This window comes from Engystomops pustulosus, chromosome 11 (genome assembly GCF_040894005.1).
Source record: "Engystomops pustulosus chromosome 11, aEngPut4.maternal, whole genome shotgun sequence".
In the NCBI taxonomy this organism is placed as follows: domain Eukaryota; kingdom Metazoa; phylum Chordata; class Amphibia; order Anura; family Leptodactylidae; genus Engystomops; species Engystomops pustulosus.
Genome location: NC_092421.1, coordinates 20893509 through 21037687, shown reverse-complemented (window position 1 = coordinate 21037687; position 144179 = coordinate 20893509). Strand labels below are relative to the sequence as shown.

Sequence of the window (144179 nt, the reverse complement as noted above, 5' to 3'; positions counted from 1 at the left end):
ACCGCTGTGTTTTGCGCTTAGTGACGCACATATCCATTGCAAAGACCGAAGTGGGAAAATTTATTAGGGGTTGGATTTCAATTAGGCACAGTCTGCCATTTCCTTTTTTATTTTACGTTTATTTTGTTTAATAACTCAGCGTCATCTCATCTGGCATAGTAGTGTGCTTTCATACTTGGCTAGAAAATAGCCATAGGAGAATCCAAACGGCTTACTTACGCCTACAGTAGCGTTATATATATTTGATTTCTGGTTGATCTGCTGGTGGCTGTACTTGCTGCAGTGCATCTACTAGCAAATTGTGAGCAATTTGTAGTGAGACTTGCGACCGCTGTGTTTTGCGCTTAGTGACGCACATATCCATTGCAAAGACCGAAGTGGGAAAATTTATTAGGGGTTGGATTTCAATTAGGCACAGTCTGCCATTTCCTTTTTTATTTTACGTTTATTTTTTTAATAACTCAGCGTCATCTCATCTGGCATAGTAGTGTGCTTTCATACTTGGCTAGAAAATAGCCATAGCAATAGGATAGCATCGTTTGGTTTTAAAAACTAAAAAACACAAAAAAAAACAAAAAAAAAAAAAAAAAGTTAAAAAAAAATTAAAGTTATAACTCTCATTTTAAAAATGTTTAACCCGAGGGCTAGGGGTAGAGGACGAGGGCGGGGACGTGGGCGTCCAACTACTGCAGGGGTCAGAGGCCGTGGTCCTGGGCGGGGTGAGACACCACCTGCTTATGAGGGAGCAGGGGAACGCCGCAGAGCTACACTCCCTAGGTTCATGTCTGAAGTTACTGGGACTCGTGGTAGAGCACTGTTGAGGCCAGAACAGTGCGAACAGGTGATGTCGTGGATTGCCGACAATGCTTCGAGCAATTTGTCCACCAGTCAGTCTTCCACGCAGTCCACCCATGTCACCGAAATCGGCACTCCTCCAGCTCCTGCACCTCAGCCTTCCTCCCCCCCAGTCTGCCCCCTCCAAGGAAAATTTGGCATTTGAACCGGCATACTCTGAGGAACTGTTTTCTGGACTTTTCCCACAGTCACAAACCACTTGTCCGGTTGCTGCTGAGCAATTTTCCGATGCCCAGGTTTTCCACCAGTCGCAGTCTGTGGGTGATGATGACCTTCTTGACGTAGTGGAAGAAGTGTCTAAAGAGGTGTCCGACGATGAGGAGACACGGTTGTCAGACAGTGGGGAAGTTGTTGTCAGGGCAGGAAGTCCGAGGGGGGAGCAGACTGAGGGATCGGAGGATGATGAGGTGACAGACCCAAGCTGGGTTGATAGGCCGGGTAAACACAGTGCTTCTGAGACAGAGGAGAGTCCTCGACCAGAACAGGTTGGAAGAGGCAGTGGTGGGGCCAGACGGAGAGGCAGGGCCAGAGCTGGTGCATCAGCGCCAAATGTGTCAACTAGTGAAGCTCCCGTGGCGAGGGCTCCTGCGTCGAGGGCTAGATTTTCAGAAGTCTGGAGGTTCTTTAAGGAAACACCGGATGACCGACGGACTGTGGTGTGCAACATTTGCCAAACCAGGATCAGCAGGGGTTCCACCACTACTAGCTTAACTACCACCAGTATGCGCAGGCATATGAATGCTAAACACCCCACTCAGTGGCAACAAGCCCGTTCACCTCCGGCCGTGCACACCACTGCTCCTTCCCCTGTGTCAGCTGATAGTCAGCCCCCTGCCCAGGACCCTGCCACAAAAACCCCATCGTCGCCTCCACGATCCTCCACAGCATCCACCAGCGTTCAGCTCTCCATACCCCAGACGCTGGAGCGGAAACGCAAATATAGTGCAACCCACCCGCACGCCCAAGCCCTTAATGTCCACATCTCCAGATTGCTTAGTCTGGAGATGCTGCCCTATAGGCTAGTAGAGACCGAGGCCTTTCGCAACCTCATGGCGGCGGCCGCCCCTCGGTATTCGGTCCCCAGCCGCCACTACTTTTCCCGATGTGCCGTCCCAGCCCTGCACCAGCACGTGTCAGACAACATCATCCGTGCCCGCAGGGCCACTATATATCGCTGACGGCACATTGGGTTAACTTGGTGGAGGCTGGGACCGAGTCTGACCCTGCGGCTGGTCATATACTGCCGACGCCGAGGATTGCGGGGCCTACCTCGGTCCAGGTGTTTCAGGCCTACTATGCCTCCTCCTCCTCCCACCCCTCCTCCACCTCCTCCTCCTCCGAATTACCATCCGTGGGCATGGCGCCATCAGTCGGTAGCTCTAGGCACAGCAGCAGTGCCGTCGCTAAGCGACAGCAGGCGGTGCTCAAACTGCTGAGCCTAGGCGATAAAAGGCACACCGCCCAAGAGCTATTACAGGGCATCACGGCGCAGACTGATCTGTGGCTGGCACCGCGGAACCTGAAGCCAGGCATGGTTGTGTGTGACAACGGCCGTAACCTGGTGGCGGCTCTGCAACTCGGCAGACTGACACATGTGCCATGCCTGGCCCATGTGTTAAATCTGATAGTTCAGCGTTTCCTCAAGACATACCCCAATCTGTCTGATTTGCTCACGAAGGTGCGCCGCATCTGTGCGCATTTCAGGAAGTCCAGCACAGATGCTGCCACTCTCAGGGCAGCGCAGCGCCGCCTCCAACTGCCCGCTCACCGACTGTTGTGCGACGTGCCCACGAGGTGGAATTCAACACTGACCATGTTATCCAGAGTTTACCAGCAGCGCCGAGCGATTGTAGACTGCCAGATGTCAACTTCCACCAGAACTGGTAGTCAGGTCAGTCAGCTTCCTCAAGTCTACAATGAGGAGTGGACGTGGATGTCTGATATCTGTCAGGTGCTGAGTAACTTTGAGGAGTCAACACAGATGGTCAGTGGCGATGCCGCCATCATCAGCCTCACCATCCCGCTGCTTGGCCTGTTGAAAAACTCTCTGATCAGCATGAAGTCGGAAGCTTTGCGCTCGTCACAAGAGACGGGGGAAGAAGATTCCCTTGTTGATAGCCAAAGCACCCTTAGGTCTGTTTCTCAGCGCATATCGGAGGAGGTGGAGGTGGAGGAGGATGAGGAGGAAGAGGAGGAGAATGTTGGCGAGACACAAGAGGGGACCATTGTTGAGTCCTTCACTGTTCAGCGTGTATGGGCAGAAGAAGAGGAGTTGGAGGAGTTGGAGGAGGAGGAAATGGACAGTCAGGCCAGTGAGGGGAGTGAATTCTTACGCGTTGGTACTCTGGCGCATATGGCAGATTTCATGCTAGGCTGCCTATCCCGTGACCCTCGCGTTCAAAGAATTTATTCCAGCACCGATTACTGGGTGTTCACTCTCCTGGACCCACAGTACAAGCAAAATCTTTCCACTCTCATCCCTGGAGAGGAAAGGAGTGTGAGAATGCATGAATACCAGCAGGCCCTGGTTCACAAGCTGAAACAGTATTTCCCTTCTGACAGCGCTAGCGGCAGAGTGCGTAGTTCTGCGGGACAAGTAGCGAGGGAGAGTAGGCGAGCAGGCAGCTTGTCCAGCACTGGCAAGGGTACGCTTTACAAGGCTTTTGCCAGCTTTATGTCACCCCAGCAAGACACTGTCACCTGTCCCCAGTCTCGGCAGAGTAGGGCTGATCTTTACAGAAAGATGGTGAGGGAGTACGTAGCTGACCATACCATCGTCCTAAATGATCACACAGCTCCCTACAACTACTGGGTTTCAAAGCTGGACATGTGGCACGAACTGGCGCTGTACGCCTTGGAGGTTCTTGCCTGCCCTGCCGCTAGCGTCTTGTCCGAGCGGGTTTTCAGTGCAGCTGGTGGCATCATCACCGATAAGCGTACACGCCTGTCGACTGACAGCGCTGACAGGCTGACGCTTATTAAGATGAATAAAGCCTGGATTTCTCATAATTTCCAATCTCCACCAGGTGAAGGAAGCTCAACCTGAATAATTTATCCACTCCTCCTCCTCCTCATTTTCCTCCTTCTCCTCCTCTTTGTACAGTAAAGCAGAGGAAACTGGCTATTTTTTGACAGGGCCCACTGGCTCTAGCTATAGTACTTTATGCATTTAATTTTTCTGGAGGGCCACCTACCCGGTCCTCTGTTTTAAACAATTTTTGGGAGTGCCACATACAGGCACTCAATCTATTCAATTTTTCTGGAGGGCCACCTACCCGGTCCTCTGTTTTAAACAATTTTTGGGAGTGCCACATACAGGCACTCAATCTATTCAATTTTTCTGGAGGGCCACCTACCTGCTCTTCTGGTTTGAAAACTTTTTTGGACTGCCACATACAGGCACTCAATCTATTCCATTTTACTGGAGGGCCACCTACCTGCTCCTCTGGTTTGAAAAGTTTTTTGGACTGCCACATACAGGCACTCAATCTATTCCATTTTACTGGAGGGCCACCTACCTGCTCCTCTGGTTTGAAAAGTTTTTTGGACTGCCACATACAGGCACTCAATCTATTTCATTTTTCTGGAGGGCCACCTACCCGCTCCTCTGGTTTGAAAACTTTTTTGGACTGCCACATACAGGCACTCAATCTATTTCATTTTTCTGGAGGGCCACCTACCTGCTCCTCTGGTTTGAAAACTTTTTTGGACTGCCACATACAGGCACTATCCAAATTAAATTGTCTCCATAGCAGCCTCCACACGTTGTCTCCATTGCTACCTCCAAAAGTCGTCCATATAGCTGCCTCCATACATCGTCCCCTTATCAAACGAGGTGTGTCAGGCAGAAATTTGGGTTGTTTTCATGGATTCCACATCAAAGTTGTTAACTTTGTCGCCACCCTGCTGTGTTATCCACAAAATATACTGGCAAACTTTTATCATTTACCAATATTATTTCAGCGCTTCTTGCGCATCTGTTTACATTCCCCTCACCCGGCATATCCTAAACTTATAAGAACGCTACTACACTTGATCTTATACAAAAGGTTCTTAGAAGTGCTGTTTGGGGAGTAGCCTAGAGACAGGGGCTTGGATTGGCGAAAGCTCGCCTGGCAGCGGAGCGCCAGCTCCATGCGCATCATGCGCTTCTTGCGCATCTGTTTACATTCCCCTCACCCGCCATATCCCAAACTTATAAGAACGCTACTACACTTAACTTGGTGCAGGCTGGGACCGAGTCTGACCCTGGGGCTGGTCATATACTGCCGACGCAGAGAATTGCGGGGCCTACCTCAGTCCAGGTCTCAAAGGTCTAGTATACCTCCTCCTCCTCCCACCCCTCCTCCACCTCCTCCTCCTCCGAATTACCATCCGTGGCCATGGCGCCATCAGTCGGTAGCTCTAGGCACAGCAGCAGTGCCGTCGCTAAGCGACAGCAGGCGGTGCTCAAACTGCTGAGCCTAGGCGATAAAAGGCACACCGCCCAAGAGCTATTACAGGGCATTCCACATCAAACTTGTTAACTTTGTCGCCACCCGATATTTACCGAAATTATTTCAGCGCTTCTTGCGCATCTGTTTACATTCCCCTCACCCGGCATATCCTAAACTTATAAGAACGCTACTACACTTGATCTTATACAAAAGGTTCTTAGAAGTGCTGTTTGGGGAGTAGCCTAGAGACAGGGGCTTGGATTGGCGAAAGCTCACCTGGCAGCGGAGCGCCAGCTCCATGCGCATCATGCGCTTCTTGCGCATCTGTTTACATTCCCCTCACCCGCCATATCCCAAACTTATAAGAACGCTACTACACTTGATCTTATACAAAAGGTTCTTAGAAGTGCTGTTTGGGGAGTAGCCTAGAGACAGGGGCTTGGATTGGCGAAAGCTCGCCTGGCAGCGGAGCGCCAGCTCCATGCCAAGATCCAACTAACATAGTTTTAACTGCAGCACCTTTAATCTACTACTAGTTCACTGCCTCCATACATGGTCCCCTTATCAAACGAGCTGTGTCAGGCAGAATTTTGGGTTGTTTTCATGGCTTCCATGTTAACTTTGTCGCCACCCTGCTGTGTAATCCACAAAATATACTGGCAAACTTTTATCATGTACCGATATTATTTGAGCGCTTCTTGCTCACCTCCTTTGGTTCCTCTCTGCCACCCATTGGTTTGAAGCCTGAGTCCATTTAGAGTATGTCGCCATGCCACTCTCTAGCCTGCCGCTGCTGCCGCTGCCTCTACATGCCGTCCCCTATAGTGTCAGGGTCAATTATTGGATGTTTTACATGCTATCTAGCTTCATTCTGTCACTCTGTCATGGCCATGCTGTTGCCCATAGTTTTGGCATAATGGTGCGATTAAGCAGCCTCACAGGCATCCATGCATGCTGCCCCTGCTGTTTCCTGTCCATTTCCATGGTGTTTCCATCCTTTTCTGAGGTTCCCAGGTGTTTGGCCAAGCTTCCCTGTGCAGAGCCTTGGTCCCCTTGAAAAATGCTCGAGTCTCCCATTGACTTCAATGGGGCTCGTTATTCGAGACGAGCACTCGAGCATTGGGAAAAGTTCGTCTCGAATAACGAGTACCCGAGCATTTTAGTGCTCGCTCATCTCTAGTTGTGATCATTCATGGCCAACCTTTATAACTTCTAGAAGTAACTGCATTATATCCAAAATCAGTCGGGGTCAGATTAAGATTAAAGAGGTCCTGTCACCCATAAATTGGGCACTAGGAGCTGCTTACTAAAGTAAGCCGCTCCTAGTGCTTAAACTAACGCCGCAGTGTTAGAGTGATCTATCTAACACTGTGGCGGAGTACAATGTAAATAGTGCCTCGGGCCTCCCCTTCATGAATACGTCAGACCCCTTTGCAGCAAAGATGCCAACAGCTTAAAAAAAATGGTGGGATGTTATCAGGGGGGCGGCGATCAGTAGCCATGACAGCCTCTGGTCTTCCGAATACCTAAGTTCCCTGCTCTGTCATAGACAGTTGGATACAATTTTATTATTTTACCTAGGACTGTATATAGTTATTAAAGGGGGATTGTATATATTTACTATGGGGGCAAGGTGAGTACAATATAGCTCTATAGCTATATTAGGAGTATGCATATAGTTATTTATTATAGGGAGGCTGTATATAGTTATTATAGGGGGTGTATATAGTTATTATAGGGAGCCTGTATATAGTTATTATTTGGGGAATGTATATAGTTATTATAGGGGTCTGTATATAGTTATTATATGGGCTGTATATAGTTAATGCTGTGGGACTGTATATATGTCGTTTTGGGGGGATGTATATATTTATTGCTGGGAGGCTGTACATAATGATTACTGGGGGGCTGTATATAGTGATTGCTGGGGAGCTGTATATATTTATTACTGGGGCCTGTATATGGTGATTACTGTGGGAGCTGTACATATCGATTACTGGGAGCTGTATACCGTGATTGCTGGAGAAGCTGTATACAGTGATTACTGGGGGCTGTATATAGTGATTGCTAGGGGAGCTGTATATAGTGATTGCTGGGGGGCTGTATATAGTGATTGCTGGGGGGGGCTGTATATAGCGATTGCTGGGGAACCTGTATATAGTGATTACTGGGAGCAGTATATAGTGATTGCTGGGGAAGCTGTATATAGTGATTGCTGGGGGAGCTGTATATAGTGATTACTGGAGAGCTGTATACAGTAATTGCTGGGGGAGATGTATGAAGTGATTTCTGGGGAGCTGTATATAGTGTTTGCTGGGGGAGCTGTATATAGTGATGTCTGGGGGCTGTATATAGTAAATACTGGGCTCTGTATATAGTGAATACTGGGGAAGCTGTACATAGTTATTGCTGGGGAGTTGTATATAGTGATTGCTGTTCCTTGACTGGACTACATTCAATGGAGGCCCCCACCATATTTTGTGCCTAGGGTTCCCCACCAACCGTAATCCGGCCCTGGATATAAAAATAAATAAACAGTAAAAACCATAAACACATTAGGTATCGCCCTGTCTGAAAATGCCTGATCTATCAAAATATAGTAATGGCTTTTAATTTCGTTTAACCCTGTAATGGAAAATAGCGTCCAAAGTAAAATATGGCACTTGCCATTTTGAAAATATAAAAAAATTCAATAAAAAGTGATTAAAAGGTTGTACAGTCCTAAAAATGGTAGTGTTGAAAACGTCATCAAAAGCCACAAAAATTGACACCGCCAACAGCTCCTACACCAAGTTTGAAAAAGATGGCAAAATGATTTTTTTTTTGTACAGGAGGTTTTAATTATCTATGAAATCCAACCCCACAAGAAAACGGCACAAATGCGTTTTTTCACCAATTTACCTGCATTTGGAATTTTTTTCCAGCTTCCCAGTACACGGCATGGAATATTAGATACCATTACTATGAAGTGCAATTTGTTATTGTTGAAAACAAGCCATTACACAGCTCTGTACATGGAAAAATAAAAAAGTTATAGATTTTTGAATGTGGGGAGTGAAAAATTAAAACACAAAAAACGAAAAAGGGCGTCGGCGGGAAGGGGTTAATGATACGTGATCTATATTTAGGTGTTTTTTGAACGAGGTGTGGTAATGGTAAAAAGTATAGGCGATGCACAAACATGATATGGTCATAAAGGTGAATTGTTTATAGAGTTTACATTTCTTCTTTAGCCATTACTACCTATTGTATAATAATAGCTTATAATAATATGCACTGTATGTAATACATAACCCATAACAAAAAACAAAAACAAATCAAATGAAAACCTTATATAGCATATTAATTTGAGGAGATATAAACCACTAAACAAATGTTTTCTAATTATGATGAGGGCGGCAGAACATAAATGAAGGAGAAATGTAGAACACACAGGATTAAGTCAATTTGTAACAACTGCTGAGCACAACACATGGAGATCAAAGTAATTTACATTCCCTATTCAGAAGATATTAACAACTGGCTGAGTGCACACTCATCTCTCAGTATTCAAGCTTCCAAGCTTTTTTCATATTATTGTATTGCTTTCAATTTCCATGGAATAAATTAATTTAAATATAATAAGTGTCACATTTATGATTAATGATAACAATAATTGTGCCAATTTGTAACAATTTTTACTTACTTAACCAGTACAGGCGGTCCCCTACTTAAGAACACCTGACTTACAGGCGACCCCTAGTTACAAACGGACCTCTGGATGTTGGTAATTTACTGTACTTTAGCCCTAGACTACAATGATCAGCTATAACAGTTATCACAGGTGTCTGTAATTAAAGGAGTATTCCTATTTCAACAAGTAATTGCTATTGTTTAAATAATGAAAAGTTTTACAAATGTCCAATATATTTTCTGTATCAATTCCCCACGGTTTTCTAAATCTCTGCTTGCTGTCCTTCTATGGGTGATGGCACGCATGGCGTTTTTGAACGCGTTTTTGGACCATTTTTAAGCTGTCCGTTAAAAAACTCATTAGTTTTTGACCCGTTTTAATTAAGATAATTGGTAAACTTGTCAAAAACGCATGCGTTTTTTGACTGACTGCTTAAAAACGGCCCAAAAACGCGTTTCATACCTGGTAAGGTTTCAAGTCACTTTGAGAGGCCTAAATAAAAGTAAAACCCCATAAATTACCCCATTACAGAAACTACACCCTTCAACGTACGTAAAACAACTTTTATGAAGTTTGTTTAACCCTATAGTTGTTTTACAGGGGTTAAAACAAAATTGGATGCAATTTCGAATTTAACTTTTTTTTGGCTAAATGAATGTGTTTTTCATAAAATGTACAAATTCTCAGTGGATAAAATTAAAATACCAAAACGCTCCACAAAGTTTGATGTCACCCAATGTCTCCCGAGTATAACAATACCCTATATGTGATGGCGACTGCTGTATGGGCACACGCCAGGGTATCGAAGGGAAGCTGCGCCATTCAGAGCAGATTTTAATAACTCTTTAATGTATGTAGGAAAAGAAAATTGTCAATTTTGGTTTTCTTTTTTTGTATCTTTCGGGGGCCATACACCGTACACTAAAGATACTATATTATCTTTATTCTATAGATCACTACAATTACGGTGATACCTCATTTATATAGTTTCTCATTTATTTTTACAATTTTACTGGAAAAAACGAATAAAAAGAAAATCTCATTTGTTTTTTCATCGCTATTAGAGATGAGCGAGTATACTTGATCGAGCTTGATGCTCGTTCTAGTATTAGAGTACTCGAAACGGCTCGTTGCTCAGACGAGTATCTCGCCGGCTCGAGATCGAGCATTTACTTAATGAAACACAGTGAAGAACATTGAAGAATACAGTGAAAACAGTGAACACAGGATCATTTAAGTGAAGAACACATTGAAAGAACACAGTGAAGAACACATTCCAGATGTTTCCATACATCTGCTAACTTATCCGAAGACACGCGTGCCGAACGGTGTTCTTCACAATAGTACATGAAGAACAATATGTGTGAAAAACACATTGCAGATGTATGGAAACATCTGCAATGTGTCCTTCACACATGTTGTTCTTCACATACTATTGTGAAGAACACCGTTCGGCACGCGTGTCTTCGGATAAGTTAGCAGATGTACGGAAACATCTGCACTGTGTTCTTCACTGTGTTCTTTCAATGTGTTCTATCAGTGAAAAATGCTTGAGTCTCCCAGTGACTTCAATGGGGTTCGTTATTCGATACGAGCACTAGAGCGTTGGGAAAAGTTCGACCCGAGTAACGAGCATTTTAGTGCTCGCTCATCTCTAATCGCTATCTTTTCGGAGATATAACTTTAATATTTTTTGGTTGCAAGAGCTGGTTTAGGGCTTATTTTTTACGTGTTGAGTTGTCCTTTTGAGTGGTACCATTTTGGCGCACATAACTTTTTTGATCACTTTTTGGAACATTTTTGTGAAGGGATTTTATGAAAAATTGTCATTTTTGGCGTGTTTTTCAGGTTTAGTTTTTACGGCGTTCACCGATTGGGTCCAATAATGTTTCTGACTTTTGTACAGATTGTTAGTGACGCGACAATACCAAATATGTGGTGATTTTTTATTAGATGTGTATAGGGAATGTTTGTGTTTGACTTTAACTTTATTTAATTAATTCTTTTTATTAAAAAGTGTGTTTATTTTGTGTTTTTAACATTTTTTCTTTACTTTTACAGGTTTGCTTGAACAAGCGATCGCTTGTTCCTCCTCTGATCGCTTGTTCAAGCTATTCTTCACCTAATACAGTGTAATACAGATGCTGCGCATGCTCAGTGTGTTACAGCCGAGTCCTGCTAGAAGGTAGAAGGTAAGTGCCGCGGGGGGGGGGGGGGGGGTCCGATTCCTGTTAAATGCCCATTACACACATCGCGGTTTTCTGCCGACACCCGCAGCTTCTGGCATTGGAAAGCATTATTGGGTTGAAGAATGATGGTTTAGGTTTTAGAATGTTATTGGGAACCTACCGTCAGATCTATCTTAATAGGTAGATCCGTAGTGCTAGGTTTCCTTTAATAGGTAGATTCCTGATGGTAGATTTCCTTTAACCCTTTCACGACCCCTGATGTAATAGCACGTCATGGGTAGGCCGCAGGTGAATGGAGAGGACTCATGAGCTGAGCCCTCTCCATAGCCGGTAAGTCTTTGCTGTAAGACTTACGTGTAACACCCGTGATCGGTGCTAGTAAATTGCCACCGGCGATCCATCACCATGACAGCCTCAGGTCTTCCGAAGACCTGAGGCTGTCTCGTTTTAACCCTTTCATTACATCGTGCTATCAGCATATTGTAATGAATGAGGAGGAAAATCCCCATATATATACAGTTGTATGGCAGTATATGGTAGGATCAATCAGACAACCTAGGGTTAAAGTACCCAAGGGAGTCTGAAAAATAGTAAAAAATTTAAAAAAAAATTTATAATAAAAAAACGTAAAAATTCAAATCACCCCCATTTTCCTAGAACTGATATAAATATAAATAAACAGTGAAAATCACTAACACATTAGGTATTGCCGCGTCTGCAAATGCCCGATCAACCAAAACATAATAACGTTTTTTCACTGCATTTAACCGCATAACAGAAAATAGCGCCAAAAGTAGAAAATGGCACTTCTTTGCCATTTTGAAAAATATTAAAAAAATCAATAAAAAGTTATCAAAAGGTTGTACAGTCCTAAAAATGATAACATTGTAAACGTCATCAAAATCCGGAAAAAACTACACCTCCCAAAGCTTCGTAAACCAAAGTATAAAAAAGTTATTAGCGCCAGAAGACGGCAAAATCTAAAAAAAAATTTTTGTACAGGAGGTCTTAATTTTTATGTTTATGAAAATATTATAAAACCTATACAAATTTGGTATCCCCGTGATCGCACGACCCAAAGAATAAAGTAGACATGTAATTTGGGGTGCACAGTGAATGACGTAAAATCCAAGCCCACAAGAAAACGGTGCATTTTTTTACCAATTTCGCTGCATTTGGAATTTTTTTCCCGCTTCCCAGTACATGCCATGGAATATTAAATACCACCATTTTGAAGTGTAATTTGTTATGCAGAAAATAAGCCATAAAAAAGTTATAGATTTTTGAAGGTGGGGAGTGAAAAATGAAAACGCAAAAACGAAAAAGGGCTGCGGCGTTGAGGGGTTAAAGTAAATGATTGAGGAACAAGAAGCTGGTTAGCACAACCGTATAAATCCAAAAAGAGCCCGTGCACAATTAATCCAAAAAGCAAAAAAAGCAATGCACCATAACGGCTTACCAATATACTTCACAAATATATCAATCTTTATTTCAGTTACACCACCACTTCCTGGTCACCTAGTAATGACTCTAGTCTAGTCAAAGTATGTTACAAACAATAAATCAAAGGTAAAGATATAGTCAATGTATGTAAAAATAGCCCTTAGTAGCGGTCCTATGGGGGGATATACTGAGAACACCTCCTATTGCACCAAGCCCAATGAATACAAACATGTATATTTCATAGGTGGAATGTGACAAAATATGCAACAAAAGTGCATGTGAACAATTTTATGGTCACACAGGCGCGCGGCTCATTATATCACAGAGAGCAATCAGAGCCGTGTGATATAACGAGCCGTGCACCTGTGTGATCATGGTCAGATTTCTCATGCAAAATAATCCCCCTAAACTAAATATATTTTCATAAACTGCCATTAGAGAGCATTGCCTCTATCCCTTCATTGTGCCTCTACATGCCTGTAAACCTAAGCAATGAGGTCCTAAAGCTGTATGCAAATGACCTGTGAAATGTCCAATGAGTCATTAGCATATTCAAGCTGTCCAGCTTATTCATGAGTGGGAGGCACAGCCACACCCCCAGTGCTTGACTGACAGCCTATATAATGATGTGAGGCTGTATAATGATGTGCTTCCTGGTGCTGGTGGCCATGCCCCCTGCAGCCTGTGTGTGTGTATAGGAGAGATACAGCAGCTCCAGGCAGCCATGTTATAGCAGAACATGTCAGATTCATGTGTAGCTGATGTCTGTGTCTCTCACCTGTATATTAGGAGGATGCAGCTTGTCAGCAGATGCAGCACACACACTAGCCATGCTTTACTATACATTACACACAGACATGAGCAGGGGAGACATCACTGCCTCTGACCATGTGACCAGCCTCATTTACATTACAATCTAATAGAGTAGGTTATGGGTCAAACTCAGGTCTTTGACTTGGTAGCTGCGAAAGATCCTGTCCCCAAGCTCCTGCCAAAGCGCACCCTCCACAAGACATATCTGTTAGACTTTTTCATTTACAGAGCTATATGAAGGCTGGTTATGTGCTAGACAAATTACATTTTCTAGTGGTACCATTTAATGTTCTATGCCATGTACTAGGAAGCGTCAAAAAAAAAAAAAAAATTCCAAATGTGGTGGAATTGGCAATGGAGTACAGGTACTCCATTTTCTAATGGGTTTTATTTTTACGGTTTTCAACATACTTTCAAGATGACACATCTCTTTTATTCTTTGGATTAGTACGATGACAGAGACACCACATTAACTTACTTATGTTTTATTACCTTTAACAAAAATTCAAAAACATTGCATTCAATAAAAACCTTGGGGCTTATTTCCTAAGGTCCCGCGGCCGCATTCCCGTTGGGTTTTCGATGTTTTTGGGGATCGCGTCAGCGATTGCGTTGCACGCAATCGGATAGTGTCGCAATCACGGTGGCTTTCACACAACACAAATCGGGGGGCAGGTCATCAGACGATCTGACGGATTCGGACAAGGCGCGGGATTTTACATTTAAAATTGTGTCGCAAGCCAAGGACTTACATGCACCGGAAGCTGAACTCCGGTGGACCTGATCGGGGAAGCAACACATACAGGATCTTGGGACAGGTAAGTAAATGTGCCCCCTTGTGTCCCATATTCTGATACCGGAACAATTTTATACTTCAATGTAGGGACATGAGGCAAGAGTTCTCCGTATGGAGAGATTGCCATTTAAGGCCACTTTATAGGCGTGTGGAGACGTAAAGCCATAGATGCTCTACTAGGGAATTCTGGGAAGAATGCAAATAAGTTTTCCAAGGTTAGGCTTAATCCCACATCATGTTATTAGACTTCTTGTAGGTCATACTTGGTGGTAAGGGGGCAGCCTTTCTAGGTAGAAAAAGAAGTCATTGTTTTCCATTTAACACCTTGGAAAACTTATTTACATACTTCACATACTTCAATGTATGGAGCTGTGTAAGGTGTCATTGTTTGAGATGTTGTTTCATAAAATTTTGACAACTGTATGATCTTTGATCACTTTTTATGAAAATTGTTATTGGAGGCAAAACGGTGAAAAAGTGCAGATTTGACACATATGTGTCACACTAGAGCCTTTTGTGTCACGGTTTTTCACACAACACAAATTTCGTCACTGATGGGAGCGTTCTGGTGAAGTCGGACCGTGCACCACATTTATCATGCAGAGTCTGACAGAAGTGTACCAACTTTTACTAGACACCTACCCAAACTCTCTATCAGTTACTCTAAAACATTGGGCTAAAGACATCAAAATGCACTAACCATCTAGAAACCTCCAGAAAAATACTGTACGGGTGGTATCTAACTCCTTACCGACTAGCAAAAAGGTATGGTTCTTCTGACTTGTGTTGGAGAATTTGGAAACCTCATACACATATGGTGGGACTGCGGTTCCCTTAAAACCCTATGGAGAAAAATAGGAGGTATAATCTCTAATACAAGTGGCTATCCAGTACTCAATTCCCATCTAGCCTTACTTTCCATTGGTCTTGACCAATATGCCTTCTGCCGTAGGTCAATTATAAGCCACTTTTTGATTGCAACAAGGACTAAGATTCCAGCAAATTGGTGATCGGCTAAGCTTCCCTCTATAAGCGAAATACTGAGTATTATCAATAATAATTGTTGGTATGAATCCAGATTGTCCCTCTCAACTTATAACTACCACAACTTTGTAAACAGATGGGACACACGGTTGTTCAATAAATTTAACACTGTTTTCCCCTACCGAACAATAGGACTTGTACTTAAGGCTCCGGCCCATTTGAGACTGTTACCGTGTGATGTACATAGACTTATCTCTTTTCAACCTAACTATATTACTGCCTGATGGACCATTGTTTGTCTTTTGTTTCTACAGTTACTACTGTTTTACTTGTAAACCCCATGTTTTAGTACACTATTGGGCAGTGGCGTAACTTGAAGCTGATGGGCCCCAGTGTAAAGTCTGTGCCAGGCCCCCGACTATAATGTATGGTTTATAGTAATAGTCTTCTCATATGGGAAAGTGACACCTTATGGGCCCCCTAAAACTCTTGGGCCTGGTTGCAACCGCACCCTCTGCACCCCCTCAAGTTACGCCCCTGCTATTGGGCCAAATTAAGGCCTACAACAAAGTACATGTGATCATTTATTTTGTTTTGTTTTATTATAATGTACACTGAAAAAAAAAATGTATGAGACAAAAAGTGTGTCACACGCCCCACGTTAAAGGTGCACCACTATCGGAGCAGTGCAGATTCATGAAGAACGTGTTCCAAAAATCCTGAATCAAGCGCACCCTACACAGGCAAACTGTTTCACTATTTTTAGTGAATGTGCCCCATAGGCTCTATTTTTCATTACGGGGTCCACTGCCGAGAATAATTGTTTTTATATTTTGGGATGCAGTGATGCAGTAAAAGGGGTAAACTTTTATTTTTTTAATATTTTTAAAAACTTTTTTACATTTTTCTTTACTATTGTTTCAGGCCTGCAAGGATACTTAAACCTTACGGGGTCGGAATACTTATACACTGTACTGCAATACTTTGGTATTCACATCATATTGGAACAAAACTTTTTGTTAGTAGTGTCTGTTGATCCAGGGAGTTATTCTGATCGGCAGATTAGGGGTCGGGAAGGAATTTCTCTCTGCTTTGAGCCAATCGGTATCAGCCTTGCAGGGTTATTGCCTTCTTCTGGATCAACGCAGTATAATGTATAGGCTGGATTGCACGGACTGATGTATTTTTCTAACCTTTTTTAATATGATATTATTGTTAATATATACATTCTCCTGTATTATCCCTGACACACTGTAATACAGGATGCTAATTGATAGCATGGATAGCCTTAAAAAGACTCCCAGCTATCATGGCAACCTACCAGCACCCCTCCGATGATGTCATGGGGGCACTAATTGGCCATCCATGATAGTGACGGCCATTTGCAGCAGTCTAACTCGTTAACTTACACGATCAGCGCCAACACAGCAACCGCGTATGGAGAACGCTCGGTATGTGAGCCCTCTCCACACATCCCTTGTATGTTTATTTTGGCGGCCATGAAGGGTTTAAGGATTAGTTACATTTACACAGTCCTACAATTACAAGGTAACCTGAAGACTATTTTACCCAAATGAGTTTGACACCTCTGGCGAAGATCAGTTCAAAGAACAACTGACTTGATGCTGCTTACTGGAGACAATTTCTCCAAAAATCTGATAAAACTTACATTTATTGCTGTTTTTGTAAGAGGAGTGTTATCTTCTGTAAGTACAGCACATCTCTAGAAATAAACCAGGTTTTATTCTCTGCAAGGGAAGTGAAATAAACTATTGTCCCTGCACTTGCACTTAGGAGAACAAATGTTTTCCATGTTACTTCATGACATCATTTTCTGGAAACGAGTGTCTTCTGCTATATCATGACAGTTAGACAAACATTGGTATTAGCTGAATACTTGCCAGAGCCACAATCAAGTGAAACGCGATACTTCGGATTAGTTTGTTTTCCTGTTTCAGCTATTTGGTCTGCATAAAAAAAAAAAAAAAGTTCCTGCAAAACAGAGACTCATTTAAAGCTTCCAAAAAAATGAGGCCCTCGGAAATTTTGTCTGGAATGAGAATGAGAACTCATCATCAAGCCTGACTTTTTATACAAGATAGTCAAGAACTGAAAACTTATACCAGATGACGAAGAGTAACTTTCAACTTCTTGGTGGCCTCGAATTAAAAAAAAGAGAATTTAAGATTCAAGAACCACTTTTCTGGTACAGAAAATATAGAGTAGAGGAACTGGCAAAATTTATGCTATTCACTTCCAGACCCGCTGAAGCAACACAAACCTTTACAGCATATTTACGATACTCGACAGGCTTCTTACATTACATAAGGGAAGCTGAATGTGTAGAAGCTTTCAATCTGGGGAAGTCCAGAGCTACTAAATGAAAACAAAATGAGAAGGAATACAACAGTAGATTTGAATAAAGATAAATTTTCATCTCATAAGTCACTGTTTTATGCATCTGTTCTACATCATTTATGAAATAATGGGGGTCATTTACTAAGGGCCCGATTCGCAGTTTCCCGACGTGTTACCCGAATATTTCCGATTTGCGCCGATTTTCCCTGTATTGCCCCGGGATTTTGGCGCACACGGTCGGATTGTGGCGCATCGGCGCTGGCATGCACGCGACGGAAATCGGGGGGCGTGGCCGAACGAAAACCCGACGGATTCGGAAAAAACGCCGCATTTAAAACAATAAAAGTGTCGCTTGGGACGCGCTTACCTTCACTTGGTCCGGCTCGGTGAACTTGAGTGCGTTCAGAGGCTTTTCAGCACAGCAGCGTCACCTGGTGGACGGCGGAGGAACTACCTTGATGAATCCAGAGAACGCGCCGCTGGATCGCGAACGGACCGGGTAAGTAAATCTGCCCCAATGTATTCTGCGAGGTTAAAACTAACATATTAATGCTTGAGAAATGTAAGGTGCACTGCATGCGTTTCTTATTCGAGCCTCCAATGAATATAAACTGTTTCATTTTCTTGGCATATATTAACATTTTGCCTGGGATAGTTTTTACTCTACTTGGCTTCTGAATGGTAAAATGTTGCGAACATTCTGAAGATGCCCCTTCACCTACCTTGAGAAGCCTCATGGATAGAGATGATTGGGTTGGTCAAATTTCGGGTTAGAAGGGTTCATCCGAATTTCAAAATTGGTTTGGGGTTGAACTTTGACCTATTGAAGTTACACAAATGGCTGTAAAATGGGGGTAGTAAGGGCTAGAGGGCGGCAATATGGTGGGAATAACATGGCAGTTGTCCTTCTCACAATAGGGTATGGAAAGGGCTTAAAGAAAATCACCACATGCAGAAAGTATTTTTAGGTGAGATCACTGATCTTGTCTTTATTAGTCCCAGGAGGGCCCCGTGGCAGAAATAAACACTGTTTAAAACCTATCCTGACTACAGCCGGGAGTGCCAGAGAACAGCTCCGGAGCTTCCTCGTTACATAATTATGCACGCCTCTTGCATGTGCAAGTTGGCTCTCGTACAAAAGGAATGGGAAGAAAGAGGAGGGAAGAAGCTGGACTTGGAGCACTGTACCCCAGTCCCTTCCCTATACTATAATAGATAGCTGAAAGTCTGATACTGCACCTACTGAGAGCAGAGGGGAAGAGCTGTACAGTGAAATGTCACACAGGAGTGCAACTCAGTACTCCAAGTACAGCTGTAAACCTGGAATATAAATGAATTATTTCACAGTCCTGCTGCTGACAACACAAACAGAGAGGTATGGTTACGCTAATCTCCAGGGCCACTACAGCTGTGTATAGTCAAACTATGGAGAACTATTAAGATTTTATGCTGACAAATTACTAGTGTCATAATAATAATAATAATTCTTTATTTATATTACGCAGCGCTGCACAAAGCATGACAAATTGGTGCCTGTCCCCATGGGGCTCACAATCTAATCAACCTACCAGTATGTTTTTGGAGTGTGGGAGGAAACCAGAGGACCTGGAGGAAACCCACGCAAACACAGAGAGAACATACTAACTCCTTGCAGATGTTGACCTGGGTGGGATTAGAGCCCAGGACTCCAGCGCTGCAGGGCAGAGGTGCTACCCACTCAGCCACCATGCTGCCCCAATAAATTGTTATGGTACTTATGGATAACATCATCTTTTTGATGCATACATTTTTCTATATAACTATGCATTAAACTGTGTATTTTTCTTCCAGAAAAATAAGTAGGCCCTGAAGTTTATAGGAAAATGTTGCATTTCCACAGGTAGTCTATGGAGAATATTTATGTGTGCATCACAAATATTTGTTTAGTAATGTATTATATTTGTAGTGTAGTCATGTGTTTACATTTTGTCTGTGTTTGCCCAAATATGAACAGTAGCGTTCACACCCAATCCACAGCTTCTCCTCCTGGTCAGTAGAGAAGAAGTCTACAATCTATCACTTTTCCAGATATCCATATCAGGAGAAGCTACAGAGGCAGCCACTGCCCAAACTGCAAAATCTGCTCAGCAGCTGCAAGAAATATTTACACTTGACATAATAACATGTTCAGAAGCTGCTTATAATTCTTCCGTGTGTCAGCTGGAGAACATATCCGAGCTCAGGAGCACACTCCCTGCCGGCCAGGGCCATCAATATTACAGACCGGCACAAGACAGGCAGACAGAGAATAACTGCTATTTTAACTCTATGGGGAGATTTATCTTTACGCAGGTTCTTTGCAATAGTTCTATGTTTGCCTTGGGAGCTCCACTGCTTTTCAGATTTATTAAAGTGGTGTTGACTAGAGATGAGCGAGTATACTCGTCCGAGCTTGATGCTCGTTCGAGTATTAAGGTACTCGAAACGGCTCGTTGCTCGGACGAGTATTTCCCCTGCTCGAGATCGAGCATTTAATTAAACAAACACAGTGAAGAACAATGAAGAATAGAATAAAAACAGTGAACACAGTGAACACAGGATCATTTAAGTGAAGAACACAGTGAAGAATAGATTACAGATGTTCGGCACATCTGCTTACTTGTCGGAAGATACGCGCGGAACGGCAGCAGGGAGACATCGCACAGCAGGGAGACATCTGGCGCAGCAGAGACACATCGGGCGCAGCAGAGACACATCGGGCGCAGCAGAGACACATCGGGCGCAGCAGAGACACATCGGGCGCAGCAGGGAGACATCGGGCGCAGCAGGGAGACATCGGGCGCAGCAGGGAGACATCGCGCGCAGCAGGGAGACATCGCGCGCAGCAGGGAGACATCGGGCACCAGGGAGACATCGGGCAGCAGGCAGACATCGGGCACCAGGGAGACATCGGGCAGCAGGGAGACATCGGGGAGACTTCAGTGGAAGAAGAGCAGCGGATCCCGGGACAGCGTATCTCCTCTCCCGACAAGTAAGCAGATGTGCTGAACATCTGCAATCTATTCTTCACTATGTTTTTCACTTAAATGATCCTGTGTTCACTGTTTTTATTCTATTCTTCACTGTTCTTCACATCTGCTAACTTGTCGGGAGATAATATACACGCGGAACAGTGAAGAATAGATTGCAGATGTTTGCATACATCTGATCACTTATCAGAAGACATTCTTTTTCAATTAAATAACACATTTTATTCCCGAACCATGGTCCCTTTGAAAAATGCTCGGGTCTCCCATTGACTTCAATGGGGCTCGTTATTCGAGACGAGCACTCGAGCATCTGGAAAAGTTCGTCTCGAATAACGAGCACCCGAGCATTTTAGTGCTCGCTCATCTCTAGTGTTGACCCTTTAAAACATTTTTTAAAAAATAATCACAAAATAAATCGCAACAGCACATACACCAGGAGTGGATGTGGAGTGGAGTGACCTTGCGACTTTTTCGTGATTATTTGAAAAAATAGCAAATCATAAATCTGCCTTTGCACGGCGTTGCACTAGCAGTGGTTCTATGGTTTAGCCACTATTTCTGAGTGGCGGTTAAAGGCCCTTTGCTATTTTTTTTGCCACTTTTTTACGCCAAAAAGTCAGTGGTAAATCTCTCCCTATATCCCTGATTTAGTTCTTTTTTATGTTATTATAGACATAAAAAATTCAATTTGGCTGTCAGGATTCGGGATCAGTGGATCCTCTCGACCACCGCGGGAGGTGGTACTAGCCGAATCTAAGTGGCACCTGGTCTTCACCAGAGCCTGCCACAAAACGGGATGGTCTTGCTGCTGCAGGGTACCACCAGGTTGTTCCACAGGTGCGTCTAGCCCGTGGTGGCAGCTGAGGTTGAGGTAGCTTTGCAGGAGACAGTCTCATAGTCAGGTTCAGGCACAGGGTCAGGGCAGGCGGCAGAGATGCAACGTCAAGTCCAATCTGGGATCAGCAACGGGAGGTCCAGGCAGAAGGGAAATGTGAACACAGGAACGGACTGGAACACACAGGGGCATGTGAACAGGAACGCAGGAACACGGAGCACAGGAAAGCAGGAACACGGGAACAGGTATGCAGGAACACACAGGAGCACAGGAACGCAGGAACACACAGAAGCACGGGAACAGGAACGCAGGAACACACAGAAGCACGGGAACAGGAACGCAGGAACACACAGAAGCACGGGAACAGGAACGCAGGAACACACAGGAGCACGGGAACAGGAACGCAGGAGCACGTGAACAGGAACGCAGGAACACACAGGAGCACGGGAACAGGAATGCAGGAACACACAGGAGCACAGGAACAGGAACACACAGGAGCACGGGAACAGGAATGCAGGAACACACAGGAGCACGGGAACAGGAACGCAGGAACACACAGGAGCACGGGAACAGGAACGCAGGAACACACAGGAGCACGGGAACAGGAACGCAGGAACACACAGAAGCACGGGAACAGGAACGCAGGAACACACAGAAGCACGGGAACAGGAACGCAGGAACACACAGGAGCATGGGAAATGGAATGCAGGATCATGGGAATTCAGGAGCAGGAACACACAGGAACGAAGGAATGTCGCAGGGGAGCTTTCTCTATGGCATAGGCTCAAAGATCCGGCAGGGAAAATAGGAAGGGGCTGGGAACTTATCAGGAACGGCAGGTGACCAGCGCCAATTACCGGTCTGCTGGCCCTTTAAATGTAACAGTCCCGGCGCACACGTGCCCTAGGCAGGAGGGACGCGCAAAGAGCTGCGGGAGATGCCACTTGAACCTGGCTAGGTGAGAAGTGCAGCGGGGCACACAAAAGAACGTTATGTATCTTTGTTTTACGTTAATAATATTCTCTGACAGAGCTGATTTATGTACAATTCTACTACACAGTCAAAAATAGAAAGACACTTATGATGTATTTATAGCTCATAATTCTTCCGTATACTCAGGTTCGCAATCATCTTGTTATACCCAATTATAAAATGTTCTGTCCCTTGTACATTGTATGACTCACATCCACTATATGAATAGTTTGTATCATCCTTGTATTGTGCTGGAGTACAGGACAGGTGCACGCTGCCTGGGATTACAGCCTTGAAATGCAGTCATTTTCTGCTAAATCAAGAAACAACAGGAAGTCCACTATGATCATTTGTACACAATGCAAACCATCTAGTTTTATTACCTTCACATACAATCACTCTTCCTAGAACTTCCTAAATTGTGTTTTTTTAAAGCTGGATAAAAGCATAGTTAATAAGTGCATTGTTGATCTAAGGAAGAAAACTATTTTTTCCAATAAAACAAAATCATAATATATCAAACACTGATAAATAAGAAAATAAAAATAAATACTTTAAAGAAAGGAATCAAACCCCTCCAAATGACTGTACATCTGTTATGCAGGATTTGTGAATGGTTAGACAAAGACAGTGGGTCCTGAGACTAAATCCCCTCCTCAGTTGTCCCTACCTAATTGCCCTGCCTAGCTTTAGTAGTAGGAGACCAATGGTCGACATTCTGTTCTTGCAGCAAAGTGCAAACACAGATACAAAGACAAGAGAATACAAACAGAGAGGAACCGTTGCCAAATAGATGTCAAAATCAGGATGACAATGAGGTAAAGAATCATCAACAGACAAAAGGATAGTGAGGAATAAAGTCAGACAAAAGGGTCAAAAATACTAGAATACAGAGGACATAATAAACACAAATCACTAAGTACAAGTCTGCAGCAGGCAAAGAGCACAGATCCACAAAATCTTATGTGAGACCCCATAGCCCTGGTCCGGAAGGTGATGGATCAGTTATCTAACATCTGACATGGTAGCACTGCGAGAGGGGAAAGATTCTGTCAATCACAGTGGGTTAAACCAGAGCAGAGTTTGCAGGAGGCAGATGGGTGTCAAGATGGGTGCAAGTCTGTCAAGAAAAGAAATATGCCACGAGTGCCCCTGTGACGCATATCCCGGGTCGCAGGCGCACCAGTGTGTCTCTGTGTGCCTCGGCCTCTCACTCACCTCTCCCGGCTCCAGCGGTGATCCACGTGATGTCCACGCTCCGGCGCGCACGATCCTGTGTCCTAGGGCGCGCTTCGCTGGACCTCCCGTTGCTGACCCCGGATTGGACTTGACGTTGCATCTCTGCCGCCTGCCCTGACCCCGTGCCTGGACCTGACCTCAATACTGTCTCCTGCTAAGGTACCTCGACCTTGGCTGCCACCGCGGGCTAGTTGCACCTGTGGAACGACCTGGTGGTATCCTGCCACAGCAAGTCCATCCCGCTTTGCGGCGGGCTCTGGTCAAGACCAGGTGCCACTTAGACTCCGGTCCCCGGTGTCGGCTAGTACCGCCTCCCGCGGTGGTCCAGTGGATCCATGCATCCCGAATCCTGACAAAATTCACCAGTGTTCAATCTAGCAAAAGACAGACTGAAATAAATGATACTATCAGCCTATCCTCAGACATTCATTATGATCATGTAGCAGCGAGCTCCACAAAATCAACCAAGAAAATGTGGCAGAAATCTGAACCTTGGATATATTGCATAGTTTAGTACTTTGACAATCATAGCAACTTTTCTTCATTGATAAGTATGAAGTCTCTTATTTTGTAGGATATTCACATAAAGCTCAGCATGGAGAAAATCATCGATCCTTAGGTTGTGAAAAACCCATATCATCCAAATTCCTTTCCCCAATCCGTTAGCTTTTTCCCTGGATTCTTTAGGTCCAATTTGCACCCTTCAGATCTCAGTCAATTAACCTTAATGTCATTGCTCCAAATCAACTGTTCCCAAACTTCTTATGTCTACTTTTTGAAAAACTGGAGCCATTGGTTTTTATGACAATATGAAGTCAAAAATTCACTTTTTCGTCAGTTCGCCATTTCAGACTTGTGTAATGCACACCGCACAGTCTGTGATCGCACTATTACGAAGCATATGAACCACCTTTTGCTTCTCGCTGTTTTTGTACATAGTGATTAAATTCAGCCATTTTATTTCCTATATGATGTTGACCACCCTAAGACTGACACTGAATAATCTCTTATTTTTTTCTGTAGTCATTGGGCTGCTGTGCAATAATTCTATTAATAAACCCTTGTGTCATCAAGTTCCCATTCAACAATTGCATTCTCTATGGATCCCTTCTCTCACTACCAGTTAAGAGCATTAGCCTTCACATTATGAGATCTTCATGTGACTCAAGTAATTTGTACATAGCTGTCAATGAAGAAATGAAAGTCGTGTGTCTGGCTGTGGTCAGAGTGATTCCCGATCTGAGCTTCATGATGTTCTGACAAGTGACTGGCATGTAGACGTGCAGGTCCTAAATCACCAGACAGAATCCACAGGTGCACATGGATAAAATACTTAGTGGTTTAGCAACACATGGAGAATGTTACGAAGAGTCATCCAGTCTGACAATGAAATACGGTAAGTTTAGTAGCCTGAGACTAAACAAATCATGATAAATCTAATTGTATGAACACATGGAAAAGTGAGATTTTAGTAAGAAAATGAGTAAATTGAGATAATATAATTTCTTGGACATATAATGATAATTCCTCAGTACTAATCTAGTAATGTCATTTATTTTACACAAGTTGAATATTTTAAACCCAATTATTAAGGGTTTCTGTATAAGAAGACAATCCCTCAACACCCAACTTCACCCTTTTTGTCCACTTTTAACAAATAATTTAGATGGCTTCATTAATGAAAAGTTATGCAATTTTCCAATATACTGGGGCTCATTTACTAAGGGCCCTGCGGACCGCACTGTCGGCGGACATCCCGACGATTTCCATTTTGCGCTGCTGGGTGAGGGATTTAAAAGGTTTTTTTGGCGCACGCAATCGGATTTTGGCGTAATTCAGAAATCAGGGGGCGGACCATCGGACGATCCGCGGAATTTAACTTCAAAATTGTGTCGCAAGCCAAGAACTTACATGCACCGAGAGGAAGATGGTGAACTCCGGCGGCACATGCAGGAAATTGGGCGCACGACCTAAGTGAATCGTGGCACAGTGCATTCCGGATGGACAATGCACTTTCGGGAACTCGGAGGGACCGAGTAAGTAAATGTGCCCCCCTGTATCAATTCTTCACATTTTTCAAGATCTCTGCTTCCTGTCATTAGAAACCTTCTATCTTACTTCCAGTGGATTGAAATCTATGGTCTTGTGATGATAACAGCCTGTCCATCAAAAGACCATGGACAGATTTCTATCCACTGGGATTAAAGAAAGTAGCTTTCCATAGCATTGCAGATCTAGAAAACTGCAAGGAATTGATACATAAATTATATTGGAAAATTGTATAACTTTTCATTATAGCTCTGTTAAGATCAAATCTGTGCTTTATTCAGATAGGTTCTTTCACTACCTTCACCTAACCCAACTCATCACCCCTGCATCACTTAGCAGGCATTGATATAGAAAGTGGTCGGTAGGGCTCACTGTTGGCTGCTAAAAATAAGCGTTGTGGTTGCAAGATCAGACCCCTTGGTACAAACAAGGTATTAATTTGAAAAAAATTAGGAATGAGAACTGCTACACCACTCGTTCCTACAATTTATCAGGCATCGTTACGTTCATTCAGATTTTGTAGGATCTTTTTCTTTTTGTTCTTAGTGTCAACACTCTACTGTCAGAAGGGCAGTGCCAGGCTGTCTGCTCCAGGCTGGGGCCATCCATCTGATATTAGGGAGCCTAACTGCTAGTTCCAGTAACCAATATTTTACTTAGGTAAAATTGTCACATGGGTGGACCTGGGCTGGAGCAGACACTGGAGTGACCCTGTCCATCTGACAGTAGAGAATTTAAAGGTAATCAATCAGTGAAAAAACAAAAAAAACCTTCAATACTCACCCCCTCTCATCTTCATCTTGATCCTGATGCCGTCCATCGCTAGTCTTAACATGCCAGGATCACCTAGAAAAGAAAGTTATAATTAGCAGCACGGAGCACGGGGACAAGATGTCAAGCGCTCCGGGCTGCTAATTATGCAAACCCCGGCACTCCCTCTCCCATGCTGGAAGTGTTGTGGAAAGGCGTGAATTTATGAGTCCCTGCGCTCCGTGCTGCTAATTATATGTTTCATTTCTAGGTGATCCCGGCGTGTCATGACTAGCAGAGGACAGTGCTGGGATCAAGACAAAGAGGAGGAGGGGTGAGTATTTGTAGGTTTTTTTTGTTTTTCCACTGGTTGATTTCTTTTAAAGGGATGTTCCCAGCAAATAAATGTTATTGTTTGCATGATGAAAAGTTATACAATTTTCCAGTATACTTTATGTATCAATTCCTCACAGTTTTCTAGATCTCTGCTTGCTGATATTCTATAGGAATCTTCATTGTTAACTTTCAGTAAATAGAAATCTGTACATGGTCATGTGATGTCCCACAGGTGCTCGGCCCATTATATCACACAGCTCTAAAACTCTCTTTGATATAATGAGTCATGCACCTGTGGGACATCACACGACCATAGACAGATTTCTATTCATTGGAAGTAAACGATGAAGATTTCTATAAAATAACAGCAAGCAGAGATCTAGAAAACTCAGGGAATTGAGACATAAAGTATACTGGAAAGTTGTATAACTTTTAATCATACAAACAATAACATTTATTTGCTGAAATGTGACAACCCAATTCAAATAGTGGAGTTAATTGTGTGATAAGGGTGGGGGCTACATTTGGGAGACAGGATATATAATACACCTAATAGGAATACACTGATATTCTTCTCTGTAACTGAGAGCTGCATTTTCTTCTCTAAAAGATAACACCATCCCTTAGGAAGGGATCAGGGGCGTAAACTACAGCGGTAGCAGCTATAGCAGCCGACCAGCCACACTAAAAAATGAAGAATGTGTACCCTTATATACATATTATGGTGCACATTATACAACATAATGGGGGAGATTTATTAATCTGTCTACGACAGAATTCTAAAAAGTTTCTGCACCACATTTATAAAGGGTTTTCATTTTCTGGCTCTCCTACGACTAGTTTGACAAAAGGGGGCGAGACCATGCGCCAAAAAGGTCTGCGAGCCAAAAAATACTCCCAACCCAACAGAATTTTGTCTGTATTAGGCTACATGCACACGATGTATGCCCGCCGTACCGTAGCATGGCGGGCATACATCGGCGCTGCAGAGAGGAGCAGGGGATGAGCGGCGCTAACCCCGACCCCTCTCCATAGGAATATACATGTCTTATCTTTCTACGGACTATGGAACGGCACAGTGCCGCACGTGTTCTGCACCGTACCGCTGCCGTACAGGGCCATGAGCCCATAGAAGTGTATGGGGGACATATATCGCCCGTATATACTTCGGCCGTATATAAGTCCTGTTCCTGCATTTTTTCTCTTGTGCGGACTGCTAGGTGTCTTTCAGTGCTCTCAGAATACAGATCGGTAGGGAGGCACTGTATGGTGGCACACAGAGTAAGGCCTCTTTCACTCTAACGTGTGAGGGACTGATATCTTCCCACACAGTTTGTCCGGTATGGTGACCACACCGTGTGTCACTGTAGCGCCTATCTTTTCCCTATGTACCGCCCGGCACCATGCATCTCTCCTCTCTCAATTGGCTGTATGCTCGCCTGGTCTATGGCTGCACGAACATATTGTAATGTGAAAGAGGCCTAATATAGACCTGAGAGTGCCAGTGGGTTGTTACCGGAATGGTGCCAGGGAATGTAAGTCGGGTCCACAACTTCAGATTACGGATTACCTGACGCATTACGGAGGTGAACTACCTCCTTCTTCAGATCCTTTTGGAACTGGAGCACTGGTGTTGCTATGGGCAGAGGGCGCTGTCTCGTTTTGTATTCCCTATTTAATAAAGACCTGGACAATGTAGTGAGTTTACATGTATGACTACCAAATATCAGTTCCCATTGTCTAATACATAGTCGGGCTAGAAGAATTAGAAAGCCTTAGCATTTAGTATGTTTTGTTGCCTTTTAGCCCCTTTAAGTGGAGCGCAACAATCTATAAATTATCTTTAAAGTCAATTGTAAATCAGCACCACCATTGAAAACTGTTGGCACTTTAGTGGTCATTAAAGTAGGTGAATACCCCTCATTTAGAGTCTGTCCTTCCAAATACTATTGTGTGCAGCTGAGACATCTGTCACATTGTTTGGCTGTGACCCTGAACCAGGATGGGGGATCTATTACATTGTTTATTTCATCTACTGTTACATTGTTACCATATTCAGCTGTGTAAACGTGTAAGAGATTTCTATATAGTATTTCCACTACCATTCTTCTATTTTGACCCTATCTATATCTCCTTAAATATAATACCCAATTAAGACAAAAAAGTAGATTATGTAGTTGACATGTTACCTCGATCCCTTAAAGACAGCTGTATCAGGTTTTTACAGTGGTTCATTAGGGGGAAGAAGTTGGCAAGAACATCGGGTCCTCCTGCAGCTTGTGCTCTTCTATATTATCACAGCCGATCACCAGCACTAGCCCTGATGTATAGACTACGGTGTCTAAGTGGCTCCCTCTCATCTTCCAACAGCAGCGAAACTCAAAGATTGTACAAATGAAAACTACAACTGCTTTATAAAAGTTATGGTTCTTGAAGGGGACAGGGCAAATGTTGTTTTTTTTACACTGTGCAAAAGTATTACATCTTGTCCTGCAAAATTACAAAATAAAAAAGTGACAGTAAAAAACTATTGCTTGGTCAAAGGCAAAAAACAGATGCGGTAACAATAGATTAAGTGTACAGCATTTTTACAAGTAGCAAAAGCTTCATTACTAGAGATGAGCGAACATGCTCGTCCGAGCTTGATGCTCGGTCGAGCATTAGGGTACTCGAAACTGCTCGTTACTCGGACGAATACTTCGCCCGCTCGAGAAAATGGCAGCTCCCGCCGTTTTGCTTTTTGGCGGCCAGAAACAGAGCCAATCACAAGCCAGGAGACTCTGCACTCCACCCAGCATGACGTGGTACCCTTACACGTCGATAGCAGTGGTTGGCTGGCCAGATCAGGTGACCCTGGGATAGACTAGCCGCTGGCCGCGCTGCTCGGATCATTCTGTCTCTGGATGCCGCTAGGGAGAGAGCTGCTGCTGGTCAGGGAAAGCGTTAGGGTGTTCTATTAGCTTACTGTTAGGCAGGAGTGATTCTCAAAGAACCCAACAGCCCTTCTTAGGGCTACAATAACGTTCTACTTTTTTTATTTTAATTTGCATCTATTACCATTTTGTGAGGAATTAGCAGGGGGACTTGCTACCGTTGTGTTTAGCTCTTAGTGGCACACATATCCATAGCAAAGACCGAAGTGGGAAAATTCAGTAGGGGTTGGATTTCTATTAGGCACTAACTCAGTGTCATCTCATCTGGCATAGTAGTGTGCTTCCTTTGATACTTGGCTAGAAAATAGCCATAGGAGAATACAAACAGCTTCTTGAAGCCTACAGTAGCGTTCTATATATTTGATTTCTGGTTGATCTGCTGGTGGCTGTAGTTTCTGCAGTGCATGTACTTGCCAATTCTGAGCAATTTGTAGTGAGACTTGCGACCGCTGTGTTCTGCGCTTAGTGGCGCACATATCCATAGCAAAGGCCGAAGTGGGAAAATTCAGTAGGGGTTGGATTTCTATTAGGCAATAACTCAGTGTCATCTCATCTGGCATAGTAGTGTGCTTCCTTTGATACTTGGCTAGAAAATAGCCATAGGAGAATACAAACAGCTTCTTGAAGCCTACAGTAGCGTTCTATATATTTGATTTCTGGTTGATCTGCTGGTGGCTGTAGTTTCTGCAGTGCATGTACTTGCCAATTCTGAGCAATTTGTAGTGAGACTTGCGACCGCTGTGTTCTGCGCTTAGTGGCGCACATATCCATAGCAAAGGCCGAAGTGGCAAAATTCAGTAGGGGTTGGATTTCTATTAGGCAATAACTCAGTGTCATCTCATCTGGCATAGTAGTGTGCTTCCTTTGATACTTGGCTAGAAAATAGCCATAGGAGAATACAAACAGCTTCTTGAAGCCTACAGTAGCGTTCTATATATTTGATTTCTGGTTGATCTGCTGGTGGCTGTAGTTTCTGCAGTGCATGTACTTGCCAATTCTGAGCAATTTGTAGTGAGACTTGCGACCGCTGTGTTCTGCGCTTAGTGGCGCACATATCCATAGCAAAGGCCGAAGTGGCAAAATTCAGTAGGGGTTGGATTTCTATTAGGCAATAACTCAGTGTCATCTCATCTGGCATAGTAGTGTGCTTCCTTTGATACTTGGCTAGAAAATAGCCATAGGAGAATACAAACAGCTTCTTGAAGCCTACAGTAGCGTTCTATATATTTGATTTCTGGTTGATCTGCTGGTGGCTGTAGTTTCTGCAGTGCATGTACTTGCCAATTCTGAGCAATTTGTAGTGAGACTTGCGACCGCTGTGTTCTGCGCTTAGTGGCGCACATATCCATAGCAAAGGCCGAAGTGGGAAAATTCAGTAGGGGTTGGATTTCTATTAGGCAATAACTCAGTGTCATCTCATCTGGCATAGTAGTGTGCTTCCTTTGATACTTGGCTAGAAAATAGCCATAGGAGAATACAAACAGCTTCTTGAAGCCTACAGTAGCGTTCTATATATTTGATTTCTGGTTGATCTGCTGGTGGCTGTAGTTTCTGCAGTGCATGTACTTGCCAATTCTGAGCAATTTGTAGTGAGACTTGCGACCGCTGTGTTCTGCGCTTAGTGGCGCACATATCCATAGCAAAGGCCGAAGTGGCAAAATTCAGTAGGGGTTGGATTTCTATTAGGCAATAACTCAGTGTCATCTCATCTGGCATAGTAGTGTGCTTCCTTTGATACTTGGCTAGAAAATAGCCATAGGAGAATACAAACAGCTTCTTGAAGCCTACAGTAGCGTTCTATATATTTGATTTCTGGTTGATCTGCTGGTGGCTGTAGTTTCTGCAGTGCATGTACTTGCCAATTCTGAGCAATTTGTAGTGAGACTTGCGACCGCTGTGTTCTGCGCTTAGTGGCGCACATATCCATAGCAAAGGCCGAAGTGGCAAAATTCAGTAGGGGTTGGATTTCTATTAGGCACTAACTCAGTGTCATCTCATCTGGCATAGTAGTGTGCTTCCTTTGATACTTGGCTAGAAAATAGCCATAGCAATAGGATAGGATTGTTTGGTTTTAAAAACTCAAAAAAAACAAAAAACACAAAAAAAAAAAAAAAACACAAAAAAACACAAAAAAAAACAAAAAGAAGTAAAAAAAAAAAAAAGTTATAACTCTCATTTTAAAAATGTTTAACCCGAGGGCTAGGGGTAGAGGACGAGGGCGGGGACGTGGGCGTCCAACTACTGCAGGGGTCAGAGGCCGTGGTCCTGGGCGGGGTGAGACACCACCTGCTGATGAGGGAGCAGGGGAACGCCGCAGAGCTACACTCCCTAGGTTCATGTGTGAAGTTACTGGGACTCGTGGTAGAGCACTGTTGAGGCCAGAACAGTGCGAACAGGTGATGTCGTGGATTGCTGACAATGCTTCGAGCAATTTGTCCACCACCAGTCAGTCTTCCATGCAGTCCACCCATGTCACCGAAATCCCCACTCCTCCAGCTCCTGCACCTCAGCCTCCTCCCCCCCAGTCTGCCCCCTCCCAGGAAAATTTGCCATTTGAACCGGCATACTCTGAGGAACTGTTTTCTGGACCCTTCCCACAGTCACAAACCACTTGTCCGGTTGCTGCTGAGCAATTTTCCGATGCCCAGGTTTTCCACCAGTCACAGTCTGTGGGTGATGATGACCTTCTTGACGTAGTGGAAGTGTGTAAAGAGGTGTCCGACGATGAGGAGACACGGTTGTCAGACAGTGGGGAAGTTGTTGTCAGGGCAGGAAGTCCGAGGGGGGAGCAGACTGAGGGATCGGAGGATGATGAGGTGACAGACCCAAGCTGGGTTGAGAGGCCGGGTGAACACAGTGCTTCTGAGACGGAGGAGAGTCCTCGACCTGAACAGGTTGGAAGAGGCAGTGGTGGGGCCAGACGGAGAGGCAGGGCCAGAGCTGGTGCATCAGCGCCACTGTCAACTAGTGAAGCTCCCGTGGTGAGGGCTCTTGCGGCGAGGGCTAGATCTTCAGAAGTGTGGAGGTTCTTTAAGGAAACACCGGATGACCGACGGACTGTGGTGTGCAACATTTGCCAAACCAGGCTCAGCAGGGGTTCCACCACTACTAGCTTAACTACCACCAGTATGCGCAGGCATATGAATGCTAAGCACCCCACTCAGTGGCAACAAGCCCGTTCACCTCCGGCCGTGCACACCACTGCTCCTTCCCCTGTGTCAGCTGCTAGTCAGCCCCCTGCCCAGGACCCTGGCACAAAAACCCCATCGTCGCCTCCACGATCCTCCACAGCATCCACCAGCGTTCAGCTCTCCATACCCCAGACGCTGGAGCGGAAACGCAAATATAGTGCAACCCACCCGCACGCCCAAGCCCTTAATGTGCACATCTCCAGATTGCTTAGCCTGGAGATGCTGCCCTATAGGCTAGTAGAGACCGAGGCCTTTCGCAACCTCATGGCGGCGGCCGCCCCTCGGTATTCGGTCCCCAGCCGCCACTACTTTTCCCGATGTGCCGTCCCAGCCCTGCACCAGCACGTGTCAGACAACATCATCCGTGCCCTGACCAACGCCGTTTCTGACAAGGTCCACCTGACCACGGACACGTGGACGAGTGCTGCCGGGCAGGGCCACTATATATCGCTGACGGCACATTGGGTTAACTTGGTGGAGGCTGGGACCGAGTCTGACCCTGGGGCTGCTCATATACTGCCGACGCCGAGGATTGCGGGGCCTACCTCGGTCCAGGTGTTTCAGGCCTACTATGCCTCCTCCTCCTCCCACCCCTCCTCCACCTCCTCCTCCGAACTACCATCCGTGGGCACGGCGCCATCAGTCGGTAGCTCTAGGCACAGCAGCAGTGCCGTCGCTAAGCGACAGCAGGCGGTGCTCAAACTGCTGAGCCTAGGCGACAAAAGGCACACCGCCCAAGAGCTATTACAGGGCATCACGGCGCAGACTGATCTGTGGCTGGCACCGCTGAACCTCAAGCCGGGAATGGTTGTGTGTGACAACGGCCGTAACCTGGTGGCGGCTCTGCAACTCGGCAGACTGACACATGTGCCATGCCTGGCCCATGTGTTAAATCTGATAGTGCAGCGTTTCCTCAAGACATACCCCAATCTGTCTGATTTGCTCACGAAGGTGCGCCGCATCTGTGCGCATTTCAGGAAGTCCAGCCCAGATGCTGCCACTCTCAGGGCAGCGCAGCGCCGCCTCCAACTGCCCGCTCACCGACTGTTGTGCGACGTGCCCACGAGGTGGAATTCAACACTGACCATGTTATCCAGAGTTTACCAGCAGCGCAGAGCGATTGTAGACTGCCAGATGTCAACTTCCACCAGAACTGGTAGTCAGGTCAGTCAGCTTCCTCAAGTCTACAATGAGGAGTGGACGTGGATGTCTGATATCTGTCAGGTGCTGAGTAACTTTGAGGAGTCAACACAGATGGTCAGTGGCGATGCCGCCATCATCAGCCTCACCATCCCGCTGCTTGGCCTGTTGAAAAACTCTCTGGTCAGCATGAAGTCGGAAGCTTTGCGCTCGTCACAAGAGACGGGGGAAGAATATTCCCTTGTTGATAGCCAAAGCACCCTGAGGTCTGTTTCTCAGCGCATATCGGAGGAGGTGGAGGTGGAGGAGGATGAGGAGGAAGAGGAGGAGAATGTTGGCGAGACACAAGAGGGGACCATTGTTGAGTCCTTCACTGTTCAGCGTGTATGGGCAGAAGAAGAGGAGTTGGAGGAGTTGGAGGAGGAGGAAATGGACAGTCAGGCCAGTGAGGGGAGTGAATTCTTACGCGTTGGTACTCTGGCGCATATGGCAGATTTCATGCTAGGCTGCCTATCCCGTGACCCTCGCGTTCAAAGAATTTATTCCAGCACCGATTACTGGGTGTTCACTCTCCTGGACCCACGGTACAAGCAAAATCTTTCCACTCTCATCCCTGCAGAGGAAAGGAGTGTGAGAATGCATGAATACCAGCAGGCCCTGGTGCACAAGCTGAAACAGTATTTCCCTTCTGACAGCGCTAGCGGCAGAGTGCGTAGTTCTGCGGGACAAGTAGCGAGGGAGAGTAGGCGAGCAGGCAGCTTGTCCAGCACTGGCAAGGGTACGCTTTACAAGGCTTTTGCCAGCTTTATGTCACCCCAGCAAGACACTGTCACCTGTCCCCAGTCTCGGCAGAGTAGGGCTGATCTTTACAGAAAGATGGTGAGGGAGTACGTAGCTGACCATACCATCGTCCTAAATGATCACACAGCTCCCTACAACTACTGGGTTTCAAAGCTGGACATGTGGCACGAACTGGCGCTGTACGCCTTGGAGGTTCTTGCCTGCCCTGCCGCTAGCGTCTTGTCCGAGCGGGTTTTCAGTGCAGCTGGTGGCATCATCACCGATAAGCGTACACGCCTGTCGACTGACAGCGCTGACAGGCTGACGCTTATTAAAATGAATAAAGGCTGGATTTCTCAGAATTTCCAATCTCCACCAGGTGAAGGAAGCTCAACCTGAATAATTGATCCACTCCTCCTCCTCCTCCTCATTTTCCTCCTTCTCCTCCTCTTTGTACAGTAAAGCAGAGGAAAATGGCTATTTTTTGACAGGGCCCACTGGCTCTTGCTATAGTACTTCATGCATTTAATTTTTCTGGAGGGCCACCTACCCGGTCCTCTGTTTGAAACAATTTTTGTGAGTGCCACATACAGGCACTCAATCTATTCCATTTTTCTGGAGGGCCACCTACCCGGTCCTCTGTTTTAAAAAATTTTTGGGACTGCCACATACAGGCACTCAATCTATTCCATTTTACTGGAGGGCCACCTACCTGCTCCTCTGGTTTGAAACATTTTTGGGACTGCCACATACAGGCACTCAATCTATTCCATTTTACTGCAGGGCCACCTACCTGCTCCTCTGGTTTGAACAATTTTTGGGACTGCCACATACAGGCACTCAATCTATTCCATTTTACTGGAGGGCCACCTACCTGCTCCTCTGGTTTGAAACATTTTTGGGACTGCCACATACAGGCACTCAATCTATTCCATTTTACTGCAGGGCCACCTACCTGCTCCTCTGGTTTGAACAATTTTTGGGACTGCCACATACAGGCACTCAATCTATTCCATTTTACTGGAGGGCCACCTACCTGCTCCTCTGGTTTGAAACATTTTTGGGACTGCCACATACAGGCACTCAATCTATTCCATTTTACTGCAGGGCCACCTACCTGCTCCTCTGGTTTGAACAATTTTTGGGACTGCCACATACAGGCACTCAATCTATTCCATTTTACTGGAGGGCCACCTACCTGCTCCTCTGGTTTGAAGAATTTTTGGGACTGCCACATACAGGCACTCAATCTATTCCATTTTACTGGAGGGCCACCTACCTGCTCCTCTGGTTTGAAACATTTTTGGGACTGCCACATACAGGCACTCAATCTATTCCATTTTACTGGAGGGCCACCTACCTGCTCCTCTGGTTTGAAACATTTTTGGGACTGCCACATACAGGCACTCAATCTATTCCATTTTACTGGAGGGCCACCTACCTGCTCCTCTGGTTTGAAGAATTTTTGGGACTGCCACATACAGGCACTCAATCTATTCCATTTTACTGGAGGGCCACCTACCTGCTCCTCTGGTTTGAAACATTTTTGGGACTGCAAAATACAGGCACTCAATCTATTCCATTTTACTGGAGGGCCACCTACCTGCTCCTCTGGTTTGAAAAATGTTTGGGACTGCCACATACAAGCACTATCCAAATTAAATTGTCTCCATAGCAGCCTCCACACGTTGTCTCCATTGCTACCTCCAAAAGTCGTCCATATAGCTGCCTCCATACATCGTCCCTTTATCAAACGAGGTGTGTCAGGCAGAAATTTGGGTTGTTTTCATGGATTCCACATCAAAGTTGTTAACTTTGTCGCCACCCTGCTGTGTTATCCACAAAATATACTGGCAAACTTTTACCATTTAGGGATATTATTTCAGCGCTTCTTGCGCATCTGTTTACATTCCCCTCACCCGCCATATCCCAAACTTATAAGAACGCTACTACACTTAACTTGGTGCAGGCTGGGACCGAGTCTGACCCTGGGACTGCTCATATACTGGCGACGCAGAGAATTGCGGGGCCTACCTCGGTCCAGGTCTCAAAGGCCTACTATACCTCCTCCCACCCCTCCTCCACCTCCTCCTCCTCCGAATTACCATCCGTGGGCATGGCGCCATCAGTCGGTAGCTCTAGGCACAGCAGCAGTGCCGTCGCTAAGCGACAGCAGGCGGTGCTGAAACTGCTGAGCCTAGGCGATAAAAGGCACACCGCCCAAGAGCTATTACAGGGCATTCCACATCAAAGTTGTTAACTTTGTCGCCACCCTGCTGTGTAATCCACAAAATATACTGGCAAACTTTTACCATTTAGGGATATTATTTCAGCGCTTCTTGCGCATCTGTTTACATTCCCCTCACCCGGCATATCCTAAACTTATAAGAACGCTACTACACTTGATCTTATACAAAAGGTTCTTAGAAGTGCTGTTTGGGGAGTAGCCTAGAGACAGGGGCTTGGATTGGCGAAAGCTCGCCTGGCTGCAGAGCGCCAGCTCCATCCCAAGATCCAACTAACATAGTTGCAGCACCTTTAATCTACTACTAGTTCACTGCCTCCATAATAATAATAATCTTTATTTATATAGCGTCATCATATTCTGCAGCGCTTTACAAATCATAGGAAACAAATACAAATGTAATGTAACAGAGCACAACATTTGTATGGAACAACAGGAGTGAGGTCCCTGCTCGCCAGAGCTTACGGTTTATGAAGATGATGGGGTAACACGAGGTAAAAGAATATTTAATGGTCAAGCCATTCTTCTTAGGGAATAGAAAAAAATATAATAAATGGAATTGCTGTCGCTTGAAACACTCAGCCGTCATCTTATATACCAGGTCCAGGGTGAATGGGACTGCAGAGAAGTCTGGTGCCTGTTGGTTGCTGGATAACAGATGGGAGGACGACACAGGACGGGTTAGTAGAAGAGTTAAAACTTCATGCAGTTAATGAGTGTTATAGGCTTGCCTAAAGAAATGGGTTTTAAGAGCACGTTTGAAACTTTGGAGGTTAGGTATTAGTCTGATAGTCCGGGGCAGAGCATTCCATAGAATTGGTGCAGCTCTAGAGAAGTCTTGGAGACGCGAGTGGGAGGTCCGCACTAGGGTAGAGGTTAATCTAAGATCACTGGCGGATCTAAGAGCACGGGTTGGGCGATAGACTGAGATAAGAGAGGAGAGGTAGGGGGGTGCAGCATTATACAGAGCTTTATGGATGAGGGTTATTATTATTTTAAACTATTCGAAAGGAGACTGGCAGCAAGTGCAGCGACTGGCATGAACTGTAAGCATACATGGTCCCCTTATCAAACGAGCTGTGTCAGGCAGAATTTGGGGTTGTTTTCATGGCTTCCATGTTAACTTTGTCGCCACCCTGCTGTGTAATCCACAAAATATACTGGCAAACTTTTATCATGTAGCGATATTATTTGAGCGCTTCTTGCTCACCTCCTTTGGTTCCTCTCTGCCACCCATTGGTTTGAAGCCTGAGTCCATTTAGGGTATGTCGCCATGCCACTCTCTAGCCTGCCGCTGCTGCCGCTGCCTCTGCATGCCGTCCCCTATAGTGTCAGGGTCAATTATTGGATGTTTTAGATGCTATCTAGCTTCATTCTGTCACTCTGTCATGGCCATGCTGTTGCCCATAATTTTGGCATAATGGTGCGATTAGGCAGCCTCAGAGGCATCCATGCATGCTGCCCCTGCTGTTTCCTGTCCATTTCCGTGGTGTTTCCATCCTTTTCTGAGGTTCCCAGGTGCTTGGCCAAGCTTCCCTGTGCAGAGCCTTGGTCCCCTTGAAAAATGCTCGAGTCTCCCATTGACTTCAATGGGGTTCGTTATTCGAGACGAGCACTCGAGCATCGGGAAAAGTTCGTCTCGAATAACGAGTACCCGAGCATTTTAGTGTTCGCTCATCTCTATTCATTTCCATAACTGAATACCACTGAAGCCTTAAATACATGACAAAAGATTTCACAAAAGAAAACCAATGGGGCTCATTTACTAAGGGTCGAGCGCTGCACTTTTGTTGGACTTTGCACCTTTTTGGGGGATTGCATGGCTTGCACAGGTATTTAACAAGTGTTAAATTTTTGCAGCACGCGATCGGATTGTGGCGCAGCTCCGCTGGCTTCCATGCAACACAAATCGTGGGAAGTGCCGTCAGATGATCCGACTGATTCAAACTGAGCGCGGGATTTAACATTCAAATTGTGTCGCAAGCACTACACTTACATGCACCGGGAAGAAGGTGAGCTCCGGCGGACCTGAGCGGGGAAGCGACACATGCAGGATATCGGGCGCACGATCTTAGTGAATCGTTGGACAATGCACTTTCTGTGAACTCCTCCGGACGGGTAAGTAAATCTGCCCCAATATCCTTCCAATTCATAGTAACATCCCAACAATAATGAAATGCCTGTTTAACCAGTTCACGACCGCCCACCATGTATTTACCGCGCGTTGGGTCCCAGTGCTTGGAGAGGGCTCACGGGCTAGCACCGATCACGGGTATTATCTCGGCGATCGCCCCCGGCAGTATATGGCAGTACAGGAAGTCCCCGGGTTACGTACAAGATAGGGTCCGGAGGTTTGTTCTTAAGTTGAATTTGTATGCAAGTCGAAACTGTATATTTTATAATTGTAGATCCAGACAAAAAAAATTTGGCCCCAGTGACAATTGGAGTTTAAACATTTTTTGCTGTAATGGAACCAAGGATTATCAATAAAGCTTCATTACAGACACCTTACAGCTGATTATTGCAGTCTGGGACTATAGTAACATCCAGGGAGCTTCACCAGAGGTCAGAGGGGTCTGTCTGTAACTATGGGTTGTCTGTAAGTCGGTTGTACCCTAGGGAGTCTGAAAAATAGTAAAAAGAAAAATTAAAAAAAAGGAAAAGAAAAGGAAAATAAAAAACCCCTAAAAATTCAAATCACCCCCGTTCCCTAGAACTGATATAAATCTAAATAAACAGTAAAAATCATAAACACATTAGGTATCGCTGCGTCCGAAAATGCCCGATCTATTAAAATATAATAACAGTTTTTCACTGAATTTAACCCCGTAATGGAAAATAGTTCCCAAAGTCGAAAATAGCAGTTTTGAATTTGATGCAATTTTTGCTAACATGTTAATAATAATGTCATGATATTTGTCATGTACATTCAGTCCCAGGGTTACGTACAAGATCGGTTCTTTAGGTTTGTTTTTAAGTTGAATTTGTATGCAAGTCGGAACTGTATATTTTATAATTGTAACCCAGGGTACAATTTTTTTTGCCTTTGTGACAATTGGATTTTAAAACTTTTGGTTTGTCATAAGAACCAGGAGTAACAATAAAGCTTCATTACAGACACCTGTGATAACTGTTATACAGTATCTGTTTATTGTAGTCTAGGGCTAAAGTACCGTAATTACCAACATGCAGAGGTCTGTCTGTAACTAGGGGTCGTCTGTAAGTCAGGTGTTCTTAAGTAGGGGACTGCCTGTAGTTCGATATATGGCCTCCTCCCCTCCCATGTGAGGGTGATGGCACACGTGGCGTTTTGAACGCGTTTTTGGCCCGTTTTTAAGCAGTCCGTCAAAAAGTGCATGCATTAAAAAAAGGCATGCGTTTTTGACCATTGTGAATTAAGATCCAGGCAGTCCCCGGGTTACGTACAAGATAGGGTCCTGAGGTTTGTTCTTAAGTTGAATTTGCATGTAAGTCGAAACTGTATATTTTATAATTGTAAAAAAAATTTGGGCCCAAGTGACAATTGGAGTCTAAACATTTTTTGCTGTAATGGGACCAAGGATTATCAATAAAGCTTCATTACAGACACCTTACAGCTGATCATTGCAGTCTGGGACTATAGTAACATCCAGAAAACTTCACCAGAGGTCAGAGGGGTCTGTCTGTAACTATGGGTTGTCTGTAAGTCGGGTGTCCTTAAGTAGGGGACCGCCTGTAATTGGTCAAACCTGTCAAAAATTGATGCGTTTTCAAAAAACACATGCATTTTTCAAAACCGCATGCGTTTTTTAACGGACTGCTTAAAAACGGGCCAAAAACGTGTTCAAAACGCCACGTGTGCCATCACCCTTATTTTTTTTCTTACTGTAGATGTAAAATGGGATTCAATTGTCACATACTGAGAGAATTAGGTCTATAGAGAACAATCATTGTATAAACCATGGCCAAAGTACAAGTATATACTGTATATTACATACGTTACGTTGAAGTGTATACGAAACGAGCATATGACCACTTAGCACAGGTTATGTTATACATTAAGAGTCTACTCATTTTACATACATGAAACATATGATCTTTTAGGTCCAGATAGTATTTTCTTTTTTTGGAAAGTGGCACAGCCTATGGACTTGTTCGGTTACCCTACACCATGGGGCCCTGAGCAAGTACTCACTATTCCATAACTATGTCATTTACAAGGCATGTAGCATGTGATGATACAGAAGGTGTTTCTTCACATTCCTGTTGCTCTCCAGTGAGACGACGCTGCTGCTTGGAATATTGGCTCCATCCCAGAACCAGCAGCTGGAGCCATACAGTCCATATAAAACTATGTAACCTTAGGAATCAGTAAAAACTTGACACTTCTAATAGGAAGCATAGTAGACATCTATATATGTACTATCAAGTGAATAGGGTCCCAGCAGGTAGATGTTACTCATACTGTACCACTGACCTAGTAGACCCTGAATAACTAATGATCAACATCCCAGAAATGATGCAACACGGTACAAATGAGCAGCCGTGCCAAACACCAACGTATTGATCCTAAATAAGGGTAGAGTGAGCCCCATGTCTGGAGCTGGAGAATGAGCATGAGTGCGTTGATCTGAAGTACAAAACCATATTATTATTTATAATAATATTATATATTATAATAATATTTATAATACGAATTATAATAATATTATAATAATAAATATAATAATTAAAAATAATATTTTTATTTACTTAAAGTGATTTTAACGTTACGGCAGGCTTCCAGTCTTCAGCACTGATGCCAGTGAGCCCTGTGTTGGTCTTCTTGGACCGTGGGGCATGACTTCCTCTTACATCACAGGAAGCCTGGGAAATGCCACAAACGGGAAGGGTAATCTTCTTTTTGTCACCCTTGTCCCGGTAACAGTGCCCCAGAAAATGAACAAATCATAACATCTATCTGTAGTTCAATTGTCAAGGGCATGGGTGCAGAAAATCAACCTGACCCGGCTATACCAGTGGTGGCGAACCTATGGCACGGGTGCCAGAAGTGGCACTCAGAGCCCTTTCTGTGGGCAATGAGGCCATCGACCCCAGGACAGAGTTTATAAAACAGGACCAAATCCTGCTGCTCTTTTCCTGAGGGAAAGTGAGAAGGTGCTGACAGAACTGCATTATCTTTGGAGGTCCTTCTGCTAGACCCACCACTGTACAGATAGAGCCTTTAGAGAAGCTACATTGATAGTCTGAATTTGCCCTCCTTCTTTCAACTGTATTGGTGGCCTCATGGGGCCGATACATTGTAATATGTTGAAGTAGCTATAAGTTATTGACCCCTTTGTGTCTAAGCCTTTTTAGGGCCTTAGGACCAGGCCTAATTTTTTGAATTTGCCCTGTGTGATTATAGAAGGTTATAACTTTGCAACGCTTTAACATATCCAGGGGATTTTGAGATTGTTTTCTCGTCATACATTGTACTTCAAAGTAATAGAAAAATTTTGATGATATCTTTGTGTTTTTTTGTGAAATTTGGCAAAAATTAAAAAAAAATTATTCATTTTCAAAGTTCAAAATTTTCTGCTTTTCAGGCAAGTAGTCATAGCGCCCAAGTAACTTTATAACTAACATTATAACTAACATGTCTGCTTTATATCGGCATGGGCTTTTTTATGCAGCCTCTCTCTTTTCTAGGTTGTTAGGAGGTTCAGAATTGTGGGTGCAATTTTTCTCATTTTTATGAAAATCGCCAAAACCCTTATTTAGAGGCACCTGCTCAGGTTTAAGTGATTTTGAGAGGCCTAATTAGCAGTAAAACCCCATATATCATGCCATTCTGGAAACTACACCGCTCAATGTGTGAAAAATCAACTTTAAGAAGTTTGTTAACCCTTTAGATGCTTCACAGGGGTTTAAACAAGATGGAGGTGTAATTTACAAGCTGTATTTTTTTAAGACAATGTATTAATTTTAACAACCCATTAAAACAGTCCATGGTGGACGAAAAGTACATCACCAATCCTGATATAATAGTTAGATAATGAAATGTGTGCAAGCTACCAAAAGGGTACTAAATACAAAGGTACATATGTAACGTGCAAAGTCAGCAAAAGTGCTAAGTGTATAATTTAATACAAACATACAATTTCATTAATATTTATATAAACAATAGTGCCCAATATAGATCAATGACTATAAAAAGTAAATACCCAGTTGGGGTTATACCCATCGATAGGAATACATAGTATAAAGTTCACAGTGCTGAACAATTCATATCTATCAACCGGGCTGCATAAAAAAAACAGGAAAAGAAGGCGATTTACCACTAAACCCCAACGTGCGTTTCACCGTCGCTACCTCAGGGGGGTAATGGAAGTGGTAGAGCATGGAACAGAATATAATATAACCGAGGGAGCTCATTAGCCGATCACAAAAACATATAACAACGTTTAGTCAAATCACAAGACCCCATCACAGCTGGAAAATTAACACTGCTCGCCATCAATCACAAACAAGACGCACGCTGCTCCTAGTTCCGGTCCATCTCACATGACCTCGTGCAGAGGAACCAGAATGGAACACATCATACTGCGGCATCTGGCCCCCAAAATGAGGCTAGGCACGCGCTGCGGCACACCTTCGTGCACAAGCCAAGCACACTTCCGGGTATAAAGCCGCGCAACAGAATCTGGCGCACAACAGTTTGCGCATGTGCAGGAGCGGGAAAGAGTGCTCGCTTGGACAAAGTGCCACCTAGCAAAAATTCTGCAAAGTGCAGAAGAAGATGTGTGCCTATATGGTCACATTACAAGGAATAAAGACAGGAAAACTGTGCTGTGAAGGTGAAAAGACAACTTATTGAACATGCTAGCACCGATCACGGATGTTACTGGTAAGTCTTTGCTGCGGTATGCAGCAAAGAATTACAGGCTATGAAGACGGCTCAGCCCGTGAACCCTCTCCATTCACCCGCAGCTGACCCGTGACGTGCTATTACGTCACAGGTCGTGAAAGGGTTAAAAGAGTTGTAATAAATCATTTTGACATGAGAGCACAAGGGCCCAGAGAAAGGACACTCTTTTCCTTATACACAAGCAGGTCAGAGACTGTGTGGAGAAAGCTGTGTACACATTGTACTGTGCACAGTATCTATGGACCATACATAGTATCTATGGACCATGCTACTGTTAAGAGTGCACAAGTTACCTTCAATAAGGTTAATTAGCATAATCTTTATCACGGCCAATAAAAAAAAGAGAAACATTTGCCAGGTTAGCAAATGTGTATCCCCACCCTTAAAGAAGGCCCTGATGGGCTCTGGGGTCGTTACCAGAACCTCTCCGTGTTGCAGATTCATGGATTGTTACAATGAGCAGAACATGTCTCCCCCTCCCAGCAGCAGCAGGAAGTGCAGTAGGAGGAGAGACCTGCTCTACTCATTGTAACAGCCTGTGAAGCTACACCACATTAGCATGATTTTAAAAGTTGATTTTAGAAGGAAGGCAGCCATTGATAATAAATATAAGAAGATTACAACAGTCACGGAGCCTGAATCTATGAGTGAGTTTTCCTGGTTTATCATGCTAGATTGTGATGGGACATTTACTTCAATCCCATGATAAAAAGATTTCTGGGTTATCAATGCTATCAAAATCCATATGGTCACCTGTAAAAAGGTAAACTCCAGCGGCTGCTTATTCCTGCATTCATCTTTATTTTTAGAGGTCAGGGCAAATGATGTATTTCTCTACATTTAGAAATATTGGATAAACAAGCTCCAGGAATATATGTGTGGTTACCCCTAAGCCAAATGTGGGGCCATTATTTTGTACTGTTATTGTACTGGAATCATAATACAGGCAGTCCCCGGGTTACATACAAGATTCTGTAGGTTTGTTCTTATGTTGAGTTTGTCAACCGTATACTTTATTATTGTAACCCCAGTCAAAAATTTTTTGGTCTCTGTGACAATTGGATTTTAAAAATTCTGTATTGTCATAAGAACCAGGATTAACAATAAAGCTTCATTACAGGCACCATTGATAACTGTTATAGCTGTTTATTGTATCCTAGGACTAAAGTACAGTAAATTACCAAAATCCAGAGGTCCGTTTGTAACTAGGGGTCGTATGTTAGTCAGGTGTTCTTAAGTAGGGGACCGCCTGTATATATAAAAATCTGGTAAAAATACTTTTAGATTTTTTTTTAACAATTTGCATAATGTTGCACCGAAAAACAAAGTTCTGCCCCTTTATCTCAGGATAACCCCTTTAGTTCTATCCTTGTGTATGTGATTTTTCAGACTTGTTTACTACTTGAATGTGTGAACTCTTCACAAAGTAGGATGTTTACAGTGATATCCATGTCATTTTTAGATTTGGAGACAAGAGTCTTGTCCCATAATCCTCAAGAGTCTTCTAGAGGGCAAATATAGAATGTGGTTAGAATTATCCCCCCCCCCCCACCTTTATTGTTGCACCATGAAATCAAATGAAATGCTCCGCCTCAAGATAGCTTGTATCCCTATTTATCGAGTATGGTTTCTCATACAAGTTCCTTTCCAGCATCCTTTAGTCATTGAGCTGTCAGAAGATAAATCTAGTGCAAGACCAACAGACAGCTGTCATACTGGTACAGATAGAATGACTCGCATTCCTGAGCCCTTTAGTCACTGCCAATGAAATGGGCATCTCACATTTCATACCAAGGGGGAAATGTAATGTGGTTAGTGTATGGGATTTTTTTTTTATCATAAGTCCCATTGCTACGCTTGCCCTCCCCTCGTACAGTCTCACATGACACAAGATCTGGCTAGTTAGCATGTCTGGAATGAGTGAGCACCTATCCCCGTGTCTGAGCTAGGTCCATAGATGTTGGTTCCCAGGTTGGAACATTACCTCATCCAACCTTGCCAGGGACTGGGTATATAAAGCAAGACAGCGCTGAACTTGGAGAAGAGAGAGCTAACTGGTCTTCATAAAGGTTAACATCAGGAAAGGACATTTGAAGACTTTTACAGCAGGCAAAATGTTGCTAAAAGTAGAAGAATTGGTATGTTTCTTTTAATTATTCTATTGAGTAATAATTGTTACCTATTACTGAATTCTATTTTTTATCAAAAATGAATAATATAATCTATAATACAGGCAGTCCCCGGGTTACATACAAGATAGGGTCTGTAGGTTTGTTCTTAAGTTGAATTTGTATGTAAGTCAGAACTGTATATTTTATCATTGTAACCCCAGCCAGAACTTTTTTGGTCTCTGTGACAATTGGATTTTAAAAATGTTGGATTGTCATAAGAACCAGGATTAACACTAAATCTTCATTACAGACACCTGTGATAACTGTTACAGCTGATTATTGTAGCCTAGGACTAAAGTACAATAAATTACCAATATCCAGAGGTCCGTTTGTAACTAGGGGTCGTATGTAAGTCGAGTGTTCTTAATAGGGGACCGCCTGTATAATATAACAACCACAATATCGTATTGTATCTGTAGAGCCCACATTTTGTAAACTATGCTAATTATGTTTACTAATCACTGTGTAATTTGTATATATTTTGTGTTTGTAAATTAATAATAATTTTTTAAAAAGGTTTTTTTTTATAAAACAATGTACTTTTTAAGAATTTGATCCATACTAATATACAATAGATACGGTCATGACTATAGATGACTTGGTCTGGTCTTGGTGACCAGTATCCAAATCAATGGTCTACCATCACTCAGTATAACATTTACCTTGCTTGAGATCTTAAAAGGAACTTAAAGGACATCTACCACCAGGATAAAGGATTGTAGACCAAGCACACTGACATACTGGTGTGTGCCCCCATTGCTCTTCTGTTAGCTTCTTATGCCCTGATTTTTTAAAAAAGGCTTTTAAAACTGAAAATAAGTCTGAGGGGCTCCAGGCTCCATAGGTGTTAATGGAGTCTGGAGCCCCTCAGGCTCATTTGCATAATTTTTAATGCATTTTTCCCTAAAAACAAGGGCATAGGAAGCTTAAAGAAGAGCAGATCCTGCCAGAGGGTACACACACCAGTATGTCAGTGTGTTTGGTTTACAAATCTTTATCCTGGTGGTAGATGTCCTTTAAATTTGATGGACTCTACATAGATACACTCTACTGCTTATGTCTTTGTTATAGCTTCTTTGCTGACGTTTAAAGTTGCATTTTCAGTTTTTATTATATATACGCTGTCCTATTTCTTGAGCTGCGTGGAACATTATGAGATGAGGTTAAGAATTCTTATTTCTATTAAGGGACTTAGAGAACTTAGAACTTTTCTTTATCCCATCCTGGAAAACATATTTGCATATTAAGAAACTTAGAAGTTTAATGTATTGATTAACAGGTGACTGGAAAGAAAAGTGAAAACAAAGACACTGGAGACTTTGTGTCAGGAGAACATGGAGAATATGAGACTGCTGTAACCCTAGAAAAGCAAGATGACTTGAGGGCAACCTCAAAATCATTGATAAATGATGAAGAAGAGAAACAAGCAAGACAGAAACAGATAAAAGCAGAGGTAATGACCTTACACTGATTTCTTAGATGTAAGAATATGAACGCTTAATGTATCTCTATTCATAGGTGCTCAAGAGGTAGATGCCACCTTCTTTATTGGCATTGCATTCATTGGCCATGCTCAACTACCATCCATTTTCGTACTCAACTTCTAATAAAACCTACTAGGAAAATCTCAAACATGAAATTATGTTTAGACAGGTTTCTACACATGACTAATACGTTCCAATTCATAACTTGGCAAGACATTGAAAAGAAGCCCAATATTATGGTTTAAAGGAAACAACCTAATGCCCATGGCAGGAAGAAACACACGATTTTAAAGGGCATAAAAATTCTCACTTCCGAGAAATATTATTTGTTCCCATTTTTTCCATAGCCTAGTTCAGGACACAGTACTGATCCACTGTTTCTGTTTAGCTCCTTAAGAAGAAACTAGATGACCGCCCAAAGCTTGACAACTTGGAAGATCTCCAAGCTATAATTAAGCTGAAAAAACGAAAAAGATGTAAAAAAGTAAAAGTACCGGTGGTGAAAGAACCGGAGCCAGAACCGGAGGTGAGCACTGAAAAATATGAAAGAAAAGATAATATGAGCCTGATACTAGAATCGTAATGTTAAAGAACATCTCTCGTCTAGATTGAACATGTGGATGAAGAGACATTCTTGAAAGCTGCCCTGGAGAACAAGCTGCCCATAATCGAGAAATACTTGTCTGATGGTGGCGATCCAAATGCCTGCGATGAGGTATTGTGCTTGTTTTCTCTTTTGTTAAACTAAACACGGTTTTGAAATAGAATTTGGCAAGCGACAGCATCCCAATTGGCACCACGCTGTGTTTTACATCATGCCTGGCATGCCGGAGATCAGTCCTGCTTGATGGGAGTTTCAGTTCAGCAACAGCTGAATAACAGATACCGGGACGACTTTCATCATACATACTTTACTGTTTCATACATACATACTAGTATTTCATCTCCTCATAAATGGGAACATATTGGGGCTCATTTACTAGTGATCTGTGGTCTGCACTATCGTCGGAATACCCGACAATTTCTGATGTGCGCCGCATTTAGAAAAGGTTGTTGGCGCAAGCGATCGGATTTTGGCGCAACGACGCCGGGTTTCACGCAACACAAATCGGGGGGCGGGCCGACGGATTCGGACAACGCGCGGGATTTAACATTCAAAATTGTGAAGCAAGACATGCACTTACAAGCACTGGGAGGAAGATGGTGAACTCTGGCAGACCTCGGCGGGGAAGTGACACATGCAGGATCTCGGGCGCACAATCTTGGTGGATCGCACCGGACTTCATCTTCGTCGGACCGTCCGGATCGGGGATCGTGACAGGACCAGGTAAGTAAATGTGCCCCATTATCTCACGTTCAAGAAATCTATTTCATACCCTTCTGATAGAGGTGGAAGACAACATGGGTAGAGGATTCTTGCTTCTTATCAGTACAGAGCTGGGTACTATTTTGTTAGATGAGGTGCCATTGACTCTCTTCCTTAAAAAGCAGTTAAAATACATGCCCATGAATATTGTTTTTGTGTTCAATGATTTTTATTGAATTTTTCAATATGCTAAACAGTTAACAATGTTTATCAAAAATTTTGCATTGAAGAATATGTGCTATACAGTATACAGAATACATTTGATTGTACTTTACTCTTGCTAGGTTGATGCAAAAAGTAAGGAGCGCACCATGAAAATAATTTCTGCCATATTTGTTGGCTCCACATATCATTTTTACCTGCAGTTATAGGATAAGGGAGGAAAAGTAGGGAGTGGGTCTGCCCTGGGGGAGAGGGGGGGGGGGGGGTTGGGTGGTTGAGTCAGGTGAGAGGAGGAAATAGCAGTACCACATGCTATTCTGTGGAAGAATATGTAACCCTGTCCTGCCATACATTGTAAATAAAATGCCTCCTTATTATGTCCATGCATATTGTTTTTGACTGTGCTAGCCGTTGTTTCAATGGCTAGTTTATGTTACCAAGTATATCTATGGGCTCATGCGCTTTGGCCCTGGTTTCAATGGCCTTGCGTATGAGTTGACTGCCCCAACCACAAAACTCAGAGTAGGTCCTATTCCTGAACAAGTTTGTCCACTTCATTGTTGTTGGACCTGACATGTCAAAGGTTGGGGTCAAGTAGCCTCAGTCTAAATACCATTCCACTCAACGTATATGGTGGCCATATGCTAGCCTTATAAACGGCAGCTAGTATCTTAGTTTCACAGCACAGTACGGTGAGCAAGCTCTATCTTTTGCCATATGTATGGCCACCAGCACAGGTTCCTATGCAGAGAAGAGGGGTGAGGAGCAGGGGCGTAACTTGAGGGGGTGCAGAGGCTGAGATTGCACCTGGACCCAAGAGGTTTAGGGGGCCCTTATGGTGTCACTTTCCCATATGGGAAGACTATTACTATAAACCATACATTATAGTCGGGGGCCTGGCACAGACTTTGCAATGGGGCCCATCAGCTTCTAGTTACACCACTGGTGAGGAGCACTTACTGCTCCACCTTACAAGACGAACAAGTGCTACGCCCGGGTCCTGGCGTGTGTATGAAAGCAGCTTAAGGCATTTAATCTGTCTAAGTAGTACCCTGTTCTACGACAGTGATAAAGAGCAAAACTCCTGAAAGAGCCATCTGCAGATACATTCATCTTCCTTCTAGAAGAGTTTAGGTTTCATCTGGTATGAGACATCCTTATAACTTTGGAGGAAAGCTAATGTGCACAATTTAATCCCACAATACCGTAATAACAGTGTATTAATTCTCATCCCCATAGTACAGACGCACAGCTCTGCACCGAGCATGCTCAGAAGGACACCTTGCCATTGTGGAGAAGTTAATTGATGCTGGAGCAGATCTTGAATTCCGCGACATGGTATGTAGCTTTTTCCAATATACACAATGAAAATAACCACAACAGAGCGACCAGACAAACGCTGAGAAATTCACTGGAAAATGTTGCTAGATTACAAGTCATAATTCAAAGCTGCTGAATCTTACAGAGCTCTAAAATCTAAAAGGCAAAATAACAGATAATGGACAGTTACCTCTGCGACCTCCTGCCAGTAAAGTGTATTAAATGAGACTTGCTCTGCCCAGCAATTACCTACAGAAAGCACAAAATTATGACACCATTTAGTCACAGAAAGATCAAATTAGAAATTAATTTAATCCATTTTCATCAGGGAAAATATAACATTTAGTTCCCTGCTACTGGAAAACAAAGAAAAATGTCATTTTTTTAGAATTTAGATGTCAAATATGTATTAAAATCGAAAAGCAGTAACAGCGCCACCTAGAGATTTGTAGAGGTAAATCATACACCATTTCCTCAGGTGTATTAGTGATCTTAAAGAGAACCCGTCAGGCAGAATAACCCCCCTAAACTAAATATATTTTCATAAACTGCCATTAGAGAGCATTGCCTCTATCCCTTCATTGTCTCTCTACATGCCTGTAAACCTAAGCAACGAGGTCCTAAAGCTGTATGCAAATGACCTGTGAAATGTCCAATGAAGCATTAGCATATTCAAGCTCTCCAGCTTATTCATGATTGGGAGGTACACCCACTCCCCCAGTGCTTGACTGACAGCCTGTATAATGATGTGAGGCTGTATAATGATGTGCTTCCTGGTGCTGGCGCCCACTGCAGCCTGTGTGTGTATAGGAGAGATACAACAACTCTAGGCAGCCATGTTATACCAGAACATGTCAGGTACTTGTGTAGCTCATGTCTGTGTCTCTGTGTATTAGGAGGATGCAGCATGTCAGCAGATGCAGCACACACACTAGCAATGCTTAACTATACATTACACACAGACATGAGCAGGGGGAGGGGAGGGGGAACAGTGGTGACATCACTGCCTCTAACCATGTGACCAGCCTCATTTACATAATAAAGAAAAGATGATTTTATAATGATTAATGTATGATATGACTAGATAAAGGCTGTGATGGATCCTTGTGAGCTGCTCCAACAGGTATTAGTGACAGGACTAGTGACACAGACCTGATGACAGGTGTCCTTTAAAGGGCCCAGGCATATTAGAATTGTTTGGAACGATGGCCATGTGGGCACCATGAGACTTTTAGGTCTAATCTGAACAGGGCCTAACACATGCCTTTAAATTGGAATAATAAATGCAAACCAGAATGCAAATCTATCACTTTCATTATTACGTTGTGGGTTATTTTAAGACAACTATGAAGACACATGTGACTTATCTCTATGTACAGACAGGAAGTTTGCAGGGAAATGCACAGGGGATTTTGCAAATACTTAGATAAAACATTACTTGTCTATACTGTATATAACTTTTAATCCTTTAAATATCTGATTTATAATGTTATCTAACAACCCAATGTATTAATGTTTAGAGTCTTTCGGACACCCTTTTTAACAAAACAAAATGCAGAACTTTAGTTAGATTTGAGTGCCATGTGGAGATGACATTGAGCCTCTAATCACACTTTATAATCTGATTCCTCCACAGCTGGAATCCTCAGCAATTCACTGGACCTGCCGTGGTGGAAGTGTTGAAGTTTTAAAACTACTGCTTAACAAAGGAGCAAAAATCAATGCAAAGGACAAGGTACGGTACGGATACGGCTGTTTTCATATGTCCGTGTGAATGTAGCCTAAAAATGACCCGGGCCCTGGGCTTTATGAATATTATAACTCCCACAAGGGTTGGCTCCAGGTTTCTGTAGGCCCTGGGCGACAGAGCCTTAGTAGCCTTTTTTGTAGTAAAAATCAGAAACTAAAACTGTCTCCTGTTCGCTAAAATGTTCCCTAACTTATCATTCCAAACAGCCCATCATGATTATTTAGTATATAGCCCCCTCTGCCCCTATGCATTCAATAGATACAGTCCCCTCACTCCCATAGATTCCTTATGTACAGTGGGCCCCCCCCTAGAAACTCTGGGTCTGGCACTTGCCTGGGTATGCCCAGTGCTGGCGCCGGCCCTGCCCACAAGTCCTATATATAGTACTAGAATCAAGCCTCTATGGCAGGGGTGGCGAACCTATGGCGAGGGTGCCAGAGGCGGCACTCTGAGCCCTTTCTGTGGGCACACAGGCCATCGCACCAGAATGAAGTTCACCAGACAGAACTCAAAGAATCTGCCTGCTGAATCTTACTACAATGATAGATGAATTTGCCCTCCTTCTTTAAACTGGGTTGGTGTCCTTGGGAGGCTGAAGGATTGAAAGTTGTCAATGAACAAAGAGAAATACATTACTGCTTGGATTGCTGCGCTGGCACTTTGCAATAGATGGGTGGCTTTTGGTTGGGGTTTGGGCACTTAGGCTCTAGAGGGTTCGCCATCACTGCTCTATGGGAATGGAGGATGCGTCCCTTCTGCCTTCTTTCAATCTGTGGTTTCAGGACCTTTGGAGGAGCTTCAAAGGTCATGGAATTGCTCTTGCGTACATGTGTATTTAGAGCATAAACAGTTGTATGAGGATTTCATGGGTAAAGTCCTTCTAAGTATAAAATTTGGTGGGTGGTTTGGATGGCCCTGTGCCCCCAAGAAGACTTGGCCCCTGGCTAATGTCCAAATCGCCTGTATTATAATCCATGACTGTTGCTGATGACAGGTTCTCTTTAAATGGACGAATGGAGCTGCCAGAAATCCATACAAATGCTGCAGAAACAACCCCATAAAAATGTATCAGACATCTTAAAATACTTAAATGACTTCCCTTCCTTGTCCAGATGATGTTACAGTAAAAATTTAGATTGAAGACTCCTTGGTCTTCGTACTTAGTTATTTATATAGTTGCAAACTCATGTGCTATGGATATCCTGCGCCATCTATTTTTTACCTGCTGGAGCTGAGGCCTGGGTACAATTTGTCATGCGTCTCTGTGCTCTTTCCCTTTGCAGTTATTGAGTACTCCCCTACATGTTGCAGTAAGAACAGGACAGTATGACTGCGCAGAACATCTCATTGCCTGTGAAGCAGACCTAAATGCCAAGGATCTGGTGAGAAGATCTTCCACTTGTTTTCTTATCATTGTAAACCTGAAGTTTGCTGAGAACATAGCCCAGTGACTCAACGCAAACAATGAGTAGATTTATATTAGACAATGAGAAGGGCGTTTTTTCTTTTATTGCTATGACCTTTAAGACCTTTCTTTGTGCTAATCTTGAAAATTCCTCTTACTTGGAGAAAAAAAAACATTTGTTGCCTAAAAATCACTTGATTACACAAGGAAAAGGTTTCAAATCTTTCAGAATTATTGTTCCAAACTGTGGCAAAATGGGGTTTTAGGGTGTTTAAGTGTTTATTTTTCTTCACTCTAGCAAATTGATACTTTTGGTAGAATGTGTATTGCACGGGATTATTACTTTTAATATTTACATGGTGATAGATTGAGTCTATACAATGTGAATACATGAGGCTTTGTGCGTATTCCCTTATTACATTCCCTATCATTTTTGCACACAATGGGGCACAATTACTGAGAACAGGGCAAACTGCACTAATTGCAGTTTGGCTGTGTATAGTGCATGGTGCGACAGATTCAGGATTTTTGGCGCACGTTCTTCACGAATCTGCCGCTCCCTACACTGCCCCGACAGAGTGCACCAACTTTTTTTTGGTGAACCTTTAACATGGGGCATCCGACACATTTCTGTCAGACTTTGCATGATAAATCTGGTGCACGGTCCGACTGAGTATTGGAACACCCCCTGATTTATGTCGCATGATGGCTAGTGCATCTTCGCCACGAAAGGGTCACGTGCGACACAAGTGTGGTGCTGACACCAAGCAGTTTGCACCTAAAAGAACGTGAAAAGTCAGACGGAAAATTGTCGCACAACCCTTAGTAAATGTGCCCCAGTATGTCTACTACAGGGCCAGTGGGGGTCATTGCAAGTTTTTTCCTTTGAGTCTTTAAAGTCCAGTCTCTAAGGCTGTGGCCTGTCTGAGAATCGCTGACCATAAGCTTGCCGGATTTCATGGACAGCAACCGGACTAAGCACGGGATTCCGAGCATCACAATGATATATGGAGTCCCTTCTTCCTTATTAAAAAGCACCGTCAAACTGTGAAATACAGTGAGGAAGAAGGAACTTCTTGCATCCAGTCCTCTGCACTGTGGTTGGTCCATGAAATGAGGCCAGAGCACAATCTGTTATTCAAAGATCAGCCTAAGACATTTGCAAAATTAGATGATCTGTTTGTAACACCATGACTATGGATTTTGCAGGAAGGAGACACACCGATGCATGACGGAGTGAGGCTAAATCGTTACAAAATGATGAGACTACTGATCTTGTACGGAGCCAATTTGACTATCAAAAATTGTGTAAGTTCTTTACATCAAATGTGTTATATACATCCTTATTCCTTACATAGACCTGCATATGAAATGGTGTATAATAACGTTGTATAACTGTATAGAAAGCATAATGGCGTTCAGCTATTAATGAATAGAATACCACAGCTAGGAAAACCACTTTTTTTTATGAAAGGTTCCTAGTACAGGTTAGTATTTTAGGGCACAATTCACATTTTGTAGTCTTATCAGGAGACCAAAAATAAAAATTAAGTCTTTGGACAGACGTTCCTTCATTTTTGTTTATCCGCATGCTGCTATTCCAAAGATCCCCTGCTGTTTTCTACTAGGCCGCAGCCGAAGCCTGAGCAATTGTCAGCCCCTTTATAGAAAATACACCCACACAGCATCACATAATGTTACAATAGAAAGCACCCACCAACAGGATACTACCAGGACACCAGAGATTGAGAGGTTTGGATTAAGTTAAGATATAAAATTACCTCAGATTTAAGATTCATAGCAAATAATTTCTAGCTGGTAGTTTTACTTTAGCACCCCCATGGATTGAGCTTAGTTGTGTACACCCCCCACTGATATAAGAAATTATATGGCTATATATACACACACACATTTGTCTGAATATTAAAAATGAGTAGACCCCTTTAAGGTTCAGCATGAGGGTGATGGCACACGTGGAGTTTTGAATGCGTTTTTGGACGGTTTTTAAGCAGTCCGTTGAAAAACACATGCATTTTTTTTAAAAACGCATCTTTTTTTGACAGGATTGACCAATTATCTTCATTCAAACTGGTCAAAAACGCATGCGGTTTTAAAAACAGGCTGAACGCCACGTGTGCCATCACCCTTAGTGATAACAGTAATGTCATGACAGATTTAGGACATTTATAAGCCAGAGTTTATGTGAACATATCATGAGGACCTCACTTGCCTTTATACACGATTGGAAACACTTCACTTCTGTAACCGAATTACTTTTCCTTTGCTCTGATAGGCTGGGAAAACACCTATGGAGCTCGTCCTCCAGTGGCAGAACGGAGTTAAAGAGATATTCAGCGGCCTTCAGGAGAAGTCGTACAAGGCCTCCGACATCCAGAAGTTCTGACACCGCTGACAGACAGCATCCGCCAGGCACTTTTTATTTTTTTACATACTTTTTTTTTGCTACATGCTTTGAAATAGGACTATTCCATGTTATTTATTTGAACCTTTTTGCACTTTTGAATCTTTTATTGTGTATTTATTTATGTATTTTAGTAGGTCTGCATTACTATTGCGCTTTATACTAATTCCATGACGGCAAGAAACAAAACCAAAAAAAAAAGACACTTTTGTTGCCCGAATGATACAGTTGTTACAGTTATGGCGCATATAGATGACGCACATATTCATGTTATGTGTATATGTAGACGCTCCGCACTATGGAATAAAGCCAGAGTGTTGGAGTATAAGACATGACTACAAGCAGGTCAAGCCAGGACGTATACTGGCTGTATGTTGAGCTTCTGCCATGGGTTAGGCCTCATTTATTTAAAGGGCATCTACCACCAGGATGAAGGATTGTATGCAAATGAGCCAGAGCAGCTCCAGAGCTATTAATGGAGCCCCTCAACCTCATTTGCATAGAGTCTTTCATCCTGGTGGTAGATGCCCTATAAGGCTTCCTCCTACCCGGCAGAGTGACAATATAATGGAGACAAATGTTACGTCAGTAAGAGAGGGGGTTTTATCCACTGAGCTGGTGATCTGAAGACATGGATAACATCTTTGTGTTGTTTCGGGCTCAAGTTTGAGCAGGAACACCAGATCCAGGAGAACACTGAGCTGGAGGATAGAGATGAGAGAAGATATTCTCCTATTAACCCCTACAAGTAGCTTGCAAGGAAAGTACAGTGTCACAGAAGTCACTATCTTGGGGACAGTGTAGCAAAAAGCATACATAAGAAGTAAATGCATTTTTGTACCATTTCCAAGAAACACAATGGGGGACATTTACTTAAAGTGTTGGTGTCTGCATTGGCTTTGTTACCGACCTGCTCTCGGTAAGAAGACACACATTTAATATTGTAGAGCTGTGCAGAGACATTTCTGGCGCCGAGACTATTTTCTGTCCCTGGGACCAAAATATGTCCCGAGCACCAGAAATGTGTCCAACAGTCCCTGCTAGACCAGTTTTCTTTTGGTCTACTTTCCGCCAGTTTACAGCGCCCAAAAAGGGCTGCGACACATATTAATTGTGTCTGAGTTTCCACTCCGCCAAAGCCACGCCCCTTTTCAGAGAAGAGTCGGAGCAGACGGAAAAAGTCATTTTTTCTGGCGCCGCCAGCTAATAAATAGGCCTGAGAGCAGAACATGTGGTGAGAGCGCCACAAAACTGGCGGAAACGCCATAGTAAATGTCCCCCATTGTGTCAACCCTACTAGTGTAGCCTTAATAAATCCTGTAGTAAGAAGAACTCCAGCCAATCCAATGTTATCATATATAATGTTTATGGTTGTCTATTATGTTACTACTCGATGAGGCCCTGTGCCATGCACAAAGCGCCAGGATTTGACTGGAGTCTTTCTACAAGGAGTCAATTTAGTATCTGTCTATATTTCCTATTATGAATGGAAATGGACAGAGAATGTGACGTACTTGGCTTTAGTGCACACATGTTGAATGCTAGGCAAGCTATTATGACAATGAAGCGGTCTAGAACCCCAAAATGTCCTTACAGGCTTCAGGGGTTTAAGTCCAAAGAAACGATGGTCACAGTATGATACATGGTTGAGACAACAAATGAGACTAGAGAGAAATGCAGTGTATAGCAAATGGAAACGTTTGTACTTAGAAGGTCCTTTTGTATAATTGTATTGTATTTTCTGTACATTTTGTATTGATTTCCTGTATTTATGACATGATGGATGACTAAGGTCTTGACTTTATATACTGTACCAAATAATGACAAGTTATGGAACAAAGAAGTGAGTTATACTGATCCTTCCTTTCAAACACAGAACTTTTGGATCTGATTTAACAAGGTCTTACAATGACTCAATCCATGGTTGAGGATCTCCAAGTATCATAGAGCGCCCCTAGTGCTTAACATTCGTTTACACACATGGTGGACTCTGATCTTGAGTATTGATCCTACACAGTGGTTATCATTTGTTTTAATGGCTAAAACTTTAAGGCTTATAGTATGGATGATGAGCAGAATTATCAAGGATGATGAATGTGCGCCACCTAGAGGCCATTTCCTTGTAATATCTTGTTCTCCTGTACAATATGACTACAATTTTATACATGGCATTCAACTTTTACTTGAGCAAAGATACCAAGGCTTAAAGCACACTTGCTGCCACTGATAGCAGCCATTGACTAAGCGCTTTGTGTACCTGTAATAGAAGGGCACAAACCACAGACATCTGTAACAACTGCTCAACCCTTTTCAGGGGGACGCCCAGGATCACAAATAACCAGCATCACACCAGGGGTTGTTCGTTTTTGAAGCTTAGACTTGCTTAATTTAAGAACTAAGCTGCAACACCCTGCCAGATGGGGGTGCCGTTGTTACAATCCTGGGCAAATTTTATTGCAGTATCTTGACAGTGAAGCCTCTACATGGATGGGATATTGAGAATAGTATTTAATCTGAAATTAAGAAATCTCAACAATTCTGTTTTTGTTTTATGGTTTCATCATAAAAAAAATATTCTGTTTAGCAATAAATTTGTTAAACTTTTCGGCACTTGAGTCTTTGATTGTGTTCGACACGTAACAGACACAAGCAAAGGAAATAAAACAGAAAAACTTCAAATTATAAAACGTATCACTATGGCCGCGGGTTGTGTCTCTGAAATGAGAGACAGACAGTGGTCACTTCCTCTTTGCTTTCTTGAACGCTGGTTCTGCTGCCTCCTCTTCATCGTCCTTTGCAGATGGATTCCTCTCAGTGTAAGTGATGCCAAAGGCAGTCTTTCTTGCTTCTAAAATTTGGAAACACTCAATTAGGAACACTGTGCCATCTGCCTACCAACATGCCACCTAAAGCAGGTGAACCAGCTGTAATGTGCCACTCTGTCGCCCCCTGCTGGACCCAAACTAGTCATCTAGATCTAAACGTAAAGACAATGGGGCAACATATACTTACCCATCCCGTTGACGCTGCCGATCCGGAATGTCCGACGAGGATTCGGGTCTGCCGCGATTCACTAAGATCGTGCATCCAATTTCCTGCATGTGTCGCTTCCCCCCCCGGAGTTCACCTTCTTCTTCCCGGTGCGTGTGAGTGCTGATCTTTGGACACAATTTGGTTTTTAAATTCTGTGGTTTGTCTTAATTAGTCCAGTTGTCCGCCACCCACGTCCCCTGATTTGTGTCGCATGCAAGCCGGTGCACCACAATCCGATCGCGTGCACCAAAAATCCGGGGCAATTCAGGGCAAAACGGTAAAAAGTTGGGAAACCCGACGGAAATGCGGTGTTCAGAACCTTAGTAAATGAGCCCCAATCAGACACGGACATTTCATTAGGCTGGGTTCACACCAGGCTTGTTCGATTAAATGTTATGTTAGCTTTTAGGAACAGAACAAAAGATGTGCCAACTCTCTCAGGTGATGGACACTAGTGGTGCCACTGACCACATCTGATGTCTGTTGGGCTTGTGTCATTTGGGAAGTTACCTTATCCTGGAAAAAAAAAACAAAAAAACAAAAAAAAAAAAGTGTCCCACTGCTCAAAATTTGGCCATTAATACCCATGGTTACTCATTAAAGTAGGGGTCTCCAACTCCATTCTGTGAAAAGACCAGTATTCTGCGACTTACTGATAATAATGTGTGAACAGGGCTCATTCTGACAAGAACTGCATATATATCTTACTTACCGCCATGGAGAATGACAGCTCGTGACCTGGTGGACACGGCATCCTTTGCAGAGGTTTCAGACAATCCAAACAGCAAGCCTCTAATAATATCTGGTTCAGAATAATAAGAGATAATAGAGCTGAAGCAAACACCTCCCTCTATTATTGGGCTGTTAGAGAGTGGCATGCTACTATCCTCTGCTGGTTTAGCCAATTAATTTATGCATACTATACCTTTCACAATACTGTACGATGTGGTTAGGGAGGTTGTGATGAATCCCTATGCTTGAGTTCATTCATAGGTTACACTTATGCTAGGGAGTCCTCGCAATTGAACCCATAAGCACCGTCCACCTACGCAAGACGGCGTCATAACTCTAAATCTACTCCTAAGTGCTCAACTCACAGCTACCACCCACGATTTTACTTTAAGGGCATCTACCACCATGATGAAGGACTGTATGCAAATGAACCTGAGGGGCTTTAGGCTCCATTAACACCTATAGAGCCTGGAGCCCCTCAGGCTCATTTGCATACAGTCTTTTATCCTGGTGGTAGATGCCCTTTAAGCTAAGGCGGCCGTAGGCATCCACATGGGCAATGCACACTGGTCATTCACACAGAACAAAATCTTTATGTAAAGAACCTGCTAACGCAAATCCTTTCTGAAACTTAGATTCTATAAGGTTACAAGCAGAGGCTTAAAAAAGTTACACTTAAATATATGTGGAGGTACAATACACTCATAAAAACAAACTTGTCAGATAAAAAAAGGTTATAAACCATATATAAATATATCAAACAAACTGTTATGAAAATAAAATGTAATAACTATGTAATAGTTAGAAATGCCTCAGCTGTGGGAACTCAGAAGACAATTCGGGCAGCTTACGGTGATGATGGAGTTCCCAAGATTGACCAAGGAGCTCCTCTTGATTCACTAACTACAATCCAGTGGGTTTTTGGCCCCCACCCCTGCCTTATGTCACAGTGGAAGAGGTCCACAATACCCCCTCCCTCCAGAATGGTATCCGCTGTGGAAGATTTTGGTTAAAACTCCATAACTTTTGATTGTAAGAATTTGCAACACTGCCATTGCTTCCAATCATCAGGGTACCTCGGGGTGGCTAGGCGTAAAATCAGGGGAGTTTCGCTATTTGACTGGGTTCCCACCCAGCTAGTTACTTGAAACTCAGGAATGTACCAACATCCCCTTAACCCTCTCCTTCAAATGTAGAAAGCATAAAATAACACTTATTAGATGAATTAAAATAAATGTAAAAAAAAAAAAAAAAAAAAAAAAAAAAAAAAAAAACATACACTGAAATAGTCCATCAATGGTCAAAATAACTAGATATACATAATAAATAGATCACAGTTACCTGTATAGAAGGTCTGGTCCTTGGAAGAACTCAAGGTATTTGCTTACAGACAAGTATTGCACATTATCCAGAGGAATAACAGAGGACAAGGACATCATCCGACACGCATTTCGCCTTGCTTAGTCAGGGGTGACCACTAACAAAGCAAGGCGAAATGCGTGTCGGGTTAGTGTCCACTTTTGGTCTGTATATACCCGTGTATGTATTTTGTACGTGTCTTTTGACCTCACTTACTATAGAACTATACCTCTATACAGGTTACTGTCATCTATTTATTATGTATATTTAGTTATTTGACCATTGGTGGACTTTTTCCGTGTGTATTGTCTTTTTTAAATGGATTTATTTTAATTGATCTAATAAAGGGTTTTCTGATGCTTTCTACATTTTGGTTACGGTTTCCCCATTTCTTTTGTGGTGCCGCATATATATCAGTTTTACAAAGGATACAAGGTGGCGACATCATATGGACCCCGCAGATCAAGTGGCTAAAAAACAAAAAATAATTCATAATACTTTAATTTATTTAGGTTCTTGTTAAGAAATTTCTATAAATGCCAAGAAATCTAGACAGCAGTCAGGACAAGTAATGGGCGGTGGCTGGGTAATAGGATGATATGGAGGATGCTGGACACTGAAATCTGCATTTACAAGTCTTCTGTGTGTGGTATAGCACCAACGCCACTGGGAATGCAGAATGGGAGGCGACTATGGGCACTTTGTGTTTTTCAAATGGGATTAAAAATAATAAATAAATCACCCCATACTGGACCCCTTTATTCTACTAGTGATGTTTACACAATAAACATCACTTTTAAACCCCTTACTTTCCCATTGTACTCAGTTTTAGCTCCTGTCACTCAGTGATGATCAGTGTAAGATTCCATAGTGTGGGAAGTGACTCTCCAACCAGACACTTAATGATCCCTCTGTGCTATGAGATGCAGTGTGCTGACAATGTGCTTAGATTATCAGGGTACATGGTTTATCTACAGTTTTATTTAGCTTCTGAATATTCTACTAGCACATGACTAGAAAAAAAAGAGATGAGACAGATCAGAGTTGATGAGATCCAGGAGATGGATATTAGACACAAAAACACTCTCAGCTCTGCTAACTCACCTATAACACACACACAGACTTAGCTGTGCTATATGCCTCCCTCCTGGATAAAGACCTTATCTGTCTGTAGCTAGTAGAGCAAGTCAATTAACGCTGTTGCTTGCTAGCAGGAAGTGCCTGTGTCTGAGCTAGTCTTGTTAGGCAGGGGGGGTGGGCCGGGTCAGAGAGCACTGCAGTGTGCAGACAAGAGAAGCTATTCATGAGAAGAATCCGCCCATGATTAGAAGATTTACGGTGGTATCCAGGGGCAACCAAAATTGTAAACACCAGGACACAGAGACAGGTTGGAATTAGATCTGTGAAATGCAGCATTTTTGTTTAAAACAATGAATTAGAGAATGTGTTATTTTGTTATCCTGAGCATTTTTAAGAATCTCGTCTTTGTGCGACTAACCCTTGAATATACATTTGGGTGCAAGTGTAAAGATAAGCGAAGAACTTACCGCTTCTGCACCACTAGATACAATAATATTCTAAAAGAAAAAGAGCAAGTTGAGTACATTAAAGTAGATAAACGTCATACTTATAGATTCTACTAAATATATCATACACAGTCTGTTAGGACATCAGATATTGGCCATCCCAATACAACAACAACTTCTCTCCAGAATAAAACTAAGAAATCTCAATTAACAAAGAACCAAGGTCAGCAGCATTTGACTGTGGTTGGCGAGTGAATTACAGACAGACCACAGTGGTGTGGACGGGACTTTGCGCATCTTAATGAAATATGCTGCAAGGAGTCTACACAAACCTGTAATCACTATTAGGGTTGCACCAATACCAGCATTTTGAGTGTGATACAATATCTTGATAAGCATCATGATACAATATTATTTGAATTTAAATGTTTAGGGTGTGGTCAAGAGGGGCATTTAGAAACGCAATGCAAACTTCTGGGCGTGGGGCTGAGCTCATTTACATATGCGTTTCCATTAAAACAATCAGTAATGATCAACTAGCGTTTGGAAATGAGAGTAGAAGAATATTGTATGTATTGTAAAGGTTGTCCTGGTTGTCTCCGAGAAGATCTCTCTCTGTATACCAGTGCATTAGAGTGCAACTCTATGGAAGCTCTAGTGAAGCGCGTTAGATAAAATCCCATCTGCGCAAAAAAACATTTAATTGAATCACATTAAATAATTTAGAGATCTTGTGCGAGAAGAAGCCCTTAGAGATTTAGAAACACCTTATATGGTCAAGTTCATGATATTTGCCTGTGGTTCCTGCTCTGCTGATGGCCCTGCCCATGTCTCCTCTATAGACGACAGAAGCCGTTCAGTACCGAAAATGGCACAAATCCGATATAGAATTGTTTAAAGAGGTTTCAATGCAATGTGCAACCCTAATTATGTTTACTACGAGTCCCGCTCCGGCCACTGTGGTAGGTCAGGTAAAACTGCCTCGTGTAGATCAGAGCCTTTAGTAGTGCCAAGTATTCCCCTCATTATCCAATACATGCAATGGGGGGTCTTTTATCCCCTAATTGGCTGATTTTACAATCAGCAATCTCCAAGGCTGAAATGCATTTAACCATCATTGTCTAAGGGTGCGGTCACCCGTCGCATTTAACGCACGTGTTTAAAAACGCACTGCAACAGCTGAAAGGAGATTTGCCTAATTAAACAGCTGTTAACACTTGCGTTTGCAAAATGCATGAGTTAACCGCAATGTTTGTAAACGCAAGTGTTAACAGCTGTTTAATTAGGAAACTCTCCCTTCAGCTGTTGCAATGAACTTTTAAACGCATGCGTTAAACGCGACGTGTGACCGCACCCTTACAACTGCATTGCGATCAGTTTTGAGATGGTTTTAGATGCAGTTTTGTTAACTTAACAGGTGAAAGACATGAACTGGATGGGTAGATTTGATTTTGAAGGGGAAACCTGTTTCACAAATGGCATCACCATTTGTTAATTTAACAAAACTGCATCCAAAACCCCCCCACAGCTGATTGCGATAAAGTTTTAACTTAAACATGCGCCCTCAATGTGATTCATCTATTTTTTTTTTTACATTTTAGTACCCAAAACTATTTTGTATAGAAATACTTTATAAAGCATAGTACTCTATTAAGTTACACCACCACTTACCTTCCCTTTACATACTTCCATTAAAGCGATTGAATTACTAATGGTATATCGTCTCATAGTGGAATCTCTGATCGCCGGCGTATAGATCAGCTCAAAAAAGATACCTCGTTCGATTGCCTAAAATATATAGGGGTATGAAAAGCATTGTAATATAGTACACACAAATTATTTTTATATGTCTGATTTAGCATGGAGTAGTAAAGGCTTTTCTTGGTAAAAATCTAAAACTGAGGTGTGGTTGGTGGGAGAAGGGAGGATGAACAGCTCCTGCTGGTATACTGGAGTGCTGGAGTGATACTGTGACAGAGAGGACTGCGAGGCAGGGAGAAAAGTGCTGTACAGGCAGTCCCCGGGTTACGTACAAGATAGGGTTTGTTATTAAGTTGAATTTGTATGCAAGTCGAAACTGTATATTTTATAATTGAAGTTCTAGACAATTTGTTTCTATTTGCCCCAGTGACAGTTGGAGTTTCTACATTTTTTGCTGTAATGGGACCAAGGATGATCAAAAAAGCTTCATTACAGACATCTTATAGCTGATCATTGCAGCCTGGGGCTATAGTAACATCCAGAGAGCTTCACCAGAGGTCACAGTGGGCAGAGGGGTCTGTCTGTAACTAGGGGTCGTGTGTAAGTCGGGTGTCCTTAAGTAGGGGAACGCCTGTATTATACACAGCCTCACTTGCTGGGCTGGAGAGGTTGAGCAAAGCAGCCAAAACCAGGGTGAAGAAGACGGGTTAACAAGACGAACAAAGAGAAAAGAAGACAGACAGAGAGCAAACAGAAAGCAAATCTCAACAGCACCGACTTATTTTAGGTTCTTCCATAGCAGAGAGAGAGAGAGAGAACAGACTTCTACAATAGAAGACTTTTCTTACAGCATTTATAGGTGGCCTCCGGAAGAAGAATGGATATTTTTCTGTTACGTTGATGCAGATCAGATCCGCATCGATGTTGGTGCATGCAGCCTGACAAAGAAAGCAGGAAAATAGATTATAGTACCAATCAAGCAATGCGATTTTCCATGGATAATTCACTAGTAAGCACTTAAAATAACACGTGTCCTTCTAGAAATGTTGGATATTATCAAATATTAAAGGGCATCTACTACCAGGACTGTATGCAAATGAGCCCGAGGGGCTCTAGTCTCCATAAGTGTTAATGGCGCTAGATGTCCTTTAAGTAAGTGCTCGCTAAATTACAAATACATAGTAGGTGGGATTTCTGGTTACAGGGCTTGTCAAGTGCCACATGGAGTGCGGATCTGCAGGGGTTCCAGTACTGGTAACCCCCACGGAGCGTGACTACCGAGGTTTGTTGTACTATTGAAAGCAGCTTCAGGTCGTACATGTGAACTGTCCCGTCATTCACCATTAATGGCACTGAGGAAGTACCTGTCCTATGCCCAGCCAACTCCACCAGCACTGCGCATGGGCGACCAGCTGCTCTGATCATTTCTGGGTACAACCCACTTCCGTTCTTGTGATCCATGATGGTTCATCCACTGGGACTCCCACCAAATTAGCTGATCGGGGAAAACTAGATAACCCCTTTAAGAACCCAAATACTGTTCAGATTTTTGTGGCCTGTCCAATGTGATAAGGAATTTTTAGAGAATTGCATATTGTAAAACTATAATATATATAATTCCCTGTAATTTAACTGTAATTATAACATTTAGAAGATCCTACATTTAAAGTACTTACCTGGAACAACTTTTCCGTTCTGGGGTAGACTGCCACAATATTATACTGTCCGTTTACAATAAAGGGAGATCTCTGTCAAAAGGATGAAGGCAATGAGAACAAAACGCTTAAAGGAAATCTACCATTAAAAATAAACATGGAAAAACAGGGTAATTTACTCATAGATCCAGGCACTGTGACGCTGGTAATATTCTTACATTTGTTAAACATGGTCTACTTCCTTCTATGGCTCTGGGGGGGGGGGGGGATGTTACCAGAGCCCCTCTGTGCTGTAGTTTCACAGCCTGTTACACTGTACAGGAGCATGTGCCTGCTGTGATCTCCCCTCCTCTTTTGCCTGCTAGAATTTCACACAGGGTGAGGGACAGTGGGCATTGGAAGCAAAGGCCTCTCCAAGCCCCAGTAGCCTCTGCGATCCCTCCCTACCTGCACATTCATGACAGTCTCTTCACACTACTCCATCGGAGCCCTGCGCATGTGCAATAGCTCCTCCATCAGTGCCGACAGGAGCGCTGCCATACGCAGTATTCCCTTTAACCCCTACGCACTCCGCTCCATACATGTAAGGTGCAGAGGTGCATGAAGAGGGCTCACGGGCTGAGACCTCTTCATACAGAGGTTGGGTTTGATGCATATTGCAACAAGCAACCACCGCCAATACCCGCGGTCAGACCCGAGGCTGTCTAGTTTCTGTAAATACTTGACAATTAGCCAATGGCTATTACAGTACTGCAATACAGTAGCATCGCAGTATATGGTAGTAACAATCAGACCATCTAGGGTTAATGTACCCTAGAGGGTCTGAGAAATGGCAAAAAAAAAAAGTTTAAGTTAAAAAAATAAAAAAATTTAAAAACCTAGAAGTTCAAAACCACCCCCCTTTCCCTAGAACTGGTATAAAACGTAATAAACAGTAAAAATCACAAACATGTTAGTTATTACCACGTCTCGAAATGCCCGATCTATCAAAATATAAAAACGGTTAGTGGCGGAGATGAACCAAATAATGGAAAATAGCGCCCAAATGTCCATATCGCGACTTTTACATCACAAAATGTCGCACAGGGCTCAAAATGATATGAATGAAAACATTTCGCGAAAATGACACCTAATACAGCTCGGTACACCGAAGTATGAAAAAGTTATTAGCCAGAAGATGGGGAACCAGAGGTCGCACTAACATTTTTACCGAAGGGTAATAATACTCCTCTTACCATTTTTGAGGAGTATTTTTAGCCGATGAAGAGTATGAAAATTTACACACACACACACACACACACACACACACACACACACACACACGGCTCTAGGTTTGAGTAGGCCCCTGGGCAACAGAACCTCAGTGGGCCCCTTTGCTATAGCTCCCAAATTTTGTGGCAGATAACGTGTCCTATGGCCCCACTTTTGCCCCCTCTCCTAACCCCACTATGTGTTTTACATGTTATCATGTGTTTGGCTGCTTTGAAAGCCTTTTTATTCATTGCTGGACACGTAAACAGCTGTGTTAACACTTTCACATTTGCATACATTTCTAACAATGAAAGAATACGCTTTCAAAGCATCCAAACACATGGTAACATTAGAAACACATGCGTTCTTACCCATACGTCCAAACACAGTGGGCCACATTTATCAAAAGTAGTGAAGCCTGTACTATGTGCAGTTTCCTCACAAGTGCGGCAGATTCATCAAAACTGGGGCACGTTCTTCATGAATCTGACGCCCCCTGCACTGCTCGGGAAGTGTCAACAACTTTTTTTATGCATCTTTGACATAATTCGGTCAAGACGCAGTAAAAAATATGGAGCACGGTCCGACTGTGCACCAGAACACCCTGTTTTGTGCAGGATTTTGCGGTACAGTGGACACAGCTGCCGTGATACAATACTGTCGCAGACACTTCATAAATACATGTACAAGCAGTTTGCACCTTCTTTTCAGTGCAAAGTCAGACAGAAAACTGTCGCAGACACTTTAATAAATGTGCCTTGTGTGAATGCACCGTCAGGGTTAATGTAAGGAAGCATTGATAGAATGGCAGCAGGGACATAATTTGGAGGCAAGGTGACCTGGCAAATATAGTTAGGTGGTTGTACATGGGAAAGAGATAGGAGGTCAAGAGGAAGGGAGTGGTGGAACAGGTGGCACCCAGGTAACATTGCAGGGGGCAGAAAGTGGGCATAAAAAAAACACAACCGACTCTGTCAGAGTAAAGACTGAAAGGGTTAATTGCACACACAGGGCTTGACTCCTACCATGCTGTCCTCCTCAGCTAGGTCACAGGGTCACCATACATCAAACAGGAGTGGGCTTTGCTTCCTGTCTGAATAGCTGCGAACGCTGATAATGCTGAGGCCGATCCGAGCAGCGCTGGTGGCTGGAGGCACTGAGTGCTCACAGTGGGAGGCCCGGCCATGGCCCGTGCGGGAGTGCAGTGCACGGCTGTAACACAGATACTGAGGATGCAGAGAGTAACCGCTCTCTGTATCATTATTATATCCCTGTCACACACCTCCCCCGCCTTAAGTGGGCCCTGCACTGGCACAACACAGCACTCACTCACATACACATAGAGTGCAGTGTACCGCGGCTCACACTCACCCGGGATCACATAACTGCTGGCCGCTGCTGCAGGCAGAGAGAATTGGAGCAGGACGAGTAGCAGCGGCTCACATGTCTCCCCTGGGTCCGGCGCTCACAGATCCCAGAGATCGCTGCATCCTGCTGAGCGGTCCCGCGCACGATGCGATCACTCTACTGCCATTCCCCTCCTATGCAGTGCGCGCCGGGCCGCTCAGCCTGCGCGCTACACGGAATAATTGCCAAGCGTATCTTTGCGCATAGCAATTATTTTGGGGGGTAATGGCGCCTCATCACGCGTCTATGACGCGTGGTGAGGCGTTAATGCGATCTCTGTGGGGAACACATTCGTTTAATTTTGAAAATGTATTAAACCGCTATAAAACCTGTATAAATGTGGTATCTCGGTGATCGCACCAAACCAAAGAATAAAGCAGAGGTGTTATTTGGAGCGCATTGTAAATATTGAGCCCACAAATAAGTGACGGCAATTTCACCACATTTGGAATTCTTTCCCAGCTTCCCAGTACCCGGCATGGAATAATGAATAGCGTCACTGAAAAGTACAATTTGTTACACAAAAAAAAATAAGCCTTCACACGGCTCTGTACACAGGAAAATAAGTTAGAGAGCGAGAAATGAGCAAAAAAAAAAAAAAAAAACCTCCGTCCTTGAGGGGTTAAAATACATAAAAAATTAATTTTCCTTTTAACCAGACATTTAAACACTGCAAAAACTAGAAGTGTACATACCAGTGCATTATAATGACATGGATCCGATACGACGAGTGTTAACCTTGTAAGAATTTTTATCGGGGTTGATTTACCCTGTAGATAACACAAGGAGGAAAATAATAACATTTTAATTTAACCAAGTGAAAAAAGATCCAACCCCAACCCCCCCCCCCCCCCCTCTCCACAAAACACCTAGTCACCAAGTCCCTGTAGATATGTTTATTCTAGCACTTTGTGTACCAAGTGTGCAAGCCGGTGTAGTGAGGGTGCGACTGCTGGACCCCAAACAATCCATGGGACGGGGGCCCTTTTTCACTAGTGAGTGGAGTGGCTAAAGGAGCGCATGTCCTGCAACTTAATTCAATAGTATGTTAGTGTTGGAAATTTCAGCACGCGGATGCACGCTCCAAGAACAGGACCCATGTTCCCTAGATCCCCGGGGCCCCCGTTCTCTGCTGGAGTCCCGGTAGTCATATCGCCAAAGACCCTTTAACAATGATCAGAAGCGAACATTCGTAAAATCCTTTGACCGAACATCCACCATTAGCAGTGCCCTTAAAACTGATAGTTTCTCTCCAGGTATATTCATTTGTTGTCCTGACACCAAGTGCTGGAGTTGAAAATGCACATCATGCAGCATTGTCATATGGTCGTCCCTGGAGCTGTATCATCCTCCATGTGAAATCTCAGAACTCACAGAAGATTATGCTGCAGGAGCTCATGAACTCAGGTATATTCTTAGTCAATAATGTACTCTTGATATGTCTGTAGTAGTTACATTATGCCCCAGTGACAAAACTGAACAAAGCAGGTGAACATACATTAAGTTTTGTCAGGGCCGGCGTTTGGGGGGCGGCAAACTGGGGATTTGCCCAGGGCCACCCTTGCATGTGGACTTTTGTGGTCAGAGGATCTATTGCTCTTTTAATAACCCTTGGTTGAATTCTCGGGTGAAGATGCTCATCATCCATTTCTTTTCTATATATCTAGCTTTTTATCTATCTACCCATTTCATCTTGCATATTTATCTTCTATCATCAACCTATCATCTGTCTATAAAATCCTCCTACAGTCCCATATTAGACATTGCCTTACCTACTACTGTGTGTAACTACAAAGTGTTATCGTTGTGCAGGACTACAGGACCCTCTTACTGACTATGACTGTTCATAAAAAATAGTTTTATTTTGAGGCCCCACTTTTGGTTTTGCCCAGGGCCACGTTCTGTCTTAAACGAGTGTTATCAAGTTGTCTACAATGAAGATTTAGTGTTAATCCTGGTTCTTATGACAACTCAACATTTTTAAAATCCAATTGTCACAGAGACCAAAAAAGTTCTGACTGGGGTTACAATAATAAAATATACAGTTCCGACTTGCATACAAACTCAACTTAAGAACAAACCTACAGACCCTATCTTGTACGTAACCCGGGGACTGCCTGTAATTCCATAATACCTGTACAGTAGGCGGCGACGGAAATAGATCGGTGATAGATATAGGCTTCCGAATTTCCTAAAAGAAAATGGACAAAAACATGGAAAATACCGTCATAGATTGGTAAATGGAACAATTGTATCAAAATCTGCTGCAGGTTTTATTAGCAGAAGATCAGCTCTTGTACAATATAAGTAGAAAATATCATGGGGGGGGGGGGAATTTGCATTTTTGGCAAAAAAAAAAATTTCACGCACACACGCGCGTTTAAATCTCGACATGCTCTACTTTTGCAAGTCACGCGCGTGAAAAACGCACCATACAAGTCTATGGAGACGCACCAAAAACGCATCAATTGCCATAGAAAAGATAGAGCTCAGCCCTGAGTCCTTTCACGCGCAGAAAACGCATTGAAATTGCATTGAAAACGCGCGTGAAAAACTGAGACACTGAAGAAACTCTGACTGAAAACTGATTGCACTCTGATGCAAAATGTGCGTTTTTCACTGACCAAACCCTGATCAGACTCTGACGTGATCTGCAACGCAAGTGTGGAAGGGGCCTAAAGGATATGTAACATTTTTGGAGCAACAAGACAAGTTGTCAGTTGTGATAAATCTCCCCCCTCGTCTTATATCTTACCACTTTCTTTTTCTCACACTCCACGGTATGGTTGATAGCAACAACTGAATATCCAACTAAAAGATGAAACACAAAAAAAAAAAGAATCGGCATAAAATATTTAGGAAGAGGATCTATTAAAATTGGTATTTTAAGGCTACATTTATACGCAATGGAATGGCTGTGGAATTTACCTTCGGGATAATTTGTCAACCAATCGAATGGTTTCTTATGTGTTTTTGGGCGAGCTTAACCATTTCATTACAAAGGTGGTACCCCTGGATCCACAACAATGGTGAGTTTTGAAGAATACTAGTTCTCATCATCAGACATTGGGGCTCATTTACTAAGGGTCCTCACTATCGCCGGAATACCCGACGATTTCCGATGTGCGCCGCATCGGGGTTTTTGGCGCATCGGCACCAGCTTTCACGCGACACAAATCGGGGGGCGGGCCGTCGAACGATCAGACGGATTCGGACAACGCACGGGATTTAACAAAGCAATTTGTGTCGCAAGACAAGCACTTACAAGCACCGGAAGATGGTGAACTCCAGCGGACCTCATGGGGGGAAGCGACACATGCAGGAAATCGGGCGCACAAGCTACGCGAATTGTGCCGGACTTCATCTTCGTCGGACCATCTGGATTGGGGGTCGCGACGGGACAGGGTAAGTAAATTTGCCCCATTATGTTATGACCTGTTATGACTAGCCATGGCTATTTGGATTGGCTGTTCAGCCGTAAATATGGCCGGGTCGTGAACAAGAACCCAAATGTCTGGTCTACTCTTTATCAAATACACTCAAGTATCGCCTGATTTCTTCACACATTGCCAACACTTGTCAGATGTGGGGCACAAATCGCGCTGTACTTACGATGAGCCGCCATTTCTATAACATTCTTTAACCTCTTGTGATCCTTACAGTACGCAATGTTCAGATCCACAAACACGGCCATTCTGCAATAAGAATCAGAGCACGTTAACCGAAAGGCGTTAGAATGTAAATGAAATTTTGCTTAAAAAAAAAAAAAGTTATTTTTTTAACCCAGGTTTTTTTTTCATTATTTTTATTTTACCTGCTGGAAAAAACTAAATGTGATCACAAATTACATTTTTTCAAATCTGCCCTGTGTCACTGTAGGTGCTTGGAGCTTGTAGAATTTTTTTAATCGCTTTTTGAAGCGTTTTTCGGATTAAATTTATACAGCGTTCACTGTGTGGGTCCAATAAAGATTCTGTTTTATTATACAGATGGTTACAAACATGGCGATACCAAATACAAGCAGTCCCCTAAGAACACCCGACTTACAGACGACCCCTAGTTACAAACGGATCTCTGGATATTGGTAATTCACTGTACTTTAGCCCTAGGCTATAATAATCAGCTATAACAGTTATCACAGGTGTCTGTAATGAAGCTTTATTGTAAATTCTGGTTCTTATGTCAACCCAACATTTTTGAAACCCAATTGTTACATAGACCAAAAAAAATTCTGTCTGGGGTTACAATTATAAACTATACAGTTCCGACTTACATACAAATTTAACTTAAGAACTGCCTGCGGGTTTTTTTTTTGTACTTCATTAAGCGTTTGTATGGGAAAGTGACATTTTAGGGGCTTATATTTTATTTTAAACTAAATTTTTTTTTACTGTATATAAACATGCACCAGTGACGCTCTGATCGTTGGTTCAAGTACAAAGCACTGCACTACGATACACGTATTTTCGGATGGATTTGATTGCCGTGGTTTGGGTGCAGACAGTACATATCAGTGTTTGTACTTCGGGAGCAGAAAAAGTACAGTTTATGTCAATTTCCACATGTTACTGTTATCACATAAGGTTATATACAGCATGCAGGAATACTGAGGGTTCTCCCTTGCAGAAGCCTGGGAAAGCTGGGTGGCAATCCACCTGGGATCTCCCATCACTCACTTATAAACTGCTACATAGAACTGAAGGCCTGAATCACTGAGCTGCATCCCCCAAGCTGTTGGCGGACTACATCTCCCAGCATGCACTGGCAGCGAGGGGTTAGGAGTTTCCCGCCGTGCACTGCAGCTCTCAGCCTGGAAGGCGCACGTGATACGGCTATGGCGCGGATGACACACGGCTGTCCGCACGCTTCTACTTACCTCTCAAATAATCAGCTCTACCCCAGCATAGAAGTCAGCGGCGGCCATGTGTTTCCCCAGCTGCTAAGGTGACCAATCAAAACGCGGCGTGGGCGGTGTTTCCTCAGTTGGACAAATAATAGTTTCCCTGGGTTCATGTATTCCGCGTTTGCTTGGGGGAAAGGCATTTTTGTCCTTCCATCGCTGTATCGCTTGTGAAACACTGGTATTCGTCAAGCAGGATCACGTGATCAGCTCAAGTTCTATAAGAGCGATTGCTTCAAGCTGTTTTTCAGTCATTTGTGTGGTGGGAAGCAGAGGAAATGTTTTGTTGTGTGCCTTAGCAGCCTGCCCCTAGCGTTATGCTTGCTGCATTTTCACTGTTGGATCAGCAAGGGTTTTTAAAACGTCTTTGATTTCTTAGATGTACGGGACAGAATACAGCAATACATTCCGTTTACTAGTTGTGTATGCAGTGCTCATCTATTAGAATAAGAACAGGCCAAGTTCCCTACTGTCTAACACTCTGGGATCAATAAAGTTGTATTGTATTAAAGGAAACCTACCACTTTAAAATTAGCCCTCTAACCCACAAATACCTTGCAACAGCTCAGGATGAGCTGATGCTAGACCATAGAATAGAAGCTGAAACCGCTGTATTCCTGGAAAAAGTATTTGTAGCGTTATTCAAATCCACCTTCGACGCACCGCGATATTGGTGATGACTACATGCGCGCGACCGCTTGTGTGCATAATTCTGTCGTGCCGGAGAGCCTGTGACGTCACCGAGCTCTTGCGCATTCGCACCAACACCTTTTGTAGCGGCCGGCTTCCAGTGCGGCTGCACGAACGACCGTGCAAGGCTTCGGAGAAAAGACAGTGTGCTCGCCGAATTGTAGATAATAATAATAATCTTTATTTTTTATAGCGCCATCAAATTCCATAGCGGTTTACAAATCATAGGGGACATATAGAACTATATTACATTACAAAGAACAAACAGTCATATGGAACAATAGGAGTGAGGGCCCTGATCACAAGAGCTTACAGTCTATGAGGATGAGGGGGTGGCACAAGAGGTTGTATAATGGTCCAGCCATTCTTTATAAGGGAGCAATATAAAATAATTTAATAAATAATTTAATAAATAAAAATTCTGCTGCTTGAACCAGCCATCAGCCGCCATGTTATTTACAGGATCCAAGGTTAAAAAGAATGCAGAGAAGCCGGGAGCTTGGTAAATATCTGGTGTTTGCCAAATAACAGACGGGAGATAGGACATAGGATGGATAAGTAAAGGGAGAGTTGACATTTCATGCAGTTAGCGAGTGTGATAGATCTGCCTAAAGAGATGGGTTTTAAGAGCACGTTTGAAGCTTTGGAGAGTGGGTATTAGTCTGAGAGTCCGGGGAAGGGCATTCCAGAGAATTTGTGCAACTCGGGAGAAGTCCTGGAGACGTGCATGAGAGGTTCGAATTAAGGTAGAGATTAATCTAATGTCACTGGCAGATCGAAGAGCACGGGAAGGGCGATAGACTGAGATGAGAGAAGAGAGATAGGGAGGTGCAGCATTATTCAGAGCTTTGTGGATGAGGGTTATTATTTTAAAGTGAATACGGAAGGAGACAGGCAGCCAGAGCAGTGATTGGCACTAACTGGAGGCATCCGTGTAGCGTTTGGCCTGAAAGACGAGCCTGGATGCTGCATTAAGAATAGATTGAAGAGGAGAGAGTTTAGCGAGTGGAAGACCGATTAGTGAGGAGTTACAGGAGTCTAGTCAAGAGTGAATAAGTGCAACAATTAGCATTTTAGAAGTTTCAAATGTCAGAAGTGGTCGGATTCTGAAGATGTTTCTGAGATGCATCCGGCAAGAGCGAGCAAGAGATTGAATATATGGCGAAAAGGAGAGGTCAGAGTCCAGCACAACCCCAAGACAGCGGGCCTGCTGCCTCAGTGCTATAGTGATCCCACAGACCGAGATGGAGAGGTCAGGGTTGGGTTGGTTAGTAGATGGTGGAAAGAAGTTCAGTCTTAGAAAGATTAAGTTTCAAGAAGAGAGAGGACATGATGTTAGAGACAGCAGAGAGACATTCACTTGATGGGAGCGATGCTGATGCGACGAGCAGTCGCGTTCATGTAGCGAACACCAATATTGTGGTGCGCTGAAGCGGTTTCTGCTTCTATTCAAGATCTGGTCCGGCATCAGCTCATCCTGAGCTGTTGCAAGGTATTTGTGGGTTAGAGGGCTAATTTTAAAGTGGTAGGTTTCCTTTAATAGCAGGAAAAGAGTTGATGTCTATATGGATCAGAATTCCAATTCAGTTCCATGAGAAAAAAATGAGTCATCTCCCTTCTGTTAGAACATATAAATATAATAATCAACAATCTACTATAAGAGACTAATCTCCAAAGTCATATACAAATGAGCAGAGAAGAGTCATTTTCATAAGTCACTGTAAAAGTCTGGAGGGGAGCGTCACTTCAAAGACCCTTACTTGGTATCATGTTAAACATAAGAATTTCATCATTTAGGGGATACAGGCAACGTGAGCTTCCAATTGAAATACCCGTTTCCTTTAGCTGCCTGTATCTCCGGTTCTGTAGCTCATTGAACCACAGGCATTTCATACAAAAAGCATGGCTTTTTAGAGACCCTACTTACCACCCAAAAAGTTAAGTTCACTACTTTAAACTGCTTTCAGCATCTTTGTAGATACATTCCTGCTTGCCTGGATTCCACCATGGGAGAAGAAACATTAAGGTGACGTGGATCTCGTGCAGCTTGTCCCTTTATAACCCAGACCCCTTAAAGGGAACCTGTCATCAAAGAATCGCCTAATAAACCAATACCAGTTTGTTGTATAGCAGCTTAACAACTTCGAGATCATGTTTTTTCATGGTCCAGTGTGGTGGCACAATCCAGAAAATCATTTTTGAAGGGAGATGTAAAATGGTTCTATAAAATCAAGGAGGAGGAGAGTTTAACACTGAAGCCAAGGTGGGGGGCTCTGAACGCCTCCTCCTCTGTGATTGATATCATGCATTGGACTTCAGGAGATCTGGTTAGTGATGTCTCTGGATGCAGGACCATCAATAACTGTGAAGGGGTTTTCTGAGGAGCATGATGTCACTCTCCGCCTCCTTGACTTTATACAATTATTTCACTTCAAAGTTGATTTTCTGGATGACGCCATCACTCTGGATCATGAAAGATACATAACCTGGAAGGTGTTCAGTTGCTTGACAACATAATGGTAGTGGTTTATTAGGTCAACTTCTGCTAACAGGTTCCCTTTAAACTTTTACAGTTCCCTAAATAACAATGTACCATAGCTTACAAGTACCTGTAACTAAATTCAGATTCAAACATCCTCTCAAATATTACAGACCTTAGACAGCTGGTGATTCACATTCTCTCCTCCTTGTTAGCTGGGCAAAAGCTTATTTAAAGGAAAACTACCACTTTAAAATTAGCCCTCTAACCCACAAATACCTTGCAACAGCTCAGGATGAGCTGATGCCGGACCATATGTTAAATAGAAGCAGAAACCGCTGTATTCCTGGAAAAAGTGTTTGTAGTGTTATTCAAATCCACCTTCGGCGCACCAAGATATTGCTGTTCGCTCCATGCGCGCGACCGTTCGTGCGCATTATTATGTTGTGCCGGAGAGGCGGTGACGTCACCAAGCTCTCGGGCACACTCGAGCATGCGCACCACCGCCTTTTGTCGTGGCTGAATTCCAGTGCGGCTGGGCGAACGACTGCGGCTGCGGACGGTCGCGTGCATGGAGCGAACAGCAATATCGTGGTGCTCATCCTGAGCTGTTGCAAGGTATTTGTGGGTTAGAAGGCTAGTTTTAAAGTGGTAGGTTTCCTTTAAGCAGGGTTAGAAGGCAAGTTTTAAAGTGGTAGGTTTCCTTTAAGCAATGGCTATCCTTTCCACCCCACATCCTGTACACATGTTTGTACCTATGTTATCTATTGCTACAGGAAAGAAAGTCACCACATCATCCCTTGAATAAAAAGGATTAGTCATACTGATATCCAACTACCTCATTCTCATCTTCCCCACCACCTGCCCAACACGCCAGTTCCCAGCCCCCTCATGTAGGGTATGGAATGTCCTTTCTAGAATCACCTTTTTTATGCAAAATCTCGCTCTTTTACCTATATAAAATCTCACAAAGTTATTTGAAAATGAGCAGAGTCAAATTTACCTAACTTTTGTTCTATAGAAACTTTTGGTGTCATATCTAAGATAGGAATCTCATCTTTAATGAGAACCCGTCGTGCAAAATAACCCTCTAAATATATTTTCATAAACTGCCATTAGAAAGCATTGCCTCTATCCCTTCATTGTCCCTCTTCATGCCTGTAAACCTAAGCAATGAGGTCCTAAAGCTGTATGCAAATGACCTGTGAGATGTCCAGTGAGTTATTAGCATATTCAAGCTGTCCGGCTTATTCATGAGTGGGAGGTACAGCCACACCCCCAGTGCTTGACTGACAGCCTGTATAATAGATATAAGTTGTGTAAGGAAAAGTTATACAATTTTCCAAAATACTTGCGGTTTTCTAGATATCTGCTTGCTGTCTTTCTAAAGAAAGCTTCTATGCTTGCTTCTAGTGAATAGAAATCTGTCCCTTGTGATGGACACGCAGGTGCAGGAGCCGTTCAGATCCGGGTAACAATAATGGCTCATGCACCTCCATGTCCATCACAAGACCATGGACAGATTCTATCCACTGGATAAAACATAGACGCTATTTTTACAAGGACAGCAAGCAGAGATCTAGAAAACTGTGAGGAATTGATAATAACAATTCTTTATTTATATAGCACACACCGATTACACAGAGCTTGCCAAATCGGTCCCTGCCCCCATGATACAGAAAGTATACAACCAGGATGAAGGATTGTAAACCAAGCACACTTACATGCTAGTGTGTCCCCTCTGGAAGGATCCACTCTTCTTTTAGCTTCTTTTGCCTTTGTTTTTACAAAAAAGGCTTTAGAATTTATGCAAATGAACCTTAGGGGCTCCAGGCTCCATAACTTTTAATTGAGCCCAGGGCCCCTTAGGCACATTTGCATAATTTTTAAAGCATTTTTTTTGTAAAAACAAGGGCAAAAGTAGCTAAAAGAAGAGCAGATCCTTCCAGAGGGGAGGATTTTTTTTTAAAGCAAGTGCAATAAGAATTTTTCACATGAGTTTGGAGGAGATTTTATATTTTTTATATGGAAACATGAGATTTCACATATCGATATTTCATAACCTACTGAAGGGGCTGGTAGCTTAATGGGGGTAAATTCTAGTGACAGGCTCCCTTTAAAGCTTTTTAATTACATTTCATATGAATCATTGACTGAATGTACCTGCTTTTAGCTTTACTGGAAATGTTTGTTTAATATTCTAGTTGTTTGAGTACAGATAATATTTGAACATTGATTTTGTGTTTATTTGGCAGAATTGCAAAGCATATAATCTCGCTCTGTTTATATGATATTGATTTGCATATGTAAATATGTTTTAATGTAAATAAGGTATGCAAATTGAATGAATCATTGCTATGTAATTAATTAGTGGATGAATAATTCTTATACTTGCATCTGCCCTATCCCCAGTGTATCACAGCTGCTCCCAACACCACTGGTCAAACTATCCCTGGCCTTAGCTATGTCTGGCTGAAGCCAATAATCTAAATAACTTCACTAGAGCAACCTCTGCTGGTTAAAAGTTTATCCTAGCTCTACCCTACCATGCTCTTTATTTCTCATTGCAAATTTTTGGCTTTTGTACCTAACTATCCTTCCTATCTGTCATTTTGGGGCTGATTATCTCGGTTGTGACCCGGATTGTTGGCCTCCCCTTTGTTTTATTTGTCTGTCTTGGTATGTGTCCAAATTTTTGCTCAGGGAGGGACCGTCTTCATAGTTGTCCCATATTGCCTGGGATACGCAAGAGCAAGCAGGCAGGGCAGTTGACGGGCATGAGTTTTAGGATTCACTTATTCATTCTGTTGTCCGTTAGACCAGTGTCCCCATTACAACATCCATCCATTCCAAGCCACGAGGTGGACATTTGGGGAAATTCAGCTGAATCAATTAAGTCAGCTCCTAACAAAGTCTGTTAGTGAGATCATAGATGTCCAAACAAGCAACATGCATCACACAAGTCTGAAATGGTGGCCATAAAAAAGGTGAAGAAATGTTAACTTGGCGAGACATGATCACCCCTCTCCAGTGCTTTGGTTCGGTGGAATCACCTGAAACAGCAGCAGTTGCAGGCTGTAGCAAGTGTATACACTGTTGACATAACATAACAACTGAGCCTCACCCCTGGAATACATACAGAGGCCGACACTGACAGTGCACTTTGTCATTTTAAGACACATCACCTCTTGGGACTTGGCGGTCTCAATGCTGAGTTATATGCGAGTATCCTACAATATAAATTACTTTGTACAGTTACAACAAAATTATTAAAGAAATGATCAAACCCTTCCCGCACCATGCCTTTGGGGAACATCATGGTGAGCTTGTATTTAGTGCACCAATGTCATGGAGATTGCACATGCTCAGAAGCAGAGCCCATGCAATCTGTGCAGGGGGCCGGCTGTATGTAACAGACAAGTCTCTGCATGAAGAGCCGGAATCACGAAAGTCGTGTTCCCGGCTGTTTAACCCTTTAGGTGCCGCGGTCAAACTTGGGTCACCCACCTCTCCAATTTTTGATCAAAGCGGTCAAAAAGTCACATTTAACCCTGCATGATACCAATAAAAAGTATAACTCTTCCCACAAAAAATAAGCCTTAAAGAGGACCCGTCACCATATAAAAACACTCTAGGAGCATTACAGCTGTCCGGTGTATTCATGAGGGGGCGGTACGAGGAGGTGTTTGCTAGCTTTATGAGAAGGTAAAAGTTTAACACTGCTACACAATTTAGTAAGCAGCTCCTAGAGCGTTTTTTTAAGATGACAGGTCCTCTTTAAAACATTATTAAAAATATTATAAAAATTATGAAAACTTTATGCCGCTTAGTAGACAGCAATGCAAAATCAAGAGATTTTTCTCTCCAAATGAGTTTTTATTCTGTAGAAAGAACATAAAAATGCTATATAAGTATCACTGTCACCGCACTGATCCATAGAACATAAGTAACATGTTATCTAGGTTATTTGTTGTGTAGAACACAAAAAAAGGTAAAATCAGTTACAGAATAGATTTTTTTGCACCCCCCCCCCCCCCAAAAAAAGCTAATAAAGGTTAAACAATGGGGTATTGCTTCCCCAAATCTAGTGATACTGCAATCCTCCAGGGATGTGGTTTTAAAATGGTTTTTACTGCCCTACTATCTTAGGGGCTCAGCAAATAGGACATAGCACCTGAAATGTGTTCCAGCAAAATACGTACTGCAAAAGCCATAAAGCTCCTTCCCTTCTGAGCCCTGTAGTACGCCCCTACAGCATGTTGTGATCATGCGTGGGATATTACTGCATTCTAGAGAAACTCGGTATCAAATTATGGGGTGCATTTACTTCTTTAACCCCTTCTAAAAATAAAAATTTTGGGGCCAAAGCAAGTTTTTTTTGGAAAAAGATATTCATTTACCATATGTATGAGCCAATGTAAATGCTTTGTATAAAACATCTGTAGTGGGGAAAAAGCTCTTGATAACCCTTGATAAATTCTCTGATTGATGAATTATAGTCACAATTACTTAATGGATGCATCCGGCCGCATCGCTGCCACGTCCTGGCCGCTCCATTTAGTTGCACCCTTAGGAAGTCATCCTGTGGATTGGGAATTACTTCCAAAATTGGAATCCCTTTCAGTCATGTAAACAACATATATATACCATACAGAGGATCATATAAAATTGGAGTTGGTCTTGCTTGGGCGCCTTACCTTGTTGTCAGATCTGCAACTGAAGCAATATATCAAAGTATACAGTATAATGCAGAAAAGGCTGCACCAATCAGGCACATTGATTGCAGTTTTAGTAGAGAATTTTGATAAATATAAAATACAACCATATGCAAGTGTCTCTGGTTTTTAACATACATGTTGTGATATAATGTAAAAAAGAGAATAACCAAATAAGTATTTATCCTAGATTAAAGGGAACCTGTCACCAGGGACCTCATTTTCACTAAATACAGATTGTAAAAGCCCATGACACCTGCAGTGCAAATCTGCCTCTGCCTTTTCAAAACACTTGCATTACAATATAATTGTGTGTTATAACTTACTCTTGCATCCTGACAAAATCCTGGGGTAGTCACAGGGGTTGGGCTTTGGTTTGGATGCGTTTCAAAAAACAACATGTGACTTCTTTGAGCTGCAGGCTGCCTCCATCTTTGTGCTCCTGTACAGTTTGTCCCTCCCCCACTGATGTCAGACTGACCAGGCTGTAACCTCTGAGAAGGAGCAGGAGGTGGAGCTGTACAGGAGCAAAAAGGTGGGGGCTAAGATCTGAGGAGCGAGTAACACAGACAAGGCACATGTTGTTTTTTGAAATGCATGCAAACCAAAGCCCAGCCCCTGGGACTACCTCAGGATTTTGTCAGGTTGCAAGGTAAGTTATAACACACAATTATATTGTAATGCAAATACTTAGAAAAGGCTGAAAGGCAGATTTGCACTGCAGGTGTAATAAGCTTCTGCAGTCTGTCTTTAGTGAAAATTAGGTCCCTGGAGACAGGTTCCCTCTAAAGGTACTACTGTGGCTATATTTTACCTAGAACAAATAAGTACAGAAGACTTGATGTATTTGTCTCAGATCTAAGATTGGAATAAGCTGGCCTGAAATCAGAATTTGTGAAAACAACAGAAGATAGAAATATGATCATTAATGATTAATGGATTATTCAAAACACAAATGTACCAGTGTAATGTTGGGCATTGACTAGGACCATAGACCCTTCAGGAAATAACTAACATTTACTTTGATATGATTACAAGTGGGAGAAACGTTCAACCAGAATAATAATTAACGGTATCAGGAAAACATCAGCTACTTCAACCCACTACTGTATACTGCCAGAACCCCAGAGCTGGTAAGATGGACCTCTTATTGTCAGTGCTTTCATGTACACAGTAGTATAAGCTGTTTGTAGAGCTGTCATGAATCTTCACTGTTTTGTGACCTGTTTGATTAGATTTAACCCTTGAATACCTGATAGCTTAGCTTCAGAAAGATGTGGACAATTGAAAGTCGTTCGTAGTTGATCTACAGTCATAACTGTAACATTTTATTAACAACATGACTATTGACAGGTTATTGGGTTTATACAAACTGTAACTAAGCAGCAATAGATCATTGCAAAGTTTGTGGACTTGTGGTCAAGTTACAATATAGTGGATGTATTACAATGGCAATATAGTGGATGTATTACAGTGCTAGTGACACAGACCATTACCAACACCATGGGGCACATTTACTTACATTCCCGCTGGAGTTCACCGAAAGTGCATTGTACGCCGATAATGCACTGTGAAGCGATTCACTATAATTGTGCGCCCAATATCCTGCATTTGTTACTTCCCTGCTCAGGTCCGATAGAGTTCACCATTAGAGATGAGCGAGCACTAAAATGCTCGGGTACTCGTTATTCGAGACGAACTTTTCCCGATGCCAAAATTATGGGCAACAGCATGGCCATGACAGAGTGACAGAATGAAGCTAGATAGCATCTAAAACATGCAATAATTGACCCTGACACTATAGGGGACGGCATGCAGAGGCAGCGGCAGCAGGCTAGAGAGTGGCATGGCAACATACCCTAAATGGACTCAGGCTTCAAACCAATGGGTGGCAGAGAGGAACCAAAGGAGGTGAGCAAGAAGCGCTCAAATAATATCGGTACATGATAAAAGTTTGCCAGTATATTTTGTGGATTACACAGCAGGGTGGCGACAAAGTTAACATGGAAGCCATGAAAACAACCCAAAATTCTGCCTGACACAGCTCGTTTGATAAGGGGACCATGTATGGAGGCAGTGAACTAGTAGTAGATTAAAGGTGCTGCAGTTAAAACTATGTTAGTTGGATCTTGGCATGGAGCTGGCGCTCCGCTGCCAGGCGAGCTTTCGCCAATCCAAGCCCCTGTCTCTAGGCTACTCCCCAAACAGCACTTCTAAGAACCTTTTGTATAAGATCAAGTGTAGTAGCGTTCTTATAAGTTTAGGATATGCCGGGTGAGGGGAATGTAAACAGATGCGCAAGAAGCGCTGAAATAATATCGGTAAATGATAAAAGTTTGCAAGTATATTTTGTGGATTACACAGCAGGGTGGCGACAAAGTTAACAAGTTTGATGTGGAATGCCCTGTAATAGCTCTTGGGCGGTGTGCCTTTTATCGCCTAGGCTCAGCAGTTTGAGCACCGCCTGCTGTCGCTTAGCGACGGCACTGCTGCTGTGCCTAGAGCTACCGACTGATGGCGCCATGCCCACGGATGGTAATTCGGAGGAGGAGGAGGGTTGGGAGGAGGTATAGTAGGCCTTTGAGACCTGGACCGAGGTAGGCTCCGCAATTCTCTGCGTCGGCAGTATATGACCAGCCCCAGGGTCAGACTCGGTCCCAGCCTGCACCAAGTTAAGTGTAGTAGCGTTCTTATAAGTTTGGGATATGGCGGGTGAGGGGAATGTAAACAGATGCGCAAGAAGCGGCTGATGCGCATGGAGCTGGCGCTCCGCTGCCAGGCGAGCTTTCGCCAATCCAAGCCCCTGTCTCTAGGCTACTCCCCAAACAGCACTTCTAAGAACCTTTTGTATAAGATCAAGTGTAGTAGCGTTCTTATAAGTTTAGGATATGCCAGGTGAGGGGAATGTAAACAGATGCGCAAGAAGCGCTGAAATAATATTGGTAAATGATAAAAGTTTGCCAGTATATTTTGTGGATAACACAGCAGGGTGGCGACAAAGTTAACAACTTTGATGTGGAATCCATGAAAACAACCCAAATTTCTGCCTGACACACCTCGTTTGATAAAGGGACGATGTATGGAGGCAGCTATATGGACGACTTTTGGAGGTAGCAATGGAGACAACGTGTGGAGGCTGCTATGGAGACAATTTAATTTGGATAGTGCCTGTATGTGGCAGTCCCAAAAATTTTTCAAACCAGAGGAGCAGGTAGGTGGCCCTCCAGAAAAATGGAATAGATTGAGTGCCTGTATGTGGCAGTCCAAAAAAATTTTCAAACCAGAGGAGCAGGTAGGTGGCCCTCCAGAAAAATTGAATAGATTGAGTGCCTGTATGTGGCACTCCCAAAAATTGTTTAAAACAGAGGACCGGGTAGGTGGCCCTCCAGAAAAATTGAATAGATTGAGTGCCTGTATGTGGCACTCCCAAAAATTGTTTAAAACAGAGGACCGGGTAGGTGGCCCTCCAGAAAAATTAAATGCATAAAGTACTATAGCTAGAGCCAGTGGGCCCTGTCAAAAAATAGCCAGTTTCCTCTGCTTTACTGTACAAAGAGGAGGAGAAGGAGGAAAATGAGGAGGAGGAGGAGTGGATCAATTATTCAGGTTGAGCTTCCTTCACCTGGTGGAGATTGGAAATTATGAGAAATCCAGGCTTTATTCATCTTAATAAGCGTCAGCCTGTCAGCGCTGTCAGTCGACAGGCGTGTACGCTTATCGGTGATGATGCCACCAGCTGCACTGAAAACCCGCTCGGACAAGACGCTAGCGGCAGGGCAGGCAAGAACCTCCAAGGCGTACAGCGCCAGTTCATGCCACATGTCCAGCTTTGAAACCCAGTAGTTGTAGGGAGCTGTGTGATCATTTAGGACGATGGTATGGTCAGCTACGTACTCCCTCACCATCTTTCTGTAAAGATCAGCCCTACTCTGCCGAGACTGGGGACAGGTGACAGTGTCTTGCTGGGGTGACATAAAGCTGGCAAAAGCCTTGTAAAGCGTACCCTTGCCAGTGCTGGACAAGCTGCCTGCTCGCCTACTCTCCCTCGCTACTTGTCCCGCTGAACTACGCACTCTGCCGCTAGCGCTGTCAGAAGGGAAATACTGTTTCAGCTTGTGCACCAGGGCCTGCTGGTATTCATGCATTCCCACACTCCTTTCCTCTGCAGGGATGAGAGTGGAAAGATTTTGCTTGTACCGTGGGTCCAGGAGAGTGAACACCCAGTAATCGGTGCTGGAATAAATTCTTTGAACGCGAGGGTCACGGGATAGGCAGCCTAGCATGAAATCTGCCATATGCGCCAGAGTACCAACGCGTAAGAATTCACTCCCCTCACTGGCCTGACTGTCCATTTCCTCCTCCTCCAACTCCTCCAACTCCTCTTCTTCTGCCCATACACGCTGAACAGTGAAGGACTCAACAATGGTCCCCTCTTGTGTCTCGCCAACATTCTCCTCCTCTTCCTCCTCATCCTCCTCCACCTCCACCTCCTCCGATATGCGCTGAGAAACAGACCTGAGGGTGCTTTGGCTATCAACAAGGGAATCTTCTTCCCCCGTCTCTTGTGACGAGCGCAAAGCTTCCGACTTCATGCTGATCAGAGAGTTTTTCAACAGGCCAAGCAGCGGGATGGTGAGGCTGATGATGGCGGCATCGCCACTGACCATCTGTGTTGACTCCTCAAAGTTACTCAGCACCTGACAGATATCAGACATCCACGTCCACTCCTCATTGTAGACTTGAGGAAGCTGACTGACCTGACTACCAGTTCTGGTGGAAGTTGACATCTGGCAGTCTACAATCGCTCGGCGCTGCTGGTAAACTCTGGATAACATGGTCAGTGTTGAATTCCACCTCGTGGGCACGTCGCACAACAGTCGGTGAGCGGGCAGTTGGAGGCGGCGCTGCGCTGCCCTGAGAGTGGCAGCATCTGTGCTGGACATCCTGAAATGCGCACAGATGCGGCGCACCTTCGTGAGCAAATCAGACAGATTGGGGTATGTCTTGAGGAAACGCTGAACTATCAGATTTAACACATGGGCCAGGCATGGCACATGTGTCAGTCTGCCGAGTTGCAGAGCCGCCACCAGGTTACGGCCGTTGTCACACACAACCATGCCTGGCTTCAGGTTCAGCGGTGCCAGCCACAGATCAGTCTGCGCCGTGATGCCCTGTAATAGCTCTTGGGCGGTGTGCCTTTTATCGCCTAGGCTCAGCAGTTTGAGCACCGCCTGCTGTCGCTTAGCGACGGCACTGCTGCTGTGCCTAGAGCTACCGACTGATGGCGCCGTGCCCACGGATGGTAGTTCGGAGGAGGAGGTGGAGGAGGGGTGGGAGGAGGAGGAGGCATAGTAGGCCTGAAACACCTGGACCGAGGTAGGCCCCGCAATCCTCGGCGTCGGCAGTATATGACCAGCCGCAGGGTCAGACTCGCTCCCAGCCTCCACCAAGTTAACCCAATGTGCCGTCAGCGATATATAGTGGCCCTGCCCGGCAGCACTCGTCCACGTGTCCGTGGTCAGGTGGACCTTGTCAGAAACGGCGTTGGTCAGGGCACGGATGATGTTGTCTGACACGTGCTGGTGCAGGGCTGGGACGGCACATCGGGAAAAGTAGTGGCGGCTGGGGACCGAATACCGAGGGGCGGCCGCCGCCATGAGGTTGCGAGAGGCCTCGGTCTCTACTAGCCTATAGGGCAGCATCTCCAGGCTAAGCAATCTGGAGATGTGCACATTAAGGGCTTGGGCGTGCGGGTGGGTTGCACTATATTTGCGTTTCCGCTCCAGCGTCTGGGGTATGGAGAGCTGAACGCTGGTGGATGCTGTGGAGGATCGTGGAGGCGACGATGGGGTTTTTGTGGCAGGGTCCTGGGCAGGGGGCTGACTATCAGCTGACACAGGGGAAGGAGCAGTGGTGTGCACGGCCGGAGGTGAACGGGCTTGTTGCCACTGAGTGGGGTGTTTAGCATTCATATGCCTGCGCATACTGGTGGTAGTTAAGCTAGTAGTGGTGGAACCCCTGCTGAGCCTGGTTTGGCAAATGTTGCACACCACAGTCCGTCGGTCATCCGGTGTTTCCTTAAAGAACCTCCAGACTTCTGAAGATCTAGCCCTCGCCGCAAGAGCCCTTGCCACGGGAGCTTCACTAGTTGACACATTTGGCGCTGATGCACCAGCTCTGGCCCTGCCTCTCCGTCTGGCCCCACCACTGCCTCTTCCAACCTGTTCTGCTATAGGACTCTCCTCCGTCTCAGAAGCACTGTGTTCACCCGGCCTCTCAACCCAGCTTGGGTCTGTCACCTCATCATCCTCCGATCCCTCAGTCTGCTCCCCCCTCGGACTTCCTGCCCTGACAACAACTTCCCCACTGTCTGACAACCGTGTCTCCTCATCGTCGGACACCTCTTTACACACTTCCACTACGTCAAGAAGGTCATCATCACCCACAGACTGTGACTGGTGGAAAACCTGGGCATCGGAAAATTGCTCAGCAGCAACCGGACAAGTGGTTTGTGACTGTGGGAAGGGTCCAGAAAACAGTTCCTCAGAGTATGCCGGTTCAAATGCCAAATTTTCCTGGGAGGGGGCAGACTGGGGGGGAGGAGGCTGAGGTGCAGGAGCTGGAGGAGTGGCGATTTCGGTGACATGGGTGGACTGCGTGGAAGACTGACTGGTGGACAAATTGCTCGAAGCATTGTCAGCAATCCACGACATCACCTGTTCGCACTGTTCTGGCCTCAACAGTGCTCTACCACGAGTCCCAGTAACTTCAGACATGAACCTAGGGAGTGTAGCTCTGCGGCGTTCCCCTGCTCCCTCATAAGCAGGTGGTGTCTCACCCCGGCCAGGACCACGGCCTCTGACCCCTGCAGTAGTTGGACGCCCACGTCCCCGCCCTCGTCCTCTACCCCTAGCCCTCGGGTTAAACATTTTTAAAATGAGAGTTATAGCTTTAATTTTTTTTTTACTTTTTTTTGTGTTTTTTTTTTTTTTTGTGTTTTTGAGTTTTTAAAACCAAACGATGCTATCCTATTGCTATGGCTATTTTCTAGCCAAGTATGAAAGCACACTACTATGCCAGATGAGATGACGCTGAGTTATTAAACAAAATAAACGTAAAATAAAAAAGGACAAATGGCAGACTGTGCCTAATTGAAATCCAACCCCTACTAAATTTTCCCACTTCGGTCTAAGCGCAAAACACAGCGGTCGCAAGTCTCACTACAAATTGCTCACAATTGGCTAGTAGATGCACTGCAGCAAGTACAGCCACCAGCAGATCAACCAGAAATCAAATATATAACGCTACTGTAGGCGTAAGTAAGCCGTTTGGATTCTCCTATGGCTATTTTCTAGCCAAGTATGAAAGCACACTACTATGCCAGATGAGATGACGCTGAGTTATTAAACAAAATAAACGTAAAATAAAAAAGGACAAATGGCAGACTGTGCCTAATTGAAATCCAACCCCTACTAAATTTTCCCACTTCGGTCTAAGCGCAAAACACAGCGGTCGCAAGTCTCACTACAAATTGCTCACAATTGGCTAGTAGATGCACTGCAGCAAGTACAGCCACCAGCAGATCAACCAGAAATCAAATATATAACGCTACTGTAGGCGTAAGTAAGCCGTTTGGATTCTCCTATGGCTATTTTCTAGCCAAGTATGAAAGCACACTACTATGCCAGATGAGATGACACTGAGTTATTAAACAAAATAAACGTAAAATAAAAAAGGAAAAATGGCAGACTGTGCCTAATTGAAATCCAACCCCTACTAAATTTTCCCACTTTGGTGTTTGAGGTGGATATGTGTGCCACTAAGAGCTAAACACAACGGTAGCAAGTCCCCCTGCTAATTCCTCACAAAATGGTACTAGATGCAAATAAAAAAAAAAAAAAGTAGAACGTTATTGTAGCCCTAAGAAGGGCTGTTGGGTTCTTGGAGAATCACTCCTGCCTAACAGTAAGCTAATAGAACACCCTAACGCTTTCCCTGACCAGCAGCAGCTCTCTCCCTAGCGGCATCCAGACACAGAATGATCCGAGCAGCGCGGGCAGCGGCTAGTCTATCCCAGGGTCACCTGATCTGGCCAGCCAACCACTGCTATCGACGTGTAAGGGTACCACGTCATGCTGGGTGGAGTGCAGAGTCTCCTGGCTTGTGATTGGCTCTGTTTCTGGCCGCCAAAAAGCAAAACGGCGGGAGCTGCCATTTTCTCGAGCGGGCGAAGTATTCGTCCGAGCAACGAGCAGTTTCGAGTACGCTAATGCTCGACCGAGCATCAAGCTCGGACGAGCATGTTCGCTCATCTCTATTCACCATCTTTTTAGTGGGACACAATTTTAAAGTTTAATCCTGGGCTCAGTCTGAATAAGTTGGATCGTTCTTCGGCACACCCTCTAAATAGTGTCGCTTGAAAGCCAGTGCAACTGCGCCAAAAAAGGATTGTGTTTGCCAAAATCCGGCGCAGACACTGCTTAAATACCTGTGAAAGCCATGTAATCCCCAAAAAAGGTGCACAGTCCAACGAAAGTTAGAAGCGTAACCCTTAGTAAATGAGCCCCATAATGTATGAACAAAAAAAGCCTTCATTTAATCCCTAAGCGCACTGCAGGAAGATACGCCCCGCAGCGGGACATTCTATTACGTCCAGCTTCTGGCACTGGCTCACAAAAGGAGCCGGCACCAGAAGCAGCATGTGTCATTTGTATATTACAGCTGACTCCGCACTCTAACACCTGCGATTGGAACTGGGGACCGGCATGTAAGGGTGTTCCCCCCCAAGGATCGGATCCCCCATGACACTTACCGGATCTGATTCTCTTCTAGGCAGCCCCGTGGTCTACCAAGTGCCCCAGGGCTGCCCGATGATTCCGGCAGGCAGACTTCTTCCGGGTCTAACTGTAAGCTGTCTGCATATGCATATTTGGTATTGACAAGTCTGCAAACAAAAAAACCCCAAAAAACATTCAGAAAAAAGATAATTTTTTAATTAATACCCTAAAAAAAGTTCTAAAAAGTTATTTTAAAAAGTTATGCAATCTAAAATAAGACCACTAAAAAGAACAGCTCTACTCCCCAAAAATAAGCCCTTAACCAGATTTGTCAGCCAAAAATAAAAAAAGATGGATATGCTAAAATGAACAAGATTTTCACCAAATTAGTTTTTATTCAGTAAAATAGAATAAAATATACTAAACCTCCACATATTTGGAATCACTGCATCTGTAACAATCTGTATAATAAAACAACCATTACTGTACCCCCCATGGTGAACCCCGTAAAAAGATTTAGCACTCCAACACCACCTCCTCCACCTTCTTATTAAAAATGTAATACTGTTCTCCTGTTCCTGTAGAGACCACTATTTCACCCCACAATATGCAATATTGCATCTGGGTCCCCACAGTAGCCAATATAATAACAATGACCCCATAATAGCCAATATAATCTCCGTGCCCCCACAGTTGCTAATTTAGTTAGAAGGCTCCCATTTAGCCAATAGTCACTTTGCCCCTAGTTATCCCATTGTCACAGCCCCCAATTTAACACCTAAAGTGTAGCTTTAAAAAAAAATAAATTATTTGCCTGTGTTGGCTCTTGCGTCTACTGTGCTTTTTTCTCATATCAGTGGGAGTTTGGACAGATGTAGAGAGCTTCCCAAGTCAGAGTGCGTTGCGTGCAGGCAGGGGAAGTCTCCTGTCGACAGCACACTCTGTGTCAATGTCATCTGCTTCCTAAAGACGCAGATGCTACTACCGTAACTGTCAGCTTCGAGAATAGTAATTGAGCAGGTAGTTCTGGCCACATCGAGTATTATTATTATTAAGGGCAAGGGCTTATAATAGGGGTGAAGTCCCTTGCCCTTAATAATCAGTCTCTGCCTGGATAGTTTACATACTTTGTGAAACATTTCCCCATTAAAAGTCTGTTATAACATGTATAAATTTCGATAATGTTACAATATAAAATGCATTTTTTCACGTTCTATTTTTCTAGTTGCAAAATAAAACAATGCAGATGCACAGCCTTTTAATTATCTCTTTGGCACTTGCAGGAGTAAATGGTCATAAATGCGGTAAGTAATTTAAATATAAAATCTACACTTTGCTGAGTGAATTAATACAAAATATCATAAATTTACAGGCAGTAAATAGTTAATAACGGGCCTGTCTGCCCACTGTGATACTTCAATACATATTTACTTTATATAATCCAAGGCGGAAACACTCCATTACATAACTAACATGCCCTTGTTTTTATTCCCATATGTTACCTTATATAGTTTATTACAATGTGTCCTTATCTCCCTTGGCGTTCCGTAGTAAAATGTGTGTATGTGCGCTATGTGTGTATGTGCGCTATTCCCTATGATATCAGCAGAAGGCCCACCAATCATATACTCCACCGAATACACGCCCACCTCCTACCTCGGCAGGAGCGCGCACCACTTTCTGGTGCACGCGCACCTAAATCCTATCTATATACTGAGAAGTCTCCCCGGGTCAGGAGTCACCTGACCCCCAAAGCCTCTGCCATTTTGCTTAAAGGTGTTTTCCCACAAAAACAAATTAGGACGCATCCATGGGTTAGGGCCTAATTTGCTGATCAGTGGAGGTCTCAGTGCTGAGACACCCGCAGATCGCAAAAGCGAGGGGTCCGAACGACCCATGTCGCTCCATAAGAATAATGGAGCAGATGGCTGCACATGTCCGTTCTGCTCCATTAATCTCTATGGAGCTAACAGAGGTCACCGAGCGCAGCGCTCAGCAATTTCCGCCAGCTCCATAGAGATTAATGGAACAGAGCAGTCATGCGTGGGCATTTGCTCCACTAGCCAGAGGAGCGGCGAGGGGTCTGTCAGAGGGGTAATGTCTATGATAATTTATTACAATTTTACTACTATTTGATACAAGTTCTGATAGTCATGACTCCAATTCTGGGCACAAGCGCAAGCAAAGTTTTCACACTTTAAGGACAAGGCTAAAAGCATGTTTTTAGTTTTTTCCATGCTCAACTTCTAACAACTTTTAACATTTTTTTTAAATTTTACATGGACAAATGAGGGCCTTTCTTTGTGCTAAGAGTTTTGTTTTCCAATAGGTTCATTTTTAGGGTAAAAATAGAATAACGATAAAAATGTATTAACTCTTTCCGCCACTAGGTTTTGCATTAAATCATTTACATAGTTCACCATACAGCAAACGCCAAATATGAACAGGTTTTCATATATTTTACTACTTTAGCAAAAATTATACCCTTTTAGAGGAAAACTCATTTGATTATGTGTTGCCATATTCTAAAATCTATACCGTAACTCTTTTATTCGTCAATAAAAATAGCATAATTAGGGTTTGTCTATTACTGTATAAGGTAACGGGTTAGATTGATGAAAAAGTTGTGTCCCAAAATCATACCAATCTTTATTATAGAGTACTTTTTCGGTAGGTAGGAAGCATTAAAATTGCAATTTTTTAAAAAAAAATTGTTTTTGAATTTAGTCCTTTACAGTAAGGGTATAATAATGTAATATATTTCCTTAGCCAAGTTTGCTACAGATACAGCAATAAAAATTTTGTATGTTTTTTTTTTATTCTATTTTTTAATTCTCTATATAGTTAGTTTTTAAATGTTGAGTTTTTAAAAATGTATTTTCTATTTTTTAAAACTTAATTTTAACTTTATTTAACTGTTCCACAAGGGGATACCATGAACCCTCATAGAATACATTGCAGTTCTTTCTACTGCAATGTATTGTATGTATCCGTATGCGCTCATGTTGCATGGGGCCAATTGGGTGACAGAGGGAATCGTTTTCCCTCAGTCTGTCTCATTAGAGGCGGTGATCGTGTTTGATCCATGCAGTTAAAGGATTAATCAGCCCTGCCTAAAGAGATCTCCATGTTGGGTAGACACACCAGTGTGAAGGCTGTGGATAACAGCCAGTCTCCTGCTGTTGATTGGGCTGACAATCTCTCCACTAATTAGGATGAGCCTTCTTGTCCTGTGTCGGCAATTCGGTTAACTTTTATAAATATCTTCTGCCTGCGACGCAATCCCTATGACTTTTTAGTTTACCTACTTATGTGTGAATACTCTATGACCTGGACTTGATATCAGCTGTGATCCTGACCACTCCCTACTCTTTATGATTTTGTTCCTCGCTGCCATATTTTTGTGACTTCCATTATTCACATTTTACGTAGTAGGGAACGTTGGCTTCTTGGGGCCATGCTTTAGGGCTGTCTTCCAATAGGCAGATACAGTTGAGGAGTCACTTGCACTCTACCTGAACTGACACCGGCAGTCAGGGCTGATAAGAATGTTTATGGACGCACCCTTCTGATAAGTTGAATGGTAATCATTTGTCAATTTAGTCGGGTGTGTTCATTAGGTTTTGTGTGAACACAGGTTTTTACATTTGTCAATTTAGTCATACATTTCCATCAGTACTAACACAAAGGTTGCATAAAATTTGCTACAATCCGGCATCACTCATCTAAATGGGTCACACAGTACAGAAGTGTCCACCCATACCTTAACTTGAATTTGGCTTAGATATTTTATTCATTGTATCAATCTGATATGATATACTGACTAATGATGAGCGGTCCATTAGAATTTGATTTTGGCTGCACTTAAATTTAAAAACCCCGTTGAGTACTGATCTCAACCAGTAACAGCCATGATTGGTGCCAGCACTGATCGTGGGTGTTACTGGTTGAGTTAACAGTATATGAACACTGCATATGTGCCGCTATTTCAGGGAGGGTCATTGCACTTGATGACATCATCAGGGAGTGGCGATCGCTCCTAAAATGGTGGTGCCCTGAGTGAACTATCATGCTAGTTCTGGTGTGCGTTATGCCCTTATCATGTAAGTGCCACTGGTGACTTTGCCAACGGCATTTAAAGAGTTAGTGTCTGCGAACTGTGCCAATGGTGGTGTGTTGTGCCAAACCCAGATCCGACCTTCTAATGAAATTCTTGGTTGGGTGTGGGCGAATCCAAACTTTATGGTTCAGGTCCGCTAAACGCTAATCCTGACATACTAACAAAAGCTTGATAGGCTATATATATAATACACAGCTTTTAGAAGGCCACACCTAGACATATAGGACATACACTAGACATTCACAGAATGGGCATATTGTTAAAGGTTAGTCAGAAATCATGTCGTTTTAAAAAGCTGTTCTTCTTGTGGCATATATATCTGCCTGTACATTTCTTACTCAATGCTACTGTAAGCAGAATGCATCAGATACAAACATATCACTAGCTTAAAGGGAGTGTACCATTAACATATTTACACCAGCCCACACACCAGAGCACCTGTAATGGAAGCATACCGTTACAGCGGTAACTACATTTTGAAGAAAAATCACTTTTTTGTCAACATGCTAATAAGCTACCTGTGTGTGTCTATGCCTGTCACACCTCTCTTAAAATCCCTGCTCTGCCTACTTGTACTTTGGGACTGTCTGCTGATATTCAACTACAGACATATAAAGCTCTATGTACTTATAGGAAATATTGCGTCAATTTTTTTACATTGTGCCTTGTTACATTCACGTGTTATGTGTTAACACATGTGATATGTGACCAGAGTGACATCATCCCAAGTCCTTTAGCCTTCTAACAAAAGCAAGTTGTACGCCATGTATGTGATCACATGAAATCACAGCAGCCTCCATGGCGGATGAGGAGGAGTAGAAGTCTATAGAGGCTGCTGTGATTTGATGTGGTCACCTATATTATGATCCTCTACAGATGGGGCTGATCTGCTGCCAATAGACTTTTTCCATTTTACATTTTCCAAACACAGCTTTTTGCTCCCCTTTACTTTTTTTGATTTTCTGTGTACAGATCTGTGTGAGAACTTGTTTTCTGGTGTTTTCTGGGTTTTTATGGATTTTATATTCAATGCCATGTACTGGGAAGTAAAATATTCCAAATATGGTGAAATTGATGAGTATGGGTAAATTTATAATATTTCTAGACTGGAAAGCCACTTCCCCGATCCGGACTGTCCGACGAAGATGAAGTCCGGCGCGATTTACCAAGATCGTGCGCCCGAGATCATGCATGTGTTGTTTCCCCACTGAGGTCCGCCGGAGTTCACCTTCTTCTTCCCGTTGTTTGTGAATGCATTGTCTTGCAACACAATTTTCGATGTTAAATCCCACGTGTTGTCCGAATCCATCGGATCGTCCGACGGCCCGTCTCCCCGATTTGTGTCGCGTGAAAGCCGGCATCGATGCGCCAAAATCCGATCGTGTGCGCCAATAACCCCTGTTAAATGCGGCGCAAATTGGAAATCATCGGGAAACCCTGATGAAAATGCAGTCCGCGGACCCTTAGTAAATGAGCCCCATTGTTCATCTACATGGGGGGCAATTAAGATATTACAGAGTATTAATATGTTCATTTGAAACAATTGGGGAGAGGGCCCTGCTTGAGGACAAAGGAGTGACAAGGGAGGTCTGATGAAATGTTGATATACAAATATAGAAATACTAATATACAAGTATATTTTTATACAATAATTATGAAATATCTTCTTAGGGAAGTCTTCTACAGGGAATGTAAAAAAAACCATTGAGAACCTGCTGATATGCTGTGAAAACAATGACAAAGATCGATTAAATGACTGTGGATGCAAATCATGCAAAGAAATAAAGAGCTCATGTGCCGATTTTGAAGGTAAAATATACAGTAATTGTCACAAAGTTATGATTCATTCCCATTATTTGGGAGTAATGTTCTTATGCAAATATCTCTATATAGTTCAAGAAATGAAAACCCAAAATTTAACTACATTCTGTATGGTATTTTTAACAAAATTTAGATGGAATATACACATTGACCACAAAAGATGGACTGATGTATCAGACGTACTGTGACATGACGACTGATGGTGGAGGGTGGACATTGGTGGCCAGTGTCCATGTGAATAACATGAATGGTAAATGTACATTGGGAGATCGCTGGTCCAGCCAGCAAGGAAATGACATCAACAACCCAAAAGGAGAAGGCAACTGGGCCAACTATGCCACATTTGGACTCCCTGATGGAGCTTCCAGCGATGATTATAAGGTACTTACTATGAATTTGAGGCAAATGGATTCCTAAACGTAGTAAAGCATCTTGCATGGAGCCAATATGGCAGACTGTTTTGAAGTAATTTTGCATATATTTGGGGGACCGGACGAATCCAAAATGGTGGCAAGCAAGAATCTAAAACAATTACACAAACAATTGACAACCCCTTTAAGGAAACAGCTTGGCTCATTGGTTTCTCTATAACTTCAAACTTTTATCAATTTCAGCCTCACCTGGTATATGCTGTCCATTTCCGGGCACGGGTCCATAAAAAGGAGGCCTTGGAGCTGGAGATGGTAGAGCCACAAAAATGATAAGGGGTATGGAGGGTCTGAGTTATGAGGAAAGATTAAAACAACTAGATTTATTTAGTCTGGAAAAGAGACGACTACGAGAGGACATGATTTATTTATACAAATATATGGATGGTCCATAGGCCGGCGCCACACAGGGCGCTTTGTCTGCGCTTGCAAACGCAAACGCAGACAAAGTCGCGCCCACCGGGGCGGGCCTCGGCTCGTTCGCATCGGCGTTTCTATGGAAACGCCTGCGATCGGGAACGAGCCGGTGTTTTGCAGACAAAGCGACCTGTGTGGCGCCGGCCATACAAAAAATATGGTGGTAAGTTGTTTCAAATTAAATCAATTTTTGAGAACTGTCAAACTGTGGAATAGCCTGCCTCAGGCGCTGGTCACAGCAGGGACAGCGGAGAGCTTCAAGAAGGGTCTAGATGCCTTTTTACTCCTAAATAACATTAATGGTTATGTTATATGGAATTGTTTCCCCTAAATCCCTTCCTCATCCAATCCCTTCCCTTCCTTGGTTGAACTTGATGGACATGTATCTTATTTCAACCGTATAAACTATGATGATAAACGATGATACTATGAAAATAACATAGGACAGCTGCCCAAAGCTGTTCTAGCAACTCACAACATGTATAGGAGAAGCTACTGTGTATTCCCATCTCAGCCATGATCAAGATGGGAATACCATTTAAAAGGGATTCTCAAACTCTACAGGAAGACTGGGGACAAAGGGGGTGGCTGTTACTAAAAAAGCACTGTATCAGGCACTGGGACAGAGGATTGGTGGCCATAAGAGTCGAGGTGCTGTTTCCCTGCCGGCGCGTGAGATTTGGAGCTCCAGTAAGTACATCTTATTTTTTTTTTTAACAACGACTTGCAGAGTTTTTTCTAAGTCGGAAGACCCCTTGCCCAGGACATGAGTTTCCTGATTGAAGGACTTTCCTAAATTAATCATCTATTTAACCCCTTCACGACCGCCCATCGTAAATATATATGCGCTGACCGGTCGTTAAGGGGAGTATGGAGAGGCATCACGGATGGAGCCCTGATCTAGCACTGATCATAGCAATTAACCTGTTAGGGCTCGCCCACAGCACGTAATAGGCATGTAGCAGGGCAAAACCATCTTTAAATGGTGGTGGGTGCCCTCCCTGACATCATTGTAGGGCACCGATCACCGCGATGACAACTGGGAGCCTTTAAAAGCCTCTCTTTGCTGTCATTAGGAATTACAGACAAGGTATAATATAGCAACTCAAGTACCCAATTGGGGGGTGAAATAATAGTAAAAAAAAAGTTTTAACAAACAGAAAAAAAAATAAAAAATTCAAATCAACCCCCTTTTCGCTAGAACACATCTAAAAATAAATAAGCAATTAAAAGCATAAACATATTAGGTATTGGCACGTTTAAAATATCCAGTCTATTAAAATTTAAAAACATTTATCCTGGCTCAAATAAAAGTTTGAAGAAAAGTTTTAAAGTTTTCAAAATGGGATCAATAAAAACTTCATCCCATCCAGCAAACAATGACGCCGCTCTGTACACTGAAATATGAAAAAGTGTCAGACTATTTTTATCTAGTTTATGTTTAGCAATGCTTGTTACAAAGTGATTGACCATGTACATTTTAGCATCTCTTTGTTAATATTTTCTCTAGAACCCCGGATATTATGATATTGTTGCTAAAGACTTGGGGTTATGGCATGTCCCCAACATAACACCTTTGTCTAAGTGGAGAGATGTTGCGATACTAAGATACCGTACAGACAAGGGTTTCTTATCTGAAGAAGGTGGTAACTTGTTTCAGCTGTTCAAAGTAAGTGAAGTCATATTTATCGAATTGTATTCCCCAATTGCCAAAGGGATCTACAGACTTCTAAATCTCCCCACAGGTAAAAACTGCATTGTGCAGGGAATGTATTTGGGAACTGGTAAACCCTCTTTAAAGGGGTTTCCCAAGAAAGAAAGTTCTCAAATATTAATAAATGATTAATAAAGATAATTTTTAACCGCCTACTTTGCCATTTTAGTAAGTTTTGTTGCTGGGAAGCGACTCTCTAAGCAAATTCCTCATGATTCCCTCTGTTCTATAAGATGCTATGTGCTGACAATGTGCTTAGATTGTTACAGTACAGGGTTTATCTACACTTTTATTTAGCTTATGAACATTTTATTAGAAAAAGTGAGATGAGGCAGGTCAGAAATGAGAGACTATGAGATTCATGAGATGGATATAACACACAATGACACTCTCAGTTCTACTAACTTACCTAATCAATAAAACACACAGTGAGCTCTGGTATATGCCTCCTCCCCTGCTATATAGACCTTTTCTGTCTGTAACTAGTAGCTTAAGTCTGAGCTGGTCTTGTAATTCAGCGGGGAGGGGCAGGAGTCAGAGAGCACTGCAGTATGCAAATAAGAGAAGCTATTCATGAGAAGAATCTGACCATAGTCACAAGATTTACAGCCGGATCCACCGACAACCAAAATTGCATACCAGGACTGATAGAGACAGGTTGGCATTATATGTGTAAAATGCTGTATTTTGGTTATTAACAGGGAATTAGAGAATGAGTTATTTTTAGAGATGAGCGAACACTAAAATGCTCGGGTACTCGTTATTCAAGACGAACTTTTCCCGATGCTCGAGTGCTCGTCTCGAATAACGAACCCCATTGAAGTCAATGGGAGACTCGAGCATTTTTCAAGGGGACCAAGGCTCTGCACAGGGAAGCTTGGCCAAACACCTGGGAACCTCAGAAAAGGATGGAAACACCACGGAAATGGACAGGAAACAGCAGGGGCAGCATGCATGGATGCCTCTGAGGCTGCATAATCGCACCATTATGCCAAAATTATGGGCAACAGCATGGCCATGACAGAGTGACAGAATGAAGCTAGATAGCATCTAAAACATGCAATAATTGACCCTGACACTATAGGGGACGGCATGCAGAGGCAGCGGCAGCAGGCTAGAGAGTGTCATGGCGACATACCCTAAATGGACTCAGGCTTCAAACCAATGGGTGGCAGAGAGGAACCAAAGGAGGTGAGCAAGAAGCGCTCAAATAATATCGGTACATGATAAAAGTTTGCCAGTATATTTTGTGGATTACACAGCAGGGTGGCGACAAAGTTAACAACTTTGATGTGGAATCCATGAAAACAACCCAAATTTGTGCCTGACACACCTCGTTTGATAAAGGGACGATGTATGGAGGCAGCTATATGGACGACTTTTGGAGGTAGCAATGGAGACAACGTGTGGAGGCTGCTATGGAGACAATTTAATTTGGATAGTGCCTGTATGTGGCAGTCCCAAAAATTTTTCAAACCAGAGGAGCAGGTAGGTGGCCCTCCAGAAAAATGGAATAGATTGAGTGCCTGTATGTGGCAGTCCCAAAAAGTTTTCAAACCAGAGGAGCAGGTAGGTGGCCCTCCAGAAAAATGGAATAGATTGAGTGCCTGTATGTGGCAGTCCCAAAAAGTTTTCAAACCAGAGGAGCAGGTAGGTGGCCCTCCAGTAAAATGGAATAGATTGAGTGCCTGTATGTGGCAGTCCCAAAAATTTTTCAAACCAGAGGAGCAGGTAGGTGGCCCTCCAGTAAAATGGAATAGATTGAGTGCCTGTATGTGGCAGTCCCAAAAAGTTTTCAAACCAGAGGAGCAGGTAGGTGGCCCTCCAGTAAAATGGAATAGATTGAGTGCCTGTATGTGGCACTCCCAAAAAGTTTTCAAACCAGAGGAGCAGGTAGGTGGCCCTCCAGAAAAATGGAATAGATTGAGTGCCTGTATGTGGCAGTCCCAAAAATTTTTCAAACCAGAGGAGCAGGTAGGTGGCCCTCCAGTAAAATGGAATAGATTGAGTGCCTGTATGTGGCAGTTCCAAAAATTTTTCAAACCAGAGGAGCAGGTAGGTGGCCCTCCAGTAAAATGGAATAGATTGAGTGCCTGTATGTGGCACTCCCAAAAATTGTTTAAAACAGAGGACCGGGTAGGTGGCCCTCCAGAAAAATGGAATACATTGAGTGCCTGTATGTGGCACTCCCAAAAATTGTTTAAAACAGAGGACCGGGTAGGTGGCCCTCCAGAAAAATTAAATGCATAAAGTACTATAGCAAGAGCCAGTGGGCCCTGTCAAAAAATAGCCAGTTTCCTCTGCTTTACTGTACAAAGAGGAGGAGAAGGAGGAAAATGAGGAGGAGGAGGAGTGGATCAATTATTCAGGTTGAGCTTCCTTCACCTGGTGGAGATTGGAAATTCTGAGAAATCCAGCCTTTATTCATTTTAATAAGCGTCAGCCTGTCAGCGCTGTCAGTCGACAGGCGTGTACGCTTATCGGTGATGATGCCACCAGCTGCACTGAAAACCCGCTCGGACAAGACGCTAGCGGCAGGGCAGGCAAGAACCTCCAAGGCGTACAGCGCCAGTTCGTGCCACATGTCCAGCTTTGAAACCCAGTAGTTGTAGGGAGCTGTGTGATCATTTAGGACGATGGTATGGTCAGCTACGTACTCCCTCACCATCTTTCTGTAAAGATCAGCCCTACTCTGCCGAGACTGGGGACAGGTGACAGTGTCTTGCTGGGGTGACATAAAGCTGGCAAAAGCCTTGTAAAGCGTACCCTTGCCAGTGCTGGACAAGCTGCCTGCTCGCCTACTCTCCCTCGCTACTTGTACCGCAGAACTACGCACTCTGCCGCTAGCGCTGTCAGAAGGGAAATACTGTTTCAGCTTGTGCACCAGGGCCTGCTGGTATTCATGCATTCTCACACTCCTTTCCTCTGCAGGAATGAGAGTGGAAAGATTTTGCTTGTACCGTGGGTCCAGGAGAGTGAACACCCAGTAATCGGTGCTGGAATAAATTCTTTGAACGCGAGGGTCACGGGATAGGCAGCCTAGCATGAAATCTGCCATATGCGCCAGAGTACCAACGCGTAAGAATTCACTCCCCTCACTGGCCTGACTGTCCATTTCCTCCTCCTCCAACTCCTCCAACTCCTCTTCTTCTGCCCATACACGCTGAACAGTGAAGGACTCAACAATGGTCCCCTCTTGTGTCTCGCCAACATTCTCCTCCTCTTCCTCCTCATCCTCCTCCACCTCCACCTCCTCCGATATGCGCTGAGAAACAGACCTGAGGGTGCTTTGGCTATCAACAAGGGAATCTTCTTCCCCCGTCTCTTGTGACGAGCGCAAAGCTTCCGACTTCATGCTGACCAGAGAGTTTTTCAACAGGCCAAGCAGCGGGATGGTGAGGCTGATGATGGCGGCATCGCCACTGACCATCTGTGTTGACTCCTCAAAGTTACTCAGCACCTGACAGATATCAGACATCCACGTCCACTCCTCATTGTAGACTTGAGGAAGCTGACTGACCTGACTACCAGTTCTGGTGGAAGTTGACATCTGGCAGTCTACAATCGCTCGGCGCTGCTGGTAAACTCTGGATAACATGGTCAGTGTTGAATTCCACCTCGTGGGCACGTCGCACAACAGTCGGTGAGCGGGCAGTTGGAGGCGGCGCTGCGCTGCCCTGAGAGTGGCAGCATCTGTGCTGGACTTCCTGAAATGCGCACAGATGCGGCGCACCTTCGTGAGCAAATCTGACAGATTGGGGTATGTCTTGAGGAAACGCTGAACTATCAGATTTAACACATGGGCCAGGCATGGCACATGTGTCAGTCTGCCGAGTTGCAGAGCCGCCACCAGGTTACGGCCGTTGTCACACACAACCATGCCTGGCTTCAGGTTCAGCGGTGCCAGCCACAGATCAGTCTGCGCCGTGATGCCCTGTAATAGCTCTTGGGCGGTGTGCCTTTTGTCGCCTAGGCTCAGCAGTTTGAGCACCGCCTGCTGTCGCTTAGCGACGGCACTGCTGCTGTGCCTAGAGCTACCGACTGATGGCGCCGTGCCCACGGATGGTAGTTCGGAGGAGGAGGTGGAGGAGGGGTGGTGGGAGGAGGAGGAGGCATAGTAGGCCTGAAACACCTGGACCGAGGTAGGCCCCGCAATCCTCGGCGTCGGCAGTATATGACCAGCCCCAGGGTCAGACTCGGTCCCAGCCTCCACCAAGTTAACCCAATGTGCCGTCAGCGATATATAGTGGCCCTGCCCGGCAGCACTCGTCCACGTGTCCGTGGTCAGGTGGACCTTGTCAGAAACGGCGTTGGTCAGGGCACGGGTGATGTTGTCTGACACATGCTGGTGCAGGGCTGGGACGGCACATCGGGAAAAGTAGTGGCGGCTGGGGACCGAATACCGAGGGGCGGCCGCCGCCATGAGGTTGCGAAAGGCCTCGGTCTCTACTAGCCTATAGGGCAGCATCTCCAGGCTAAGCAATCTGGAGATGTGCACATTAAGGGCTTGGGCGTGCGGGTGGGTTGCACTATATTTGCGTTTCCGCTCCAGCGTCTGGGGTATGGAGAGCTGAACGCTGGTGGATGCTGTGGAGGATCGTGGAGGCGACGATGGGGTTTTTGTGGCAGGGTCCTGGGCAGGGGGCTGACTATCAGCTGACACAGGGGAAGGAGCAGTGGTGTGCACGGCCGGAGGTGAACGGGCTTGTTGCCACTGAGTGGGGTGTTTAGCATTCATATGCCTGCGCATACTGGTGGTAGTTAAGCTAGTAGTGGTGGAACCCCTGCTGAGCCTGGTTTGGCAAATGTTGCACACCACAGTCCGTCGGTCATCCGGTGTTTCCTTAAAGAACCTCCAGACTTCTGAAGATCTAGCCCTCGCCGCAAGAGCCCTCACCACGGGAGCTTCACTAGTTGACACATTTGGCGCTGATGCACCAGCTCTGGCCCTGCCTCTCCGTCTGGCCCCACCACTGCCTCTTCCAACCTGTTCTGGTCGAGGACTCTCCTCCGTCTCAGAAGCACTGTGTTCACCCGGCCTCTCAACCCAGCTTGGGTCTGTCACCTCATCATCCTCCGATCCCTCAGTCTGCTCCCCCCTCGGACTTCCTGCCCTGACAACAACTTCCCCACTGTCTGACAACCGTGTCTCCTCATCGTCGGACACCTCTTTACACACTTCCACTATGTCAAGAAGGTCATCATCACCCACAGACTGTGACTGGTGGAAAACCTGGGCATCGGAAAATTGCTCAGCAGCAACCGGACAAGTGGTTTGTGACTGTGGGAAGGGTCCAGAAAACAGTTCCTCAGAGTATGCCGGTTCAAATGCCAAATTTTCCTGGGAGGGGGCAGACTGGGGGGGAGGAGGCTGAGGTGCAGGAGCTGGAGGAGTGGCGATTTCGGTGACATGGGTGGACTGCGTGGAAGACTGACTGGTGGACAAATTGCTCGAAGCATTGTCAGCAATCCACGACATCACCTGTTCGCACTGTTCTGGCCTCAACAGTGCTCTACCACGAGTCCCAGTAACTTCAGACATGAACCTAGGGAGTGTAGCTCTGCGGCGTTCCCCTGCTCCCTCATAAGCAGGTGGTGTCTCACCCCGCCCAGGACCACGGCCTCTGACCCCTGCAGTAGTTGGACGCCCACGTCCCCGCCCTCGTCCTCTACCCCTAGCCCTCGGGTTAAACATTTTTAAAATGAGAGTTATAACTTTAATTTTTTTTAAACTTTTTTTTGTGTTTTTTGTTTTTTTTTGTGTTTTTTGTTTTTTTTTGTTTTTTTTGTTTTTTTTGTTTTTTTTTGTGTTTTTGAGTTTTTAAAACCAAACGATGCTATCCTATTGCTATGGCTATTTTCTAGCCAAGTATGAAAGCACACTACTATGCCAGATGAGATGACACTGAGTTATTAAACAAAATAAACGTAAAATAAAAAAGGACAAATGGCAGACTGTGCCTAATTGAAATCCAACCCCTACTAAATTTTCCCACTTCGGTCTTTGCTATGGATATGTGCGTCACTAAGCGCAAAACACAGCGGTCGCAAGTCTCACTACAAATTGCTCAGAATTGGCTAGTACATGCACTGCAGCAAGTACAGCCACCAGCAGATCAACCAGAAATCAAATATATAGAACGCTACTGTAGGCGTAAGTAAGCTGTTTGGATTCTCCTATGGCTATTTTCTAGCCAAGTATCAAAGCACACTACTATGCCAGATGAGATGACACTGAGTTAGTGCCTAATTGAAATCCAACCCCTACTAAATTTTCCCACTTCGGTCTTTGCTATGGATATGTGCGTCACTAAGCGCAAAACACAGCGGTCGCAAGTCTCACTACAAATTGCTCAGAATTGGCTAGTACATGCACTGCAGCAAGTACAGCCACCAGCAGATCAACCAGAAATCAAATATATAGAACGCTACTGTAAGGGTAAGTAAGCTGTTTGGATTCTCCTATGGCTATTTTCTAGCCAAGTATCAAAGCACACTACTATGCCAGATGAGATGACACTGAGTTAGTGCCTAATTGAAATCCAACCCCTACTAAATTTTCCCACTTCGGTCTTTGAGGTGGATATGTGTGCCACTAAGAGCTAAACACAACAGTAGCAAGTCCCCCTGCTAATTCCTCACAAAATGGTACTAGATGCAAATAAAAAAAAAAAAAGTATAACGTTATTGTAGCCCTAAGAAGGGCTGTTGGGTTCTTGGAGAATCACTCCTGCCTAACAGTAAGCTAATAGAACACCCTAATGCTTTCCCTGACCAGCAGCAGCTCTCTCCCTAGCGGCATCCAGACACAGAATGATCCGAGCAGCGCGGGCAGCGGCTAGTCTATCCCAGGGTCACCTGATCTGGCCAGCCAACCACTGCTATCGACGTGTAAGGGTACCACGTCATGCTGGGTGGAGTGCAGAGTCTCCTGGCTTGTGATTGGCTCTGTTTCTGGCCGCCAAAAAGCAAAACGGCGGGAGCTGCCATTTTCTCGAGCGGGCGAAGTATTCGTCCGAGCAACGAGCAGTTTCGAGTACGCTAATGCTCGACCGAGCATCAAGCTCGGACGAGTATGTTCGCTCATCTCTAGTTATTTTGTTACCCTGAATTTATTTAAGAATCTTGTCTTTGTGGGAATAACCTTTAATGTGCTTATTTCCTGTACTTTTAAATATGAAAACTCATAAGGAACTTCTAAGAAATAGGATTGTATCATATTTAGGTAACATACAATACCCATTGGCTAGTACAGAGTTATATCCACTGCCAAGACTAAAAGTCACAATTTTGTGCATAGGCTGTAATTTTGATGATTGCTGAATAAATAAATGTTACATTTTATTTAATCCTTATAAACATCTTCTTGAATTCTCCCAGAAATACCCATTGATCTACAATACAGGGACCTGTCTCATAAATAACGGACCTGCGGTTCCTGTTGTCTATGACGCTGGAAGTCCTGAACAGACGGCATCATATTATTCACCAAATGGAAAAAGTAAGATATTGTCCAACATAACAGTAATATACCACAAAGATAGAGAAAAGTATTTTCACTATGACCGGAGCTCCAAGGATTCTTCTTCTCCCTCTTATTTTATCTTAAAACTTCGATGAACAGCACCAATCTTCAGTTTCTCCTGCTGAAAGTATGTCACCATTCAGACTAGCACCATCGCACTCTCATTCTCCTCTTTTAATTGTATTGTAACTGGAAGAAAATATGCAGGCAGATGGTGTGGTACGTTCCAACAAGGTTAAAATTTATTCCAATTCATCATACTCACAAAAACCATTAAAAATGCACATATCACAAATTCACATAACGGGACACTAGCTTTCTATCCGCCCGACCCAGGGTTTCGCCGGCAAGACTTCTTCCGGGGCGTTGCTAGCGTCTCAAACATCCGTCCCTTCTTTTATACATATTCCTAATCTACTACACATAAAGCTTTATTTTCAACAAACATTATTTTGTATACATTCCAAACCCCTATAAAATCAGTTTACACATAAGACTAATAATATAAAATGATTACCTTATATACTCGAGTATAAGCCTAGTTTTTCAGCACAAAAAAATGTGCTGAAAACCCAAACTCGGCTTATACCCGAGTAAAAAATATATAGGTTTTACCAGGTTTTTGTGGTAAAATTAGGGGCCTCGGCTTATACTTGGGTCGGCTTATACTCGAGTATATACGGTAATATTCCATTAAGTTTCTCATCAGCAATGTTTTCACATTTCCCATATAATTCCATATTAGATACAATGATAATACATACAATCATTACGATCCTCTGAACAAATGTTACAATGTTGCGATCGTATAAATTACACATACAGTTTGCGAGTAGGGACGATTAAAATTTCCACCACCAGATGTCACTCTAACACTAGGATTCCTACCCCGTCAATTCATCTCTCCTGACTTCTCAGTGACACCCCCCCCTTTCTTCTCCGTCTCTACCCGAAGCCATCGCTTAACCCTACTGCTTCCACTATAGTCTCCAAATGGATCTCTACCTCGTTTTTCCTCGGAGCTTAAAACAAAACCTGTACACACCATGCTAGTCTAGTGTGAGCAGCTACCCGTTCTTTTTCATTCCAGAGCTTCCTCAATAGGTGAGAACTCGGTGTTACATATGACTAAAAACATAGTATAATATATGCATATGATAAATTCCTATAGTTTAATTAGATTCCATAATTGTCTGCAAGTATTCATTATCCTATGTATTGTGATGTTTTATAAAAATGCCCATACTAGCCTATCTTCTAACTAAATTATTAAAGTGCCTCGTGCATTCCAATTTCATTCCATATGTGTTTTTTTACGTCGTAAGAGTACTCTTTAATATTTGTATGAATTATGGGTATTATCAAATCTTTTTTATGTCTCTATCTATTGTTGTTCACCCTATCCTGATAAATTTGATGTGATTTGATGTGTTAAAAATAAATTTGTTTTAGTGTCATCTATTCGTGAAGTGTCCAATTATATCTCCTTTTTCAATATAATATCATTTTCTCTATTGGTGACCAGACAATGTGCATATAACCAAACTTAGTAATCTTTTAAAAAGCATTTTAATTCAAAATCAATATTTAGACCCCTCGGGGCCAAGGTGTCCAGTTTGTGGATCCAAAATCCTTCTCTTCTGCTCAACTTAGTGCCCATATTTTCCCCTCGCCAGTGTGATTTTATTTTTTCAATACCGCAAAAAGTTAATCCTTTCGGATCCGAATTATGGAATCTCTTAAAGTGGGCTGAGACACTGTGACTCAATAGTCCCTTTTTTATATTTCTACAGTGCTCACCAATCCTAGTGGAAGCAGTAGGGTTAAGCGATGGCTTCGGGTAGAGACGGAGAAGAAAGGGGGGGGGGGTGTCACTGAGAAGTCAGGAGAGATTAATTGACGGGGTAGGAATCCTAGTGTTAGAGTGACATCTGGTGGTGGAAATTGTAATCGTCCCTACTCGCAAACTGTATGTGTAATTTATACGATCGCAACATTGTAACATTTGTTCAGAGGATTGTAATGATTGTATTATCATTGTATCTAATATGGAATTATATGGGAAATGTGAAAACATTGCTGATGAGAAACCTAATGGAATATTAATCATTTTATATTATTAGTCTTGTGTGTAAACTGATTTTATAGGGGTTTGGAATGTATACAAAATAATGTTTGTTGAAAATAAAGCTTTATGTGTAGTAGATTAGGAATATGTATAAAAGAAGGGACGGATGTTTGAGACGCTAGCAACGCCCCGGAAGAAGCCTTGCCGGCGAAACCCTGGGTCGGGCGGATAGAAAGCTAGCGTCCCGTTATGTGAATTTGTGATATGCGCATTTTTAATGGATTTTTGTGAGTATGATGAATTGGAATTAATTTTAACCTTATTGGAACGTCATCTGCCTGCATATTTTCTTCCAGTTACAATACAATTAAAAGAGGAGAATGAGAGTGCGATGGTGCTAGTCTGAATGGTGACATACTTTCAGCAGGAGAAATTGAAGATTGGTGCTGTTCATCGAAGTTTTAAGATTAAATAAGAGGGAGAAGAAGAATCCATGGAGCTCCGGTCATAGTGAAAATACTATCTTTGTGGACTTTTTCAAAGACTGTGTGGACCGGTCTTATACCGTGAGTAGCTCCTTAAGGGGCAAACTGTGCACCACGAACAACTGTGTTTTTGTGATAACAGTAATATGACACATTACGTCATACGTATGGATATGAACAATTCGGTTTGTCCTTTCAGATGAGTTCATTGCTGGTTATGTGCAGTTCCGGGTATTTAATAATGAAAAAGCTGCCCTGGCTCTATGTCCTGGGGTGAAGGTCACAGGATGCAATGTGGAACATGTGAGTATCAATGATAGCCATCCAATGATTTTGTTAAATTTTGGTACGGTAATGCTAATTCTAAACTGCAGACATGGGCTCAGCACAATACTTCTATATATATGGGAAGAGAATAGTACTACTACTCATATCCCCCACATATGTGCACGGCACAGTAGTAATACTCTTATTCTGAGTGTATCTGGGCACAGCATAGTATTACTTTTCCAATTTTGTACATATGGACACAGCACAGTACTGCTACTACTATGGCAAAGCACAGTGCTACTACTCCTATTCTACAAATATGGCAAATCACAGTACTACTACTCCTATTCTGTATATATTGGCAGAGCATTTTATTAGAAAAAGAGAGATGAGACAGATTATAGATGAGAGATGATGAGATCCATGAAATGGATATAACAAACAATGACACTCTCAGCTCTGCTAAGTTACCTAATCAATAAAGCACACAGTCAGTATGCTATAAAGACCTTATCTTGCTGTAGCTAGTAGAGTAAGTCTCAGCATGCTGTTGCTTGCTGACTCTTACCCTGTATGTATGGGCATCACTTAATACTACTACAGCCTTAATATGATGGCCAGATTGATGGTTATAAATAAAAAACCTTTTCTTTTGTTTCTGAACATTAATTTTAAAAAATTAAAATGGAAGGACCTGCCGATAGCTTTCTGGCTTTTTACGCATGGAACCAAATATGTGTTCCAAACTTAACAAATACACGGCATACCTAGTAATCAAGGTAATGGTGGCCGTGCTGAAACCTGAATGGAACTACTACCTGCTTCATATATGATCACTTGACGTGGTAACATTGGTATGCCCAGACTGGGGGCCCACTTGAGTGAGTTTTGCCCCCATGCTGAAACTTTAACTATGCCTCTGGATTGAATCAAATGAATAGGAGAAGGGTTATGAAAGAAGGGAAAACATTAATAGTTGTTTGCGTTATTTCTGTCTTACATTTCTGCAGCACTGCATTGGTGGAGGAGGCTTCATCCTGGAAGGAAACCCCAGACAGTGCGGAGACTTTGCAGCCTTTGACTGGGATGGTTATGGAAAGCATAATGGATGGAGTACCAGCAAGGAGATCACTGAAGCTGCCGTCCTCCTCTTCTATCGTTAGTTATGTTTTATCAGAAATACAATTCTGAAATACGGATCTGACCATTGGAAAGTTTAGATAATGCTTGTTAACATATAAAGTGTGATCAAAAACCTTGATACACATATAAATAGTGTAACCTGAATCTTGAAAATGTAATTAAATATTTGAAAAAATAAAGTCCATAGTTTCAACTACACTTAATTGTTAATGACTATTAGTGACAAATGTTTTAAGGGTACAAATAAAACCAACCTACACATGGACCACTTCCGAAGAAAGTAACTTGGTGACCTCTCTGCAGGGACTTCCAGATACCTATATAGAGGATAAAGGTTAAAACTGAGAGATGTTACTGGGAAAATTCTCTTAGGAATTAGCTAAAGGCAGTGGTTGCACACTATGGGGCACATTTACGAAGGGTCCGCGGAGCGCATTTCCGTCGAAGGCAAGCCGTTGGACAACTCGACTGATTCGGACTGAGCACGGGATTTAAAATTCAAATTGTGTCGAAAGACAATGCACTCACATACACCAGGAAGAAGAAGGTGAACTCCGGCGGACCTCAGCAGGGAAGCAACACAGGCTGGATATTGGGCGCATTATCTTGGTGAATCATGCCGGACTTCCTCCTCGTCGGAAAGTCCGGATCGGGGATTGCGACACGACCGGGTAAGTAAATGTGCCCCTATATTCTCAACCTGCTGCCTGTTTAAATATGTTCTGCTGGCAATCGTAAGTTAGTCTACAAGATGTCTACAAGGAGTTTTAACTTTGGCTCATCTGAACCTAATAACTTTCACTTCATGCGCCAGCTCCTCCAGCCTATGCAATTTCCTTGTATTGGCAAATAGGGGCTATATTTTCCATTAGCCAAGTGCTTTGACAATCATCCTAAAGCCTTCCATGTATTTGGTGTACTCCATACTGAACTCCATACTCAATACTTTCCAAACTGCCAACTGATCCAAAGTTGCCTCCAATGTCATTATTTTTGCTGGTAAGAACTTGTCAATGGGAGTCTTTGTCTTTGGGAGTATGGTGTTCCAGAGACGCCCCTGAACAGAGCTGCCTATACACAAGACTGTGACTTTTTAGAATCTAAGGTGTCCACTGGTTTCCACCCATGAATAGGTTCTTTGGTTGAAAAGTGTCATACCATACATTATGTAATATTCTATCGGGCTCCTGACCCCGTCCTTTGTGGAATTACTTTGGAGTTATGCACCACAACTACTTTCATGGTGATAATACTCCAGCCATTCATGGCTTCACTTCCTTTTTTATAAAGGGGTAATTTCTTCTCTTCTTCACACAGGTTCTTGTTCTTCTGCTGCCTCACTTGTACTTTGTAACAGGAGACTGGACAACCTTTCAAAACAGAGAAATGTCAGAAGTCCTTTAAGAAGACATATCAGGAAGAAGGATTTAAAACCAAGAACTCTCACATGCAGGTGTGTACCCCCCTCAGGATCTGCTCTTTTAGTTTTTTATGCCATTGTTTTCACAAAAAACGGCCATCTTAAAGGACATCTACCATCAGGATGAAAGACTGTGTGCAAATGAGCCTGAGGGGCTCCAAGCTCCCTAGGTGTTAATGGAGCCTGGAGGCTCATTTCCATACAGTCCTTCATCCTGGTGGTAGATGTCCTTTAACCCTTTCAGGACTCGTGCCTGTTTCATTTTTGCTTTTCTGTTTTTTACTCCCCTCATTCCAAAAGGAAAAACTTTTTTATTTTTACGTTTACAGAGATAGGTGAAGGCTTGTTATCTGTGGGACACATTGTACTTTTTAGTGGCACCATTTAATATTCCACACAATGTACTGAAAGGTTGGAAAAAAAATTTAATTGCTCTACTCGGTACCCATTTCAGCTCAACTATGTCCTTTTTATATACTGGTTCCCAGAACTGTACTCAATACTCCTTGTGTGATTTGTATAATCCTACTATTTTATTTGCCTACTTAGTGCAGCATGTGCATGTGCAGCACCTTACCGTTCCATAGCTGGGAGAAAGATGGAACATGTCCTATCCTTCTCTGGAATACGGCGCCGTGTGCCATATATCACAATGGAGAGCGCTGCTCACCCCCTCCTCCTCTCCCGGCGCCGATGTGTGGCCGCCATACTACGGTACGGTGGGCACACATCATGTGAATGTATACTGTATCATTAAATGCTCTTTGACATTGGCTTGTATTTTCACTGATCTGTTGTTCATGGATATATTATAAAACCTGTCATTGTTTTCATGATTGCGGATCGCGAAAGCCAATAGAAGTCTATGGGTCCGCAAATAAAAACAAAAAACTGCTGTGCGATGTCCGATTGGATTCGGGTCTGCCGCGATACACTAAGATCGTGCGTCCAATTTCCTGCATGTGTCGCTTCCCCTGCTGAGGTCCGCCGGAGTTCACCTTCTTCTTCCCGATGTATGTAAGTGCATGTCTTGTGACACAATTTTAAATGTTAAATCCCGCGCTTAGTATGAGTCAGTCGGGTTGTCCGACGGCCACGACCCCTGATTTGTTTCGCATGCAAGCCGGCGCCAATGCACCACAATCCGATCGCGTGTGCCGAAAACCCGGGGCAGTTCAGCGCAAAACGGAAAAAAAGGCGAAACCCGACGAAAATGCGTCTTACGGACCATTCGTAAATGTGCCCCAATGTGTTTAGCATTGCAGTAAGAATATGTCAGTCAGGGGTAAAACTTATGGCCGTTCTCGCTCTGTGATTAAGCCTGTACAGTGCCAGATTTCACAAACCAGATTGGACTTCGATAGTAATAGTTATAAAGAAGTCCCTTCTTCCCAGCAAAACAGCATCACTGAACTGTAATCATGGGTTCTGTCCTTAGCATTGTGTTTGAACCACGCCATGGATTAGCCCTAACGTCACATGTTGTGTTTGTGACAAGTTCACAAAAACCTATTATTCACATGAAAAGTTAACTTTTAATGGTTGACTGAATTGATAAGAAAATTTGACATAGGAGATCCTACAGTGTGTGTATAGAGATCCCACGCTTCTGCTGACCTTCAGCCCATTCCGCAATTCAATAAAGCTGACAAGTGAACTGCAGGAAGCATCCGGCTTCAAAACTACAAAATATAATAAAAAACAATAACACTTGTACAAGATACTTTGTATTTATTACTTGTTGATTGTCCGCTGTTACTTCCCCTTATACTCAAGCCTTTGTTGGCTCATAAGTATCAAGAATTTATTTGTAAGGTGCAATGTTTAATCTTCCCAGTTATTGCATAAACACTATTGATTTATGTGATATATGACATAGGGCGTTGACCTGAGCTTAGCTATAAAAGTTGGCACCTTGGTATTTGGACCATATTGTCCCAGGAGCGTGAGAATTGGTAAGTTGTACCTCTCACAGGAGTTCACAAGGCTACATAGTGATTCCAGACTATCAGAGCTTATAAGTAGATAAAGTTTTATTGCAAATATTGTTATTTTTTTGTAACACTTTTGAGTTTTATGAGAAACATATAATGCACATATTGAACATTTAAATTATAGTGGACTGTTCAATGCCTGAATTTTAATATTTTAGCAATTACAAGTATAACATGTATCACAAGTTTGGCAACTACATATAGTAGTGAAATAATCCGAGCCCATGTTGCTATAGCTATTTTCCGTTTTTATACATTTTTACGCCTACAGAGATATATGTGGGCTTGTTTTTTACTAAACAAATTGTACTTGTAATTGCACTCTGGAGACACGATTTAAGATTTGGTGCTATGTAGCAGGAAGCTGGATAAAAATTTCCAAATGCAGTGAAAAACCGAAAAAAAACCTGTTTGTGTCATTTACATTTAGAGCTTGGTTTTTACCGTGCAGTCAACACAGTAGTAATTTTTTTGCAGAACAAGCTGATGTTTTCATTAATACTTTGGAACAATTTGGGAACTTAAGAACCTTTTGATGACTATTTATTCAAATTTTAATGGGTGGAGAAATGATGATTCAGTGATTTGGACATCTTGAAGTTTTTTTCCGTGATGGCATTCACCATATTGGAAAATTATTTTTATATTTAAGCAGATCAGCCATTTTGGGATGCGGAGATACCTAGTATGATTATCATTTTGTTTGGTTGTTATTAGTCCAATGAGAAAAGGAGTGATTGTTAATTTTTGGATCTTATTAAACTGTTTTGTAAAATGCTTTTTTGCCATTTTTTAGATCTCCTAGGTTACTTGAACCATAGGGGTTCTAATCACTCATACATTCTAACATCAGGAGGGGGGACAACTATTTGGATCATATGGCGGCACCCTTTTAAATTTGGCTATAGCCGTGATCAGTGCCAGTATAAAACAACAGACAGTTGTTGAGACCTCTACATACAGGGTTAACAATGTAGCGTACATGTTCAGCACCCATCGTTAAAAAGTTAATGGCCCACATTTATTAAAGCCCCTGCACCATTTCTTTTTGTTTGACAGCGGATCACAGTATACAATATAAACATGTATTAGCATCAGTGGCCATACGGGGTGTAGTAGTATTCATGGGAAAAGCACAGTACAAAACGTTTCAGAGTAATCTCTCCAAAACACATCATAAGATCACAATACAACAGATGGCTTACCCATGTTGCTGATCATCACTGCCTGGGATGTCAACAACCCCGACGTATGTTTCGACTGCTGTACAGCCTTCATCTGAGGGTGGAGTCATCAGGGCGAGGAGCCACAATAAAAATACCCAAGCAACCAATCAATACACAAAGCGGTGGTCATGTGATGAGGCGCATCATATGGCGCGTCATAATGCAGCTCATGCGCAGTATATAATGCAAGATCCAGATCAGCGTTGTAACGATACCGTAAGGCTACCGATTGATCTGGTTGCTAGGAAACTAACCAAATTTTCATGGGTATATGTTAAACATTGGCAAGTACCGTATAGAAGTTATAGAAATATGGATATAACATCATGATTCATACCTTAAGCAAAAAATGACAATAATGTGATATATGCAGAAAGTCTCAATAAAACAAATGTATCACAGAGCGCTATCATGTGCAGACTATTTGCAATGAAGTATATATTAACCATCAGTTAGGCCCCTTCCACACTAGCGAGTGTGATGCGATGAACTCGCATCACACTCGCAACGCAAGCTGCCGGGAACGCACGGCCCGAACGCTGCACCGCGGGAGTGAACTGACATGCTGAGTTCACTCCCGCGGTGCAGCGTTCGGGCCGTGCGTTCCCGGCAACTTGCGTTGCGAGTGTGATGCGAGTTCATCGCATCACACTCGCTAGTGTGGAAGGGGCCTTAGTTATGCTCTCACCTTATTTGGTTGTGTAGACTGGCACAATGCATATAGGGGTTTTTTGAACCAGTAGTCCGCAGCCGTAGAGGTAGTTCCTGAACTCCAGGATCTGGGGTTGGTCCACGTAGAATCTGTTTGTCTGGAAGCTATGTAGTCTCCAAAAGTTTCCCCAAGGATTCAACATTGCAAGTCACCAATAGCATGTCATCATCCATATGTAGCCCTTCGATTTTGCAGAGTAAATCTGTTGTATCTTTGGTGTATGAGGGTAGGCTATCTACAATTTTTTTTTTCAAATGGTGGTCTACAAACTTACGTTTTCTGTTAAGCTCCATGTTAAGAAGTGACTTTTTCTTAATGCATTGTGGGATATTGTCTTGTGTGATGCTCTCGCTTTGTAGTTCCTTGGGCATTCTTACTGCTTCTAATTCTTCAACGGTATCAAAGATTTCACTTGGATCTGTGGTGTGAAACCATTTTTTGAACAGTAAGGATCTTCCGAAAATATGAAAATCTTTTATTGCTTAAAAAAATGTCAAAGTTATCACATGGTGCAAAAGTCAAAATTCTCTCTAGAACACCAATTTCAACGTTTGAGTGCAAACTGCTTATGCATGTATTTATAAAGTGGCCACAACACATTTGTGTCGCGGTTGCACTATACCTGATGTGACACAAAATTCTGCACTGTAGGGGGCGTTCTGGTGCTCAGTTGGACCATGCGACACATTTATCATGCAATGTCGGACAGAATTTTGTCTTATGCTCTTTGTTAAAGGTGCACCAAAAAAAGTGGTGCACTCTGTCGGGGCAGTGCAGAGGGCACCAGATTCATGCAGAACGGGCGCCACAAATCCTGAATCTGGGGCCCCCTGCACACTACACAGGCAACTGCACATTTTAAATAAATGTTCTCCTAATATATACTAGTAAGTTGTACAAACTTTCTACTTTTTATCCCAAGTTACATTAAGAATAACAGTCCTGAAGCGCAAATAATGGTCAAAAGGGTAAAATTGTGGGTGGATAACTAATGTAATGTTATTAATTTTCATACTTTTGCTCTATCTTAGATAGTCAGCTAAAATGCTGGTGCATAGCCTCCTAGTGCTCTCCTTAGTACTTATTGGTGTACGCTCTAACAAATGTGGTGAGTAAAATCACTTATAATAAAGGTATGTGCACGATAAATACATTTTGTAGTATTTCTAGAGGTAATAGTAAAAGAACTATTGGCTGTAATAAACATATTTATATTTGTGAAAGTTTTTAGATAAGTATTACTGCATAATGGTGGCAATGATTGATTTACATGTATGACGCTGACATGTAAGACAATTTGACCAGCAGTCTTGACCATACAAAGCTGAAGAATGTGTTTTAACTTTTTGCCTCGGGACAAACCTTCTTAGCAAAACACACATTCACAGCAATTTGTTTCGCTGTTCCTTTGTGAAAATTATATTTTTCATGAGCCTAATGCATTTTTACCTACTTTTCCTTGGTTTTAGTGTAATGTATTGGCCTTAATAATAATAATTGCAAATATGTTTAACCTTACTTTTTTGTGTGGGTTGTTAGTAGCAGGCATGATTGTAAAATATGCATTTGTAGTCCAGGATTGTAGCTAGACACTGTTGTGTGAGGAGCCCCTCCCCTTGACTCTGAGTGAGAGCAGCAGCAAGCTTCTGATTAGATTAATTTATAGCAGAGGGAATTTTGAATGAAGAATTGTTACAGCACAGCAATCTGAGAAAATTCCATGAGTGCTCTAAATCCAGCTACAATCCAGGAATGCAAATGCATTTCACAGTCCTCCTGTTAATAAAAACACACAACAGAGCTGATGGCTTGTTTTCTGCATAACAAATTGCACTTCATAATTCCAAATGCAGTGTAATTGGTGAAAAACGCATGTGTGCCATTTGCTTGTGGGCTTGGATTTTATGGCTTTCACTGTGCGCCCAAAATAACATGTCTACTTTATTCTTTTGCTCGGCGCGATCACAGAGATACCAAATTTATTTAGGTTTTATAGTGTTTTATAAACGATGTCTTGCAGTGGTTAAGGTGCCTAAAGTTATTATTTAATTTAAATGAAAATGGTTGTATGTAAACTAATCCATACATATACACATACTTCTCTTGCTCCTTAGAGCAGGCATCTGTCGCTCAGTTAAAGCAAACCATCCACACTCTCTTATCCTGCTTGGACAAAGATAATGGAAATAATCAGCCATCTAAGTATCCCACTGGTGGCTCAGACTATGGATATAGGAGTTGCAAGGAAATCAAGGGATCAAACACATTTGTTGAAGGTGAGATTAATGCACGTGTGTGTATATAGAGGGAGATATTCTGTTGCACCTATTTCCCATGAGACTTTATGATTTACTTAAAGGTGTTTTCCCGCGAACACAGGATAGTGCAGTGATGGCGAACCTTTTAGATACAGAGTGCCCAAACTACAACCAAAACCCACTTTTAATGTTGCAAAGTGCCAACATGACAATTTGAGCAGTAACCTATTGATTTCTGCTGTACCACAAGTTTCAATCGTATTGGCGTCCTGAGGACACCAATACAATAGAACGCAGGAGACATTTGGATTGTAGCCTCCCTCCAGTGTCCCCTGAAGAGGAAGAATCAGGGGGCCCCAAAGCAAAGGCTCCAATGATTATCCATCTCTGTTCATACCCTCTCACTCCTCCTGTAGTCCTGGCAGCCAAGTAGGTGTCACTTTAAAAGAGCACTGATCATAGCATGTCTTGGACTGCAGTAGGAAGCCTTGAGTCCTATCTGGTAAATTCTGTGCTGGGTGCCCAGAGAAAGGGCTCTAAGTGCCACCTCTGGCACCCATGCCATAGGTTCGCCACCACTGGGATAGGGCCTAACTTGCTGATAAGTGGGGGTCTCAGTGATGAGACCACCCAGATCACAAGGGGACCCCTTGTCGCTCCGTCATCTGTCAGCAAAGTCCCTCTATCCATAGAGTTGGCTTGAAGAAGATTCAATTTCCGCATTGAAACATGTAGCCATTTTACCAATAAACTCCCAAGAGAGACTGCAGCGAAGAGAGACTGCAGCCAAGAGAGACTGCAGCGAATACAAAGGTCTTCACTTATGTGAAGGTTTGGTTCACAAGAGCATTTACATGAGTTCCAGAAGTGTTGTATGTGATTGGATTGGTGTCAGGGCTCTTTGTAGTGCAATTTTATAGGAAATCTTATCATGCTGAAAGGTGTTACTCTACTTGGAATACGTTTCCATGAATGTTTTTTTGTGTGTATGACCCTATTATACTATATTTTAGATGGAATATACACACTGACCACTAAAGATGGAATCTCCTACCAGACCTATTGTGACATGACAACTGATGGTGGAGGGTGGACATTGGTGGCCAGTGTCCATGAGAATAACATGAATGGTAAATGTACGGTGGGAGATCGCTGGTCCAGCCAGTCAGGAAACAATATCCACAACCCAAAAGGAGATGACAACTGGGCCAACTACGCAACATTTGGACGACCTGATGGAGCTACAAGTGATGATTATAAGGTACTTCTACTGCTATAGGTACGGGCAATATAGGTATGGGTCACCATAGAATTTCACAGCAACTACAGAAGTATGTATTCCCCACATTTTGCTAGACCCTGTAAGGGTTTTAATGTGACCTTCAATGCAGATTATATCAATTGGAAAGTTGATACATGTAACATTAATGTGCTTGAAAGACCCCTCTGTGCACTATGCCCAATCTAGGTCTCCATAATACTGTTTCTCTATAACGCAAACCTTCCACGCCATCACATGTTAAATGCATTGCCACATAATTCTTCTCTATATAAAACCAATTTCTGGACAGTCAACAGAAATGTATCTTGTTTCCAAACCAGAACCCAGGATATTATGATATTGATGCTAAAGACTTGGAGTTATGGCACGTTCCAAATAAGACACCATTATCTAAGTGGAGAGATACGGCTATACTAAGATACCGGACAGACAATGGCTTCTTTTCTCAGGAGGGTGGAAACCTCTTCCAGCTGTACAAAGTGAGTAACCAGCAATCCACTGGTGGATAAATTAAGTGTGGTCAAAGGACTATCATAATTGCAAAAGGTGGAGGCCCTATCACTTCAAGTGCAAATTATTTCTCAGGCAATAGAAAAATAGATGTGGCACGGTGTGGGTCCACATCTACTCAGATGCTCTAAATGTTCATAAAACGCACCACAGTTTATACTTACGGACCCAAAGTTAAGTCACACTATGCGTGCCAGCTTATGGGGGAGACACCTACTACCTTTTGAAGAAGATTTGTGCACCTACAACAATAAGGATGAGTACAGCTCTGATTTTCACTGTCTGCTTTTGGTCTTTAATTTGTGCATTCTCCATGAGTGGGATGATTCTATATGTATGCGTTGTCAGTTGAACAACTTGGACAGCTTTGTGCCCAAAGCTATAGAGTATTGTGGCATATCATTATTACATATGTACATGTGAAATTGGAGCAGTAAATAATAAAAAGTGTAACACACAATCTGGTAAAAAACTAAAGGTTGTTGAGGTTGTTTCCCCCTGGTTATTTGTGTCTCCAGTTTTTATGTTTGAAACGGTCTATTCTCTTTACATATTTGTGTACAATTGGTGTTTGATATACCACTGGCTGATCGAGTTGAGTAAATATTTTAGTTAGTGCACATTAAAAGCTACTTTTTAGAAGCGTCATTTGTGCAGATTTTTTGTTAGAAGCACCTAGGCAAGGCATGTGTCCTCATCTGTGCGGATTCTGTACATTTTAACAACAGATTTGTAAATATGTTTACTCCCTACAAATCATAGTATAATTCTCTCTCAGAAATATCCAGTGGTTTACAATGCTGGAGCCTGCCCGACAGATCATGGACCTGCTATTCCTGTTGTCTACGACTTTGGAACCGCCGAGAGAACTAAATCATATTATTCACCAAATGGACAAAGTAAGGTCACTTCCATTTGTACAGCCCTACAGACTATGAAAAAAGTCTTCATCCAGATTAGAAAATAATTGATAATGACTTTTTTGTCTGCAGAAGAGTTGATTGCTGGTTTCGTCCAGTTTCGGGCTATTAATTATGAAAGAGCTGCTTTGGCACTGTGTCCAGGAGTCAAAGTGACAGGATGCAATGCAGAAGTTGTAAGTAATAACCTGTTAGGATGATAAGAATTAGAAGACAAGCATCACCGCCCACCCTGCTTATGTAGTTAGTATTTATGGGACAAGGGATACCACATATCATGGGTCAGTAACCTTTGGCCCTGGCATGCACATATGCTCTGCTGTTCTCGAAACTCCAATGGAAAAGAAGAGAACATGCTGGAAGTTGTAGTTAACAATAGCTCGGGTGAAGGTTGGTGACCACTGCCCTATATCCTTATAATGGTCCTCAAGTTAAGATCAGAGGGTGCAGAGGTTGCAATCGCACCTGGGCCCAAGAGGTTTAGGGGGCCCTTATGGTGTCACTTTCCCGTATGAGAAGACTATTACTATAAACCATACATTATAGTCGGGGGGCTGGCACAGACTTTGCACTGGGGCCCATCAGCTTCTAGTTACGCCACTGGTTAAGATCAATGAATAGTGAGAATGAACTGGAAAATTCTGTTTAGGTTTGTGTAAGGGTGCAAAGCCCCAACTCAACCCCAACCTCCACTGTTATCACCTACGATCGATGCTGGCACTGATCGCAGGTGTTATTTCATGTTAGATAATTTCATGTTACATAAATGTGGGCATTTTGAGGAAGGTCGTTGCGCCCAATTATGTCATCGAGGAACAATGATCCTCCCCAAAATGGCCATTGTGCATTGAAGAGACAGTCAAGCCGAACCCAAATTTCTGACTAAAACTTAGGCATGGATTGGTTCCCAACACCATTATTAAACTAGATTTTACATTTGCAGCACTGCATCGGTGGTGGAGGCTACATCCCAGAGGGGAACCCAAGACAGTGCGGAGATTTTGCTGCCTTTGACTGGGATGGTCATGGAACACATGTTGGATGGAGTAGCAGCAGGGAAATGACTGAATCAGCCGTCCTCCTCTTCTATCGCTAATAGAATATACTGTACATGATTGAAGTACATAGTAAAGACTGGAAAGATTACTGATTCCGCAAAGAGTTACAATAGTTAAAAAATGATTTAATATCAAAACAATTTAAAATTGTAAACTGCATTTAAGTATCTATATTTTACATGTGTTGTATATGACAGCTATACAAATTAAAATTTGGTGTTAAAGTGATTTATACCAAGTGTTATATTAAAAAAAATAATCAATACACTCAATAAAATGCTTATTATTATGATCTTTAAGCATTTAAAGTGTCAGAAAAGGTGAAATTGGCCTTAAAGTAAATCTGAGCTATCACAATAGCCCCCATATTGTTATCAAAATTTTAATATTGCTAGTTCCTTGTGTTCCAATCCCAAACTGCAGTTGGGATTGGTATTGCTGCAATGGAAACATCTGATATAGAAGTAAGTAAGTATTAGAAGTAAATATAGAAGTAAATAAGTATTTGAGGAAGGAGTGTTATAATGAATTAGGTGACATGATCAATGTAGAGTAGGATCGGATGTATGATCAGCCGGCTATAGAAATATAGCCATCATATACAGTGTGAATATGCTGCCATCTAGCGTCCTTGGATGAAAATTGTGATATGAACGAATCAGCAAATATCAAAATATTGAGAGTGAATGATACACTTTGCTACTAGTCTATCAATTATAACCAAGTTCACTAATCACTCACTACTACGCTAAAGAGACAAGTGACAACATCACAAATGAAAAACTAGAACTTAGATTATTTCAATAACAATTTGAGTGTAAATACATACAATTTTATATTGTCATAAATCAAAGTTACTTTTTAATTAATACTTGGTAACTATAGGTCATATATTTGGTGTTCTTAAATAAGCACCCTTTTTCTAAATTATTGTTTGAATAGACTGTTACCAGGGTGTTGTCCCAAAATGACACCCCCCCCCCCTCCACCCCCTTTTTTAAAAAACTTCCTACTGGTGACTAGTGTAAGCTTCAGAAATTCAATTATAATCTTTCTTTTGCTATTCCCTAATTATGATTATCATGTTTTTTGCTAAATAAAGGTTAGGTTTTAAAACATTGTTCTTGTGGCAGGGTGTACTCCTTACAAAAATCCATCAAAGTGTTCTCAAATTTTTGGTCTCCAGTGTATGTATATATATATATAAATATAAAAAGGCGCTGAGAGCGCTGGACCAAATTATTATACAGGGCAATTTGGAACACTAAACCACCAGTCAACAAGGACCTGTGGGTGGTTTAGTGTTTACAACAATATATATTTATTTAAAGCTGTCACTTTCATGTTACAGAGCTATCCATGATGCTATCCCGGCGTTATCCCGGCGATCGCCGCTGGCAAAGCTGTCGGTGGCTTCAAAAAGATGGCGGCGCATGGGCCATCTTGCCAAGGATCGTCACTCCCCGTTACGTCATCAGAGAGCAGTGATCCGTCGCCATGACAGCCTCGGGTCTTCCGAAGACCCGAGGCTGTCTCGTTTTAACCCTTAAAAATTAAAATACAAAAAATTATAATAAAAAACCCTAAAACTTCAAATCACCCCCCTTTCCCTAGTACAGGCGGTCCCCTACTTAAGAACACCAGACTTACATACGACCCCTAGTTACAAACGGACCTCTGGATGTTGGTAATTTACTGTACTAAAGACTTAGGCTACAATAAACAGCTATAACAGTTATCACAGGTGTCTGTAATTAAGATTTATAGTTAATTCTGATTCTTATGACAATCCAACATTTTTAAAATCCAATTGCCACAGAGACCAAAAAAATTTTGACTGGGGTTACAATAATAAAGTATACGATTCCGACTTACATACAAACTCAACTTAAGAACAAACCTACAGAACCTATCTTGTATGTAACCCGGGGACTGCCTGTACTGATATGAATATAAACAGTAAAAACCATAAACATCACTGTGTCCAAAATATAATAACGGTTTTTCACCGCATTTAACCCCGTAACAGAAAATAGCCCCCAAAGTTGTACAGTCCAAAAAATGATATAATTGAAAACGTCGTAAAAAGTTGCAAAAATGACACCACGCACAGCTCTGTAAAATGAAGTATGAAAAAGTTATCACCGCCATAAGATGGCAAATAATTTTTTACAGGAGGTTTTAATTTTTGTAAATGTATGAAAACAAATGTGTTATTCCCATGATCGTACCGACCCTAAGAATAAAGTAGACATGTCATTTGGGGAGCACAGTGAAAGCCGCAAAATCCAAGCCCACAAGAAAATGCTGCAAATGCATTTTTTCCCCAATTTTACTGCATTTGGAATTTTTTTCCCGCTTCCCAGTACACGGCATGGAATATTCAATAACATCACTATGAAGTGCATTTTGTTACACAGAAAACAAGACCTCACACATCACGCTCTTTATGTGTAAAAATATAAAAGTTATAGATTTCTGGAAAAAAAGGGCCTGGTCCTTAACCGGTTAATAATCCTACAACCAAACCTAACTTTTTAAAAAACGTTATTTTAGCCTTCGCTCCCAGTCCCCCACCAGGCTAGTACACACCCCAGTAGACTCTGCAGTCCATCTACATATTACTAAAATAAAGTTTTTTAACAAGTTAGGTTAGGTTCCAGGATTATTACATTACAGATTAGGGCAGAGGCAGGCAGGAGGAATCTACCATCACATCTACTTCTGATAGTAGATTCCTAATGGTAGGTTACCTTTAAGAATGACAATGAGGTAGTACTAATTTTGGTTGTAAATTTGAGTCCTATTTTGACATTTAATTCTTCCTCAAAGGTCTGGAACTCTTTTTTTAGTACCAAGTATTAGGAGCACATCATCTATATATCCTACCCAGAGGGAAATTTTAGATGTTATACCCTGATCCTCCTCTGGGAAGACAACCATGTCCTCCCACCAGCCAATGTTTGGATTTATACATGTAGAAGCCAAAGGGATCCCCATTGCAGTACCCCGTTGCTGGTGGTAGATACGGCCGTCAAAGATGAAGTAATTGTTCTATAGGATAAAGTATTATTGTGCTCTCTAAAGCGTGTACCTCTGGTGTCAGGATAACACTGGATGGTCCTGTACCCCAAGTCATGTGGGATTGAAGAGTCTGTGGACTCCACACCAAGACTGGCCAGTCACATCGGGTTCCACCAATAGTCCCTCTACGCAATGCTGGTGAAAAGCTGTCGTAGTATGACATCCAGATACGTACTGATTTTCTAGATGAGATGTTTTATCCCAAAGGCCTGCCTTTCATCGGGAGGATACCTTTCGTGTATCTTTGGCAGTCCATAGAAGCACGCCATAGTGAGGAATTCTGACTCATTTTTAGTGATCAGTGGTTTAGCTCTTGCCTCAGTCAGCATTGATTTCAGTACCCATTTTAACTTCAATGTCAGATTATGAGTAAATTGATGATCACAATCTGGCTCATGTAAGATCTTCTCACACATGGATTTATAATCCTGTTGGCTCGTTATGACCAGACTTCCACATTTATCAGGCAGTTTTTTCACCACCTCTTTACATTTCAAAAAGCCTCTCGTTGTATGTGAGATTATTTGTAATTCCAGAAGACAGAGCATCAAGGTTCCGTAGTTCAGGTGTAGAGGTCTTGTGATCATTATGCTTAAACAATTTTATCCATTTGAATTTGCAGGCAAACATATGGAGATGCTCAACCCAGGAAAATGGGTTCAATTTGACCATGGAGACAAAAGACAGTACTTTATTTTAAAGGGAACCTGTCAGCAGGACACCCTTTTTTAGCACTCCCCCAGTCCCCACAGAGCATAGTACATACAATCCCAAAGTGTTTTTGTATTAAAAATTGGTTTTACAGAAAAAAAGATATGTTATATTGTACCTTTCATTAGCATCTGCTGTGTGACTTGGCAGTTGCCCAATGGGAGGGGCTGGAAAGGAGCAGTTCCCCCCACCCTTTTCAAATATATGAATAACTCCCCTCACTCGGCATTGGCTGTAGAGGAGCAGGGGGCGTCACTAAGCCAAGCGATGGGTGTTTTCATATATTTGAAAAGGTCACATGGAGTAGCAATTTCCCAAGGGTGGGGGGGAACTGCTCCTTTCCAGACCCTCCCATTTGGCAACTGCCTAGTCACACAGCAGATGCTAATGAAAGGTACAATATAACATATCTTTTTTTCTGTAAAACCAATTTTTAATACAAAAACACTTTGGCAGTGTATGTACTATGCTTGGGGACTGGGGGAGTGCTAAAAATGGGTCTCCTGGTGACAGGTTCCCTTTTAGTAGATTCATCTCATCTCTGGTCAATGGTCTATCTGGAGATCCACCCCATTTTCTCTCTAATACTTCTGTCCTCAGAGAAGGTATTCAGAAATTGGAGGAACATTCTCCAAAAAATCATCCCTCTGGGCCCCGCTTACACTACCATCCTCTCCACCTAGAGGTTTGCAACCTGGATTCCTGATCCGACGTGTTCCCCTTAGAGGTGGACCCTCAGATTATTTATCTGCAGGGGTATATTGTTAGGTCAGAACCGTACAGGAATGTTTTTCTTTGCATTCTTTCAGATCCCTTTGGAACTGAAAGTGTTTCCTTTCTGTAATCGGGTTAGTAAACCGATCTAGGGTTTGTTGGAGTAACCTAACCTTTTTCTCAAAACCAGGGGAATCCTTCAGGAACCTTTCCGACTCAATGTTACATTTTAGTTCACTCTCTAAACATTCAAATAGTTGTTTTTCTACCTCAAAAAAAATGGCCATCAATCGGAGTGAACTTTTAGTAGGCTCCTCCTCCTGCCGTTTGTTGAAGTTTTCTGTTTTTAAACATGATGCTGGTGCGAATCGTATTCTTAGTCCTATACACAGTTTCAGTTGTTGTAACAAACCTGCCCAGCAACAGCGCAACCACAACCAGGCTTGCCGCTAGCTGTCAGACTAAGAGAAGGCGGCCTACCCCTGCGACGTCCCTGCGAATTTCTTCTTTAATCCAACCACTCCAGCTCTTCCGGACAAAGCCTGATTTATAAAATCTGCCCTGTGTCACTATTCGTGGTTCTAACCTTTGAAAGCTTTAACACATCTAGGTAATTTTGAGATTGTTTTCTCATCACACATTCTTCTTCAAATTAGTGTAAATATTTGGATGATATCTTTTGCTTTTAATTATAACAAAAATAGACATTTGTCAAAAATTTTGAAACATTCTCAAATTCTTTGCTTTTCAGGCAGATAGTCATAGCACCCAAATAACTTCATAGCTAACATTTCCCGAATGTCTGCGTTATGTTCGCATTGGTTTTTATGCATTTCTCTAGGATGTTATGGGGCTTAGAATTGTGGGTGCAATTTTTCACATTTTTATGAAAAAAACTTTCAGTTTTGAAGTGAATTTGAAAGGCCTAATAATAGTAAAACCCCATAAATCAGCCCATTATAGAAAGTACACCCCTCAATGTATGAGAAACCAACTTCAAGAAGTGTGTTAATCCTTCAGGTGTTTTACAGGGGTAAAAACAAAATTAAAATTTTTCCATTAATTTCATTAATTTTGATACCCATTTTTTCCTGAGTATGCCAATACCCCATATGTATTGATAAACTGATTTATGGGCACATGGCCAGGCATAGAATGGAAGGAGCGCCATTCACAGCAGAGTTGCATTGACACATTTTAGAAGCTTTAAAATGTTTATTTTTTTGTAATGTGGGCTTATGGGGGCTTACTTTTTCCTGGATGAGATCCACTTTTAAGGTACATCATTCAGGGGGGTTAAATAGCTAATTGATGATATATTTTATGGTTGAGTTTGTCACGGGTGCTCCTGTGACCCTCCTCTCCTTTCTTAGTGCGCACCCGTGTGCCTTCCTGTGCCCCCTCAGCTATGCGGCAGGCTCATTCACCTTTCCACGTTCCAGTCCGCCGCTAATTGGCGATGGCCACCTGGCAATCTAATACATATCCAGTCTCTTCCCTCATGTCCCGCTGGATCTTTGTGCTTCCATGCCATTGAGAAAGCTGTGTCCCATACACATGCATTTAGACTGATTTCCTGTTGTGAACTTGGGTCTGTTCCTGATTTCACTTCTCCGTTGTCTTCCCTGACCTACTGCTCTGCCTCTAATGTTGATCCTGCCTGTCCCCAACCACGATTCTGCCTCACGACTCTGTACCGCGTCTCAGTTGCCGCCGTAGGCAAAGTCGCGCCTTTGGAGTGACCTGGTGGTACCACGCTGCAACAAGTCCAACCCGCTATGTGGCCAGCATTGGTGAAAACCGGGTACCACTTAGACCCCATCCCAGTTGTCAGCTTACGTCATCATCCGCTGTGGTACAGTGGGTCCACTTACCCTGAATCCTGACTGTAAGATCCGGCCATGGATCCCGCCAAGGTTCCGCTAAATGAGTTGGCTGATTTCACTACCATTGTGACCCAGCAGTCCCAGCAGATTGCCGCGCAAGACCAGCAACTTGGACAACTCCCACCATCTTGCAGTAACTGTTGGCGACCCAGCACCAGCGTCCAGTACAGGTGGTACCTTCCATTGCTACGGCTACACTGTCTACTGCTGAACCCAGGCTGCGACAGCCAAGTTATGCAGGCGCTTCATTACCTAATGCCCCTTACATATCGAAATGAAGCGTACACAGTTTGCTACAGAACGGGCTAAGGTGACTTTCGTTATCAATCTACTCTCCAGGAAAGCCCTGGCATGGACCTCTCCCCTCTCTGGGAAAGGAACGACCTTCCTCGCTGAATTACGGTCCGTCTTTGAGGAACCAGCCCGGGCTTCATCTGCTGAGACCGCTCTGATGAATCTATGCCAAGGTACTACTTAGTTGGTGACTATGCAGTCCAGTTCCGTACTTTAGCTTACAAGCTACCTTCAAAAAAAGACTGTCTAGTCAGATCAAAGATGCCCTTTCTGCACAGGACCTGCCGTGTTCCCTGAGCGCCTTGGCTACTCGGATTGACATCCACTTCTCTGAGCACTCAGAGGAGCAGCGAGCTGAACAACGTCCAACGCCTACACCACTTAGCTCCAGTTTTTCAACGACCACCTCATTCATCCTCTGTGTCTACTCCCGAGGAATCCATGCAGGTGGATAGAGCTTGGCTGACCCTCCAAGAGCAATCTATGCAACGACAGGAGAACTTCTGGCTCTATTGTGCCAGCCCGGAACACTTTCTTCAGCATACAGCATCTCATAGCACAAAGGATTCATGAAGTGTCTGCTTAGATAGGTCCCGCCCACATTTTGGAATTTGCAAAGAGCATGACTAAGTGATAGGACCAAAACAGCAATAAAATGGCGTAAAATTGTAATTGTATGGGTGTTAAAAAACAGAAAAAAGGGCTGTGTCTTCTATGGGTTAAACACCAGAGAAATGAGGATAGAATTACTGCAGCATTGTTCTCCTTCCCTTAATATTTCAGACTCATAGGAGCTTGTGGACTAGCCTAAGAACTGTATTGACATGCTCCATTTTATGGTTATAATTAGAGATGAGCGAGCACTAAAATGCTCGGGTACTCGTTATTCGAGACGAACTTTTCCCGATGCTCGAGTGCTTGTCTCGAATAACGAACCCCATTGAAGTCAATGGGAGACTCAAGCATTTTTCAAGGGGACCAAGGCTCTGCACAGGGAAGCTTGGCCAAACACCTGGGAACCTCAGAAAAGGATGGAAACACCACGGAAATGGACAGGAAACAGCAGGGGCAGCATGCATGGATGCCTCTGAGGCTGCTTAATCGCACCATTATGCCAAAATTATGGGCAACAGCATGGCCATGACATGAGTGACCGAATGAGGCTAGATAGCATCTAAAACATGCAATAATTGACCCTGACACTATAGGGGACGGCATGCAGAGGCAGCGGCAGCAGTGGCAGGCTAGAGAGTCTCATGGCGACATACCCTGAATGGACTCAGGTTTCACCAAAGGAGGTGAAATGATTTCCTATGTGAACAAAAGGTTGACGGTATATTTAGTCGATAACACAGCATGGTGGCGACATAGTGACCAAGTTCCATAACGTATCTGGTGAAACACCCGAAAAATGAGCCTGACACAGCTCTTTTGATAAGGGGAAGACATGTGGAGGCAGCCATGGAGACGACTTCCATGATTAAGAGCGACAGTATGGGGCATTCATATTGCGCTGCTATGATTGCAACTTCAGGTCTCCAGCATGGCGGCGACAGATGGGCCACTATGTATCTGGTGAAACACCTGAAAATTCTGCCTGACACAGCTCGTTTGATAAGGGGATGATGTGCTGCATATCCTCTCGTGCTCCAGCGTCTGGGGTATAGAGAGTTGAAATGAGACATTGGTGGACGCTGTGGAGGATCGTGGAGGCAAAATGGACAGGAAACAGCAGGGGCAGCATGCATGGATGCCTCTGAGGCTGCCTAATCTTGGGATGGAGCTGGCGGTCCACTGCCAGGCGAGCTTTCGCCTGTCCAAGCCCCTGTCTCTCGGCTCCTCCCCACCCAAAATGGGCCTGGGGGCCAGAAGCGTTTACTTTGAAAAAATTATAATTTTCAAATCAGGCCGGGTCGTTTGAATATTTCACCTAGGAATAATGGAATAGCATAGTGGTTCTATTTTTAATTGTTTTTACGGAAATGGTTCCATGATTAAGAGCGACAGTATGGGGCATCCATATTGCGCTGCTATGATTGCAACTTCAGGTGTCCAGCATGGCGGCGACAGATGGGCCGAGTTCCATTATGTATCTGGTTAAACACCTGAAAATTCTGCCTGACACAGCTCGTTTGATAAGGGGACGATGTATGGAGGCAGTGAACTAGTAGTAGATTAAAGGTGCTGCAGTTAAAACTATGTTAGTTGGATCTTGAGATGGAGCTGGCGCTCCGCTGCCAGGCGAGCTTTCGCCAATCCAAGCCCCTGTCTCTAGGCTACTCCCCAAACAGCACTTCTAAGAACCTTTTGTATAAGATCAAGTGTAGTAGCGTTCTTATAAGTTTGGGATATGGCGGGTGAGGGGAATGTAAACAGATGCGCAAGAAGCGCTGAAATAATATCGGTAAATGATAAAAGTTTGCCAGTATATTTTGTGGATAACACAGCAGGGTGGCGACAAAGTTAACAAGTTTGATGTGGAATCCATGAAAACAACACAAAATTCTGCCTGACACAGTTCGTTTGATAAGGAGACAATGTATGGAGGCAGCTATATGGACGACTTTTGGAGGCAGCTATGGCGATGACGTGTGGAGGTAGCAATGGAGACAACGTGTGGAGCCAGCTAAAAAGACGACATGTGGAGGCTGCTATGGAGACAATTTAATTTTGATAGTGCCTGTATGTGGCAGTCCAAAAAAGTTTTCAAACCAGAGGAGCAGGTAGGTGGTCCTCCAGAAAAATTAAATAAATTGAGTGCCTGTATGCGGCAGTCCAAAACATTTTTCAAACCAGAGGAGCAGGTAGGTGGTCCTCCAGAAAAATTAAATAGATTGAGTGCCTGTATGTGGCACTCCCAAAAATTGCTTAAAACAGAGGACCGGGTAGGTGGCCCTCCAGAAAAATTAAATACATAGAGTACTATAGCTAGAGCCAGTTGGCCCTGGCAAAAAATAGCCAGTTTCCTATGCTTTAGTGTACAAAGAGGAGGAGAAGGAGGACAATGAGGAGGAGGAGTGCATACATTATTCAGGTTGAGCTTCTTTCACCTGGTGGAGAATGAAAATCCGGAGAAATCCAGGCTTTATTCATCTTGATAAGCGTCAGCCTGTCAGCGCTGTCAGTCGACAGGCGTGTACACTTATCGGTGATGATGCCACCAGCTGCACTGAAAACCCGCTCGGACAACACGCTAGCGGCAGGGCAGGCAAGAACCTCCAAGGCGTACAGCGCCAGTTCGTGCCACATGTCCAGCTTTGAAACCCAGTAGTTGTAGGGATCTGTGTGATCATTTAGGACGATGGTATGGTCAGCTACGTACTCCCTCACCATCTTTCTGTAAAGATCAGCCCTACTCTGCCGAGACTGGGGACAGGTGACAGTGTCTTGCTGGGGTGACATAAAACTGGCAAAGGCCTTGTAAAGCGTACCCATGCCAGTGCTGGAAAAGCTGCCTGCTCGCCTACTCTCCCTCGCTACTTGTACCGCAGAAGTACGCCCTCTGCCGCTAGCGCTGTCAGTAGGGAGATACTGTTTCAGCTTGTGCACCAGGGCCTGCTGGTATTCATGCATTCTCACACTCCTTTCCTCTCCAGGGATGAGAGTGGAAAGATTTTGCTTGTACCGTGGGTCCAGGAGAGTGAATACCCAGTAATCGGTGCTGGAATAAATTCTTTGAACGCGAGGGTCACGGGATAGGCAGCCTAGCATGAAATCTGCCATATGTGCCAGAGTCCCAACGCGCAAGAATTCACTCCCCTCACTGGCCTGACTGCCCATTTCCTTCTCCAACTCCTCTTCTTCTGCCCATACACGCTGAACAGTGAAGGACTGAACAATGGTCCCCTCTTCTGTCTCGCCAACATTCTCCTCCTCTTCCTCCTCATCCTCCTCCACCTCCTCCGATATGCGCTGAGAAACAGACCTAAGGGTGCTTTGGCTATCAACAAGGGAATCTTCTTCCCCCGTCTCTTGTGACGAGCGCAAAGCTTCCGACTTCATGCTGACCAGAGAGTTTTTCAACAGGCCAAGCAGCGGGATGGTGAGGCTGATGATGGCGGCATCGCCGCTGACCATCTGTGTTGACTCCTCAAAGTTACTCAGCACCTGACAGATATCAGACATCCACGTCCACTCCTCATTGTAGACTTGAGGAAGCTGACTGACCTGACTACCAGTTCTGGTGTAAGTTGACATCTGGCAGTCTACAATCGCTCTGCGCTGCTGGTAAACTCTGGATAACATGGTTAATGTTGAATTCCACCTCGTGGGCACGTCGCACAACAGTCGGTGAGCGGGCAGTTGGAGGCGGCGCTGCGCTGCCCTGAGAGTGGCAGCATCTGTGCTGGACTTCCTGAAATGCGCACAGATGCGGCGCACCTTCGTGAGCAAATCAGACAGATTGGGGTATGTCTTGAGGAAACGCTGAACTATGAGATTTAACACATGGGCCAGGCATGGCACATGTGTCAGTCTGCCGAGTTGCAGAGCCGCCACCAGGTTACGGCCGTTGTCACACACAACCATGCCTGGCTTCAGGTTCAGCGGTGCCAGCCACAGATCAGTCTGCGCCGTGATGCCCTGTAATAGCTCTTGGGCGGTGTGCCTTTTATCGCCTAGGCTCAGCAGTTTGAGCACCGCCTGCTGCTGTGCCTAGAGCTACCGACTGATGGCGCCATGCCCACGGATGGTAATTCGGAGGAGGAGGAGGTGGAGGAGGGGTGGGAGGAGGAGGAGGCATAGTAGGCCTTTGAGACCTGGACCGAGGTAGGCCCCGCAATCCTCGGCGTCGGCAGTATATGAGCAGCCCCAGGGTCAGACTCGGTCCCAGCCTCCACCAAGTTAACTCAATGTGCCGTCAGCGATATATAGTGGCCCTGCCCGGCAGCACTCGTCCACGTGTCCGTGGTCAGGTGGACCTTGTCAGAAACGGCGTTGGTCAGGGCACGGATGATGTTCTCTGACACGTGCTTGTGCAGGGCTGGGACGGCACATCGGGAAAAGTAGTGGCGGCTGGGGACCGAATACCAAGGGGCGGCCGCCGCCATGAGGTTTCGGAAGGCCTCGGTCTCTACCAGCCTATAGGGCAGCATCTCCAGGCTAAGCAACTTGGAGATGTGGACCTTGAGGGCTTGGGCGTGTGGGTGGGTTGCGCTATACTTCCTTTTGCGCTCCAGCGTCTGGGGTATGGAGAGCTGAACGCTGGTGGATGCTGTGGAGGATCGTGGAGGCGAATATGGGGTTTTCGCACGGGAGGTGTTTGGGCCGTGGTCCTGGGCAGGGGGCTGACTAGCAGATGACACAGGGGAAGGAGCAGTGGTGTGCCCGGCCGGAGGTGAACGGGCTTGGTGCCATTGAGTGGGGTGTTTAGCATTCATATGCCTGCGCATACTGGTGGTAGTTAAGCTAGTAGTGGTGGAACCCCTGTTGATCCTGGTTTGGCAAAGGTTGCACACCACAGTCCGTCGGTCATCCGGTGTTTCTTTAAAGAACCTCCATACTTCTGAAAATCTAGCCCTCGCCACGGGAGCTTGACTACGGGAAACATTTGGCGCTGATGCACCAGCTCTGGCCCTGCCTCTCCGTCTGGCCCCACCACTGCCTCTTCCAACCTGTTCTGCTATAGGACTCGCCTCCGTCTCAGAAGCACTGTGTTCACCCGGCCTATCAACCCAGCTTGGGTCTGTCACCTCATCATCCTCCGATCCCTCAGTCTGCTCCCCCCTCGGACTTCCTGCCCTGACAACAACTTCACCACTGTCTGACAACCGTGTCTCCTCATCGTCCGACACCTCTTTACACACTTCTTCCACTACGTCAATAATGTCATCATCACCCACAGACTGCGACTGGTGGAAAACCTGGGCATCGGAAAATTGCTCAGCAGCAACCGGACAAGTGGTTTGTGACTGTGGGAAGGGTCCAGAAAACAGTTCCTCAGAGTATGCATGTTCAAATGCCAAATTTTTCTGGGAGGGGGCAGACTGGGGGGAAGGAGGCTGAGGTGGAGGAGCTGGAGGAGTGCTGATTTCGGTGACATGGGTGGACTGCGTGGAAGACTGACTGGTGGACAAATGGCTAGAAGCATTGTCCGCAATCCACGACATCACCTCTTCGCACTGTTCTGGCCTCAACAGTGCTCTACCACGAGTCCCAGTAACTTCAGACATGAACCTAGGGAGTGTAGCTCTGCGGCGTTCCCCTGCTCCCTCATCAGCAGGTGGTGTCTCACCCCGCCCAGGACCACGGCCTCTGACCCCTGCAGTAGTTAGACGCCCACGTCCACGCCCTCGTCCTCTACCCCTAGCCCTCGGGTTAAACATTTTCCAAATTAAAGTGTAAACTTTTAATTTTTTTTTTTGTGTTTATTTTTTTTTTTTTTTTTTTAACAAAACAATGCTATCCTATTGCTATGGCTAGTTTCTAACCTACACTGACAGCACACACCTGGATTTTGTGCTGTGCCTGATGACTTTGAGCTATAAAATGAAACAAAGGTAAAAAAAAAAATAAATCAGCAGACTCTGCCTAATTCTAATCAAACCCCTAATAAATTGTCCCACTTCGGTGTTTGAGGTGGATATGTGTGTCACTAAGAGCTAAACACAACGGTCGCAGGTCTCCCAGCAAATTCCTCACAATATGGTACTAGCTGCACTACTAGTGCCAGCAAGCCCAGCCACAAGCAAACAAAAAAAAGGAAAATATAACGCTATTGTAGGCCTAAGTAAGCCGTTGGGGTTCTCCTATGGCTATTTTGTAGCCTACAATGAGAGCACACTGCTTTGCAAGATGAGTTTGAGCTATAAAATGAAATAAAGGTAAAAAAAAAAAAAATCAGCAGACTCTGCCTAATTCTAATCAAACCCCTAATAAATTGTCCCACTTTGGTGTTTGAGGTGGATATGCGTGTCACTAAGAGCTGAACACAACGGTAGCAAGTCCCCCTGCAAATTCCTCACAATATGGTACTAGCTGCACTACTAGTGCCAGCAAGCCCAGCCACAAGCAAATAAAAAAAAAAATGTATAACGTTATTGTAGCCCTAAGAAGGGCTGTTGGGTTCTTGTAGAATCACTCCTGCCTAACACTATTCTAATAGAACACCCTAACGCTTTCCCTGACCAGCAGCAGCTCTCTCCCTAGCGGCATCCAGACACAGAATGATCCGAGCAGCGCAGGCAGGGGCTAGTCTATTCCAGGGTCACCTGATCAGGCCAGCCAACCACTGCTTTCGACGTGTAAGGGTACCACGTCATGCTGGGTGGAGTGCAGAGTCTCCTGGCTTGTGATTGGCTCTGTTTCTGGCCGCCAAAAAGCAAAACGGCGGGAGATGCCATTTTCTCGAGCGGGCGAAGTATTCGTCCGAGCAGTTTCGAGTACGCTAATGCTCGAACGAGCATCAAGCTCGGACGAGTATGTTCGCTCATCTCTAGTTATAATCTGTACTATACACATTGCGCTATATCTGGACCCTGATAATATTTGTTGAAACCAATCGGGTCATTTGGTAAGCTGGCTGGGAGAATCATTCTGTGTCTACTAGGAGTTTGAGGCCACTGTGCACCATTACAGAAAAAAAGGAAAGTTTTAAAGTTTAAGTTTAAGTTTTTTAAGTTTTAAAACGCAGGGTTTTTTCGCTCATTTCTCGCTCTCCACCTTAAAAAATCCATAATTTTTTCATTTTTCCCGTGTACAGAGCTTTGTGAGGGCTTATTTTGTACGTAACAAATTTTACTTTACCGTGATGTTATTTATTATTCCATGCCGTGTACTGGGAAGCAGGAAAAAAATTCCAAATGTGGAAAAATTGAAAAAAAAGCATGTGCGTCACGTTCTTGTAGGCTCAGTTTTTACGACTTTCACTCTGTGCTCCAAATAACACTTCTACTTTACTCTTTGGTTCAGTGCGATCGCGGTGATACCAAATTTATACAGGTTTTATTGCAGTTTAATACATTTTCAAAAATTAAAGGAACGCGTATGAAAATTTTTTAAACATTTTTGCCATTTTCTGACGCTAATAACTTTTTCATACTTTGGTGCACGGAGCTGGGGGAGGTGTAATTTTTTTGTGAAATGAGCCGACGTTTTCATTGCTACCATTTTGAGGACTAAGCAACAATTTCGGGGGAGCGATGATCAGAAGAAACATGGCGGCGCCCATGCGTCGGCATGTTTTAAGTGCTGCCGGCGACTTTGCCGGCGGCAGAGAGAAGGTTAACACCCTCGATCGGTGCAAGCGCCGACCGCAGGTTATAGCGACGGTTCGCTATATGCAGCAAAGCCCATCTCTGTATGAAGAGGGTTCAGCCCGTGAGGCCTCTTCATAAACCCTTCATAGCTCTGCGGTGGATATATCCCCTTTTTTATTTTCAGTGCATTTTGCTACATTATACTCTGCATTTGTTCTTTTTATCTAAACATTTTAGACTCATAAGTGCATACTAGTCTGGGTACTGTATTGCCTTTAGCTGTACTTTGGATGAATTGATGTTGTCACATGTTTGTATTAGATGTTCTGATTTTACTTTGTTCTTTCTTTGATGTCAGGCTGACATAGTGGGGAACATTTACTATATGCAGAGTACCTGTGTAGTGTGCAGAGGCTGATATTCAGGATTTCTGGCTCACATTCTTCATGAATCTGGCGCTGGAGAGTGCGCCACTTTTTTTCCTGGTGCTCCTTTAACATGGGGCGTGCGACACACATTTACCCGTTTGTGTAACTGGGAAACAGTTGGGGTGTATTCCTTTTTTAATTGTTTTTATATTGTTCTGTCCGGGTACTGTAGTATTTTGTGCACATGTATAGTTCATCAATACAGATTTGTCTTATTTTGGCTACTTGACACAGGGTTTTGTGCATTTTTCACTGTCTAGATACTTCATTGCATTTAGTTGTGTTTTCTCTGCATAAATCAACAGTGTCTTCATGTTTGCATTTAGATGTTCTGATTCTCTTTTGTTCTTTCTACTGAAAGTTCTTACATAAAGACCTTCATGTCACCCTGACATAATGTCCCTATTTTATTTATTGAAAATGATCGTACTCTAACAAAAGCTCCATCAGGAATCTATTTTAACAAGTACACGTTTGCACAATATTACAAACAGGACGTAGATATATGTATCTTAATCAGAAGGCAAAGCAGATGTGTATAGAAAATTGGTATGTTTAATTAAGTACAAAATCAAAAATTAAAAACATTTAAAAGCCCATACTGGGTACACTACAAAAAAAACCCTAATTCCAGGTCTCGGGTAAAAGAATAGTAGGATACACTTATATTGAATCCATGTAATATAGTCACACAGACATAGAAATAAAGTGCACTGTTCAAGGCAGCTGTTGTCTGTAAGTATGGTTCATATATAAGGCGCACTGGACTATAAGGCGCACCTTTGACTTCTTGAAATGTCTTGAAATACCTTGAAATGTTACTTTTGAGTTAGACTTTATGGTTGAGATGGTTATGAGGACCTCACTCCTCTCGTGCCATACGAATGTTTGTGCTCTGTCATGTTTTATTATATTTGTATTTGTCCCCTATGATTTGTAAAGTGCTACGGAATATGATGGCGCTATATAAATAAAGATTATTATTAATACAACTGGACATCTCAATAGCTTTAATCTGTTTCTAGATAATTTTTTAAATAATTGTAAATGGATACAATACCTGTATACAATACAATATGTGTTTCTTTATAAAATGTAGGTATTCTTATATTATTATTACTGATAACGATTGGATCTTTCAGCATGTTCCCACGAATACTTTGAGGAATATTGCTCACTTGAGTCATTGCACAGACAATGGCTTTTTTACCTAAGAAGGTGGTGACCTCTTTCAGCTATGTTCAAGTTTGCCAATTATGCAAAACCGTAACTAGCCAACCAAAAGAATGTACAATAACACTATAAAAGCAGTCAATTCTCAAGGGGAATCAAGTGCCTTCAGTGGAAGTATCACAGTGGAAGTGTCTCAGAGTTGGTACGACCGCTTTTGCCCATTCCATCTTTTAGGATGGGTCAACAATATTTACAGATATAATTATATTAAATTATAATAATATGATTTTTTCCATCTTTTTTAGCCAAAAATGTGGATTCACGCACTGTTAGTTCTTCCATTAGCTCTGTCTGGAGCTTGCTCCATATGTGGTGAGAACTTTTGGGTTAGCCTTCATTCTTGAGATAATGACTTGTGGGATTACTTTGGCTTGTTTCTCTATAAGGTTTACATTTTTTAAATTGCACATAAATATATTAGAGCTTTGGGCATTTCTGAATGGAAAACATTTTTGTAATCTTATAATTCTTATTTTTTTTTTATAATTATTATCTTTTTTTGTCTTCTAAAAAAAATCTCTAATTTTGGATATTTCTATCTGAGATTGATAATGGAGATATATATATATATATATATATATATATATTGCATCCTAGATCTGTAGGTAAATTTGGTCATGTGAAAAGCTGCATACTGTACATGAGTTTTTTTTTTTCTTCATTGAGTTACATATTTATTTTTGTGATAAACATTTCACAGGGTTTGTGATAACTGCTTTCTCTCCTGGTACATAGAGTCTATTGAGTTAATCACTAAAGTTAAAGAGAACCTGTCAGGCAAATTAAGCCACCCAAAATAAAGACTCCGTTAAAAACTATGATTAAAAAGCATTGCCCTTATCCCTAAATGGTTCCTCTTACAATCAATTTGTAAACTTATATACAACTCACTTGATTTGAGTCATTTAGACTGTGAGTCCTGCATATTAAATTTTACTTACATTCCTGATGGACAGGTCTCAGTACTATGATATTCTGCTGTATGGAACATGGAGAGAGAACTCTGTTATATCATTGGGCACTTAAAGTCATGTGACCAGGATGACATCATCTAAGGTTCTGTTACATCTTAAATGTCTACCCATGTATGTATCTGATCACATGAAATCACAGGATCCTCCATGGGGGATGATGAGAAGTAGAAATCCATGGAAAATGGGGAGGAATAGAAGTCCATGGAGCCAACAAGTGATTAGATGCATACATGGGGTAGAAGGGGGTACAAATGTAACAGGACCTTAAATGATGTCACTCTGGTGACATGACAAGCTGAGAAGAGACATGGAAGGTGTTGGCCAAGCAGGACACCCTCTCCGATGCCAGGTAATATAACATAAAGTTGATTTATGTGGATGTAAGGGAACATGTTTAGCTAAAAAAGGGTGTCAGGTAGTTAATAGGGGTCTATAGGAACCCATCATTAGCTGTATTTGTGAAAACGTGGTGACAGGTTCCCTTTAACTTCATAAACTATATATTTAATATACTGGACACTGATGTTAACTTACTTATTCTGATAACAAAATATTCTAAATTTCTATTCTTAGAGGATGCTTCTGCTTTTGAGAAGAAGCAAAGCATTTTGAACCTGTTGGCAAGCTGGGATGACAGCTCTACAAGGAGCTGCAAGGATATCAAAGCTTCTAATATAAATGCAAAGGGTGAGGACAAATGTATTGCCAGTCCAGAGCATGTGTGAACTGCGAAACCCATTGAAATAATTCACATAAGAGAAAAATTCACTTGAACCAGTCAGTATTTCGGTGACTGGGATCTTTTATCTCTATACTTATGGAACAGGTTGGGGTGTGTTGAATAATCACTTGTAGACTAGTTTTTTGTCCTAGTATATACTGTTAGCCACCTTGATAAACATGCATAAAGTTTATATGACGAAGTCATAAAGAATATTTTTATAATTAAAGTTTTTGCCATCTATTGATGTGATATTATAATAATGAGTAACTACCTGTGATGAACGGATCCAAACCCTACTATTTCGGTCCATACCGAATGTTGAGGGGTAAAAAAAGTTTGGGATAACCTGGGAAAGCTAGGTCTGAGCAGCCAATCAACCAGCTTTTAGCTCCTAGCAACCTATTGCCCATTATGCGCATGGGTGTGATTGGCCAGGCTAACACGTGACCCGGCTGTAAGAGAGGGGGTAACATCTCAAAACCTCATTACAGTCAGAGCCATGGAAAGGCTATTGCTGGAGATAGGGACAGGCAGATAAAACTTACGATTTAATAATTGCCCTTTTCAGTACAACTGGGTAAGGAAAGGAGGCTGTTATATAAAGGGCGGTTTCTAGGTACTTTTTTGTACAGGATGAAAATTGCACCCTCCCCCCAAGTTATTAAAATATATAGAATGCACCCCAATTTTTAGCATAAACAGCCCCCCACAAATTAAAAATATTAGAGACATTACAGTGTATACAGCACTATCCCAACTAAGGTACCTTCGACAATGCTCCCCCAAGTTAATTCAAACAAATACAGTGATCTCCCCTTCAATTAAACAGTGTCTTCCAAGTTATGATATTGTACTATGAATTTTTATAAAAGCGATTTACATGTATTCTTCACCAGTACAAAGCTTAGTACATAAATTCAGCACCAGTATGGAGTTCAATACATTTTACATGTGTACAGAACCCCCATAATGAATGAATACATGCAGTCCATCCTTTAACCCCTTTCACGTGCGCCATACGAGTACGGCATGTAGGGTCCCGGTGCATGGAGAGGGCTCACGGACCGAGCCCTCTCCATAGCCGGTAAGTATTTGCTGCATAATGTAGCATTTTATGTTTTTATTTTAAGTACTTTCCCTACCCTATTTTTGTCAGAATTCTACCCCTTACTACCCCTTTTGATTTAACAATCAAAGTGTAAATGTAGACTTCAATAAAACAGATGCCTATTGTTTACTGTAACTGTGGTTCAAGGAAAGGGTCAGTACTATCTTATCTAGTGTTTTTCAGATGGATTATATACATTGACCACTGAAAATGGATGAAGGTATCAGACCTACTGTGACATGACAACTGATGGTGGAGGGTGGACATTGGTGGCCAGTGTCCATGTGAATAACATGAATGGTAAATGTACAGTAGGAGATCGCTGGTCCAGCCAGCAAGGAAATGACATCAACAACCCAAAAGGAGAAGGCAACTGGGACAACTTTGCCACATTTGGACTCCCTGATGGAGCTACCAGCGATGATTATAAGGTGAGACAATTTTTTTTTTTAAATTTAATTTCCCTTCTACTTTTCTTTGTTGTACCTAAGGTGCTCTAATACTTTTATATATTGTATATTTTAAATATATAGTGCACTCTGGGTGAATAAAGTGCTCTCACATATTTGACCGAACTATTAGAGTACTGCCGTTTTTTTATTCTATCTATATAGAAATCTATCATTATTTATACAAGAACAAATGCACGTACAAAATACAAAAAGTACAAGTGGAAGGAAGAAACTTCTCATGAGGTGTCACAATCTATATGGTACGGTGTTCCAAGACTTCCATTGGCAACTTTGTATGTTATTTTTCCTGATATATACCGTATATAATGGGAAAACAAGTTCATTATAAAAGTTTTATAAAGAGTATTAGAAAAAAAACTCTTTATAAAAACTTTATGTCGCTTTTTAAAATAATATAGATTTGGCACAAAAAAATATATTTTCATAGAAATAAAATAATTTTCCTAAGAAAACATATAGTATATACTATTATTGGTTGAAAATACTTTCTGTCTATGTAGGGTTATTTCATTAACATGGTGACATCATGACTGAACTACACATTCACTTTGTTTTGTAGAATCCTGGCTATTTTGATATTGCAGCCAAAGATCTGGGCTTGTGGCATGTTCCCAATAATACGCCCTTGAAACAGTGGAGGAATACTGCTCTTCTGAGATATCGGACAAACAATGAATTCTTCACCCAAGAGGGCGGTAACCTCTTCCAGCTATACAAGGTAAGTACTCCATCAAATTCCAAAACTTTTGTTGTATTTCCTTTTGTCAACTTTGTACAGTCACCCCTGTTTCCTCAAATGAAAAAATCATTAGTTTTCAGTACAAGAGCATTTGGTATAGAGGACCTTTCATCACCTCACATGGAGATTAACATACCAAATGTAGGACCGGCTATTCAGAAGCACTTTGCCCACAATTGAGATATCAGTCCCAGTATCTGACTGTTGTAATCCTGTGGACTGTCAGAGAGGAGGTGCAGGAGCAGAAAATCATTGCTGACACTGTCCAGCAGTCAGCAGTAGACAGTTTCAGACACGTTACTGTGGAGTACACATTGTGATCTTTCACACATCGGGGGGAAAATGATGTTTTGCGCCAAAACAAATGTCTAAAATGCCTTCCGACACGTTTTTGTCCATTTTCCAATTCGTCCGAAAAAGGTGGGTGACCTTGCAAATGGGAGGCATGGTTTCAGAGAAAGGGGCGTGGTCGTATGGAAATTAGCTAAAAGCAGGTCTAAAAGTAGAACTAGACAGTCCAGGTTCATTATCACAATAATGAATCTGGTACAGCACAAGACTTCTGGCTTCTGCAGATTTGTTACATTGTTGGCACATTGTAATGAATCCTATGTTAAAATGCTGTATACTGCAACACAGTAGTATTGCATTATATGGTAGGAAGCATTCCCAAAAACACAATTTCCCTCCCCAATCTGCTCCTATCCTTGTGTTAACCCCCCCCCCCCCCCATTGTCTGCCCCCCCACGAACTTTTAAGTGCATTGTGATAGTAGGAGTAGTAATTGGAGTAGTGTATGTAGTGTGTGGAGGAGGTAGTATTGCACGCTGTCTGTGGAGGAGGTAGTAGTGCAGAGGAGGTAGTAGTGCACACCGTCTGTGGAGTAGTTAGTAGTGCAGAGGAGGTAGTAGTGCAGAGGAGGTAGTAGTGCACACCATCTGTGGAGTAGGTAGTAGTGCAGAGGAGGTAGTAGTGCACACCATCTGTGGAGTAGGTAGTAGTGCAGAGGAGGTAGTAGTGCACACCATCTGTGGAGTAGGTAGTAGTGCAGAGGAGGTAGTAGTGCACACCATCTGTGGAGTAGGTAGTAGTGCAGAGGAGGTAGTAGTGCACACCATCTGTGGAGTAGGTAGTAGAGCAGAGGAGGTAGTAGTGCACACCATCTGTGGAGTAGGTAGTAGTGCAGAGGAGGTAGTAGTGCACACCATCTGTGGAGTAGGTAGTAGTGCAGAGGAGGTAGTAGTGCACACCATCTGTGGAGTAAGTAGTAGTGCAGAGGAGGTAGTAGTGCACACCATCTGTGGAGTAGGTAGTAGTGCAGAGGAGGTAGTAGTGCACACCATCTGTGGAGTAAGTAGTAGTGCAGAGGAGGTAGTAGTGCACACCATCTGTGGAGTAGGTAGTAGTGCAGAGGAGGTAGTAGTGCAGAGGAGGTAGTAGTGCACACCATCTGTGGAGTAGGTAGTAGTGCAGAGGAGGTAGTAGTGCACACCATCTGTGGAGTAGGTAGTAGTGCAGAGGAGGTAGTAGTGCACACCATCTGTGGAGTAGGTAGTAGTGCAGAGGAGGTAGTAGTGCACACCATCTGTGGAGTAAGTAGTAGTGCAGAGGAGGTAGTAGTGCACACCATCTGTGGAGTAGGTAGTAGTGCAGAGGAGGTAGTAGTGCACACCATCTGTGGAGTAAGTAGTAGTGCAGAGGAGGTAGTAGTGCAGAGGAGGTAGTAGTGCACACCATCTGTGGAGTAGGTAGTAGTGCAGAGGAGGTAGTAGTGCACACCATCTGTGGAGTAGGTAGTAGTGCAGAGGAGGTAGTAGTGCACACCATCTGTGGAGTAGGTAGTAGTGCAGAGGAGGTAGTAGTGCACACCATCTGTGGAGTAGGTAGTAGTGCACACGGTCTCTGAAGGAGGTAGTAGTGGACACCGGATGTGAAGGAGGTAGTAGTGCACACGGTCTCTGAAGGAGGTAGTAGTGGACACCGGATGTGAAGGATGTAATAATGCAACCATGTGTGGAGGAGGTAG

At 43.2% G+C, this 144179-nt stretch overlaps 5 protein-coding genes across 6 annotated transcripts in view; 4 read left to right on the top strand and 1 right to left on the bottom strand.

Annotated features, from left to right (window-relative positions):
- The first annotated feature begins 45872 nt into the window (after positions 1-45872).
- On the top strand, positions 45873-58599 carry ANKRD1 (ankyrin repeat domain 1). The gene is made up of 9 exons (XM_072131075.1): positions 45873-46052; positions 47365-47538; positions 47958-48095; positions 48177-48284; positions 50337-50435; positions 52054-52152; positions 53451-53549; positions 54782-54880; positions 55866-58599. The coding sequence occupies exons 1-9, from the start codon at positions 46029-46031 to the stop codon at positions 55974-55976; spliced, it is 951 nt and encodes a 316-aa protein (XP_071987176.1). The 5' UTR covers positions 45873-46028; the 3' UTR covers positions 55977-58599.
- RPP30 (ribonuclease P/MRP subunit p30) lies at positions 58488-73698 on the bottom strand. Of its 2 annotated transcripts, none has more exons than XM_072131077.1 (12): positions 73535-73698; positions 72271-72353; positions 71414-71469; positions 70793-70849; positions 69354-69428; positions 66022-66093; positions 65194-65283; positions 64316-64432; positions 62666-62695; positions 61551-61588; positions 59740-59819; positions 58488-58842 (listed from the first exon to the last, which is right to left on the bottom strand). In XM_072131077.1, exons 2-12 carry the CDS (start codon positions 72350-72352, stop codon positions 58733-58735), a joined length of 807 nt encoding a protein of 268 aa, XP_071987178.1. In that variant the 5' UTR covers position 72353; positions 73535-73698; the 3' UTR covers positions 58488-58732. The 2 variants fall into 2 exon arrangements, with proteins under 2 accessions (XP_071987178.1, XP_071987177.1); XM_072131076.1 differs by lacking the exon at positions 73535-73698 and adding an exon at positions 73335-73510.
- An 8707-nt stretch (positions 73699-82405) lies between these two features.
- Positions 82406-110389, top strand: LOC140105374 (intelectin-1-like). The gene is made up of 8 exons (XM_072129292.1): positions 82406-82575; positions 91445-91523; positions 96011-96148; positions 96294-96541; positions 98516-98674; positions 106100-106220; positions 108997-109100; positions 110078-110389. Exons 2-8 carry the CDS (start codon positions 91460-91462, stop codon positions 110228-110230), a joined length of 987 nt encoding a protein of 328 aa, XP_071985393.1. The 5' UTR covers positions 82406-82575; positions 91445-91459; the 3' UTR covers positions 110231-110389.
- A 6200-nt stretch (positions 110390-116589) lies between these two features.
- Positions 116590-122709, top strand: LOC140105839 (intelectin-1-like). Its single transcript, XM_072129952.1, has 7 exons — positions 116590-116670; positions 117677-117838; positions 118834-119081; positions 119423-119581; positions 120391-120511; positions 120605-120708; positions 121476-122709. The coding sequence occupies exons 1-7, from the start codon at positions 116607-116609 to the stop codon at positions 121626-121628; spliced, it is 1011 nt and encodes a 336-aa protein (XP_071986053.1). The 5' UTR covers positions 116590-116606; the 3' UTR covers positions 121629-122709.
- A 5291-nt stretch (positions 122710-128000) lies between these two features.
- Positions 128001-144179, top strand: part of LOC140106470 (intelectin-1-like) — an 18846-nt gene continuing 2667 nt past the window's right edge. The window contains 5 exon segments of the mRNA XM_072130922.1: positions 128001-128158; positions 128325-128452; positions 139683-139796; positions 141125-141372; positions 141974-142132. Coding sequence (XP_071987023.1) covers positions 128001-128158; positions 128325-128452; positions 139683-139796; positions 141125-141372; positions 141974-142132 — 807 coding nt within the window.

Coding starts and splice junctions, on each gene's coding strand:
- ANKRD1 (XM_072131075.1), top strand. CDS start 46,029: ATGTTGCTAAAAGTAGAAGAATTG. Junction 48,096..48,176: donor AACCGGAGCCAGAACCGGAG/GTGAGCACTGAA, acceptor TCTCTCGTCTAG/ATTGAACATGTGGATGAAGA. Junction 52,153..53,450: donor AAATCAATGCAAAGGACAAG/GTACGGTACGGA, acceptor TTCCCTTTGCAG/TTATTGAGTACTCCCCTACA.
- RPP30 (XM_072131076.1), bottom strand. CDS start 73,381: ATGCAGCTCAGTGATTCAGGCCTTCAGTTCTATGTAGCAGTTTATAA. Junction 70,850..71,413: donor AGTGTGAGAAAAAGAAAGTG/GTAAGATATAAG, acceptor ATTTTCTTTTAG/GAAATTCGGAAGCCTATATC. Junction 66,094..69,353: donor CATGTCATTATAATGCACTG/GTATGTACACTT, acceptor TCCTTTTGACAG/AGATCTCCCTTTATTGTAAA.
- LOC140105374 (XM_072129292.1), top strand. CDS start 91,460: ATGCAGATGCACAGCCTTTTAATTATCTCTTTGGCACTTGCAGGAGTA. Junction 98,675..106,099: donor ACTTGTTTCAGCTGTTCAAA/GTAAGTGAAGTC, acceptor GAATTCTCCCAG/AAATACCCATTGATCTACAA. Junction 106,221..108,996: donor TTATTCACCAAATGGAAAAA/GTAAGATATTGT, acceptor TTGTCCTTTCAG/ATGAGTTCATTGCTGGTTAT.
- LOC140105839 (XM_072129952.1), top strand. CDS start 116,607: ATGCTGGTGCATAGCCTCCTAGTGCTCTCCTTAGTACTTATTGGTGTA. Junction 117,839..118,833: donor ATCAAACACATTTGTTGAAG/GTGAGATTAATG, acceptor ACTATATTTTAG/ATGGAATATACACACTGACC. Junction 119,082..119,422: donor CTACAAGTGATGATTATAAG/GTACTTCTACTG, acceptor TTTCCAAACCAG/AACCCAGGATATTATGATAT.